Here is a 144,179-nt window from a genome sequence, read left to right as displayed (position 1 = left end):
ATAATTCAAAGTCTGCTGCGATACGATACGATTCGATTCAGGGGGCTGCAATTGATATTCTGATATTATGTGCCTATTTTATACAATACATTTTTTTTTTTTTTTTTATTTGCCCTCAAATACAATGAAAATAATTTCAATATTTTATTGAGCTCTCTGAAAAGTGCAAATTTAGTATCAACATTGGGACATCCACAACAAAATGATGCACTTCAGATGTTGAAAAAAATTCACACACAAGTGATCATCACTTCCACAGCTGTAATGAAACATTCTGTTACCGTTAACTGGTTAGTAAGTATAAATGTTAGTAAGGGTGTTGATGTGTAGATGTGTAAAGTCTTATAACTGATGCTGGAGCTGAGCAGGTGTTTCTCTTTCCCTCGTTAGTGCTGTTCAGAATGTCGGTGTTGTCAAGACGTTTCACATGATGGTTGAACTGCTCCATGGTACTTTAAAATAGCAAATTCTCATGTAAAATTCAAATGGGTCGCATACGTAACAATATCGATGGAAGCCTGAATTAATCGCGCATGTGAGCCGCTCTGTGTTTGTCACGAGCGCTCACATTTTAAGGAGTGCTCGACTGATGCGCTCACACGGATCCTATCAATGGAGCTCGCATTTCACGGGAAGCCCGGTTGATGCGTGCGCACGCCGCACGGATAGCAGAGCGCAATTTGGCCTCACAGACCCCGCGCACATCCGTGTCCCACATGAAAAGCATATTTAGCGCTTATAAAGTGAAATTAATGTAATAAGGTTGCTTCATCGCCTGATGGAAATGCGTAAGGACGTGGCTGACATGAGAGTATTAAAATAAAGGTACACCTTAAAAAATGTCTATATCGATATTTACGTGTTGTATCGATAACATTGGATCGTTGGTCACGACCTGCAGCAGAACTGCGCTGCAATAGTGGGAACGTCAAACTCCCGTATTCCCCTAATGTAGGACACAAATTCACGAATGTGAGGGACAGTCGATATTTTGCATTGGTGTGTATATATGGGTATAGTTTATAGTGTATATGCTTTTCCCACTGTACTCCCAGAAATTCTGAATTATTTCTGCTGTGTTAATGTTGTTGGGCTCCATCCTATGACATTAGTTATCCGGTCTGATCACGCACATGCCTGTAAGAATGCCACTAATGCGTATACATCTCCAAATAAGCCACGGTCTCCTGGAGAAACCCAGTTGTGTAAAACCGCTTTCTCTTAACCGATGTTAGGAAAACAGTTCTTGTTTGCATGACGTTTTAAAATGTTGATTTCTGCAAAAACCCTTGAATAAATTGTTTTCTTAAGTGCATGCAAGCGTGGTCAATGAAAAACTACTGTCAAGCCATTATGAACTTCAAGCAAAAACATTTATAATGCTGTGAAAGTGAAAGTGATTGCTGAGAAAACAGATGTTTAACTAAGAGGCAAATGGCACAGGTGGAAATGTACAGTCTGAAGTTTTATTTTATGACATCTTTACTTCAACCAAAAGATGAGGCAATACACTTTCCTCATTCTGGATGTGCCAAAATACTCCCTGAAGTTATATGACTAACCCACAGCTTGAAATCTCTTAAATTCGTAGTCCTCTGGCACACACTGGTGGACTATTGCACTGTCTGGACATAAAAATTGATGAACCTCATTTTTATTCCCGGACAAAAGCTCCAAGTATAGTTTGGGCAGACTCATTTGTTGTATGAAACACACTGCAATAATTAATAGAGAGAAACACAGAAAGCACACAGAGCTAATGAACTCAGTAAGAGAGTCTCTATAGTGTCTGACAGAAACACACAACTAGTGATCAACCGATATGGGTTTTTTTAATTGCGATGCCGATATCCAGAGAGCAGGATGGCCGATAGGCCGATACATCACACAATTTAATATAGTAAATAACATAAACATAAAATTGCTAAAATTAATAAACTCTTATTTAGCACTATATTTACTCAATTTAACTTTGTAAAAAAGAATAAGATTCAAAAATAAGATTGTACTTTAAATGGTAGATCGCAGTTTCTTCTGATTTCTGTTTAGTCATCAAATTTCTTTGCACATGAAGGAATTGTTAATATATTAAGAAGGAAATAACAGTACACACAGTAGACCAGCAACCATGGATGGCATGTGCACGTAAGCAATCGCATTTTCTCATAAAATACAGAATCAAACCAATTGTACATGAAGTGCATATTGAATAAGACATTTACTCATAGCACACGTGAAGCGTTTTTACTTTGAAGTTGCACTCACACGCTCGTGCGGATCCAGCACAAGCAGCAATCTCCTGACTGTTTAAACGGCCTGGGTCGCCTGCTTGGATTGTCACGGAGTGACCGTCATGATTTGTGGATCAGAGGAACTTTTGATCCTGATCTTGAAGTTTTTTATTCTGGCTTCAGAATACACGCTTCAGAGGAAGATATGGGAAGAAAACAACGAGATCTGTTTAAACGAGATATCTGCATATTTGCAAATAGTATATAATAGAAGTTTTATTGTTATTTGCCTTTTATCATTAGAAAAGAAAGTTTAAAGTTACAGGGAACTGTTTAGGAGAGACTGTTAGAATACGTGCTTTAGAGGTTAATAAATGAGCACTCCACAGGATGCTGGATCTGCTCAAGTTTTGTGAGGTTGGTTAATTACATCTGTTTAAATGAGATATTTACATATTTGCAGACGGTATATGATATTAGTTGTATTGATATTTGCCTTTTTTCTCATTAGACAAGACAGTTAAATTTACAGGGAACTATTGAGGAGAGAGAGGGAGAATGAAACAGATGAGCACTTTAACATTATGAGCTCAAACGCGTCTGCCAAATGAGACTGTGTTGCAAACCGGTCTATTATTGTAGTAACACAATGCACGTAACAACAAAACGAACCGTGACTGTTTGTTTACATGTCTCAGTCGCTTCACATTCAAGCAGGCGATTCTCGGCGCCCTCAAGAAACAAATCGGCTAAACCGGAAAATGTATCAACCGATGCAATAATTTAAAAAGTCAGAAAATCAGACGATTTATCGGCCACTGTGATATATCGGTCGACCACTTCACACAACACAGCTGACACAACAGGTGAATGATCCAAACTAGGGCTCGGCAATAGGATGATATCGACCGATATCTTACAAAGATCCCGATGCCGATTGACAGATGATGATTGACAATATCGGGAAATGGCAAAACCATGGGAAGTTGCTAAATATATTAAACAGTGCCCAGGGTGTGAAACTAGCATCCGCCACCTGCAGAATACGACACGGCTGAATCCATTTCGCAAGCTACTCGTCCAAATGGAGGTATTTCATGCACGTGTAGTTTTGCTCATCCACCCTCAACAGGTGGGTGACCTGAAAGGCATCTTCGAGTGACACACGACAAGAAATGCTGTTAGTCAAAAAGACACATGCTTGAAGAAACATACTTTATTATATTTTTAAGAACAGACAAAACAAAAGCTGTCAATGCTCATGTCTGATTCGCTGTTCAGAGGCGTGCAGCACAAGCCTGTCTCGTGGAACAAGCGCATGTAAAGAGTTTTCACTTTTTTTCTCTGTTTCACCCATCTGAAAACTGTTTTCAAGAATAATGTCGTCTATAAGAATGCTGCAAATGATCTCCGATTATCTCAGGAGGTGCTGTGAGTTTAATGTGCTTTATTTCCTCAGAGCAGCTCGCGGTTGGCATGCATTGTGAACGCAGTAATAAATATCTTTCTATTAAAGAAACAAAGATGGGGGTCTGGGTATCTCAGCGAGTACTGATGCTGACTACAACCCCTGGAGTCATGAGTTCGAATCCAGGGCGTGCTATGGACTCCAGCCAGGTCTCCTAAGCATTGGCCCAGTTGCTAGGGAGGGTAGAGTCACATGGGGTAACCTCTTCGTGGTCGTGATTAGTGGTTGTCGCTCTCAATGGGGCGTGTGGTAAGTTGTGTGTGGATCGTGGAGAGTAGCATGAGCCTCCACATGCTGTGAGTCTCCGCGGTGTCATGCACAACGAGTCACGTGATAAGATGCACGGATTGACGGTCTCAGAAGCGGAGGCAACTGAGACTTGTCCTCCACCACCCGGATTGAGGTGAGTAACCGTGCCACCACGAGGACCTACGAAGTAGTGGGAATTGGGCATTCCAAATTGGGAGAAAAGGGGATAAATAAATAAAAAGAAAAGAAACAAATATGAATGTGATTAAATCATAAGATAATTGGCTTCAAGACATGTTCACCTTGAACCTAAAATTGAGTTCTTTTTACTTTAGGCAGCATTAACTGTATTACCAAACACAAATTCGATAAGAACACACATTTGGCAGAATTATTTTGGGAACAAAAGGGAATTTATTAGGCTAATTTATTACGATAATTATTATTATCTTTAAATTTATAATTGTCTTTAGTTCTTAATCTGTAGGCTATTAGTCATTTTCCACCTGTTGTCGTTGACTGATGGTGTGATGCAAATGGGGCCACTGGAGACCGTAAATGTTTGGATTTGGGGAGGTTTTTATATCGTTATTTTATTGCTTTTTTCATTTAGTTTAAAGTGCAATTTGAATTAAGAAACGTCTTTTGTTTATGTTTTTCATGTTTAAATAAATTAATTTAATCAATAAAGCAAAAATATTAATCGACCCTCTGCAAAGGGGTGGACAATATAATCGGATATCATGATATTTTTTAGGACGATTATTGATAAAATATTTATTTTACATATCGCCCAGCCATAATCCAAACCCTCTTTGATTCTATGGCATAATCGCATTCATCTGGAATTCTGATGTCTACATCACTGCTTTGTGCTCCATTCTTCACATGACTCCTTCACAAACAAAAGTACAGAAGAGGACTTCCCACAATGCTTTGCAAACATGACCATCTGGACAGAGCTGGTGGAGGATTAAAAGGGGGCTGTGGAAAGGCGGTTGAGAGCCAAAGAGTCTCTCTCTGTTTTTTTTTTTCTCTCTCTGAGATAATTACAGGGTGCTGCTGGGACGGCCGGATTTAGAGGAGAGATGCTCCAGTCCGGGTTGCCGCCCTTGATTTTCGACATCACCACAGAGCCAAAGTGTGCGGTCAGATCCACAGGGAGGACACTCCAGCAGAGCCTGAGGAGAACTGAGCCAGACAACACCACACAAACCCAAACCAACAGCGCTGGCTATATAAAGCACACCAGCTCATCTCAACACGCCTGGCAGCTAAACTCGGAAAATTGAGCCAGTGGGGAGGCTGTTTGTAAATGCACATTATAATCGCAGAGTTTTGCGGTTTAGTAATCACGCTCCTTAATTGCAATTTTAGTTTCAATGCAATTAATTGCACAGCCTTCATGGATACCAGTCTCAGATGTCAAAGTCTGTAGGTTTTAAAGCGTTTTTAGATGGCTTCCCCCGCGTGTAAGTGCATGTAATTCAGAGAGCACCAGAAGTGAGAGAGAAACGTCTTTTCAGGGCAAGGGTTCCAAAATTAACGTTTACAGGGATTTGATTATGTATATAATAGGACTACTTGCATCACCGTAACAACCGCCCCACCGCGGTGGCACAGTGCTACCGGTGGTAATGCACGTGATGTTAACATATCAACTTACATAAAAAGACGTTATGAAAACTTGAAATTCACTCCTGAAATTATGCAATTTAATGAGTTTGATAAATTATTCACAAGATATGCATTTAGTGCACAACTCAAGCCAAACGCACACCTCAACTAGGTGTAACAACTACACATCCATTCGTTCCAGACTGAAGTTACACTTCCTAAATTCCTTCACAAACTAATACACAGGAGAGTTTAATCGTGATAACATGTCAACAATCTCACGCCCGTTAATGCACTCTATCTAGAACTCAAGCTCCGTTGTGCATTTCCTGCCTTCATAGATTCACAGATTTAAGTTATAATATTATAATAATGTTGTTGATATAGCTGATTAAGCTCATAATGTAAATGGGCTACACATATATAAGGCGCGTTTGAAAACAGGTTATTAAAAAGCTCTTAGTTTACGGCTTAATTTGACTCAACACGGGAAACCTCACCCGGCCCGGACACGGAAAGGACTGACAGATTGATAGCTCTTTCTCGATTCTGTGGGTGGTGGTGCATGGCGAACGAGACTCCGGCATGCTAAATAGTTATACAGCCCTGTGCGGTCAGTGTTCAACTTCTTAGAGGGACAAGTGCTGTTCAGCCACGCGAGATGGAGCAATAACAGGTCTGTGATGCCCTTAGATGTCCGGGCTGCACGCGTGCCACAATGGGTGGATCAGTGTGTGTCTACCCTGCGCCAAGAGGCACGGGTAGCCCGCTGAACCCCACTGGTGATCGGGACTGGGGATTGCAATTATTTCCCATTAACGAGGAATTCCCAGTAAGTGCAGGTCATAAGCTCGCATTAAGTCCCTGCCCTTTGTACACACCGCCCGTCACTACTACCAATTGGATGGTTTAGTGAGGTCCTCGGATTGGCCCCACCGGGGCTCATCGTGGGCCTTGGCGGAGCACCGAGAAGAGGATCAAACTTGATTATCTAGAGGAAGTAAAAGTCGTAACGGGGCTCATGCACGAGGCAGTCCTCACAATACTCTCTCTACAAGTTCAGCTGTTCAAGCTCTGTTGTGCGTTCGTGTCATTGCAGATGTAAGTTGTAATAACATATTTATTCTGTTGATGGCTTGTTTATCTGAACAGGTGATTATAAAAGTGCTTCACCGGGGATTGGCGCTTTAATCCCTCAAAACGCATTTTGAACGGAAAAAATCCACATAATCCTAAAACTGGATTATTTGAATAAATAACAAGGTTTTATTCAACAAGATTTTTCATTCTTCTAAAACATTGTCAGTGCATTGGTAAGATCTTGCAGTGTCGTTTATTTCTAGTCATATTTTCATCAACAATGTTTGAAGAAAAAGTGCTAAAATTATCCTCATAGTCCCATCTTTGTAAACGGAATCAAATAACAACTCAAACTTTTTAGTGTGTAATTTCACTGACGAGATTAACACTGATGTCTGGATGTGTATTGAGTGTGGCTGGAAACATCATGAATCGTTATACCCTTATTAAAGAACCATAGAGATGGCAAACAGATTTCGTTTTTTTTCCAAGACAACATAAAATCAAAAGCGTTATTCTTGTCATGTTTGTTGATGAAGGTTTTTTCGTTAAATAAACTAAAACTATGGCTAAAACAAAAAATATATATTAACCCTGACTCAACATGAAACAATATTCACAACCCATTTTACTTCTGTAATGTGTGTGTGAAACAGGATTTATAGTGAGTAAGAAATGTAAGGCGGGACTTAACTTTATCAATAAGGAACTAATCGGATCATTATAAGTGGGTGTTATATCCCAGAATGCAGTCAGACGGTTGGATGCAGAGGTTGAAAATAGGGATTTAGTGATGTCTTTGGAATAATGTACACCGAAGAATTGTGCAGGATTGTGTTTTAAGAAAATAAATGGTCAATTTTGATTTTATGTCAACTTTATTAATGTTCCTGGTCTTTAGCAGGACTCAACACATTTAAATGTCTATTTTCATAATATATCATCAAAATGTAATAACCTTCTCTGCCTCTTCAACAACATTTCTGCAGACACAACCAATGCCACACATGCGTAAGGTGGGGGAAAATATTACATCATGGCATAAAATCAAATCTCAATGGATAAAAGTCCTGCCCTACATAGTTTCCCGCTGAATTTTCTGTGATTAGGGATATAAATGAGTTGCAAATGCCGTTTCATGCTGTTTTAAGTACTTGTGAAGGTAGAACTCTACAAAGATCTGTGCTACTAGAAATGGGGGTTGGAAATGTCATTATAGGAGCCCATACATCCACTTCAAACCCTCCTCCTTTCCAAAACCACAAAACCCAAACAATTCTGCTGACGTGATTAAGGCCACATGGGTGGGGGAAAATATTAACCAATAATATAACAGCCTAACATAGTCCATATATAACACAATCCTATCAAGTCTCGTCCTACCTCATTTCCCACTACCGAAGATAAATGTGCTACGACTGCAGATTCATGCTGTTTTAAGTACATGTGTATGAAGTACTCTACACTTATCTGATGCTACTTTGACATCAGAGGGGAATAAGAATAATGTGCCATTTTAGGAATGCATTAATCCAATTCTAACCCTCCTCCTTTACAAAACCACAAACCACAAATACATACAGCCTGCATGAACTTGAAAGGGTGATGGGTTTGCCCTGGATTTCAGGTGAGTGACACCGACTCCTCACGTGAGCTCATCTATCAGACCTCTGGACAGGTTCACAGCAGGCCGAGGAGATGATGCCATAACTCAGCGCTGGCACACATCCACTCTCTCCTCATCTGGGCTCTGGGTGTGCGTGTGTGGAGAGTACAGCATCACAGATATGAGGGCCGTGAGATATGGCTTCCACTCAGCGGTGCAGGTGTCGGGGTCGAGACAGAGAGCAGATACGGAGCTCCCTGAGGGACACACAGCACTAAAGTCTGACCTGAGGAATGGCATGCCATAGCGCTGTATACACTACACTGATAACAGAGGAAGCAGCTGAAGATCTGCATGTGAAAGAGGGACACACACCTAATTAGGGCTGGGTAAAAATATCGATTTTCCAATTAATCTCGTTCTTTATTTAAAGGATCCTGATACTGATTCTTAAAATCCCAAGATCTATCTTTTACTCTACGTGCAACCATTTACAATGAAAGACCAGATTTTGCGCTGTGCTAGTGGTGATGAAGTTCAGCAGAGAGATTCTTTCACTGTGTGTTGACAGTAAAAGTTTGGTTTGACTCGTTCTGTGTGTCCAAAGACGAGATCCACACAATCCGTTAATCATTGATTAATGTCTCTTTTAATATTCTTTCTGTTCTCTTCAGTCAGTTTAAGCTGTGTGACTACCGTTAATATGCGGTCAACCGAAACACTTCTGTGAGACGCTCGCTGAACTGCCACTATTCTTAAAGAGACAGTACCGGTTAAGCACTTGTTCTTCATTTCAATGTAAATACTTGTAAATTGTACATATTATTAGGGATAGCACTGATCCGATAACGATCCAATACGGATGTTTTTAGATGGATCGGCTATCAGTCCGACGAGCCTGATCCAAATCCGATACTGTGTGTTAGTCATGTTCATTACTGTCAATATCATTAAAAAAAAAACTATAAAAACACCATTAAAGTAGTTCATATGACTCGTGCATTTTATTCAAAGTCACCAGAAGACATGCAGCAGCTCTGTGAAATCACAAAAGGCTGTTTAATAAGTAATTATATAAAACGCACGCGCAGCACCAGCGTGTTAGTGAATGCCGCTGCTCTGTTTACCGACACATTCGCGGCTATTTTTAACCTTCACGCGGTGCGCAATATTTGAGCACTACTCAAACAACATCTCAGATGTAGAAGCTCAATAGTTCGGTACACTTATAATATGCATTTAGAACAGCACCGGAGGAGCATTTGACCAGAATCTGAATAAGAAGTGAATTAAACTGCTGTGAACTTGCCTACAAACAGACACATACAGGACTTCCTGGAGAGTTCAGATCGTCAAAATAAAAGCGTGAGGGTTTAAAGTTAAAGGTGCACGATTGAGAAATATTACTGTTGTGTTTAAAATTCTAAAAGTCAATAATAGTAATAATTATTATTATTATTACTATTTTTACTGAAATATATCCAATAATCAAATGAATATCAGGAGCTGGCGAATCAGAAAATCTGGAATCTGGAAATATGCGTCAATACACAGTTTAATAATTTAATGTTTATATTTATTTTTTATTATTAGAGATGTGCAATATCTCTGTTGATTTATAGTTAAGCTATTTTCAGAATACCAGCCCACTACACACTGTATACATTCATTTGGTAGACACTTTTATCCAAAGCGACTTACGAAAGAGGAATAATACATCATAAGTTATTCATCTTAAGGAGACAGTGGTACAAAAAGTGCTGCATTACAAAGTTTCAATTGGATCAGAAAAATAATATCAAAGACAGGAAAGTATAGTGTATACTTGTGATTTCAAAAGTCAATTTTAAAATAAAATAGACATAACGATACCAGTGTTTCTGCAATACTGGTAGTACCGAGCACCGACTTAATTCGGTCCTACTGACAGACGACATATACAAATGCTCACACACTTATTTGAGAGTGTCCTGTTCCTCTTTTCACACTGAAATGGAAGGTCAAATCGAGATCACTGCATCGTAGGATACAGTAATAAGTATGCGCTGTAGTATACTGCACATTTTGGCAAATGCAGTAGGTCATCATTGTACTATACATACATATACTAGGCAACATACTGCAGAAATAGTAAGAGTAGTATGTTAGTATGATATTCCAAACACAACCTGACTTTGTCTGTACAGTTTTCACATATGAATTTAACAGTGCATCATATATTAAAACAGAGGACGCAGGGGGGCCTGGGTATCTCAGCAAGTGAAGACGCTGACTATCACACCTGGAGTCGTGAGTTTGAATCCAGGGTGTGCTGAGTGACTCCAGCCAAGTCTCCTAAGCAACCAAATTGGCCCGGTTGCTAGGGAGGGTAGAGTCACATGGGGTAACCTCCTTGTGGTCGCTATAATGTGGTTCTCGCTCTCGGTGGGGTGTGTGGTGAGTTGATGCTGTGGAGAATAGCGTGAAGCCTCCACACGCGCTACGTCTCTGCGGTAACGCGCTCAACAAGTCACGTGATAAGATGCGCGGATTGACGGTCTCAGACGAGGAGGCAACTGAGATTCGTCCTCCACCACCCGGATTGAGGCGAATCACTTCACCACCATGAGGACTTAGAGCGCATTGGGAATTGGGCATTCCAAACTGGGGAGAAAAGGGGAGAAAAAAAAAACCAAACAAACAGAGGATGCAAAGACGCATTCTAAAAATAATCTGATTTTAAACAAGAATAATAAATGTTTTTCTGCTTAATATTTTGCTATAATCTCAGGACAGAAACTCCCATTCTAAACATCTTTCAACACGAAAGGAACCAAATGTCATGCTTGAAAAGTGACTCGGCAATCCAGACATATAATGTCATCGGGATGTATAATTCATGCTGCCTTTGCCATGAAAATTTCGTATTTCTCATATTTGGGGAGCTTTTTGAAACTAATGTTTTGTGCATTACCCTGCTCGCAATATATATATATGTGCAGAACCACTTTGCTAAGTGCTCCGTTTCCTGTCTCCACATTAGAAATCATAAACCCCATTCCTCAACGCTCTTATTATGCTCCAAAATCACATGCCAACCTCACGTTTTTAATAAAGCCGTTATACGACTATGGATACCTGATAGTGCTCTCTGAAACGTTACAAACCTCGGTGATTCAATACCAGAGAGGTCAGTGCATTGATTTAAAAGGTGCTTCTCGTTTGCACATGTGATATCAGGATTCAGAAAAAAGGCTCTCTCGTTCCCCACCATGTCACATCTGCTCTTTCTCAACACAAATGAAACACTAACTAGCACAGGGTGTGTAACGCTGTTTCTCTGCTCTCTCCACCTCAGTGAACGCTGCAAAACACAATGTCATTTCTCTTCTAAATGAAGTCTGCGACTAATTACAGACACGAGACGTCTAACAACAGAAGGTACTGCTGGAAAATCAACTCAAAAACACCAATGCAGCACGCAATGTGGCGAGCAGGATTTACAAACCAACACTTGCTCACAACATGAAATTGATTATGCAGAAACTTTCATTGTGTCCCGTACAAACATTGCCATGGTAACTTGTGATTGACCAATATTAATGGCCAGGCCGATTAAACGGTCAATATTTGAGATTATCAGCATCACTGCTTACAGAACGGTCATCTCCTGCATACAGAAATATCATATATGGCCGTATATAAATGTGTCAAGTCTGTAGGAAGGTAATATTAGAATCCATGTTGGTTTTACACACTTTTGAAAAAGCTTTATAACATTGATTTAGTGACTCTAAAAATGTCATGTGGTGTAACCATCAAGTACCAGGTATTAAAATACTTTCCTTGCACCTTGATGAGAGTGTATGCAACATAATCATTCATTTCAAAAATGTTTTCAGACATATTTTTAAAGGATTTTTTTTTTAATCTTATAATGAAGAATATCAAGAAGTTTCCTCAGTGCTACAAATGTCAAATATTAATATTTAATAATATGACAAATTTATTTTTTTGAAAACTTCAAAAACAGTCATGAGGGTCTAAAGGGCTCCTCCTCTCCACATTGTTTTTGTTTTTGTTTATTTATTTATTTTATCTACCTGTATGCTGGTTACACCACATGACCTAACTTTGAAGTTTAAATATGAATCATATTTTAATTTTCCTGCTTATTATTTTAAAGCGTTATTTAATTGATCATTTAAAAAGATAATCCTGCACTACTCATGACAACATTTTATTTATTAATTTTATTCCGCAAGCACTTCAGCTTTAAATGACACTCGGACTTTCTTTTTTACCTTTTTGTTTACACTGCATGACACTTTTAATTTGAAGCCCCTCAAAAAATATAAAAATGACTTTGAACTCAATAATTGAAAACATATACTGTTAAATCATTTTTGTCAAATTTCACTAGATCTGCGGAAATATGTTTCATAGTCTACATGAACTTTTTTTTTTTTTTTTGAGGATATACATATATGAATGTGATTTTATCAGTGAAATATATGAACAAATATTTTATATTTGAGTTTTAGATATATTGCCATATTTCACATTTCTGTACAGTAGACTACTAGTTACTAAATCTACTAAACTATTTTTCACAGTTCCTCCAGTTATTGTTGCATTCTGAATAAATATTGGCTCTGACTCAATAACTGTAATAATCTTTGTCATTATGACAGTGGAGGCTGATACAAAGTTACCATGTTTTACTGAAGTAATCTGTAACAATGGAGACTGGTAAAAACTTCAGTGTCGTGTCTGTAGTCAAGTGAAAAGCTTTTGTGTTTGCTCAGAATTGAGTTTGATCTTGTGTTCGCTGTAGAAATGCATGAAGAACTAATGTTGCCCATTATTACTGCCACAGCAGAAGGTGTGTAATTAAATAAATGAGTCATTGTAACTCTGGAGACGCGCTAATCTCATAATCTCTCTCATTTATTCAAACAGCTCCTCGTTTCTTTAATGCCCTAAAGTCACTCAGACAAATAAATGTGTCATCCTCGTTGGTGGAAGGGTAAAAAGACTCCGAAAAGGACCCCTATGTGAGAATAATGATGGGCATTTGCCATCAGTTAGGAAAGTGTGAGGAAATATTTCACTCTTATGTGTAAAACACAATGATCACAGTAAATCACACGACTAGCACATGTCAAACACACACATCTGTCACAACAATCAGAAGAACAAAAGCGCCGCTGCTGCACTCGCTGGTTGCTATGAGACCACTGATGAAGCATGTGCACATGTATGTGACTCATTCATTCATACCTGTCATCATAGCAGAAGTCCGCGTCCAGTGTGCTGACGTACAGGATGAAAGCCGCCGCGCTGCACACAAACACTGCGATCATCTCTCACACACAACAAAAGAGAAGATATTAAAGCCCTTCTGTGATTTCTGTCCTGTCGAAACACAAAATCCGAGTCTCCATCCTCGCGCAGAGTTATCCACACATCTTAACCCATGTTAAGAAGAGAATCGCGCGGTGAATTTACAGTATTTACGGAACAACCGAGTGTGTTTGAATGTCCTCAGAGCGACAGTGCTGAGATGATGCATACTGGACCCGAATAAACGTGAGTGAGCCGCGTGTGGTTACCTGCTCCAGTGCGCATGCGCTAAACCCCTCCTCCTGACACACACACACACACACACACACACACAGAGCCACACGCGCGCGCACATACACACTCTCTCTCTCTCTCTCTCACACACACACACACACACACACACACACACACTCAGACGCGCGCGCACATACACACTCTCTCTCACTCTCTCACACACACACACACAGACAGACACACACACTCTCTCACACACACACACTCAAACACACACACAGACAGACACACACTCACTCTCTCACACACACAGACAGACACACACTCACTCTCTCATCACACACACAGACAGACACACACTCACTCTCTCCACACACAGACATACACACACTCACTCTCTCACACACACACACAGACATACACACACTCACTCTCTCACACACACACAGACAGACACACACTCACTCACTCACTCACTCACTCACTCACACACACTCACACACACACACTCAAACACACACACACTCACACACACACACACTCAAACACACACACAGACAGACACACACTCACACACACACAGACATACACTCAAACACACACACACATTAAACATACATTGTACATATACTGCATGTATTATGGAAAGTGTATGTCGTATGCCTTGTAACTGATCACCATTTATTTTCATTTATTTATTTATTTTAATTACCTTTTGCCCAATCAGGTTCCTTTAAAATGGTGCTGCTGTGTAACAAATCTCAAGTGGTCATAATACTGCATGTATAATAAATGTACAGTAGATGAATTGGAAATATTTGGTTTTAAATAATTTTAGATGAATGACATGCCATGGTACATTCACCCATTAATTGATTAGCATGGACCAGTGAGAGTAAACTTAGTTTTTCTAAAGAGATATTTAAGTCTGTCCTCTGCAGCTCATGGCATAAGAATGCAATGGGACAATAATTAGCCATGTCTCAGATTTAATTTGCTGTGGTGTTAACTGCGATGAGTGATCACATCACCCTTTAAAGATAGCAGTGTGAATTGAAAACGTGCTAAAAATGCATCCTTGACTTCGACTGCGAGAGTTTCAGAGGGACTCATTTTGTAATAAAGCACAAGTCATTATTCCAGACATCTGGTGATGAAAGCTGAAGATCAGCAGATCATCAAATTAATATTTTGACACATTTTCACAAATTACTATTTGAAGCAAAATGTGTCCGGTTGAAAAATTTGCACTGAAAATCAGTGACTTCATATGTTAAAACCATGACTTCAAATCAGTGCATGTGATTTCTGACTTGCATAACCCCTGAAAGAGATTTGTTTCTTTCTTGTTCAGTTTATATCATTCACTTCTGGTCAAATCCTGATATTAATCAAACACATAACAAATGCAATAATGAAAACATTACTGATAATGAATGCATAGAGTAGTTACATCACGTCTATGGGCCAATTGTTGAACAATGTTGTATGAGAAATGAATGTGAAGTGAATTTTAAATGACCCAGTAAAGCGCCCACAATAAAGACAATGCACTGCTCTCAAGTCTTTCTGTACTATATATACACACATTTTCATTTACACTCAGATACATTCTCTTAGCGGGCTTTATGGGTAATATGTACAGACTTTTCTTCAGACTGCAGGGAGCATTTAGACGCCTTTGAAGACAGGAAGGAGAAAGAAAGAAAGGGATAGAAAGTGAAAAGGAAAGAATCAATCTTGTAGTTGCTAAGGATACAAAGAGTGCTGTATGGTCCAGTGAATATTGATGCAATTCCAGTTCAATAGCAAGAGCCTGGACACTTCAGACAGGCTTCAATGTGGCCATTCACACAACAGCAGGACGCTACATGATGTCATCTATTACAGATAGACTCTTTGCATCTGTCTCGCTGCAACTGTTTCAGTCAAATATGCTGAAATTGTCCTGATGGCATGGGTGTGCCACAAGAAAACCATTTGTTTATTCTGAGTCTGTAATTAGCATGTGTGTTGTGCTCCCTGCTGATTTTATTTGAGATATTTCCATATGCAGAGCCCTCAGAATGTGTGCATAAAATGTCTATTTCACATTTAGATATTGTATGTTGTTAGTTACACACCGTTCATTTCGGACAAACGGTATATTTCTGTGTTTTACCGGTGTTTTGGTAAAAAATGAGAAGGCATTGTGCTTTCCAAGTTCAGCTTTTTGGGGGAAAAATGTGTCCTGCTGTATCAGAATTGAATGCCACGTCATGTTTGTTTTCTGCTTGGGATATAGACAGCAACCTCTTTCTTTATAATGTTCTGCTGAGATACAGCAGAACTTCAATTAAAACCCACAAATCTGAGCTTAGCAAACATGTCTATCCCACGAACACTTTTAGAGCAGAATGAGTTATACTGAGTTACGTGTGGGGCCAAATCCCTATTACATGCAAACTGCATTTTTCAAGGTATAAAGAGTTTGTTAATAAATGTTTAAAAGAGACTTAAGATGAAAGTCCATCCTCGAGGTCACGTGACGCCATGTGAGGAGCAGACGTGAGAGCGACTAGCTCTGCGCACTTTGCTAGTTTTTTAATTATTTTCATATCATAATCCGGTGAGATTTGATACACCCAGTTACATATTTGCTCTTTGAGGTAAACATGGCAAAGAAGTCAAAATCCTTGGACTCTGGAGACATTAAAAGACACTTTCGTGTTCAAGCTGAGGCCTCTGACGGGACTGCGAGCCGGGGACTCGATTTGGATGGCACGTCGGGAGATGAAATTCAGCGTCAACTGTCCAACATCTTGGTGACGCTGACGAAGGTTGTTGCTGACTTGGAAGATCTCGCTGTAATACGTCGATCAATTACAGCGATGGAAACTAAATTCTCTGAGTTGGTCACAAGAGTGACAAATGTTGGAAAAACTAATCGATTATCTGGAATCTTCAGAAAGGAAATTATCCGCCTGCGTCCAAGACAGACTTGGAATCTATTTTGGAAAAACTTGAATATTTTGAAAATATGAGCCGAAGGAATTATATACGGATTGTTGGAATACCTGAGCATGAAGAGGGTAGAGATATGGTGAAATTCCTGGACAAGCTCTTCCCGAGTCTGCTCGACATAACAGGCCATAAACTGGAAATCGAGCGAGCTCACAGAGTCCCTGCCCGCAGATCTGCTGAGGCAGAAAGGCCCCGATCAATTCTGGCCAAATTTCTGAGATCATCCGATAAAGATCTCATGTTGCGTGAGGAGTAAAGGAAAGCTCTCTTGGAAGAATCACAATATTTTCTTGTTCCCGGATTTGCGAATTCGACAATAGAGAAACGCGATCGGTTCAAGGAATGTTAGAAACTCTTACATCAACGGAAGATCGCTTTTGCAGTGATGTTTACAGCCAAACTGAGGATAGACACCAAGGACGGCAGCAAAGTATTTTTATGCCCCAAACTATGATACAAACATACTAACATACAAACTATGGGTGAGTAAACCATTGGGCGTTTCTTATGTGAGTAGACTGACTCGCAATTTGGTGTCTCGACGGTCTCACATGCGTACATGGACTCTTTGAGTTTAGAGGTATTGACGCCGGTTGGCGCTGTCGTGTGTGGGGTTAATGCACACAATTTTCTTTTTTCTGTTTGTTTTGTTCAGGGTTTGATTGTTGCATTAATGGGGAATGTGGTCTGTATAATCTTATTTTTGAGACAGAATTGATTTTTTTCATTATATCAATATGTCAAATGTTAGTATAAGTGGATTATCTCTCTCCACATGGAATGTGAATGGACTGGGGCACCCCATAAAGAAAAGGAAAGTTATTTCTTTTCTTAAGAAAATGCGTAAGAAATATGATATAGTGTTACTTCAAGAAACACATCTTTCCCCGCAATAAGCTGAAAAAAATGGGGTGGACATGTTTTCTTTAGTGTTGGCTCAAGTAAGAGCAAGGGAGTCATTACATTGATAAATAAACATTTACAATTCAAATGTCTCAAACAGACTAAAGATAAATTAGGGAGAGTCATTATTGTTTTAGCAGACATTCAGGAGCAAAGATTGATTTTGGCTAATATTTACGCACCTAATGCTGATGATCAGGGCTTTTTTATAGATCTTGAGGGGATGTTGCAAGCCGCTGGCACCCCTCATGATATAATATTGGGAGGAGACTTTAATCTTTTGATGGACTCGGTCCTTGATCATAGTGAAGAAAAAGTGTGTAAGCCCCCTAGAGCAACATGGACGCTTCACAGGATGTGTAAAAATCTTGGTCTTGTAGATATTTGGAGACTTTTGAACCCATCTGGTAGGGACTATACAATTTTTTCATCAGTCCATAAGATTTATTCTAGAACAGATTTTTTATATATATATATCTAAGTGTCTTATTTCATCTGTTGTTGATTGCTCAATTGGAAACATCTTAGTCTCAGATCATGCTCTGGTGTGTTTAGAGATGTTGCCACACACAGAGAAAAATAAATCATATAGTTGGCACTTTAATGTATCCCTTTTGCAAAATCCTGATTTCCAACAAATGTTAAAGGCTGAAATCAATGTTTATATGGAGACCAACTGGTCCTCAGTATCCTCTGTGGACGTGGCTTGGGAGGCACTTAAGGTGGTTTTTAGGGGTCGGATCATACAGTATATGTCTCATTCACCAAAAAATCCAAAGCACGAGAACTCGTGGAGTTGGAAGGAAATATTAAAAATGCAGAGACAGATCTGAAGCACCGTATGTCAGCTGATGGCCTCAGAGAATTGACCCGATTGAAATATAGATATAATACTATTTTGTCGCGGAAAGTGGAGTTTTTGGTTATTCAGGGCAAGACAGTCATACTTTGAGTCGGGGGACAAAGCAGGAAAACTTTTGGCTAGGTATATAAAGCAGAGAGAGTCTTTTTCTATCATTCCCTCAGTGAAATCTGCTGGTGGTGAAATTTTTACCTCAGCCACTGATATTAATAATGCTTTTAAAGAATTCTATTTTGATTTTTATAGTTCCACATCTTCGTCTACTGATGAAGACATTAGAAACTTTGTGGAACCATTAGTATTCCTTAAATTAATGACTGAGCAAAAAAATTCTCTTGATTCTGAGATAAACTTGGAGGAGCTTGACGAGGTAATTAAGTCCTTACCTACAGGCAAGGCTCCCGGGCCAGACGGCTTTGCCGAGTTAATTGGTCTAAATCCGAAGCTTTGGCTCTGACAGCTTCCTGCCCGGTAACAGCTTTTCAGCCGGGTGCCTTCCAGTGGCCCAAACATGGCATTAAGTATTTGGGTACTTTATTCCCAGCAAATTTATGTGACTTAGTCAGAGTTAATTTTGACCCTTTAATAAAAAAGTTTTCGAGTGATGTGGAAAGGTTGGCTTCATTACAATTATCTATAATTGGGAAGGTTAATGTTATAAAAATGAATTGTATTCCAAAATTTAACTACCTATTACAGTCTCTCCCCATTGAAGTTCCCCTCTTTTATTTTAAACAATTTGACAGTATTGCTAAATCTTTTATCTGGAATGGTAAACATCCTCGAATGCGTTCTAACAAGTTACACAGGCTAATTGACAAAGGTGGGTTAGGTCTCCCCAAAATATTGTTTTACTATTATGCTTTTGGTCTCAGACATTTGGCACATTGGTCACTTCCACCTGAGAGAGCCCCATCCCTGGCTCTTTATCGAACAGGAGGTCCTTGCCCCTATCTTGCCATTGCAATGTCTTTCTACCAAGCTGCCCGGAGAAGTAAAGACACATCCCGTTATCTCACACATGCAGTTAGTGTGGACAAAAGTTTCCCGCGTGCTCAATTCGGACATTTACCTGAACGTTGCCGCAAGTATCTGGTTAAACACTAAATTGTGTATTAACAAGTCCCCTTTTTGCTGGACAGAATGGACTGAGAAGGGAGTTGCTACGCTGGGTGACCTGTATGAAAATGGAGCATTGAGATCCTTTGAAAATATTACACAGCGGTTTGGGATTCCCAGATCTCAATTCTTCAGGTACTTACAGCTGCGCCATCTACTTTGTGCCATCTTCGGGCATAGTACACAGCCCCCTAATGCTGGAGACACTCTTGAGATGGTACTAGAGGCTTTTGGAAAGGGTCACGAGGCTTCAGCGTACTATTTCTGGCTAATTCAGAGTCTAGGGGATGGGGTTTTGATTTTTAAAAATATCAAGTCTATGTCTAGGGATGCAAGGATGCACCTCATTCAATTTAAGATTCTGCATCATTTTTATTGGACTCCCTCTAGATTGCATAGGCTTGGTCTTAAAGATACACCCACCTGTTGGCGATGCCAATCAGAGGATGGGGACATAGCCCACGTTTTTGGTACTGTATTAAGATTCAAGAGTTTTGGTTGAGGGTTCAGAGTTATGTCTGTGATATCCTGAGCACTCAGATTTCATTCTGCCCCAGACTTTGTATTTTGGGTGATGGGGCAGGGGTTAACTTAGGGAATACACACATTAAAAACTGGGTCCTTACCAGTGTGATGATCGGCAGGAAAGTGATCCTTGGGGGATGGAAGTCGGCTGGTGTGCCCTCATTTCATGAGTGGTGCACCGAATTGGGCAGAGTGGCGGCCTTTGAAAAGATGTCGCATAGATGGCTGGGCAGCTTGGGTGCCAATGAGAAGAAGTGGGGCACTTATGTGGCCTTCTTGGAGGATTGCCAGGGAGGAACAGTGGAGAGGGACAGTATAAATGGTGTGTATGTAATTAATTGATGTGTGGAACCCTTTTTCTTTTTTGTTGTTGGTTTTTTATTTATTTTTAAAAAAATTTTTTATGTCTGAATATTTTCTCTGGACTGTCTGCTTGTATGTATGTCTGTTTTTATTCGGTGTCTGGCCACTGGGATGTGTGTTGGGTGGAGGAGAGGGAGGGGGGAATATTTGTTGAAAGTTGATTCCATGTTTTCATGTGCTGTTTGTGTTGATTTGAGTGTGGAATCAATAAAAATTGTTAATGACAAAAAAACCAAAAAAAAATGTGTTTAAAATCCTGTGTGACATTGTTTGCTCATGGATAACTAGTTACAGTATATCGCGATGAAGAATCATGGACACATACTGTACAATGTGACGTAGATTGCATGCTGAAATGCCATTATCCCAGGGTAAAATATCACATTCCTGTAAGTGAAATAGGTGTAATCCCTCTTGTACATGTATCGTCTGTGTGTGTGTCATTTGTCACTGTCAAATTTTGATGATTTCCTAATAATCTGTTTCCTGTGTGGGCAGGACTGCCGTTACTCTACAGAGAACTGAGGTTACTATTTACATTTGGTTCAAAGCTCGACTGCGATAGTTATTTACATTTTATAACCAGCACTTTTTAATACATTATATGCTTCATAAATATGTTGTGAAGACTTAAGAGCGCCCTTCATCTGAGCTTCTATATGCAACATCAACCACTAGTCTCCAAATCATGACAATATTATTGTTTCCGGCCATACGCCTGTCTACATGCTAATGTTCTGGCCTTCCAGAAGAACTAAACGTTATTTCGGCGTCCGCCCTGACATAATCGGTTACTGCGCAGAGATCAGCAAGCTTTTGGGGCCTTTTTTTTTGTGGTGGAAACGCGCGGAACAGTTCGAGAGTTCACACCAGCACAGGAACCTGCCCCAGAACCATGTCATGGAAAAGGGCTAACAGTGTACTCAGTGTATTTCCAAATATTTCTCCCTAAAAAAAATACAATAAATAAATGTAATGAAACTGTCATTCGGAATCAGAACTGGAATCATTGAATTATGTATAGATTCGCTTCCCTCTTACTGAATTTATAGTCATATAGTGAATAAAGCATTGAACACTACAGGGACTGTTAAGGAGTTATTTCCAAACACACTTAGCTCTAAATTGAGGATGTCAGCTGGTGTTTCCTGTAGCTCTGTAACATCACATTGTTCATGTGTGCTATCAAAGCTTCACTCCCTTTGTCAAACGCTGTCCATGCACATGTTATATTGAACAATGAAGAGTCATGAGGAGCACGAGATCACAGGTCAACTGTCTCCCACAGCGGCCTTTGGCTACATCAGTGATATTAAATCATATTTCTCTCTAGAAATGAAATGGTCATGTTGGAGGATGGGTAGATGGATGCATGAACTTGGGTGTTGCATTTATCATTATGAGATTAGAGAATGTGACACATGTGATTGATAAGATTTGCTGCTGCTTTACTCACATATGGTTATAGGCTTGGTGAGCTGGAATTGTACACAATATCGCCAACAGTGCATTGATGATGTCTTAATTTCATATTGCAACTTTCCTTTATTAGTTTCCTATCAGTGCTTGGAGATATTGAGATATGTCTGAAAAAAAAAACGAAAAAAAAAAACAAAAAAAACAATAGGTGACCTTTGGAAAGACAAATGAAAACTGCCAGGATATTGTTGAGTTCAGTGGTGAGGTAATATAAAATGTATTTCAATAATAGAGCTCTGAGAGAGCTGAATGCTTTCTGATTAAATAAAAAATGCCATCAGTGAGACATTAATATGACTCGTCATTCACATGCAGGATCCAGCGGGGCATCATCAGCTGACACAAGAAAATGTGCTCAGACCTTTTCTCTGTTTTCCTTCACATTGTGATTTCGAACTTCACACAGATCTGTTGATTAGTAAATCACATTAAAGGTGAAAGGTGTCACGTCTGTGTTTCAGCAACACTAAACAGAACTAAACAGATTTTCTAAACACCCTGTACGTAACTTTTATCGAGCATCAAAATTCATCAACATAATATATATAGTAAAATCACACAGGGACTTCTGGGTAAGCCCTCTTTATTCACTATAATTTTAACAATTATTTACCATAAAAGTGCATGTATCGTTTTGTTAACTATATATGCATTTGTACATTTTTACAGTTAACTATAAAGTAAATTATACATTTTACTTCTAAAAAACATACTTTTTCTTTTAATATTTTACTGTAAAATTACATAAATTGTCTTTTAAATATAATATTTTTCATCGTAGTGGATATGGTAAGGTTATTACCATTTTTTACTGTAGCATTTTATATTCTTTTACTGTTCAAATTCAATTTTATTTAATTTTTTTTATTTTTATTTTTTTTTATTATTTTACAGTGAACCTACAAATGACTTTTAGTTGACTCTGCATATTAAGTTGGGTTATAGAAAGTATTTTAACATCCAAAAAATTACACACGTTATCTTTAATATTGTAATTTCATTGTGATCTAGAAATTGGTTGAAAAACAGACATCTTTTGTTTGTCAAATAATGAATCAAACCATAATGGACTAATCTTGAATGTATGATTCAAGGATACTTTCACATGGTTTTATCCTTATTAATGTTATCCTTATTAATGTTATCTGGAAGACAAGAGGGCACCATATACAGCACCGGGCATTCCTCCCCCTCCATCACCTGCGAGAGCACCGCCCCCAGCCCCTTGTCTGAAGCGTTCGTCTGTAAAATGAAAGGGAGAGAGAAATCGGGTGAATGTAAAAGTGCAGCTTTCAACTGCGTAAACGCCTGTTGACACTGCTCCGTCCACTGGACCTGGTCTGGAGCTCCCTTTCTAGTGAGATCAGTCAGCGGGCTGGTGACATCCGAATAATTAGGCACAAACCTCCTATAATAGCCAGCCAGCCCCAGAAACTGTCTCACCTCCTTTTGGTTCTTGGGTCTCGAGCAGGTCGCAATCACAGTTTTATCAATTTGGGGACGCACCAGCCTGTGGCCAAAGTGGAACCCCAGATACCGTACCTCCACCCGTCCAACTGCACACTTCTTAGGGTTTGCCGTGAGTCCTTCCCGTCGCAGTGACCTCAGAACAGCCCTCAGATACTGCATGTGCCACTGCCAATCATTACTGTAAATAATGATGTCATCCAGATAGGCAGCGGCATATGCAGAGTGTGGTCTGAGGACTCAGTCCATAAGGCGCTGAAACGTAGCCAGGGCCCCAAACAAACTGAACGGAAGTGTCACAAATTGGTGTAAGCCAAACGGTGTGGAGAAGGCCGTTTTTTTTGCAGGACATTGGTGTTAAGGGGATTTGCCAATAACCCTTTGTCAAATCCATCGAGTAAAAGCGAGCAGTGCCCAACCGATTGAGCAACTTATCAATATGAGGCATTGGGTATGTGTCAAATTTAGACACCGCATTGACTTTCCTATAATCCACACAGAAACGTACAGACCCGTCGCTCTTACGAACTAGAACAACCGGGCTGGGCCAATCGCTGTGGGATTCCTCTATTACTCCCATATCGAGCATTGCATGTAATTCTTCCCAAAATATATTTCTTTTTGTGCTCGGGCAGTCAGTAGGGATGGCTACATACCACTACCCCGGGCGCAGTCTCGATGTGGTGCTGGATGAGGTTTGTACGACATGACAGGACCTGGCTTTTACGTTTACCTCAGGTCCGAGCGCCGCCCTCTCCGGAACTACCGTTGCCAACGTCATCGTAATTTCAGGAGGTTGAGATGGTATATTTGATGTGCGTCACCTCTATCTGTTCGTTTTACCTCATAATCGAGATCTCCCACTCCTCGTGTGACCTCAAAGGGCCCTTGCCATTTGGCGAGTAATTTGGAGATCGATGTGGGGAGTAATAGGAGCACTTTATCTCCTGGTGCAAATTCCCGTAGCCGAGTACCCCTGTTATACAGTCGGCTTTGACATTCCTGTGATTGGAGTAAATTCTCCTGTGTTAGTTGACCCAAAGTGTGGAGTTTTACTCTAAGATCAAGAATGTATTGAATTTCATTTTTATTGTTTGAAGGCCCCTCCTACCAAGTTTCCCATATGACGTCGAGCACACCGCGTGGCCGCCACCCTTACAGCAGCTTGAATGGGGAAAACCCTGTGGATGCTTGTGGGATCTCTCAAACTGCAAATAACAGGAGTTCGAGCCATTTATCCCAATTTCTAGCATCCTCGTGCACAAACTTACGAATCATATTTTTCTGGGTTTTATTAAATCATTCTACCAACCCGTCTGTTTGTGGATGGTAAACACTGGTGCGTATCGATTTAATACCCAATAATTCGTACAGTTTGCGTTGTGTTCATGACATAAATGTAGTGCCTTGATCAGTGAGGATTTCTTTCGGAATCACCATTCGGGAGATTATTCTGAAGAGTGCCTCCGCAACACTACGTGCTGAGATGTTGCGCAGAGGCACTACTTCCGGATATCGCGTTGCATAGTCCACCAGAACCAATACAAAGCGATTTTCGCATGCTGTCTGCTCTAATGGCCTGACGAGGTCCATACCAATTCTTTCGAAGGTGACCTCGATTAATGGAAGGGGGCGCAATGGCGCTCTTGGGGTAGCTGGTGGTTTCACCAGCTGACATTCACGGCATGCCGCACACCACCTGCGAACATCCCTGCGAATGCCCGGCCAATAGAAACGGGCCATTAGTCGGTTCAGTGTCTTTTCCTGGCCATCAGATTATAATGAGCCGTCTGGAATACAATTTCCCCATGTCTCCACAGTATTAACAACTGGGTTGTATCTTCTGGCCATGCCCATCCATCTTCATCGACCAGAAGAGTTGTTGCTATTGCTCAGGGCTGCGACCGACCCGCTGCAGGATGGTCTTCCTCAGATCGTCATACACCAGGGGACTTGCTGCTGGTAGTTGTTGCGCCGCAAGTTGAGCTTCCCCGGACAACAGTGGGATGAGTCTAGCCGCCCACTGAGCATGCGGCCAGCCCCAGATCTTGGCCACCCTCTCAAACAGATCCAAGAAGGCCTTGGGATCATCTTCTACCCCCATCTTCATGAGGGCGACCAGAGACATGGGGGCTGCTGGGTCTGGGGTCACGACCGGGGCTTTCTCCTGGTGCAGTAGACTCCAGATCACGTGCCGGTCCTCTGCTTGAGCTTGGAGCACCTCCTGAAATCGGCGATCCAGGTCCTAGCGTAGCTCCATCAGGGCCTGATGTTGCGCATGGTGCATACTGGCGAGGGACTTAATGACTTCCGCCAACTGCGAGGGCTCCATGCCGGCGTATTTCCTCCAATTCTCCCGGGGTTCGGCATCAGTGTAAGAGGTTCGTAGGGTGGGAAAGGAGGAAATGGGAAACTTGGGATTTCAACTCAAAGCTAGAACTTTAATTAAACAAACTCAAAGGGGCTTTTCAGAACAACACTTATCAGATCAGGTCAGAATTAAACACAGTCTTTTTCTCTAAGGTAGCTCCCTCTCCTCTTCTCTAGCGTGGTCCCTTTTTATCGCTCTCTCCAGTGCTTACCGCAATCAGAAACAGGTATTAGACATTATAGCGCTCAGGTGTGTGCACCCTAACCACTTTCTCTCTCTCCGGACGAACGCTTGACCACGCCTCCATTGCCATAATCGACTGCAGTCAGACTTTGTTATATGATTCGGGTCAAAGTGTTTCATGTCCAGAAAGCACAAAGAAACAGTATTTCATGCTTAAATACCTCCACCTGCATGCATTCACAGCACATCAGAAGCAGTGAAGGTTATTATCCAGTAAAGATGGAAATCTCAGATTTCACACAGAAGCGAGATCAAGAAGAGATTGAATGGATGAACGACACAACAGAAGTATGTAATGCAAAAGCCAGAACATCTCTCTGTAAAGACAACTCAAGATTACAGATAAACTTTATTCACTCTCACATGTTCATGAACTCATGCTACAAAACTACATTAAAACACAGTGGTGTTGTTACAGACATTGATGGATGGCATGCTGGTGATTGTATATTGTACATTAACTACAGTAGTGGTGTATGCCGTTAAATGATTCAGGTTTAATATACTACAATAAAATTTTTGGTTTCTGTAAATATACTTCATGCGAAAATGTACTGTAAAATGACTAATAACAACAAGAAACTAAAATTATACAAATGTGAGGGATTTCCATAATTTCCATTTCCCCATAAATTATAAGGTGATTCAATGCTTTTTCTTATAAAAAGTATTTTTCACCAATATTTCGTCACACTGTAAACCCTAATGTTGTCATTACTAGAAAAATCAAGTTGTTTTAATCGAACATTACAATAAATATCTGAAATACATAACTCAAATATCTTTGTTCCTTGAACTTACAGCATTTATCTTAAAAAATCTATAGATTTAAGAGTTCAAGTGTTAATAACATAAATGATTGAGTACAAAAGTGAAGCAATAGGGAATACCCATAATGTGCTTTCATTATTTAATTATGTTTCCTTGGTCAAAGGCATTTAAATAGTTGTTATTAAGAATTCATAGAGGTTTTAGCTCTTTTGTAGTATTATTTCTGTTGTTTGTTGCCATTAGTTGTTTGGTGTGATGTCACCATTGTGGTGATCTGTGTCCCCTTTGGTCAAGTTGGACCCTTGTCCTCATTTCTCCTTGTGCATGTGCAAATAATGTTTCGTACAAGTACTGTATATGTGTGCATTTAGTGATTGACCTAGTATTGGTTGTAATCTTCTTTTTTGAGCTGCGAAATTGAACTGAAGTATGAGTTAATTCAACTAAAATGATTAAGTAGAAACCACAATATTTATAAAGAAAATCTGAGTTAAATCTACTTGCATCTAGTTACCTGACATTAAATAGTTAAGTTAATTCTAAAAGCACATCAAATTATCATACTAGTTTTGGAGATGCCATTACTCAGTTCAATTGAGGGAATGAGTTTACTCAATTCAAATGAGTAAAGTCAACTTATTAGGATTTTTCAGTGCAAAAATTATAACGTAGTTTATACTTACCACTAAAACAATTTTATTTATTTTTTTACTATATTTTACTATATTAAATTACATGTTCAGTCTTTTATTTTTTTAATTATAGCATTTTTTTTATTTTTTATTTTTTATAATTGTAGCATTTACATTCTTTTCCTGTAAAACAAACAAACAAAAAAAAAAAATCCAGCGGGGTGTAAAGATTTCTTGCTCACAATATCAGCAGAACATCTTCAGTTTCTCATCAGTTTCTGTGTATAAATGCAGGATTGAGGCAGTTTTGTGGCTTTATTCTCCAGCAGTCTCAGATAAAAGGGGGTCAATAGATGAATGCCTGTTACTCCACTAATCACATCCAATGACTTTCTCACATCTCATTTACATAATCAAATAACCGCCTTGCACATTTTTTCCACACTCAAAACCCAACTTGCCTCGAACCCAAAGACACTTCTGTTCCACATCCTGTGGTGTGTGTTTTGGGGACGGAATTTTCAGTCTATATTCCCTCTGAAATCAACACAATAGCTTCCCAACATTTGCTGTAAAGCAATAATTCATCCCATAATGAAAATTCTATCATTATTACTCACCCTCATGTCGTTCAATACCCATATGCAGTTATGTTTTCTGTGTGCTACAAAAGCCGAATTGCTGAAGAATCTTTACGCAGCTCCTTTCTGAACAATAACAGTTCATAGTGACCACATCTGTCGAGCAGCACAAAAGTAGTCCATATGACTTGTGCAGTGTAGCTGAAGTGTTCTGAAACCATACAATAGGCGATGAACAAACTAAAAGTCATTATTCAGAGGTCAGGTTTGACGTTAATGTTTGGTCACAAGACATGCGAGAAACGATAACAGCATTCAGATTTAGAACGTCATGAGGGTGAGTAAATCATTTTCATTTTGGATGAACTACTCCTTTAAGCAATTCAGATCTCTGTAATCCATCACACCTTAGATAATCTCCCAGGTGCGAATCATAGTTCATGCTGACCCTTGACCTCTCCATGTGCACAAATGTGGAAAGGCCTGCAGTCATTGGCCGATCTGTCCTGCTGGTGTCTGATCTGAAAGTGGGTCAACAGACTCGCTGACCTTCATGTCTAGGACCACAAGAGGACGGCAGCAAGACAGAGACAAGGAATAATTAAAGAATCTCCTCATTTTAATATAAATGTTGTTATATTTAATTTTGTTATCACCGTACAATACGGTTCTATTCATTAACATTATTAAATGCATTTCTATATTTAATGTGCATTATCACATTGAGAATAAATATATTCATGCACAAGCTGACAAATGTGTCATTCAGAGGCTTTATATGGAGTTAGGATGAAAATAAGGTGCATTTCAAACTGTTCTGAGACCAGTGCAGACAGACAGCACACTGGAGGTTAAGTCATTCACTAAATAGGGAGCAAGGGAGCATCCTATAGCTCTCTAAAATCTGATCAAAAGTTCAGTTTCAGGCTGCAGATGATGTTTGGATCACTCAACATGTTTGACAGACATGTGACAATGATAATCAGTACATAGATTCAGAATTTATAATGTATCATTTTATTTTAACATGGTTGACAGTGATTGGATGATGCTGGACATTACTTTGAATCAGAATTATTAATTCATCTTTATAGAAAATAATCTGATGTGAGTATTTATTTATTGCTTTTCAATATTAAAGGAATTTTCACCCAAAAATTATACTTTTTTCCATCATTCACTCACCTTTATGCCATCATATGACTTTCTTTTGCAGAACACAAACAAAGATATTTTGATGGCGATATGAGGTGTTTCTATCCATTTAATTTAAGTCAATGGGGTCCAACACTTCTGTGGTAGACTCTGCCTTCCCTACCAATGAGGAAGCGAGAACCGGAGTGAACAGTCAACAGAACTTTAATTTCAAACTCAAATTTAAACAGTACAACGAAACATAGATGCACACACACAGACACATGCGTCTCTCTCTCTCTCTCTCTTCAGCTGGTGTCTCCGGCTCGTCCTTATCCCCCTCCTGGCAGATTAGGATGATTCAGCGCTGGGCATGCGTCCTCTCGGCCCGGCCACGCCCTCCTCCTCGTCACAACTTCCAAGCTCCAAAAAGAACATACATGTAACATAAAGGTAATCCATTTGGTGATGCTAGTGGAGCAGAAATTACTCAGTTCATCATTTATATTTCCCATATATTAGTTTTGGGAGATAACGTTTATTTACTGCTGACTAACACATAAGGTCACTGTTAATAACACAGCTCTGTTTACTGATGTAGCACATGCGTGTGGCCCTGTGTGCATGTAACTGGTCCTGCTCGACTCGCTCTGAGCGGGATTCGAACTGGCGTCTCCGGCATGGGAGGTGGGTGTGATAACAAGGAGGCTAAAGGCTAGAGTCAGTCGCTAGTGCACCTCTTGAGGCCAGAGGAGTTTGGTTTACACACCGCATAGCTACCTACCAGCTGTCTACCGTTACATGCATGCAATGACCGACAACAGGATGCGACAACAACAACAAGAACAACAACAGAGCAGAACAGTCCCTCTCCCTTTAAAAGCACACATCTTGAATTGCTTATTCTCATCAGCGCAGTGTTATTTGTGTTGCGGTGTGCTGTGAAGTGGTGGGTGTCTGGCTCCTGCCGGCTCCACCCGCTCATCATAAAGAGTGTCAGATGAGGAGAGAGGATGCCAGAGCTCAATTAGTGTGCCGTTCATTACATGATCTGTGGCCTCACTGCTCATTATGGAGCTTCTGATTAAACACTGCATCTACCAACCAATAGACAGGACTTTCCACGTAACCCTGGACTCACACATGGAGTACAGTAGAGCTCTGTTCCAAAACCTGTCAGCTGACTCGATGGCTACTGCCTATATAGGGAGCTACCATCTAAGGCATCATCCAAGCAACTCATAATACGCTACATAGTCAGCAACTCTCTTAAGTGCACAAGAGACTCATCTACACTTACAACTGATTCCAATACAGTTTGATATTAGCATGTTGCTAAGCTAATAGGCACACAAATGCATGACACACAGATATTGGGTGAAATACTCCATTGTTAATAAACTGAGCTATTTTTAGTGATACTTTTCAGTATTTCATAAAATACTAGTGGGGGAGAACAGGGCTTGATGTCATGAAAAATACACAGACAGCAACTGAGGTGAGCACACCTGAAGTTGAACTACTTTTGTGTTTTACTCCTGTTGTCATGCATTTAAAAAACTTGTCTTTGGAGTGTAGTTCATTTAAAAATTAATTTAGTTATTTTAAAGGTGCAGTATGTAAGATTCAGAAACACTTGTTATTAGTGACACCTGTGGCCGTTAAGTGAACTGCAGCCTGTTGCTCGTGCTCGCGCACACACTCCATAGGGATTCGAGCGAGCATCGACCAAAACAATGACGTAACGTACAAAGAGACTGAACGTGATTCAACGACATCATGCTGACAGATGAGATAGCATAATTAAAATTACACAGTTATGATTGTTTTTCTACAAACTTTGAGACTGTATATTATATTTGACTCTCCAGTGCTGGAACAGGGCTCATATAAAGTGTGGATATAGGTCTGACTATGAGAGACTGTAGTTTGAAGTAATCACTTTTCTTTGCATGATACATTGACTGCATTTATACGATAGCCTATGTCAGCGTTAGCTAGCTAGTCAGCTTTATCAATAGCTGTTAGCTAAATTTGGTGGATGATGACAGTAACTGTTTATAAAATAGACTGTACATTATAAATATGTTGACACAATTCAGTATTGATATGATCACAACTGTCATTTTGATATATCGATGCGCTATTGTTTTATAATAACAGAATATATATATTTTCTGTATAACCAAGTTACGTTACACTAATGAACGGAGCTTTCTGCATTATCTTGAACATTGTCTAGCATTCATTTCATGTGTTATTGTAGTTTAGCTAAAATGACACAGATCAATCCTTATGGCACTATATTTCACATGCTTTGCAGTTATGGAAGTTTACCTGTCCAATAAGAAGAACGCCAATTCAGGGTCAGTTTTGATCCCCAAAACTGAACGAAGGTCCCTCCAGGAATCAAATGTCCTGCCGATGTTCACTCTAGTTTTCACTCAACCACGATCATGTTCCCGCTTAGCCAGACAGGATTCAGTAGATAAATGTTTTTTTGGTTTACTCTGAGTTTGTGTAGGAGTCGGTGTTGTGCTGGGAGCCGGACGTTTGCTGGATTTCATCTCTAAGATAATGTTACCTAGTGTTGCAGTTTGTTGTCGCTGTTGAATAGTGAAAGAGAAGCACTGAGACTCTCGGGAGTGCACATAAACGTCACACACTTTGGATTTTCCCGGTAAAAGCGACCCGCTCCCTTCGCATGAAAATCAGTCTACAGGCTTTAATAGGCAACATAGGAAGTCCGGGAAGGGCTAGGTTGTGTTACAAGCCGTTCACACATTGCCAAAGAAAAGACGAATATTACATGAAAATTGTTACATATTGCACCTTTAAAAATATACAGAATTTTTCATATCAGCTAGCTGCGTAAATGACTAATATGTTTACATTCTAGTCTATAGTAGCATCTTATGATGTGTTGTTTATTGATTAACATTAGTTTACACACAAAATTGTAAAGTTTTAGGCTAAACATTTTCAGAATAAATTAGCAAAAACCAAGTGTAACTGGTCCTCCTTAATCCGCTCTATATTATGTTTAACAAGAGAATACATGTACTTTTTACGCTAAATTATTGTCGAAATTACGGTAAATTCTTTTAAAATAAAATAATCTTGTGTTCCCAGAATTCCCTGCGTGACCCATTACATTTCATTATATTTTATGTGAATAGTTATTTTTAATATCAGTTATGTACATTGGAGTGTTCTGTGTTTAGTTCATGTTTAGTGCATTATTTTAATTTCACGTGTTACCCTGATGGTGTTTAGTGTTTGTGTGAGTGACACTGAGCGCTGTCTCCACATGTTTATTGATCATTACTCTTGAAGAGCTACTACTGATGGACTTCATGTCATCATGTGCTCCTCTGTAATTATTACAGTAATTAATAAAACATTATAAAGTGAAAAGCTGATTTTTACAGTTTCAGGAGGTTAATATATTGTTTATCATTAATAATATAAATGGTAATGCACCGTAAAATATACAGGATCAAAATTGCATCCCGTAAAGCTTGAAACGGGGTTACCGTATTTTTACGGTAAATATCTGGCAACCACAGCTACCGGTAATTTACCGTAAATTTTATGGATTTTTTTTTTTTTTTTTACAGTGTAGGTACATATTATTATACATGTTGCCTGCATATCAGGCAGAAAATAAATGAGGAAATTACTGTATGCTTGCTCTTGAGTCGCTTAAATAATAACACATAAATATTTGGCATACTTTTGATGTTCCTTGATGAAAAATAAAGTGTCAAATTAATGAATAACTACTCATCTGAATAACACAACATGGGTGTCGTTTTAAAGACTTTACAATGCGTACAGGCAATATAACCAACTCTTACCAGGTGCTTTTTCATTTGCTGGTAAATTAGAAGTGTTCTGTTTCCATAACTTATGAAATATGTTTATTTACTGAACACATACTGTCAAATATACAGTCAAATCATCGTGCCAATCGGAAAATTCATGCGTAGCATACAAAACATATTATTTCATTCACATATCAAATTAATATCAAGACCTGGAGAAAAAAGCTTGTTGTGTTTCGCTTGTAACTTCATGAAACACAAACAGAATAAATAAACAGCAGATGCTCCTGATTGAGACCATTTCTTTAATGCTCACGAGTCCAAAAACAATGTGATGTGATGCATAGATATTAAAATATTCTTGGATAAAATGTGACACTACCTCAGACATCATTGATATCATCCTGGGAGGCGGTCTCTGGTTAAAATGGACCAATCACAGCTGTTGTGGTCTGCGTCGACACACAATTATAATTTTGCAGAGGTGCACGTCAGGCTATGCCGTAGGTTCATCGCAGAAGTATAAATCAGCCTTAAGGTTTACACAGACCTGCGGTCATAGTATGACGTCACCTGAAACAGGTCCATTTACAAATATGAGAAACCATTTGATGCATATGGTACTTTTTTTTTTTTTTTTACATAGAGAAAACATTATGTATTTGAGAAGAATTCCACTGTCATCTGCAAAATGACTAACATGTACAGTATTATGGTGCCAAAATAAGAGTTGTATGCAAGAATGAACCTGCTCTGACAGCAGGTCATTCTACCCCAATGAGCTTCAGCAGCTCTTCTGACCACACATGGAGAAGACAATTACCACGAGTCCCGGCACAACACCTGCCGCCCGACTCAAGAGGGGATCATGATGCTCTCACAGAGCACTCTCATTCCACACAATCAATTTACAAAGCCATCATTGGTCTGTAACACATTTCACAGCATCTGTAGTCAATCAGTGCATTGTGACTTATGAACCCTCTCAGGCACTGACCTCACTGCTGTCTGTGTTTTATATCACTGCTAATGTATAGAGGAACACATTGACCGTGGAAGAAGGACATTAGAGGCGGCATGTCTGGAAATATGTAAGAGGATCTTAAAGGGATAGTTCACCCAAAAATGAAAAATTCTCTCATCATTTACTCACCCTCATGCCATCCCAGATGTGTATGACTTTCTTTCTTCTGCAGAACACAAATGAAGATTAGCAGAATATTTCAGCTCTGTAGGTCCATACAATGCTAGTAAATGGTTACCAGAACTTTGAAGCTCCAAAAAGCACATAAATGCAGCATAAAAGTAATTCATATGACTCATATCTTCAGAAGTGATATGATAGGTGTGGGTGAGAAACAGATCAATATTTAAGTCCTTTTTCACTATAAATCTCCTCTTTAACTTTCACTTCCACATTCTTTTTCCTTTGTTTTTTGACTATTCACATTCTTTGTGCATATCGCCACTTACTGGTTGGGGCTGGTCAAAGTTGGAGATTTATAACAAAAAAACTGACTTAAATATTGATCTGTTTCTCACCCACACCTATCATATCACTTCTGAAGACATGGATTAAACCACTGGAGTCTTATGGATTACCTTTATGCTGCCTTTATGTGCTTTTTGGAGATTCAAAGTTCTGGTCACCATTCACTTGCATTGTATGAACCTACAGAGCTGAAATATTCTTCTAAAAATCTTCATTTGTGTTCTGCAGAAGAAAGAAATTCACACACATCTGGGATGGCATGAGGGTGAGTAAATGATGACAGAATTTTCATTTTTGGATGAACTGTACCTTTAAATGTCAAAAGGGCTTGTGATATTACAGTCTGTTGAATCATTGCGGCAGCAGCCTTCAGTTGTCACACACAGTCATGGTGGTTTCCAGAAGGTAGAAGAGAAGGTCTTTTGTTTAGTTCAGCAATCATGACAAAATTCAGCAATACTGGAAACTTTTGAAGCCTGGACAGACTGATGAATAGACGTGACTAAGCTACAGTAAGTATGAGCTTAAACAATACTGCGTCTGCCATAAAATGACAAGGTGTTCACATCTTCAGGGACACATTACAGTAACTATCTGTGGAGAACAGGGAAACAAAAGGTGTGTGTGTGTTTGTGTGTGTGAGTTTATGTGTGTGTGTGTGTGTGTGTGAGTGTGTGTTTGTGTGTGTGTTTCTGTAAGTGTGTGTGTGTGTGTGTGAGTGTGTGTGTGTGTGAGTGTGTGTGTGTGAGTGTGTGTGTGTCTGTGTGTGTTTGTGTGTTAGTGTGCGTGTGTGTGTGTGACTGTGTGTGTTTGAGTGTGTTTATGTGTGTGTGTGTGTGAGTGTGTGTGAGACTGTGTGTGTGTGTGTGTGTTTGAGTGCGTTTATGTGTGTGTGTGTGAGTGTGTGTGTGTGTGTGTGTGAGTGTGTGTGTGACTGTGTGTGTGTGAGTGTGTGTGTGTGTGAGTGTGTTTGTGTGTGTGTGTGTGTGTGTGTGTGAGTGTGCATGTGTGTGTGTGTGTGTGTGTGAGTGTGTGTGTGTGTGTGTGTGTGAGTGTGTGTGTGACTGTGTGTATGTGTGTGTGAGTGTGTGTGTGTGTGTGTGTGTGAGTGTGTGTGTGTGTGTGTGTGTGTGTGTGTGTGTGTGTGTGTGTGGGCAGGTTTATGTGGTTTACGAGAACTTTTTTTAGGTTATAAACTGGTAATTACAAGGGTATTATGCTATAAATGTGGTTTGAGGACATTTCTAGTGTCCCCATAATTCAAATCACTTAAACATACTAAACAATGTTTTATTGAAAATGTAAAAATGCAGAAAGTTTTTTGTGAGGGTTAAGTTTAGGGGTAGGGTTAGGGTTAGGGGATAGAATCTATAGTTCATACAGTATAAAAATCATTATGTCTATGGAGAGTCCTCATAATGATAGCTGCACCAACATGTGTGTGTGTGTGTGTGTGTGTGTGTGTGTGTGTGTGAGAGAGTGTGAGTGTGTGTGTGTGTGTGTGTGTGTGTGTGTGTGTGGTTTAGGGGTAGGGTTAGGGTTAGGGGATAGAATCTATAGTTTGTACAGTATAAAAATCATTATGTCTATGGAGTGTCCTCTAAATGATAGCTGCACCAACATGTGTAAGTGTGTGTGTGTGGGTGTGTGTGTCCGTGTGTGTGTGTGTTGTGTGTGAGTGTGTGTGTGTGGGTGTGGGATGAGCGCATCTGGGGCCCTGAGCAAATCACAAACACATTCATTCACATGTATTTGAGTGGGAACCTCCTCTCACATCAGCACGTCTGAGGAAACAGCATTAACAGACGATCCTGAGCATTACAGCCGCAGTGATGAGTGTACACGATGATAGAAAGAAGAAAAGCAGAGCTTTATGTGCTGTTGGACAATAGTGAGACACTGCTGGGCAGGAAACGGGCCATCAGCCCGACTCGGGCTCACCCTCGGATGATGTTCTCCTGTCGGACAGTCACATCCATCCACTCTCGCACACTCTGCTTTCAATTTACACATGGTTGGGAGATAGCGACTGATGTGAATTGCCAGACAAATTGTTCCTTTGAAAGAGAATGCTCTCAGGCAAAAAGTGTGATTGATTTTGCTCTTACTTTGACAAAGCTCTATTAAGATCTAAGGCTTGATAATTAGCCAGCAGGATATTGCTCCATTCGAAGTTTGTTTCTGAGATGGAACTGTGCATTCCTCATACGAATAGACCCACAGGAGTGATGAACTGCACAGCACAGATGAGCTATTGCTATCTCCTTCACAACAATGTGTGTCTGCATGCAAACAACCTGTAGATGGCTTTATCTGTGGAGAAGATAATGCATCACATTTAAATCATTTATAGAGATAGAGCTTAAAGAATAAGACTTCTCAAGCATGTCTTTCTGATGCACAGTGAATAGATTATTAACTAATGAACGCATTCTCAACTGAATTGCATTAAATGAATACATATTTCATGATTGAAGATTTGAATCTAACACTCTGTTTAATAGTTTATCCTCGTGTTGCTCAAGGGAATAGTGATAGCAATATCAGGGTCATGGGTTTGATTCCAACCTGATTCTCAGGAAATTCAACTTATAAAAGTGCATCTCTTGTATATAAGAACTTAAGTTGCTTTGGATAAAAACATCTGCCAAATAAAAGAATGTAAATGCATACAGAAGTTGAAATACTGTAAGTCATACAGTGTGACATGCTATACTATATAAAACTATTTTAAACAGCATTTTGATAATTGTTTTATAAATATTATGCATGTGACAGTAAAGACAGTTAAAAATGCATTTGTCACTGTAGGACTATTTAAAATGAGCTAGTGAAGGGAAAAAGGTAATTAAAAATGGTGAGAAAATCTTAAATGAGATTGTGACCAGTCACAGCACCTAAAATACACACTTTCTCTTATACAGGTGTTTCTTCAGCTTTGAGCAAATCCGTGTCTCAGGGGTTGATTTTTATTCTAAAACCAACTCATTTTGGTGTATTTCTTCCATTTTAATATTTTGGCCATATTAAAACTGACATGGAAACTTCTGACCAGGCCTTCATCATTTATTTTTGCTACTTTTCAAATTTCTTGTATATATAGATTTGACTGTTTTAGTCTTGTCCCAGACCCAGACTTTCAAAATTAAACTATGAAAATACATGATAAAAATACAAATTATTACATGTTTAAAACTCTGATCATCTAAACAAGTGTGAAATAAACAGAAACCATTTCTATATTTATAATGTAAAAAGGATTTCTATAATTTTTTCCAACATATGATATAAATCTCCTGTGATGCATGAACACACACTGATGGACATTGTACAAATTAAAGGAACTAATGAGCATGTGACAAGTGTTTTAACGAGTCCACAGTGCTAAAAGCTGAAAAATTGAAACAGCCATATATATTAACCTAACATTTTAATTAAAAAAAAGTCCATGAACATGTTGTGAATACCTAAACACCCAAACCATAAATCTCTCACAGTCTATTGATATAGCCTCAAAATCTCAGAGTTTTAATCTCTAAATGATCACAAGATAAAAAATGACCATCCAAACATAAACAGCTGAATCACAGGAAACACATCAGTGACTGCAAGTTCTCTCCCAAAACAATTAACGCTCACAACAGGAAAAGCCACACACCCTACCCACAATGATATGATTTCAAAAATACACTGCCAAAAGAGCTCATCAAATCCTGAGAGATGTGTATCTGTGATTCAGAGCGATTCATCATCCTGTTGCTCAACTCTCTGATTGTTCCAGCAGAGAACATGTTCTGTCCTCCCATTGGGTCAATTAAGAATATAAGATCAGCATTAATAACCTGAGGGAGTCTCGATTTCCTCCCAGCAGGACTGAGCACACCTCAGGGGTAACACATTAAAATACTGTTCCTTCATTAATAGGTAACTCTGCAGGATTAATGCAGGACAAATGAGTAGTACTTCTTTAACACTTAAGTCACTACTATTAACTAATATGGAAACATAATTAACTAATCAGTAAGTAATTACAAACTGATGACTGTGGTAGTTTACTATTAGCTAATAAATAATTACTGAATTTGATTTGCCTTATTGAGCACTAATAACTAACTATGGCTACATTAAAATAACTACTAAATAATTATTCATCGCCACATTAACTCCTTAAAATACAATACCTAAAATGTGAATTACTGAATATTTTTATTGCCAAAATGAAAATGCCTCTTCAGAGAAGCATGATTGAGCCTCTGTTTTCTTCAGGACAGAACTGGATCAACTTATGAATGTTATCTGATGAAGGTCCTGAGGGTGGCTGAAACGTCATGTATTTTTGACAAATAAAGTTGGAGCTCTGACTTTGCTTAAAGAGTGAGTGTTGCATCTCTTTCTTTTGAAAGTATCAACTTATGAATGTAACATAAAAACTGGCTGGTATCTGAATATGGGTCAATGACAAATAAGGATGTCAGAGATGTTGTATAGAAACATCTTTTAAAAATCTAGTTTAAAGGTTTGAAACATTTTTTTGATGACAAATACAGCATTTTTCAATTAATTTTTGAGTCAAAGTATATGTTTGAATATGTTTATCATAGAGTAGGTATATTCCAGTCATTTTCTATATTTAGCAGTTTTATAAATTATAGATGAATAGAATAATCAAAATCGTAAAACTACAAGTCCATCAAGCCTCTAATCCAATCAGCATTCGCGATACTGGATGCTGGAACTAAGGAAGTGGGCGGGGCTGAAGCGAGGAAAAGTCAGAACGCGGTTCTTCTGTGTTGATCCGAGCTCACGCCGCTTTGCCCGAACGTGCGCTGTGATAACACATACATGCAGTTAAGACATGTTCAGATCAAAAACAGGCAAAGAAGACAGGAAAAATATATTCTAGAAGCATTTTAGTGGAAGGACACAGACAGGTGCAATCAGCCTCGGAGAAGTGTCATTGTCCGGTGACTTTAGGAGATCAGCACACTTTCTGTTGACACTTTATTTTTCCATTCATCTTGCTTTTTTAATTTGCATTGAAAGGTAATGCATTGAAAGCCAACTGTGTAGTTAAAGATAACACTATTCGCTGCATATTGAACTTGTAGAAGGCCTCCAGTAATCATTCACGCACACAGTCTGCGTAGTAGGCTGCAACTGTAAGAAACTTTAAAGCATAATATCCTGCTATAGGTTTGACAAAAGATATTAAAAAGCAGTAGTGTTTATTATTAATTTTATGTTCAGCACATTTAATGTCATGGAAAGACATTTTGAATTTGTTTACATGTTTATGTAACTGATTTATGTATATGACTAAATAAATTGTAGAACCAAATACTTGAGTATTCAATATTATCTGACAAGTAACACCTCAGTTACTTTTAATGGTTTATAATGCGTTTTCACTTTAGAATACTATTCAAGATCATTAGTCATTCTTTCAAAAGGTTGTAGTAACACTTTAGTCATTACTAGGGTGTAACCATGATCTTCACTTTGGAGTACTGTTCCAAATGGTCAATAAATCCTTTAGAATGATGTAGTAACAGTTTAGTCATTACTAGGGGGTTACCATGATATCCACTTTGGAATACTGTTCCAAATACTCAATGACTCATTGAGAAGGATGTAGTAACACTTTAGTCATTACTAGGGGGTTACCATGTTCTTCACTTTGGAATACTGCTCCAAATGGTCAATAACTACTTTAGAAGGTTGTTGCAACACTTTAGTCATTACTTGGGGGTTACCATGATCTTCACTTTAGAATACTGCTCCAAATGGTCAATGACTCCTTTAGAAGGATGTGGTAACACTTTAGTCATTACTAGGGGGTTACCACGATCTTCTCTTTGGAATACTGTTCCAAATGGTCAATAACTACTTTAGAAGGTTGTAGCAACGCTTTAGTCATTACTAAGGGGTTACCATGATCTTCACTTTTGGAATACTGTTCCAAATGGTCAATAACTAGTTTAGAAGTTTGTAATAACACCTTTGTCATTACTAGGGAGTTACCATGATCTTCACTTTAGAATACTGCTCCAAACGGTCAATAACTCCTTTAGAAGGATGTAGTAACTCTTTAGTCATTATTAGGAGGTTACCATGATCTCCACTTTAGAATAATGCTCCAAATGGTCAATAACTCCTTTAGAAGGATGTAGTAACTCTTTAGTAATTACTAGGGGGTTACCATGATCTTCACTTTAGAATACTGCTCCAAATGGTCAATAACTCCTTTAGAAGGATGTGGTAACACTTCAGTCATTACTAAGGAATTACCATGATTTTCACTTTGGAATACTGTTCCAAATGGTCAATAACTCATTTAGAAGGTTGTAGTAACACTTTAGTCATTACTAGGGGGTTACCATGATCTTCACTTTGGAATACTGTTCCAAATGGTCAATAATTCCTTTAGAAGGATGTGGTAACACTTTAGTCATTACTTGGGTGTTACCATGATCTTCACTTTAGAATAATGCTCCAAATGGTCAATAACTCCTTTAGAAGGATGTAGTAACAGTTTAGTCATTACTAGGGGGTTACCATGATCTTCTCTTTGAAATACTGTTCCAAATGGTCAATAACTACTTTAGAAGGTTGTAGCAACACTTTAGTCATTACTAGGGGGTTACCATGATCTTCACTTTTGGAATACTGTTCCAAATGGTCAATAACTACTTTAGAAGGTTGTAGCAACACTTTAGTCATTACTAGTCGGTTACCATGATCTTCACTTTAGAATACTGTTCCAAATGGTCAATAACTCCATTAGAAGGATGTGGTAACACTTTAATCATTACTAGGGGGTTACCACGATCTTCACTTTTGGAATACTGTTCCAAATGGTCAATAACTACTTTGAAGGCTGTAGCAACACTTTAGTCATTACTAGGGGGTTACCATGATCTTCACTTTTGGAATACTGTTCCAAATGGTCAATAACTACTTTGAAGGTTGTAGCAACACTTTAGTCATTACTAGGGGGTTACCACGATCTTCTCTTTGGAATACTGTTCCAAATGGTCAATAACTACTTTAGAAGGTTGTAGCAACACTTTAGTCATTACTAGGGGGTTACCATGATCTTCACTTTTGGAATACTGTTCCAAATGGTCAATAACTACTTTAGAAGGTTGTAGCAACACTTTAGTCATTACTAGGGGGTTACCATGATCTTCACTTTAGAATACTGCTCCAAATGGTCAATAACTACTTTAGAAGGTTGTAGCAACACTTTAGTCATTACTAGGGGGTTACCATGATCTTAACTTTAGAATACTATTCCAAATGGTCAATAACTCCATTAGAAGGATGTGGTAACACTTTAATCATTACTAGGGGGTTACCACGATCTTCACTTTTGGAATACTGTTCCAAATGGTCAATAACTACTTTAGAAGGTTGTAGCAACACTTTAGTCATTACTAGGGGGTTACCATGATCTTCACTTTAGAATACTGTTCCAAATGGTCAATAACTCCATTAGAAGGATGTAGCAACACTTTAGTCATTACTAGGGGGTTACCACGATCTTCACTTTTGGAATACTGTTCCAAATGGTCAATAACTACTTTGAAGGTTGTAGCAACACTTTAGTCATTACTAGGGGGTTACCATGATCTTCACTTTTGGAATACTGTTCCAAATGGTCAATAACTACTTTAGAAGGTTGTAGCAACACTTTAGTCATTACTAGGGGGTTACCACGATCTTCTCTTTGGAATACTGTTCCAAATGGTCAATAACTACTTTAGAAGGTTGTAGCAACACTTTAGTCATTACTAGGGGGTTACCATGATCTTCACTTTTGGAATACTGTTCCAAATGGTCAATAACTACTTTAGAAGGTTGTAGCAACACTTTAGTCATTACTAGGGGGTTACCATGATCTTCACTTTAGAATACTGCTCCAAATGGTCAATAACTACTTTAGAAGGTTGTAGCAACACTTTAGTCATTACTAGGGGGTTACCATGATCTTCACTTTAGAATACTGCTCCAAATGGTCAATAACTCCATTAGAAGGATGTGGTAACACTTTAGTCATTACTAGGGGTTTACCATGATCTTCACTTTAGAATACTGTTCCAAATGGTCAATAATTCCTTTAGAAGGATGTGGAAACACTTCAGTCATTACTAGGGGATTACCATGATTTTCAAATTAGTTATTAATAGAAGCCTAACCTCAAAACATACAGACACAATGTACTCATAATGGTTAAAAGAGATATCCAGAAGAACCATACAGTATATCTGTGAGGTATGTTTGCTAGTACAGATATTCTACCAGACGATGTAGTAAGTTAGAGGGGTTATTTCTTTAAGTTCATTTCTGGTTAAAGAGCACAAGAGGGACACTGTCCTGCTTCTGTAAAGGTATACTTTATTTTTGTCACTAAATAAAATATAATAATTTACATTTAGTCATTCCAGTGCTGGAATTGTTTACATCATAAAGACTTTGCCCCCATGCACTGAAGTAAAAAATAAACAAATAAAATAAATCTGAAAATGAGTCACTGTAGGCTACAATTTATATGGTATTTGTGGTAATGTTGGGTGATGAGTCCTCTTGATTCAGTATTCCATCCTTGACCCTCCAGTGATTACACCACTTGCTGACCTAGCCTGTGTTATTTTTATTAAATGTACAGTATGTAAAAATATTAATAATCAACAGGGCAATGACCTGTTTATTAACAGTTAATTAATTCACAATTACACATAATATAACCTTTGAGTGAAATGAAGGTAAATAGATTTGAATTGCTGCACATATAGACTCCAGCACGAGACTCGACGTGAGCTTCTAGTCATTTGTTCTTAATTATTTCTTGATTAGTTTCGCATTAATTATGAAACAGTATAGTTACTTAGTAGTTCTCCAAAAGGTATGAAAAAATAGTAGTTACTGATTAGCTAATAGTGAACTACCGCATTTATCTGTTTGCTATTTCTTACTAATTAGTTAATCTCAGTTTCTTGTTATAATAGTAACTAAAGTGTTAATTTTGTGCTACTCATTTGTTTCTGTGTAGTTACCCATTAATGAAGGAACAGTATTATAAAGTGTTACCACCTCAGGTTCAGGTAGACTTGTGTTAATGAAGCATACAGAGACACGCAACCCCTTCTTTCTTCATGAAGCAGACTTTCTTTCAGGTCTGAACATTTGGCAGAATGGATTAAAAAGAGCTGAAAAAGGCGTTAAATCATGAAACATTTTGGAGCACACAGACACAGTCCAGGCCTCGCTCTCGAGTTCAAATAAGTGTCAAGGGATGTTAAAAACAATTAACTCCAGTCGCAGTCATTGCCAATCAATACAGAAGAGCGTTTCTGAAAGGAACGTGAAATATTCACAGTGCTGCCAAAAACATGATCAGAAAACATACAATATTTTGTGTAAACACAGAGAAGTTAAAGATGTAAATCAATTACCTGACTGTCATAATTATCACAAATCAACAAAAATCATAAAAGGAGACACATCTGTCTAGTGCATGTTTACATAGGAAAACAATTGAGAAACGGCACAGACGGACAGAAAAAGATGTTCATTGTGAACAGCCCCTTACAGTGTACCTTGCATTTTATCAACACATTTGTGCTCCCTGGGAATCGAACCCATAACCTTGGCTTGGTACATGTTCTCTGCCAGGCGAGCTACAGTACCTAAAAGAAAACACGTCTATTGTTTTGGACTGGGTCAGTACTCAAAAAAGCATTTTAATGGCTACTACGCGAGCATTGCCTCCAAATCTCTCTTTTTAACCTGTGTGAACCATACATGACCTCAGGGTAAAGATATAAACATGTTTTTGCACATCCTCTTTTTCATTTTATTTTAATAATAAAGCTGTCCTACTGTATATTTTATTGCAAAAGGATATCCAGGAGTACCAAATTTTTCACCCAAAGTGTTTTAAAAGGCCAAAGGAAAAATTAAATTCAGAGGAATAATCTTAAGTGAAACCCTGAAGCTCTTTTTCATAATTTACTAAAGGGCCAGAGGGTCTGTTTGAGATGAGGTCAATTCTTAAATACAAGGATAGATGATAAATTATTTCTTGTGAGGAGTATTGCCAAGGATTTCCACTTAAAGGAATAGTTCACCCAAAAATGATAATTGTCATAATTTACTCACCCTCACGTTGTTTCAAACCCATAAGACTTTCATTCTTCTCTACCACATTGGCATATCAATGTAAAGCAACAATAAAGCACACTAAATATGTATAAAAATACTATAAGGATGCACAGATGTACAGATAACCGCAAAACAAAAAGCAATACAAACACCCTCGCACCACATGAATGCTTAGACTATTTCAAATATGCTTTTTAAACTTGCTGTATGCAATTTCTGAAGCCCGACTCTATTAAACGGACTTAATAAAAACCAGGTAAAAAACTGCACTACCCACAATCCTGGAGCGGGTTCCAATCAGAGAAGTCACCATTACTATGAAAACAGAGCTCATCAGTGACTTACCGCTACCAAAAACCATTGCTATAGACGGAACCGATGTCATGTTCTGATTTAAGTCTATTCTATAAATAATCATATTTAATGAGCATCTTAATAAGGCATATATGTCCCCAGTTTTGTCTGCATGCTAAGATATGAAAACTGCCAGACGTAAACGCCACACCTGGTCACCATTCACTTTCATTGTATGGAGAAGGGATGCATCAGCATTCTTCAGAATGTCTCCTATGTGTTCCATGTATAAAAGTAATTCCGATTTGGAACAAAAGGGTGAATAAATGATGACAGAATTTTCATTTTTGTGTGAATGAATCCTTTAATGATAAGAGTCATCTCTTCGCTTGAATGGTGCTTGTGCTATTTATTCAAATATATGCCAGTAGTTTCATATTTTGTTGCCTAATGCATTGAGATTTGTGCATTTTTCAGTGTCTTAATAATCCTAAATTTACAGATCACTATATACAGTGCATCTGGAAAGTATTCACAGCGCTTCACTTTTTCCACATTTTGTTATGTTACAGCCTTATTCCAAAATGGATTAAATACATTATTTTCCTCAAAATTCTACAAACAATACCCCATAATGACAACGTGAAAGAAGTTTGTTTGAAATCTTTGCAAATTTATTAAAAATAAAAAACGAAAAAAATCACATATATATAAGTATTCACAGCCTTTGCCATGACACTTAAAATTGAGCTCAGGTGCATCCTGTTTCCACTGATCATCCTTGAGATGTTTCTGCAACTTGATTGGAGTCCACCTGTGGTAAATTCAGTTGATTGGACATGATTTGGAAAGGCACACACCTGTCTATATAAGGTCCCACAGTTAACAGTGCATGTCAGAGCACAAACCAAGCCATGAAGTCCAAGGAATTGTCTGTAGACCTCCGAGACAGGATTGTATCGAGGCACAGATCTGGGGAAGGGTACAGAAAAATTTCTGCAGCATTGAAGGTCCCAATGAACACAGTGGCCTCCATCATCCGTAAATGGAAGAAGTTTGGAACCACCAGGACTCTTCCTAGAGCTGGCCGCCTGGCCAAACTGAGCGATCGGGGGAGAAGGGCCTTAGTCAGGGAGGTGACCAAGAACCCAATGGTCACTCTGACAGAGCTCCAGCGTTTCTCTGTGGAGAGAGGAGAACCTTCCAGAAGAACAACCATCTCTGCAGCACTCCACCAATCAGACCTGTATGGTAGAGTGGCCAGATGGAAGTCACTCCTCAGTAAAAGGCACATGACAGCCCGCCTGGAGTTTGCCAAAAGGCACCTGAAGGACTCTCAGACCATGAGAAACAAAATTCTCTGGTCTGATGAAACAAAGATTGAACTCTTTGGCCTGAATGGCAAGCATCATGTCTGGAGGAAACCAGGCACCGCTCATCACCTGGCCAATACCATCCCTACAGTGAAGCATGGTGGTGGCAGCATCATGCTGTGGGGATGTTTTTCAGCGGCAGGAACTGGGAGACTAGTCAGGATCGAGGGAAAGATGAATGCAGCAATGTACAGAGACATCCTTGATGAAAACCTGCTCCAGAGCTCTCTGGACCTCAGACTGGGGCGAAGGTTCATCTTCCAACAGGACAATGACCCTAAGCACACAGCCAAGATAACAAAGGAGTGGCTCCGGGACAACTCTGCGAATGTCCTTGAGTGGCCCAGCCAGAGCCCAGACTTGAACCCGATTGAACATCTCTGGAGAGATCTGAAAATGGCTGTGCACCGATGCTCCCCATCCAACCTGATGGAGCTTGAGAGGTCCTGCAAAGAAGAATGGGAGAAACTGCCCAAAAATACAGTAGGTGTGCCAAGCTTGTAGCATCATACTCGAAAAGACTTGAGGCTGTAATTGGTGCCAAAGGTGCTTCAACAAAATATTGAGCAAAGGCTGTGAATACTTATGTACATGTGATTTTTTTTTCTTTTTTTTTTTTTCTTTTTAATATATTTGCAAAGATTTCAAACAAACTTCTTTCATGTTGTCATAATGAGGTATTGTTTGTAGAATTTTGAGGAAAATAATTAATTTAATCTATTTTGGAATAAGGCTGTAACATAACAAAATGTGGAAAAAGTGAAGCACTGTGAATACTTTCTGGATGCACTGTATATATGTAGATAGAGTTAAACTACAGTAAATGTGCCACAAGACTCAGACTGCATTTCCAATCATGAAAAACTGCACACGCTAAAGGATAACATTACAGAACTGCAAAGTGGCAGGGCGTCTCTGTCATAATGAGCTAAAGCTTACATGCTCCACTGAAACCACAAACAATGCAGTCCATCTTCTCCAAAACCTCCCCAAATCTGCACTCTAAAGCTTCATTGGCTCATCTTTCACCATGTCAAAAATACGAATGAACATAAAAGCTTTACCGTGCAGATGGCAAACTCTGAACGTTCATGATGTCTGCTCAGATTTCCCTAACTGGAGCCGCAGGCGTGTCTGTCATCGAGACAATCTACTATAGTGAGTCTGAAGCAGAGGGATCGAAATATGGAAAAACGCACATGTCAGTTATGAAATCTAACATAAGTTCACATCTTTGGGGTCACATTGGCATTAAGGAACATTTGATACAAGGAACACATCACCAAAATTACCTGCCATAAGCTTCCAGCTGGACTGCGATGCTCCTCACTGAATGATACCTATATCAACTTGGTCAAAGGAGGGACAACACACTCTTAAACTACATAGAAATTGAATTAACCACTAACAAAAGCCTTCATCTGCCTTCAAAGGACAATGCATCTACATGTATTTCCTCCGTTTTGTTTTTTTTTTTTTATTTGCAGTGGTACATTTTCAAAACTCTTAGTACTTAGAACAGATAATCAAATTTTTTTTTCAAACATTTCAGCATATTTTTCAATTGACTATGTACAAAACACAAACTCACAAAGTAACATTTTCACCACATATACCTTTCATTGAAAGTAACTGCCTTTCATAATGATATTAACATCAAACATTTAGTTTGCATCTGTTCACGTCCAGATTAATACATTTGTCTATCATTTGATCCAACTGATCTTAACGGTTAATCAATGAATTATTTGGTATATCTATAGATTTTCAACTGGTTTGACTATTTTATATGTTTGTAAAATATCAACATCTACAATAAATCGCATATTCAGAATAGGAAAACATAATGCATTTGTTACAATATTGCCAATTTATATAATATGTAACCACTATTGTTTACAGTATGTACCATATGCAGTCAGAGTGTGTGGATGAGCATTTACAATTTATCATCATAGAGCAGGATAGACTGCAAGAGGAACCAAACTATTAATTTGTATACTGGAGGCCAGTCAGAGAGGTCACAGAGGTCACAGAGTTGGGCAACAGAGGGCAGGAACTGGTGAGCCCAATGACATCTGGGCCATCAATGTCTACTATGTGATTCAGTAAACAAAGGCCTAACTTCTGTAAAGCAAATTACAGGACTGTGACAAATTTCTGATTCTCTCTCATTTCTAAGTCACTTTGGTTTCTATAAAAGCATCTGCTAAATGACTAAAAGTAAATGTAATTACTCACTCAAATTTGATGATGTAAACTGTCAATTCATCCATACTGCACTGTAAGAGTACGGAACAGTATGGTACAGTAAATCACATTACAGCATACATTACTGTACTTGTTACACAATTCTTACTGTATCATATACTGACAACATACTCTGCACTGTTAGAATTGACAGAGAACGTCAGTCCAGCGTCATACTGCATCTTAACTGATCACATCTTTTGATTACACATTGGGTTGATGTTACAGGAATTATGAATTTACAGTAATGTCAATTTGGTCAGGCAATGTAAGTGTATTTCCTAATGTGACTTTACAGTAATGTAAAAAAAAAAAAAAAAAAAAAAGGTTAATCTTTAAGGTTAATTTTAAACATGTATCTTGCATTATTTGCTACAGAATGAACAGACTGATTAAATTACTAAATTGAAAGATCATTCTGTTGTGCTTGGTTGATTAAACAAAATGTTCTCATTACATGTCACAATAATCTTGTGTTCTGAAACAGTGATTATATGAAAAGAAAACATGTACAACTCTGATGAAAGCACTGATGAAGGAGGTTTTGAAAGAATGACTAGCTTTGTTACAAGTGTGATCAGTTTGGTGTTTTGTGTCAGGGTTTTAGCAGAGAACCAAACACAGAGTTCAAAACCAAAAATACTTTATTAACCAAAACAAACTCCCACGAGGGGGAAAACATAAACAACCCCGAAGTGGACAAAGTGTTATCCAAGCTGGGGCTGAAGGGAACTGAGAATCAGGACCGACTGGAACACAGGCAAACATATACAGAACAAACTAGATGACAAGATGAACTGGCACTGGACAGCAAACACGAGGAGACTAAATAGGGAGAGAAATCAAGCGGGTTAATATAGGGCAGGTGTTACTAATGAAACTATAATGAGCAAACAAGGATGCGGGGTGTGACGTAAGACAGAGAAGCACGCTGCGATACAGAAACAATAACAAAGCCGCGTGTTCTCATAAGAAGGCAAAACATCAGAATGGCATGAAAGCACATCGCAAAACCAATGCGGTGATATACACTCATGCCAATCGACAAACAAGACGAGAGAAGACACGAGAGTTCGGCCACACCCAGACCCAGACCCGACACCTTTACCGAAGTGACCGAACCTCAGCACAAACTGGAAGACCGCTCGTGACCAGAAACAGACACAAAGACCGACATAGATTATTGATGCGATTCATGCAGCCAAGATGACACAAGCGCGAAGCACCCACGTCAATAACAGACAGACAAGGAGTAGGAATGTCTGGGCCCTGACACAGACTGAAACTGGACTAGACAGGAAGTCAGGACCCACACACCACACTTCAGATTTTTGAATTATGGGTTTCATATTTTATACATATATTAAGACATGATATGTAAAACATATAAACATAAAAACGTTCTGCTCCTTACATTGGTAAACAGTCACTATAAAGGCATATGCAGTATTATTATTTTTAATACGTTGTCCCCTACATGTGAAAAACACGAACTGTCATGCAGAAAAGATCACAGCGTAATTTAATTTTTTCTTGGTCCCTCTCAGACTAAATTTAATCCATCATGATTTACCACTTTAATGAATGAGAGAGACAGAAGAGAGAACTGTGATTTAAACAATGCTTTATCTTCTGTGTCATACAGACATTATAGAGAAACTTTATAAACGGCAACACATACACAAAGCATCAGTTTGATCCATTGAAAACAGCTTTTGAGTAGCTCTTTGTTAGATGTTGGATTGACAGACAATGTAAAGCTGCAGAGCTTCAACCAACATCACTGAAATAAACAGGCCGACTCGCCGCATGGATTCTTGATTCATCTGTAAATACTTCATCCATCCTGGTGTTCTTAGGCTGATGGCAGACACTTGTAATTATAGGAGAGAAATTAAAGAAACATCATGTTTTGTGTCTGTGGCTTAAACATGTGGAACGTCACATCTGTGCTGCATATGTGTGAGAATCTGCTGTATTCTGTAACAAAGTGAATGTTCTGGTCATTCAGAAGGCAGAGAACGGTTATGTATGATTTTATATACAGTATTGCTAAAGACTTAATAATCTGAGATTGTGGTCTTGATAAGAGAAATCAAAAGCCAGCTCAAGTATCAACGGCTGTAAAATTGGACCTGCACACAATCAGAAGTGCTGAAATTATACCAGTTGAACAACTGAAAGAATGTGACCTAAATTGGGATGTGCAAAACTACCTGTCACGATTACCCTGGTGACCACTAGGGGTTGCCATGTATGTTTATTGTTCTCTGCCTATCATGTGTTTTGATTATGGGTTTTGTAGTTCTTGTCATTGTCTTTGTTTCATTGGTTCTTGTGATTATTAGTCCCAGGTGTTCCTTGTTTCCTCATTTGCCCCTTGTGCATTTAATCCCTTGGTTTTCCTGTGTTATTTGTCAGTCGTTACCCTTCATGGATGTAATGGTTTGTTCTGATTTCATGTTTAAGTTTCCTGTTTAGTTTTTAATAAATAAGCCTGCATTTAAATCCTCTTTCTCTCGAATCCTTCCTGCAAACGTTACACTACCAGTTTTCATAATCGAGTGAGTAGTTGACTATTCTGTGTTAAGGATAATAATGTATAATTATAATTAGGCTCTGTTATGTTCATGTGACCCTGATTAGACACTTTTCAGAAGGATATATGGGCACTAAGCGCAACACTTCAACATGGTAACTAATGGATAATCAACAAAAATATAGGCTAAATAACAATAACATCTTATTGCACAAACCTTTCAAAGTAAGAGAAGTAAGAAATAAGAAAAGCACCAAAACAGAGCTGCACAAAAATTCTTATGTGCATCCTGGATGCAGAATGATGTGCTTCAATGTGACCAGAGCACTTGGGAGTCTCACAGCGATCCTCGCTGTGCATTCAAAAACGCAAAAGAGATAATGTTAAAGAGGTGTGTGAACTTGCAAAAATGATGTCAGACACTGTAATATGCTCTGGCCCCCTCCCTGCTCATTGTGGTGATGAGGTTTATAGTAGATGAGTGTCGCTGGATGTCTGAGTGGTGTCTGGAGAATAGCATAGGATTTATAGACAATTGGAAGAGTTTTTTGGGTAGACCTGACCTGCTAAAGAGAGATGGACTCCGTCCCTCTAGGGAAGGTGTCACTCTCCTCTCTAGTAATTCGGCTCATAGTCTTAATAGTAATAGTCTTTTACTAACTGAGGCCCAGGTCAGAAAGCAGACCTGCCTTGAGACGTCACACAGGTCACATAAACTACAACACATAGAGACTGTATCACCAAGATATCATATAGAGACGGTGTCTGTTCCCCGAACTACCAAACACAAAACTCTCACTAAATCATTTAGAAAAATTTGGATTAAGGTCAAACTTAAAAAAAAAAAAAAAAAAAAAAAGGTAAAGGTAGGGCAACTAAACATTAGATCTCTTTCAACGAAAGCACTAATTGTAAATGAAAAAAAATTACTAATAGTTTGGATGCGCTAGCATAGTTCTCTAGCACTCTTGATAGTGTTGCCCCCCTTAGATTAAAAAAATTAAAGACAAAAGCCCCGCACCATGGTACAATGATCACACTCATGCTCTCAAGACAGTAGCTCGGAAAATGGAGCGCAAGTGGAAGAACACAAAATTAGAGGTATTTCGCGGTGCATGGAAGGATAGTATCTGTAGCTACAGACAGGCTCTAAAAGCTGCCAGGTCAGCATATTTGAGCAAACTCATAGAAAATACCCACAGCAATCCTAGGTGTTTATTCAGTACTGTGGCTAAATTGGTTAAGAATAAAGACTCATCTGAACCAGATATTTCGTTGCAGCACAATAGTAATGACTGAATAAAGTTCTTCATTGATAAAATTGAAATCATCAGAAATAAAATTGGAATTTTTAAATCGTCTGTCACAGTACCTCAGAAAACAGTGTCTCATAATTTTCCTCATGATCAACTTCAATCCTTCGCTGTCATAGGTCATTAAGAGCTAACAAAACTTATTGAAACATCAAAAGCAACAACATGTATGTTAAATCCAATACCAACTAAGCTCTTAAAAGAGGTATTCCCTGTAATCTCAGAACCTTTTCTTTACATTATTAACTCCTCGCTATCCTTAGGACATACCCCAAGAAACTTTAAAATGACAGTAATCAAACCGCTTATTAAGAAGCCACAGCTTGATCCTGGAGAACTGGCTAATTATAGACCGATTTCAAATCTACCATTTATGTCGAAAATACTAGAAAAGGTAGTGTCCTCCCAACTATGTTAATTTCTACAGAGAAATAGTATATATGAACAATTTCAGTCAGGATTTATGTCCCCATCGCAGTACTGAGACTGCACTTATCAGAGTTACTAATGACTTGCTCTTATCATCTGATCATGGCTGCATTTCTCTTCTAGTGCTTTTAGATCTTAGTGCTGCATTCGACACGATAGACCACGTCATTCTCTTAAATTGGCTGGAGAATTATGTTGGCATTTGTGGACTTGCATTAGCATGGTTTAAGTCCTATTTGGCAGACTTAGCTACCACATTGTCTGTGTAAACGAGGAATTGTCAAATCAAACAAAAGTTAAGTATGGAGTGCCACAGGGATCAGTTTTAGGGCCTCTGCATTTCTACTTATATATGCTTCCCCTGGGAGATATTATCAGGAATTGTGGAATAAGTTTCCACTGTTATGCCGACGATACCCAACTTTATATTTCTTTGAAACCTGACGGAATTTCACAATTCTCCAAATTAGCAGAGTGTATCTGTGAAATCAAAGATTGGATGTCTGGTCTCCTAAGCACCCAAATTGGCCCAGTTGCTAGGGAGGGTAGAGTCACATGGGTAACCTCCTCGTGGTTGCTATAATGTGGTTCGCTTTCGGTGGAGCACGTGGTGAGTTTTACGTGGATGCCACGGTGGATGGTGTGAAGCCTCCACACATGTGATGTCTCCGCGGTAACACGCTCAACAAGCCATGTGATAAGATGCACAGGTTGATGGTCTCAGATGCGGAGACAACTGAGATTCGTCCTCCGCCACCCAGATTGAGGCGAGTCACTATGCCACCACAAGGACTTAGAGGGAATTGGGCATTCCAAATTGGAGAGAAAAAGGCGAGAGAGAAAAAAAAAGATTGGATGTCTAGAAATGTCCTTTTACTCAATTCAGACAAAACAGAGAAACAAATTATTGGACCAAAAACCTCTAAATAAGCCGCAAAAATATAAATTGACTCTCGATGGATGTACTGTTGCATCGTTTTCTACAGTGAAGAATTTAGGTGTTATATTTGATACCAATTTGTCCTTTGAAAATCAAATTTCCAATGTTTGTAGAACAGCATTCTTCCTCCAGAGAAATATTGCTAAGTTATGACACATGCTCTCTGTTGCTGATGCTGAAAAACTAATTAATGTGTTCATGACCTCAAGACTAGATTATTGTAATGCATTACTGGGAGGATGTCCAGCAAGTTCAATAAATAAACTTCAATTGGCTCAAAATGCAGCTGCCAGAGTGCTGACAAGAACCAAGAAATATGATCATATTAACCCCATTTTATCATCGTTACATTGGCTACCTGTTAAATTTCTTATTAATTTTAAAATTCTATTGACTACATACAAAGCTTTGAATGGTCTAGCTACACAGTACTTAAGTGACTTTCTACCACACTATATTCCATCACGTTTATTACAATCACAAAATTCTGGCCTGTTAATAGTCCCCAGAATATTAAAATCCAAAAAAGAAGGTAGATCCTTTTCCTATTTGACTCCTAAGCTATGGAATAGTCTCCCTAACACTGTTCGGGACTCAGACACACTTTCTCAGTTGTCTAGACTAAAGACTAATTTATTCAGCCAGGCATACACCTAATTTATCCATCAACTCACAATTAGGCTGCTTTAGTTATGTCTGCTGGAACCAGAAACTTTTCTCATAACCTATAACTCTGCAAAAAAATGTATGGCATCCATACTAATAATATTCTATTTGTTTCCCTGCCTCAACATCGGCATTCATATCATATCAATTATAACTTCAGCAGAGTTATGAGGAATCCTCTGTGATGAGCGCTCCCGCAGGCGATCGCACACACCATGACAGCTAGGAGAAAGGCCGCGAGGAAACCTCAGCTGCAGAGCAGCTGACACGCAGCAAACTGGAAGGCAACCACACTCCCGACACAAGGGCAGAGATGAGGAATCCTCTGTAGAAGATTCATGAGCGCAGAGAATACACGCTCAGTAAACTGAGAGAGAGCGCATGCCGGTAACTCACACCAGGACACAAAACACAAGACAGAACATGGGGCGATCATGTCACAGTCCCGTCAGACAAAACCCAGGACCGTAACACACTGGGGTTCTAAATACAATTATTATTAACTTAATTATTTAAATATTTATTTTTATACACAATTTACAATCATATTTAATCAAACTACACAATGATGACTCTAAGACTTTATAAATATTACAGTTTCATTTTCTGTTAATGCATGATTTTCTGTAAAGCTGCTTTGAAATGATGTGTGTTGTGAAAAGCACTACACAAATAAAAATGACTTTACTTGAGAACTGCAAGATAATGATGCAGGTACACAACATATAGTTCACGACATACAGCAGTTTAAAAACTTCTTTACTGCAACTATTTATGTAAACAGTGTCAGACAGAATCAGTAAAAAACTTTAATCTCTCTAAAGTACATCACAAGTACGGGAACATGACTTACAATTGAGGATTTAACGTCAGACAGTGATCATCATGAAATGTGTTGTTGATGCGGCACTTTGCTGTAACAACAGCGTATAAATAGACAAAACCTTAAGCATTAAAGAGACGAAACTTCTTGCCGATGGTTTTACTGTGCTGACTGTTATTTACTGTTAAACACAACAAGCTATAATCACGCAAAAACACTCTCAGAGAAGTTGCGTCTCTCAATTAATTTTAGAATTGCATCTCCCATTAAAACCACCACTACTAAAAATATTAATGTCAGTAGTCGACCCCACTAATCGACTAGTCAGTCTCTGGACGATGTGGTGGAGTGAAACTTTAAGGATCCGCCCCTCAGTTATAGAGAGAGGGAGAGAGAGAGCAAATAAAATGGCTGCTTGTTATGGTGCACCTGTTGGTGCTAGGAGCAGGCATGCCAGTCCTTTATGTGTGACCAGTGTGGAAAGCAGGAGTTGTGTCTGAGTCTGTAGAAAGAGAGAATTTGCCTTTTGTATATGTGTTGTGAGAAGGAACGTGATTTGAGGAGTAAGATGCAACACTGGAAGGATTGAATCTCACTTGAAATTGTTAACCTGGATTTAAAAGCCATCAAATTACTCATTAACGTGGAGTGGCGAGACACATGGGACACAGTAAGAAGTCCACTGATCTGCTGAAGTACTCTGCAAAGGCGTTGCGCCTTAGTGCCAAAATGAGATGGTTTTGGGGGTTCTTTCATTCAAAATAACTTCCTTCTGTTGGACCTCTGCAATCCTGCCGTAGTGCCTCACTCATATCAAGGTACATGGAAATATCTCAGGACCCAATGCACTCTAGTTCACCCATGTTGGTGCAGTTATCATTATGAGGACTCTCCATAGACATAATTATTTTTATACTGTACGAACTATAGATTCTATCCCCTAACCCTAACCCTACCCCTAAACACACACACACACACACACACACACAGATTTATTTAATTGTTTGATTTTGTTTGGTGTTGTTAAAATAAATGTTTGAAAGTATTTGAGTTACCAGCACTGGTGCCTTTCATGGTCTTTATCATTTCTGTGTTTTGTAGAGATTCTTTTGTTTGGCAATAATTTAACCAGCATTTAAAACAGCTCTCTTCCATTGCTGTGACTGGTGGCTTTTTTGTTTTTAGAGGGTTAAGGTATTATTTTTGACAGACTTAAACCTGCCTTGCACCTGATATCTTTCATGCAATTATTATTTAATTGAAGAATCTATTTAAATTGTAGTTTGGTGTGCCACTGTTACAACGACAAGCCGATTAGTCGACCATCGTAGCACATCCCTAGACCTAAACATGGGTTAAAGTGTACTACCAATCTTTGCTTTTAAAGTGATGGTTCACCCAACATTTTTAATTCTGTCATCATTTAGTCACCCTCATGTTGTTCTAAACCAGTTTTACTTTCTTCTGTGGAACACAAAAGTAGATGTTAGGTCATGTCATAGACTATTTAGCAGACACGAGCCACTTGTATTAAAAAGAATGGGAGAAATTGGAATGCCTAAAGGCCAGCGGATGTAGAAAGGAAGTCACTTTAATCACCTTTTAGATACAGACATCGCCTGTCAATCAACTGGAGAACGCGCATGTGCATTAGCTATACAAGCCAGGAAAATATCATTTTGTAGCGTGACCTGAGTTAAAGAAGCACAATTTATGATACCGGTGCAGGAGCAGAATGTCACTACTTATCCAAATCACAGAAGAAGAGCCGACACTCATCAGAGATGAAGCTCAATGTAAACAGTGCTGGAGCATTTCTCTATAAATTAACTTTAATGTTTTCTGCTCACACTGTGATAGTGTGTTATAGTACAACATGACAGCAAGCGCAGAAACTCCTTGTTTCATCCCAACTTACAATTACATCAGCGATCACCGGGAAGGCATGAAGGCACATTCAGCTGACATCTCACCATTACCTTAGAAACGGTACGTCAAGTATTGTGTTTACGCAGTGTGTTATGATTTGACGTACTTTTTAAAAAAGTTTTAATAAACTAAAATATGTATACAAGTTATTTTTAGCTATAGTTTAATTTATTAACAGTAATTAAACAGATTTGATCTAAACTTTGCCTAAATATATTAAAATACACTTAATTAAGAATATTTTAAGAGGAAAATGCCATTACTTGCATTGTTTATGTGTAATAATTTAAATTATATTTAAGCAGTGGGCTACATGCACATATTATTTTTGATCCTCCACATCCATTTTGGGTATTAATGTTAACGATTAATCGATTAATTGATCTTTATTTCCATGACGATCGATTATGAAAATGTCTGAAAATGTACATCCCTATACCAGTGTTGTCAGATTTAATTTCTGATTTGAAATATGTACTTTGATCCTAATCTTGAGATTTCGGTATTTCCCCATTCAAGTAGACAGGAGCTGCGCTGGCATGAGTGGGAGTGTTCAAAAGATGAGCTGAGTTACCTGACTTGCAAAAAAGACTTTGGCCACAATCATACTAATCCGTTAAAGTATTATTACTTCATAGTTGACTCAAGATGGCGCTGAATATGGCTGCTGCGTTGTGAGCTCCGACACAACATAGTAGTGTTTTGTTTGTTTTGTTTACAATTCTTATGTTTTTTGTCTTGGATGTTGTCTGCCTTATTGTCTACGACAGACAAACACTTTTGGACATTCTGCAATTACGCACCGTAAACCGGACATTCAAATTCCTCAATGCCGACCCGCTGTTTACAAACACGCCCTTTGTCTGGGCAGCCCGGCCGTGGAAACACAGAAGGAAAAGGGGAAACAGAGCCGGCGTTCTCATCAGAGTAAGACATTGCGCAAATCGACCCCCGCTACCCAGTATGTCACAGCTCACATACTGGAGACACTGATGTAAACACAGAGATGGTGCGCAACAGCTTAACCCGTCTGTGTCGTGCATGGTCACAGAGTGACAACGTTCTGCCTCCACCTTGTTGGAGCTTTACAGTCCCTGGTCACTGTATGCTGTGAATTTTCCTTTTGTGTTCCACTGAGAAAAAACAATGACACGGGTTTGGAACATCATGAGCGTGCGTATTGTAAATGATGGCAGAATTTTCATTTTTGGGTGAAAAAAGCAAATATATTCATGCATGACAACCAAGCCAATCAGTCTCCCAAATTCTGAACATGGGCGATCATCAAACACAAATTCATATATCTGTCTCTGTTATTTCCCCAGCTCCAGCACTTCCCAGAGTGCACTCCTGACTGTCGACAAACGAGCGTGTGGAAAATCATGTGAGTGCTGCATAAATCAGTGGAAAGATCATAGTGTATTTACATTGATCCCTGAGTGTGTGTGTGTCCAACTGACACCAGTGATGTTGACTGATTCAGCTCTGTGACTCCAGTGTGTGTGTGTGTGTGTGTGTGTGTTCTGACATTGTCTACCCATCTGTATGACATGAAGATGTGTGTGAACTGACTCATACCAGTAGTCCGCAGCAGCTGAGAAATCTCTGCCACAGGATTAGTGTGTGTTTCCAACAGTCCTGTGCTGATGTACAGTTCATCTATCCTTCATGTTAATCCCAGTGTTTACCCAACACACTCCAGTAACTATAAACATGGAGAAACGGAGATGTGTGATCAATCAGTGGACACAAGTGTGGAAAATACAGATGTGTTGATAGATGGAGAGTAGAATGTAGATTCTGTAGACCCGGTAGAGGATTGGAATGAGGTGGCTGCTACCTTGCCAAATCAGAATTATCACATGATCCATCTACTTTTCAAATGCTGTGATGGTTTCTTGGTAATGACTGACAGATTTGCATTACAGAATTTGAAGGAATGGAATAGATCTTACAAGAAGAAATCAGTCCTTGTAATAAATCAAGGACTGTTTGGTGCAACATAGTATTTTATATTCCACAGGAAAGTGTTATTACTCAGAGGTTGCTCTTTTACTGCTCAGGAGACTTCATGAAGTATCAACTTTGTCTCTCTGAAATGTTTCTCCTAAAACTAGAATAAGACAAAATAAAAATAGACACAGATGGGACAACTGCTGACATACAGTAAGCATACACAGCTAAAATACAAATGTAGGACAGATGATTTGGGATAATCTGATGAAAATGTTTGACTTTATATTGAAAAATGTCTGACTTTTTAAGGTGATAGCGTAGACACTGCAAAAGTTTCCATAGCAATGTGCTACAGTATATGACCAAAAAAAGAGCATTTTATATATACACTGTCATTTAAGGGTTAAACTTCTGGCACACGGGTCACGTGACACAACAGCATGATGTCGATTTCAATAAAGCGCTCCTACGGGCACAGCACCAACAAAAGTGCCTCTGGTAAAAAAAAAAAAAATCTTTAAGTTCTTTTATTGAAACCTGTTTGGCTGCAAAGAGTGGGAGCCTGGGTATCTCAGCGAGTAAAGACGCTGATACCACACCTGGAGTTGTGAGTTTGAATCCAGGGCCTGCTGAGTGACTCCAGCCGGGTCTCCTAAGCAACCAAATTGGCCCGGTTGCTAGGGAGGGTAGAGTCACATGGGGTAACCTCCTCGTGGTCGCTATAATGTGGTTCTCGCTCTCGGTGGGGCGCGTGGTGAGTTGTGCGTGGATGCCGCAGAGAATAGTGTGAAGACTCCACGTGCTATGTCTCCATGGTAACGCGCTCTACAGGCCACGTGATAAGATGCGCGGATTGACGGTCCCTGACGCGGAGGCAACTGAGATTCGTCCTCCGTCACCCAGATTGTGGCAAGTCACTACGCCACCACGAGGACTTAGAGCGCATTGGGAATTGGGCATTCCAAATAAAAAAAATAAAAAAAATAAAAAAAGAGTAGCATCTCTAGTTTTGTTTGATATGCTGCCTTAAAAAAATCAGTCATGTTTCATGCATCAGCGTGCTGATAAACATGATGTCCACATACTGTATGTGGAAAATGGGACCTTATTCCCACAAAAGTTTAAAAAACATGTTAGTTATTTTGAATATTTTTCCATATTAACACATCTGTGGGTCATTTCGCTTCATTTTAACATACATTTTGTTATATTTTATTTTGTTATCACCGTACAATACGGTTCTATTCATTAACATTAATAAATGCATTCCTATATTTACTGTACATTATCACATTGAGAATCAATACATTCATGAAAATGTGTCTTTCAGAGGCTTTATATGGAGTTAGGATGAAAATAAGGTGCATTTCAAACTGTTCTGAGACCAGTGCAGACAGACAGCACACCGGAGGTTAAGTCATTCACTAAATAGGGAGCAAGGGAGCATCCTATAGCTCTCTATGCAGTTAAGTGCATTCACTCCTAAAATCTGATCAAAAGTTCAGTTTCAGGCTGCAGATGATGTTTGGATCACTCAACATGTTTGACAGACATGTGACAATGATAATCAGTACATAGATTCAGAATTTATAATGTATCATTTTCAGCTGTAATGTCTGTAACGTCTCAAAAACATGAATAATCAACACTCCTGGACACATAATAAACTATTTGATGAGAAACAATCTGACATTCTATAGTTTGGCATTATTTAAAATTTCACAACTTAGTCCCGCTGTCCACATATGAGGACTACATTTTAGGAAAACTATTTGCTTTAATATATATATATATATATATATATATATATATATATATATATATATATATATATATATATATATATAATAAATGTTTTGCTTGTTTATTAGGTGCTACTAAATACAAAACAAAAAGGGAAATGTAAAATGCACACAGCCACACTCGGGTATCAGGAGGATATACTATATATAGAGTAAGGGTTAGGCTCACAAAATAAAAACGTAATGGCGTGTTACACGTTAATGACACATAATGATCGTGACTGAAGATGCTGTATCACCTACCTTTCCAAGTGTATTCCAAAATATGCATAATATATCATAATTGGGAAAGAAAAGAACAACAATTTATTTATTTTGCTTATATAGACTCGTGCAATTATGAACAATGAGGCAGAAATCCGAACTAAACTTTCTTAATTTAAAGTGCATGTTTGTTTCCTCAGTCAGTGCGCGTGTCATGTGAGACGGCCTCTGTAACACATTGGGTATTATTATACTCCTTATGATTGATTGGTAAATTCCATAATCAATGCATCAATGTTTCAGCATAATATTGATGCATTTTTACACCCCTACATAATATAATGAGTAAAAAAACCTCATTTAATTTGGGTATGCAAGCTTTTATTTTGGGAGGCATTTGAGGGGCACCTCAGCTAAAGGGCAGGGGCTCAAGCTCCTATCACGTGGAGTTTCCGGAAGTAAAAAAAAAAATAAAAAAATAACGGATACCGCATTAATTGCGTTATTTTTCTTTTCTTTTCTTTTTTTTAGGTTTAACAATTTTTTCAACCTCATTTAAAAGCACACAGATCTCTCCAGAGAAATTACTTCATGCCCACCTCGCCAGGGTCCTACATCTTCTCTTGTGTTTGCATTTAAATGGAGCTGTCAGGAAACAGTAAAAGATATGGAACATATATGCCCTCTGGTCCAATCTAAATGACAGAGAAAATGTACTGGCCAAAATGATCTTTAAACCATCATTTGTATGGCTAAAATAAATGCCCACAGGGCACAGCTTGAAAAGAAAAACAGCGGACGCACTTAGCTCTCAAAACAATACATCATTAAGATTTTAAGCACACATTAAACGCTGACAGATAAGGAAAGACTCACAGAGCTCACAGATAAACACTTGATTTAATTTAAGCCTTTTAAGGCAAGCTCTCTCACAGGATATTGCCCTATCAATAGTAGAAAAAAAAGAGTCTTCCTATTTACCTTTTTCAATGTAACATTAGGTTCATTAATAACATGTTTAAAGACAGTTGGCATGTAGAAAACTAAACACCCTCTTTGTCTTTGAGAGCTGAACCGGTGCTGTTTTTTGAGCAATGTTTTCAGCACTCATGTATCATTTGTTCACTCTGGAAGAGAATCAAATTCTACTTTAGTTGCTCTCGAATGGCCAATATTATAAAACCCAGCATGCATTAAAAAGAGGTCAAGACTTTCCAGAGGTCACAACAAGTCACACAAAAAACATTCCAGCCCCTCGACTGTTATAGATCTGTGGATGGATGTGTACAATCTGGCAGTGTTTCAGATAATGCATAGTTTCATATGTAATGCTTATAGAAGACAAATGCATTTGTGCTGCACACATCTGTGGTTTCCAATGCTGTAATGAAATAATGCAGTTCTTTACAGTGTTTAAAACTGACCTGAGTTCAGTTGTGATTAAAGCATTCTCTTGTGGTGTAATACAACACTGATGCATTTATAAGGTTAAAGAGACTTTTGATCGGGTTCGATCCTGATATTTAACCCTATAATCAGACAAAAGTGTCCAATTCAGATCAGATATGGCTCAACTTTGAGGGCATGCTGAGAAGGTTTAAATTTTTGTGGGTACCCAACATGAACATACGTATCTTTGACTGAATGTACTAAACAGAAGTTTCAGTTTTATGGTCTGATCACTTCAATCCTATCGTGTTTCGTCATATGTCTGATTGCCAACCAAGATTACCCTCGTGCAACCCTGCACACACATGCATGGACGTTGTATTTTGGCTTCACTATACGCAACGCATAATTTGAATTAATTTAAACTGGCTGATCTCAGTTCAGGACACTCTGTGCTGTCAGTGATGTGGTAAACTTTCATGTGACAAAACAACATGGCGCTGATCACAGCGGAGTTTGTCTTTAGGAGAAACGTCAACAAAACTATTTCTGGTAAAAATCTCATTAAGTTTTAACATTAAAACCTGTTTGAGTCAAAATATCAGAGTCTCTAGTTTCATCCGGTATGTCATTTTGAAAATATGAGTGATTTATCACAAAACGGCACGCTGCTAAACACAATGACCACTGACGATGACTATAGGACTCTTTTTCCCTTTAGAAATCCTACTGTATATTTACTGTACATTATCACATTGAGAATCAATACATTCGTGAAAATGTGTCTTTCAGAGGCTTTATATGGAGTTAGGATGAAAATAAGGTGCATTTCAAACTGTTCTGAGACCAGTGCAGACAGACAGCACACTGGAGGTTAAGTCATACACTAAATAGGGAGCAAGGGAGCATCCTATAGCTCTCTATGCAGTTAAGTGCATTCACTCCTAAAATCTGATCAAAAGTTCAGTTTCAGGCTGCAGATGATGTTTGGATCACTCAACATGTTTGACAGACATGTGACAATGATAATCAGTACATAGATTCAGAATTTATAATGTATCATTTTCAGCTGTAATATCTGTAACGTCTCAAAAACATGAATAATCAACACTCCTGGACACATAATAAACTATTTGATGAGAAACAATCTGACATTCTATAGCTTGATATTACTTATAATTTCACAACTTAGTCCCGCTGTCCACATATGAGGACTACATTTTAGGAAAACTATTTTTTTTACATTTATTTTTTGCTACTAGTTACAAATCAAAAAGGGAAATAAAACATGCACACAGTCACGCTTGGGTCTCAGGATGTTAAATAATACTGTTAATGATGTACACATTCTAATGTAATCACTGCTGAATCACCTTTCCACATTTCTTTCTTTCTTTCTTTCTTTAAACACATGAAACATGGTTAACACTTCCTCCCTAGTCCAAAAAGACAGTTTAAATTCATCTGTAAAAGGCTTGTTTTGAACTCACTGACGTAAGTCATATGAATATATAAACACACAGCCATCAAATTAACACACATTAACACCAAACAGACAAATTAACACACAAATTGCAAAACAGCAGAAGAACTGATGATCAGAGTAAACACAGGTGCAAATGTTGTGCTGTTCCTGGATTTCTGTTGCACCTGCTGCTCTGCAGATCTTACAAACTTGATTTATTTTTAACAAGGTCTTGATCATCAGCGATTGCATGTTCAGTCCAGTATTCAGTTAATTTGGTATTCAGTTGTGTACTTGCTGATGGGTTATTCACAGTATGATGTGCTGAGAACGTGTGCTAACCTCACAAACCTGTTTGTGAATCTTTTCAGATAATTCATTAAAAAGACCCGGTTCAAAGAGTCATTTGTTCGCAAACAGGACATCATGGCTCATGGCTGGGGTGAAATGTCAACTGTGAGGCACTAAAAGCGAGTTAAATGTTCTCCAAAACAGGTCTATTATGTTTAAAATCAACAAAACTGATCTTCCTACCCTAAACATTAAACCTAAACCTAACCGATAGTGTCAGAAAAAGCAAATGTGAGATGAAGAACACAACCATGTCATTTTGTGCTGTTTCGATGACACTTTGGGTTCACGTGTGGACTCGTGTGTTCTTCAGGACTCGTACCCCGCTCCTTTACATCACAAGTGTAACGCTCTATCAGTCGAGCCCAATGATCAAACTCGAACAAGCTTGTAAATGTAGTTGATTATGAAATGCAAACATCTCTTGCCCAAACTCTTTGTGGGCTGTTACACATTGTTTGTGTCTTTGTTAAACCAGTATTTTATTTCACAGAGGCATGCCAGGAGAAGGTTATTGGTACATTGGTACTGGAACATTCTTTTTTTTTCAATGTGTGTTTGGCCAAAACTCAGTAGGACCGACATATTTGAGCAATCAACTCCTGCTCTCTCAGTGTTGCATCATGGGTGGGAATTGGACCACCTCGTGCACTTGGTCTGAGAATATATTGGCAAACTAAATTTGATACTCAAATAGTGTGTAAAAAGCATCTTTCCTCATAATACTGAAATGCTTTGTATTTCAGTAAACCACAGCGGTTTGGGAACATTTCTCTATATTGTCCATGAAGCCGCTTCCTTCACAACAGAACAAACACCAGCAGTGATTCGTGTAAAAGCAGATATGCTCTTGTCATAATGTTGTCACCCCTTAAAACAAGCAAAGAAACTTGTTCTCCGTTTGTCCACTCCAAAATGCTTTGCACTTTCAAATTAAAAACATTGTGCAACCTTAAAAACCCACACAAGCACTAATCTCAAGAAATTTCTTTTTGATTCTTACAACATTGTTGTTCTTGGACAACGGAACCGCAGAAAAGCATTAACATTGTAAGAAGTCTTGTGTTATTCTGTGTATGATTGCATATTTTAGCTTAAGAGATCTTTCCTCCTACATTCCTTGGCTCTAAAATAGAGAAAACAGCGTGATATGCGAGAGATGTGTGAGAGTGCACTATTGCGTGGTTTCAGGCAGGTACTGGAGGATTTATCACCCATGTGGTGAGCACATGTCTACCTTTCAGAGGAGGACACTTGATTCATGCTTCTTCTCACAGTCTGATGGGCTTTATCTGCCTTGGCAGCTTTTTTCTATCTATAAAACAGATGAAAAAATGATCTGAAAACACATTGATGAACTGGAATATACTGAAGATAGGCTGGTGTGCCCCAGAGATCTTGGTTTGAGGGATAACAGGCTATCTTTGCTTCATTTATATTGTTTGCTGTTAATTAATATTGCTTATCCTTAGGATACGGATTTGAACAAACCCCTAAGCCTACGTGTTAAACTTTGGTGCGTAACTCGTCCTGTTTGTGCTACAGACATGAATGATTGCTCAAATCATGCGGCTTGTTGAGGAGAGATGTACTATAATGCTTAGAAGCAATGAGAGTTTTATTTTCACCTGGTGGACAATAAAATAGGTAAAAATCTTTTATTAAAAAAAAACATTAAAAAAGAGACTTGAGCCAAAAGCACTCAGAACACCCTATTACAGGGGTCATAAATGAATAATTCACCCAAAAATGAAAATTCTGTCATCATTTACTCACCCTCATGTCATCCCAGATGTGTGTGACTTTCTTTCTTCTGCAGAACACAAATGAAGATTTTTAGAAGAATATTTCAGCTCTGTAGGTCCATACAACGCAAGGAAATGGTGACCAGAACTTTGAAGCTCCAAAAAGCACATAAATGCAGCATAAAAGTAATCCATATGACTCCAGTGGTTTAATCCATGTGTTCTGAAGAGATATGATAGGTGTTGGTGAGAAACAGATCAATATTTACGTCCTTTTTTGTTTTTGTTTTTTTACTATTAATCTCCACTTTCACTTTTACATTCTTCTACTTTTGTTTTTGGTGATTTGCATTCTTTGTGCATATCGCCACCTACTGGGCAGGGAGGAAAATTTAAAGTAAAAAGGGATTTAAATAGCAGGCCTTGTCACAATAATTGCAGTAAATATGGTGTTTTAGCAGAAACTATGGTTACCATGGTAATTGGTCGCAGTTCATGCTTTTGTGAATAAAAGTTTCAACAGAACACATAAGATTAATCAGTGTCAAGCTGACCATTCATACTGTTGTACGCTATTTACTGTATCTGGACTGTGACAATGAACTACATCACACACACACACACAACTACAGCACAGAGTGATTGTTTGTTAGCAACACACTGATCCCACTTTGATACACAATACTCACTTTTTTCTGTTTATATTCACTGTTACATCAATCTTAAAGGAATATCAATTCAATACAATACAAGTTGAGCTCAACCAACAGCATTTGTCCCTCCTTTTCTAAAAAAAAAAAAAGCACAAATGTGTGTTCCAGTGAGACACTTACAATGGAAGTCAATGGGGTCAATAATCTGTAAACATTAAAATACTCACTGTTTCAAAAGTATAGACACAAGACATAAACAATATGTGTGTTAACATGATTGTATTGTGATAAAATCACTTACTAACCACATCTGTGTGAAGTTTTACAACTTAGTTGCCATGACGATGTGATGTCAACTAACCCTCAAACCCTAAAATGACTGTAAAAATTACAATTTAAACAACTTTACAGCTCAAATAATACACTCGTTTAACAGAAGAATTAATGTAAGTGCTTTTATAAAATTATAATCTTCACATTTCTGCCTTTAAATCCTCCAAAAATTGACCCCATTGACTTCCATTGTAAGTGTCTCACTGGAACACACATTTGTGCTTTTTTAAAGAAAAGGAGGGACGAGACTAAATTAATTATTGTGGTAATCAACATTATGCCACAAATGCTGTCAACTGAGCTGAACTCGGAATATTCCTTTAAATGGAGTTTCACAAACAAAGTTTAGGAGGAGCATGTTCATTTAATCCAATCAATCACATTGCCAGAGTAAGCGTATATAAACAGCTGCTTACCTCTATGCTGTGATGATTCTTCCGGCATCCCTCCACCACCCAATCTCCTCCCATTTATTCATTAATAACTCAACAAGTCTGGAGGGGGTATTCGAGCTCGGATCAAGTCTCAAGTCTCGAGCCCTCCGCCAGGGACAGTGAGCTACACATGTTTACACCAAATCAAAATCACATTTATTGTCACACAGTCATATACACAAGTGCAATAGTGTGTGAAATTCTTGGGTGCAGTTCCGATCAACATAGCAGTCGTGACAGTGATGAGACATATACCAATTTACAATAACATCAAATTAACACAGCACAATTTAAACATCTGATATACACATAAAAACACTCAACAATATACAAATAATAACATACACATAATTACACACAACAGAATATACAAATAATAACATACACTGTACAGTATACAATACACACAATATAGAATACACATTATACAATAAAAATAGTATTTATAGTATATATTAAATGTACACTAGGTTGTATTGTACTGTATTGACATTAAGGCTGTCGGTTGATAGTAAGTTGTCAGTGTGTTGTTAAGAGAATATCATTTATGACAGTCCAGTGTGAGATAATAAGAGTAATAAAGTGCAGTGCTGATGTATATTGATCGTGAGAGATCAAGAGTTCAGATGTCTGATTGCTTGGGGGAAGAAGCTATCATGAAGTCGGCTGGTGCGGGTCCTGATGCTGCGATACCGCCTACCTGATGGTAGCAGTGAGAACAGCCCATGGCTCGGGTGGCTGGAGTCTCTGATGATCCTCCGAGCTTTTTTCACACACCGCCTGGTATATATGTCCTGGAGGGAGGGAAGCTCACCTCCGATGATGTGTCTGGCAGTTCGCACCACCCTTTGCAGTGCTTTGCGGTTGTGGGCGGTGCTGTTGCCGTACCAGGCAGAGATGCAGCCAGTCAGGATGCTCTCTACAGTGCAGGTGTAGAACCGTGTGAGGATGTGGCGGTTCATTCCAAACTTCCTCAGCCGTCTCAGGAAGAAGAGGCACTGGTGAGCCTTCTTCACAATGACTTCAGTGTGGACGGACCATGTGAGTTCCTCAGTGATGTGGACACCCAGGAACTTGAAGCTGCTGAGTCTCTCCACTGGTGCTCCATTGATGGTGATGGGACTGTGTTCTCTGTCTTTTCTTCTGAAGTCCACCACAAGCTCTTTTGTCTTACTGACGTTGAGGGAGAGGTTGTGCTTCTGACACCAGTGTGTCAGAGTGTGCAGCTCCTCTCTGTAGGCTGTTTCATCATTGTCAGTAATCAGACCTACCACCGTCGTATCATCAGCAAACTTAATGATGGCATTGGAGCTATGTGTTGCCACACAGTCGTGTGTACAGGGAATACAGGAGTGGGCTGAGAACACAGCCCTGTGGGGCTCCAGTGTTGAGGGTCAGTGATGAGGAGATGTTGCTGCCTATTCTAACCACCTGGCGTCTGCTTGACAGGAAGTCCAGGATCCAGCTGCACAGTGAGCTGTTTAAGCCCAGAGCCCGGAGTTTCTCATCTAGCTTGGAGGGCACTATGGTGTTGAATGCTGAGCTGTAGTCTACAAACAGCATTCTCACATAAGTGTTCCTTTGCCAGAGTAAGCATATATAAACAGCTGCTTACCTCTATGCTGCGATGATTCTTCCGGCATCCCTCCGCCACCCAATCTCCTCCTCACACTATCCTCCCTTCAGGATTTCTTTAACATGCAATCTACTGAACTATTCAGTTCTGACAGAATTTTTGTGGCTTTCTCTCGAGCTGCGGGTGCTGTGTGAGGAGATGTTGTTTAATTTTGTTATTAAGAGTGACTCATTACCTCGATTACGTGCCCACATAATGGGCAACACCCCTCACCAATTAGTTCTCAGTTTTTATTTAAAACCGAGAAAAAACAAATCAATCGCTGAATTTGTGGTGTTTTGTTGTATGGCTAGTATGGCAACCCAACATATATATAAAGTATACATTTATACATTTATTAAACTATGTGACTCATAGTTTAAGAAATGCTGCCCTAGTAAACACCCAGCAATGGCATTGCAACCATATACTGTAGCAACACTCTTCACCACTCAGAACATCATGGCATGGACACTGGCTTCCATGGAATTTGGAAATTATGTAAATATTTCAGGCCAACCCCAACATCCTGATGATGAATTTTTGCACAGACTAAAAAATGTACAAATCTAGCATGTTGTTTTTACTTCTTCTTGAATCAGTTTGCCTTTGAATAACTCTATACACTCGTTGTTAAATGTACATGCATTTTACTCTTTAATTAGAGGGTCTTCAAGCGGGGGCCCCAACACAGGGGGTCTGCGGTTTATTGTTTGAGTCACTGGTAATGGTCGGTCGGTCAAACACACATTATTATAGGCATAAAAACACAACAGACTTATACAATATGTAACCGGGTGTCCCTGCTCCATCTCTCTACCCACCAATGCTTTAATCAGTGGAGCAACTATTGTTGAGTGCCAGGAAAAAAAAATTGGGACAGTTAGAAGCAGAGAAAGAGAGGATGAGAACATTTAAATCCATTTTATTAGTAATGTGCAGTGCCAGAAGAACTCCGTTCAGTGCAGAATGCCAACATGTTTGAGATGTTTCCAGCTCTGACACATCACAGCTCTGATGAGGCAGGAAATGGGCCTGTAGTGCAGCATCACGGTGCAATGAACACAGACTCCTGCAGGACATTATACAGGTGGAGTGACATCATTCATACAAACAGCAGAACATACAGTATAACTGCAAACACTTATGAGAAACTGGCTCAACTTGCTAAAGCTGTCGACAAGAAAGAGTTGGAAACCACAGAGCACTGAAGGAGAATGTGAGTCAGCTTAATGTTTGTTGCATAAGACTTAAAAGACATAAAGGTAGCACTTTATAATACAATTACATTTGTTAACATTAGTAAATGCATTGAAGGAATATTCCGGGTTCAGTACAAGTTCAGCTCAATCGACAGTATGTGGCATAATGTTGATTACCACATAAATGTATTTCCACTCATTCCTCCTTTTCTTTAAATCTGTGTTCCAGTGAGACAATGGAAGTCAATGTGAAATGTGAAGTTTATAATTTTATAAAAGCACTTACATTAATTCTTCTATTAAACTTGTGTATTATTTGAGGTATAATAGTTTTTACAGTTGTTTTAGGGTTTATGGCGTCACATCGTCATGGCAACAAAGTTGTAACATTGGATTTACACAGAAAAGAGTAAGTGATGTTATTACAGTAAAATCATGTTAACACACATATTGTTTATGTCTTATGTCTATACTTTTGAAACAGTGAGTATTTTAATGTTTACAGATTGACCCCATTGACTTCCATTGTAAGTGTCTCACTGGAACACACATTTGTGCTTTTCTTTTTAAAGAAAAGGAGGGACGCATATATAAATATTTGCTGAGAAAGCCCCTCAAATAACAATTATTCAATATATAGTGATTACATAATTATAAACAGTTGTATTTAAATAATTATAACTAAAATATACATATTGTAAAAATAATAATAATTCCGATAATTAAAATGCATTACATTATTGTGGCAAACGAGTAAAGCATTGATAAGAAAATACAAAAATTGGCTTTAAAATCCAATATATTTTTTATTTCCATATTCTTGAACATAAACCTAACACCGGTCCACAGCAATTCATTTTGCAATTGAATTCATCAATCAGTCTGAGATTTATTATAAGGGCTTGTCTAAGGACACGTTAATGTACACCTGCATCAGACGGATGCTTTTGGAGCGTCTCACTTTGGTCGCATCATAAACAGTGTTTTTATGTTGCTGTGACAAGTTAAATGTAGTCTGAAACTTTAAAACACGTCTTGAGATCCCTGCGTTCGTCAAGCTGTGTTTGAACGCAAGAACGTGTTCTCGTCTTGTGCTGTCTGCTGTCGGTAACATGTTGGTGTGGTTTGTTCTCTGGATAAGCTGTGTGTTGCAGCTGGAGTTTCACTTACTGCCCCCTGGAGAAAACAGGTGGTACTACAAGCTTGAGTTGCTCCGATGGTAGGAATATTCCTTAGCACAGTCCAGGGATGTGATTAATTGCATTATTTTTTTAACACATCTTTTATATAATTAATTGCATTGAATTAACGCGTTAAATCGACAGCCCTAGTTAGTAGGCTATATGTTAAAACTAACATTAACCAAGATTAATGAATGCTGTAAAAGTGTTTTTCATTGTTACTTCATGTTAACTAATATTTTTAACTAATGTTAACAAATGGAACCTTATTGTGAATTGTTGCCAACATAAAAACTAAGCTTGGCTTTTTGTCTTACATTTCTTATGCTATATTTTAGCCAGAAACTAGAGCTCACACATGCCCTTACATTCAAAAACACTTCCCGCTTCAGCCACTGGGGGCAGTGCTTTGAATTTCAGTAAGCAAAGACCGATTTCAGCGGAAGAACTTTTGACCCACTGTGGCTAACAGATCTAACTCTCTCCAGGTATTACAGACCTCCTTGAGCAGAACACTACAGTCTGCACACAAAGAATCCATCAACTCCATCAGATGAATTAGAGAGTCTCTGTAGCCAATGAAAAAAAAAAAAAAAAACGTAAAGTGATATATTCTCTTCTTCTCTAAGCACAAAATTAGCAATCTCATACACAATGACCGCTCGAATAAGCAATCCCGAGTAAAACAACAGCAGGGTGTATCATGTGCACAGATTGGCAGCTCATTTTGGTTTTGGCAATGCAAAAGAACATTATAAACAACCGATTTAAACTGCCACAGTCCAAGACACGTCTCCACCAACACCTATAAAGAATCTTCAATCCTGGATTTATTTCCTCACAGAGTTTCTGTATAAACTGCCAGCGTTTGTGTCTCCAAAATATTTATCTTTTTCCATATTTTTCTGGCTGCTCTCAGAAGCATATTCATGATTTTATTTGACCTCACGACACCACTGATGAACACACAGGCAGAAAGAATTACAATGTTCACCATCAACATGGCTTTTAATTGAGCAGAGGCTCAAAAACACACAATCCATCACACCTAAAATCCAATAAAATGTGTGGAGACTCGGACTTGAGGGTCTGTCTGTGACATATTAGTTTGGCTTTCCCAGCAAATGTCACAATATTCAACTCGCTGCTTATTCGGTCTGCTGAACTTAATGTGTCACATGTTGGATTCTCAGCTCGCTATCGTTTCCCAAATATGAATTCCACTTGAATAGAGATTTACCTCCAACCCACAAACCACTACTACCACATTCAGTTAAATTAAATTGTCAGAATATCTCCCTGGCTCCAAACAGAGTCCATTATAAAGAATAACAGCATTCATTTGGGCCAAAGATTTGGCTTTTGAGTTGGGATATCTGAACACACTTGAGTATTGTAAATAAATGTAATTATCTGGCCCAATTTCTGTCATTTCACATTCAATTGTGGTGGTTTTGTTACAGTAAATGAGAGTGGCCTTTCTCCTGAGCTCCGCATAATTCCCGGCTCAACTCAATACAAACGTCCACTGAAGCGTGGGAAACAAACCATTCTCAGCCAAACATTTGTTTTCACTTTCGCCACACTAGTGTGTGTGGTTCTCTTTAAAACATCATGTTTCTATACTCTCATGCAATGAAATGAAAGTATGTTTTCATCATTTGGTTAGTATGCTCAATTAATTAATAGGTTAATGAATATATCACCCTCAAGATACTGTATAATGAAATGCTTAAAGGGATAGAGTCCACCCAAAAATAAAAACGGTCATCATGTACTCATCCTCATATCGTTCCAAACCCATCCCTTTCCCATTCAATTACAGTGATTAGTGATGAAATTGTATCCTTTTGTGTTCCACAGAAGAAAGAGAGTCATACAGGTTTGAAATGACATGAGGGTTTTATTGTTCTTTTAAACGTGAAGTTTACTGTTAAGAAAATGTTTATTTTAGCTAAAGCCCCTTATAAGTTTGAATTTATTTATATGCTTGTTTATGTCATTTACTCTTTTATACTGAACATTACTCTAAACCGAATATACTTAAATATCTGTTCAATTCTGCAGAGAGATGTCGAAAGTGCAAGTGCAGTTCAAGGCCAGCAACACTAGTGTAAATATCCAAACAGTTGGTGTGTTAATCTTGGATGCATTTAAATAAGAAAAAGATTATTTTTTCTGTGGCCTTGGCTATCAACAGAATCATAAATCAATACACAACATTTATGATAAAAAAGAGGTTGAGAATATTCGGTTGTAATTCCCTCAAATAAAACTGTGAATACCTCAATCTACACACATGAGAACCACTGTCACATCTCGTGCATGTGTGAACAGAGTCGCAGGTCATACCAGCACATCAAGGAGGAACATCTTGAAGATGGAAAGAGGAACAGAGAGAGGTTTGGCTCTCTAAAGTGTGTATTGAAATGTCATTGCTCAGAAACCTCAATACAGTAAAATGTGTCATTTCCATTTGCAATCTACAGCACTGAGCCACAGTGAAAAGTGTAGAAGCCTCACTAACCAAAAAGTGCCCCACAAAAAAAGTACCGTGGCACTACCATGGTCACGTGCTTCAGGTCTTCAGCACCCCTCTCAGCACAAGCGTCATGCGGAGCTTTGACCAACACATGAAAAGTGTTGGTCTGAAAACATGTATTTGAGTTTAGAGTAGAACAAAGCCCTGGGAATTAATTTGCAGAAAGTATTAAAGTGAATGCCCTTGGATATGCTTGAGGTGAGTTCAGGGGCGGTCTGGGAGTAAAAAGTGGCCCTGGACTTTCTGGCCCAGAGCGGTCCACCAAACCCGGCCCGTTACACACCACACCATAACGTACTGGCTCAATTATTTCATTTTCTAGCTCAATTTCAAATGTTTGTGTTTGAAAAAGAAGAAAAAAGAAAAAAGACATTTCTATTGACTGCTAGTCATGACAACGGGTCCCACAGTGCAAAAATGGTCATAACTTTAAAATATATAAAACCACTGTAAATGTGATGAGTGGATTTTTTAGAGAAAGCACTAAAATAAGCACTTTATAGCTCAGACAAATAATATGCCTGAAAACTTTTTCCCCAACATCCAGGTGTTAGGTTAAAATGTACATGAAAGTTCAAGGGAAAGTGTGTATTTTAGGTGCTGTGACAAGTCAGCATTTCTTCAGTTTTTAAAGATCTTAATCACCTTTCAACATTTTTCCAGAAGTGCAAATAAACTATTGTCTCAGTTAATATGAGGTTGTGGAGACAACAAATATAATAATAATATATTACATATGAATATGTCACTGCTGTAGAATTGGGGGAGACGGGGGGCACACATCCCCCCCAATGCTGTGAAGGGGGTGATTTATCCCCCCCCACCCAATCATGCATCTGTCCTTGTTTATATATTTTTATCAACGCACAATGTATAAATATATAATATAAAACAGTTTTTTTTGTATGGAATTACAAAACATTTAATGATGTGTAAGTAGTTTCAAAATAAAAGTCATTTCAGTTTTCAAAATAAAAGCCAGTCTATTCATTTAACTGTACAGAGTCTTTTGAATATTCACTCTGTAGTGGGGGTCCACACGGGCATGTTGGAGCCCAGGGCGGCTGCCTATATCGTCTGTAGGACGGGCCAGTAATTATGAAGCAACGATCCGGCCCAAATTACCCAGCGGCCCACTGGGAAAATGCCTGGTGCTCCCGATGGCCAGTCTGCCCCTGGGTGAGTTTAAATAAAAGAACTGAAGTCTCTTAGGATGCTCAAAAACCGTAATGTAATTATTAATGTATAAAAAGAAACTGAGACATTCTATATCATTTTTAAATATTTCTTGTTGCTTTGTACTTTAAAACAGCAAATGCTTAAAAAAAAAAAAACAAAATCACAAACTGGAGCAAAGTTCAGGTGGGGCTGCTATCAACATCAAATTAAAGTTGAAACCGAGCAAGGCTCTCAATCTCCAACACAAAATTATTTTATTAGGCACTGAAACCATTACAAAGCCAAAGCGTATCGACAGACTAACTGCTTCAAACAAACACACACCAGGAACTTATTTAAGTGATACTCAATTGGCAGCGGCCAATGAGCTTCGATCATTAATCAATCATTCAATTAATCACAAAGTGGAGAATATTCACATCCACATAATATAATATAAAAACAAAATACCACCCAAAAAAAGTCAACATCATCATATGCAAAACAATCCAAAAGTTAATGTATATGCACTATTCACACAATTGTTACTCATGAAACAAATGTTTTTAAAAACAAATAAAACAAACAAAACAGAAAAAAAACAACAACAACTAAAAACAAAAAACAAACAAACAAACAAACAAACAAAACAAACACAAAAAAAAAACAGGGTGTATCTGGATTAAACAATGACCATTCAAAGCAATACCAATGGAGTGTTTTGCATATATATGATGATGTGGTATTTTGTCTTTATATTATGTGGACGTGAATATACTCTGCTTTGTGATTAATTGAATGATTGATAAATGATTGAAGCTCATTGGCCGCTGCCAACTGAGTATCACTTAAATAAGTTCCTGATGTGTGTTTGTTCTGTGGTCTAAGAAAGGCAGCTAGTCTGTCAATACAGTTTGGCTTTGTAATGACTTGTTGCCTAATAAAATAATTTTGTGTTCAACTTTAATTTGATGTTGATAGCAGCCCCACTTGGCAATGAGCACCTCTCCTTGTATGATTCTTTTTGGATATTTTTATAAGCCAAGGTAGCAATCTTCCATTTGTATTCTTATACACGAATTGTTGGCTGGAATAGACACTGGAATTTTATGTAACTTTAATGATGCAGTGTATGTTATTTTATTTTTTTTATTTTCTCCCCAATTTTTGGAATGCCCAAATTCCCACTACTTAGTAGGTCCTCGTGGTGGTGCAGTTACTCACCTCAATCCGGGTGGCGGAGGACAAGTCTCAGTTGCCTCCGCTTCTGAGAATGTCAATCCACGCATCTTATCACGTGGCTCGTTGTGCATGACACCGCGGAGACTCGCAGCATGTGGAGGCTCATGCTACTCTCCACGATCCATGCACAACTTACCACACGCCCCATTGAGAGCGAGAACCACTAATCGTGACCATGAGGAGGTTACCTCATGTGACTCTACCCACCCTAGCAACTGGGCCAATTTGGTTGTTTAGGAGACCTGGCTGGAGTCACTCAGCACACCCTGGATTTGAACTCGCGACTTCAGGGGTGATAGTCAGCATCAGTACTCGCTGAACTATCCAGGCCCCCAATGTCCTTATTAAAACTCTTGTAGAATACATTTAAATGCACTTATTGTGTGTATTAATATGAATAAAAAATAAAGGAGGGATCAAAATAACACATTTATTGTGTGGTTTACTTAAAAAATATTGAAGAATAAAACAGCCTGAAATTATTAACCCTCTTATGAGATAAAAATTAACCCAGCATTCCTGTAAAAGTGAACAAGCATTTGGGTTGAATAACTCATTTGCTGGGTTACTGTAACCCAACACTGGGTTGTATTAGTCCAACATTTGGGTTGATGGATTGACCCAGTGCTCGGTTAGGTGTTGGGTTGTTTTCTGTAACCCAAGTTATTGGGTTGGTGCAACCCAGCACACTGGGTTAGTCTTTTTAACCAACACAGCTGGATTAATTTAACCCAGTGCAAGGTTGGCGCAATATTAAACCAGCGCTGGGTTGAGAATTGGGTTGTTTTTAACCCAGCATTTTTTTAGAGTGTACCATCTGATACCATCACTGTGTCATGGCACCACCACCACAGTACGTTTCATAAGCTATCATACTGGAGAAAAATGTGTTCAAACACGATTTGTTATACTGTACCATTGTATTATACACTAAAAGCACCCTTATTCCAAACTTTTATAAAATAATGGATTTTCTCATTTTAACAAACCCTTTCTCTTCATTTGAAATCCTCTGAATATATCTCCTTGTCATTTATAGACACATCCATCTCCAAGACACCATTAGAAAAACTGAGAAAAAAAAGTCTCCAATGTAAGCGTCATATTCTCCATCAAACTCTGTCCAGAAATCTCAGTGAGTTACAGCCCATGTCCTGACATTTACAGAGTCATCCTCTGGAGCCAAACTTTACTAGGTCCAATTGTTTTAAATTATCTTTAAAGTTTGCTCCCAGATAAAAGAGCCGGTCATCTAAATCAAGACTGGCATGAGAGCAAGAACAGTCAGAGAGACTGAAATATTATATATATATATATACACTGGCGGCCAAAAGTTTGGAATAATGTACAGATTTAGCTGTTTCGGAAGGATATTGGTACTTTAATTCACTAAAGTGGCATTCAACTGATCACAAAGTATAGTCAGGACATTACTGATGTAAAAAACAGCACCATCACTATTTGAAAAAAGTCATTTGTTATCAAATCTAGACAGCAACCATCACTCCAACACCTTATCCTTGAGTAATCATGCTAAATTGATCATTTGGTACTAGAAAATCACTTGCCATTATATCAAACACAGTTGAAAGATATTTGATTCATTAAATGAAGCTTAACATTGTCTTTGTGTTTGTTTTTGAGTTGCCACAGTATGCAATTGATAGTTTTCAGTCACGTGATTGGCGCGGAGACCTGGAGGGCAAAACTTCATTCCAAAATGGCAGCCAACACTGGACACTCCACAGAACTGCAGCACAGGCCTGTCAATTTTCCATCTGTTTCAAGCCATGAATATTTAGATCACCTCTCAAAAGAAGATAAACAAAGATATGTGAACAAACTGCAAGTTTTGGGCACTTGCGATCCATATACAGCACCCACCACAGTATTTCAATCACAGAAAACATTGAAGTCCTTGCCAGAGCTCCACTTTGGCGATGTTTACATATATCTTGTGGAGAATCCCTCCCCTTACACTGCCGCCAGGATGAAAGCGTACAAAAGTACAGACAGTTATCTGTATTTTCGGATGGGTCAATAATGCTGCCATTTGGGACGTGAAGGACAAGAAATTCTTCATTGTCAGAGCGAAGGTGAGTGCTAATTTGCTAACGTTAGTTTCAGGGCCACTGTAGTCAGCGTATATTCGTCAGTAATATTTTGGTTAGGTTAACACAATATCTTATGACATAAATCCAATCAAAACTTTTTTTTCCAATGTCAGTTAAACCATTCCTACAGATTAAATGACCCACAATTGAAAGCCTGGGTTGCTGTAGAGAAGGAGGTATTGGTGCAGTTTGGCCACTGCACTTGTATGAAAGGGTTAGGAGAAGTGTCTTCGGATGTAGATGCCATACTCTATGCTTTGCTAGCAGCTGTGAACAAACTGAGTGCCACTGCATGCGCTGATGTGGCATGTATCTGGAATGAGCATAGCATGGCAGCCATAAGGACAGTAGGTTATGCAGAAGGGAGCCAGATAGCTTTCACAAAGGCCCAGCAAAAGAAATCTGCTGATGGGTGTGGTGACCTCCCCCCTGCCAATATTCCACCTCCAACACCAGATGAATGCACAGCATTCTACAATATGCTACATATATCAGAAAGCACTGAAAAGGAATATGTCAAAAGCTCCATTTTGTCTGTTGTCCCTGGACAAGCAAAGAGGTACATACCTCGGGCAGTGCAACTGAACATTCCTGCATGTACAAGCCCCAGTACAGGTCACTGTCACGCAAAGAACTGCAGGCAAAGAGTGATTAGGTCTTTACAGGGTTAATCATAACAGAAGATCAGGTATATTTTTACATCAGTCAGTAAATGTGGTCGAAGACATGTATGTCAGGAATGTCCCAGGCACAAGTGACAAGGATAGTTCAAGTGCAGAAAACTAAATTCTCAACAGAATTTAATAAAGTAATCACTTTCTTATAGTTTTTTCAATCAAAGTTAATTCATAACTGTTCAGATTTGTCAAATATCACAAACGTGTTACTGGAGACAAGACTACAATCAAAATGTGCCATGTGGTTTGACCAGAAGGCAGGAAGGGTGACGACATCAAACATCCGAGCAGCCTGCCACACTGACCCAGACAAACAAGCTGTCTCCCTGCTGAAGAAACTGTGCTATCCTGTGGCCTACAAGGACCCAAACAAACACACCGCACTCTCTCAGGTATTCACATCCACTTTACACTAGATGAAAGCAGCACACAAAAAAGTGGAAATCAGGGTTCCCAAATAGGCCAGAAGCAACCACAAAAGTGATGGGGAGGGAAACCATGGCAAAGTGCATAAAAGTTTTTAATACACCTTTAAAATACTCATCTTTCACAGCACTGTAGGCTTATACAAAAACAAAGCCTTAAACCTACATGCAGACCACTTGCATAGCAATGTGTTTCGAGTTGCACTCTTTTTCAGGCAGCAATGTTTGCAACATGAAAAAGAGTTGCCTGAAAAAGAGTGCAGTTTGAAACACATTGCTATGCAAGTGGCCTGCATGTAGATTGGAAGGGAGAGAGGTTTGTACCAGTCTTCAGAAATGATATCACAAACGTTAAAACTACTTGTAACTTGGAATATGTGGGGATTCCAGTCATTGCCGTCACCTTTTCATCATCTTTTTCAAAAGCCAGTTCATCAAATGTTCCTGATTGAATAATGTCCTTTAGCCTATGATTTTCCTCCCTGAGGTCATTACATTCCTTTTGTAATCTTGCAATCTTTTCCTTGCATGGTTTGTTGTCACACTGTAGTTCATCCTCAGCAGGTTTTCTTCGGAGCCAAGTGGTTGTACTATCAGCGAGTTGAATACAACTGCTGTTCCATTCACCTCTTAAGAAGCGTATGCTGTTGGATATACATCACATTTCCAGCGGCTTTCTCTCCTTCTGCATGACGAGTGCAGATTTCGCCCCTGGGCACTTCAACAGTGTTAAAAGAGTGTATATTCATGCTAAAGAGTATATTTTCTCTATTAGAGCACACACATTGACGTTGAACGTCTTTTTAAAGACATGTCTTTATAAAGATGCCTTTCCGTCTTTGTGTGATTCCTGGATGCGGTCGCTATCTCTCTGCTTCCAATGGCCATGGGCGTTCGTGGATGGTTCATGTTCTCATTGCGAGAATATGACCATGGCAACGTTGCGGTCATGGCTTTCCTTCTTACGGGGGAAAGCCACTCTAGCCGCCCCCCGCGCCTTGCCTTTTACCTCCGGGTACGAGGCCGGCCCGGCTGGCCCTGGAGGTGATTTGGGGGCTTCAATGGCCACGGCTCCACCGGGTAAATCCCCGTGGACCTCCCATTCCCCAGCACGCTCATTTGCCCCTGGTGAGTTCTGAGAGGAGACCAGCTTGCCCCAGGGCCAGCTTAGTGTCCCTTTTGGAGCTCCGGAGTGGGATGAGTGCTCGATCGCTGCATCGGAGCATACTTGTAATGTCAGACGCCGAGGACTCGACTGGGCTGCCACCTTTGGGTCGGCCTGCCCAGTCTGAGGCTGACGGTGAGATGACTGCCATGCTTGCCCAGGCCGCCGCGTGTGTCGGGTTGGAGTGGAAACTTCCACCCTCCCCTGAGCCCTCGTGGCTAGATGATTGGTTCCCGGGTTCGGGGTGCCATTCACAGCCACGCCCCCCCCCCCGGTTCCTTTCATCCCGGAAGAGCATGACGAGCTGATGAGGTCATGGAGGGCACCTTTTTCTACCCAAAACCGACCTCCCAGCTTGTCCGCTTTCACTACCCTCGATGGCGGGGCGGCCCATGGGTATACGGAGGTCCCTCAGGTGGATAAGGTGGTTGCGGTGCACCTGTGCCCATAAAGCGCAGCCACCTGGCGGGACCTCCCGGCACTCCCTTCCAAGGCCTGTAGGACGACGCGCCTCTGACGGCCAAAGCCTACAGTGCCGCTGGTCAGGCCGCCTCTGCTCTGCATGCCATGGCCCTCCTGCAAGTACACCAGGCCAAGGCACTAAAGGAACTGCACGTGGGTAGTCCTGATCCTGATGTGATGCAGGAGCTGCGCTCTGCGACTGACCTCGCCCTCTGGGTGACAAAGGTCATGGCGCGAGCACTCGGGCAGGCGATGTCCACCTTCGTGGTCCAGGAACGCCACCTGTGGCTGAGTCTGGTTGAGATGAGGGACGCGGACAAGGTTTGCTTTCTCAATGCCCCCATCTCCCAGATCGGCCTATTCGGTGACACCGTCGAGGACTTCACCCAGCAGTTCTCGGCGGTGAGGAAGCAGACCGAGGCTATACAACACATCTTGCCCCGGCGCGGCTCAAGATCCCGTATCCCGTCTGCTCGCCGAGGGCGTCCCCCTGCGGTGGCGAAAGCCCAGGCGGCTCCGCCTCAGCCCGAGCCCAGTTCTCGGTCCCAGCGTAGAGCCCCCCACAGGAAGCTGATGCCCCCCACCTCACGCGCCGGCACGAGGACATGGAAGGCTCCTAAGCACCCCTGAGACGGATGACCCAGGGAGCGAGATGTCTGCTGCAAACCCGGAGCTGGTATCCAGACCACTCCATCCCCTGGTGGAGGGCCGAGAGGTAAATCCTTCTATGATCGCCACACCCCAAACGGGCTGCGGTACCCACATTCTCAAAAGAGCAGTTTCCTCACTCCCTGGGCCACATAGCCAGTGTTTATGACCACTGTTATCACGGCAACAAGGCACTGAGCACCTGCGACTTAGATGCTGCGAGCGCGTATGGGACATATGACATCCTCGGCGCCGGTCACACCACTAGTGTTGATGCATATGAGACCGCTTCAGCACTGGCTTCAGACTCAAGTCCCGAGATGGGCATGGCACCATGGCACACATCGCATGGCCATCATGCCGATCTGCTGCCACTTGTTCAGCTCTTGGACAGACCTTGCATTTCTACAGGCAGGAGTTCCCCTATAGCAAGTGTCCAGGCGCGTCGTCATTACAACAGATGCCTCCATTTGAGGCTAGGGGTGCCATGTGCAATGGGTATGCAGCCGCTGGCTCCTGGATGGGACCGGAACTGTGTTGGCACATCAACTGCCTCGAGTTGCTGGCAGTATTTCTCGCCCTGCGGAGGCTTTTGCCGTTGATCCGGGGCAAGCATGTGTTGGTCCGGATGGACAACACAGCAACAGTAGCGTATATAGATTGCCAAGGCGGCTTACGCTCACGTTGCATGTCGCAACTCACCCACCATCTCCTCCTATGGAGTCAGCAGCGACTGAGGTCACATCCACTCACATCTCGGGCAACCTCAGTGCCACAGTGGATGTGCTGTCATGGCAGGTGACGCTCAGGGGACGCTGGAGACTCCACCCCCAGGTGGTCCTGCTGATTTGGAGTCGTTTTGGCAAAGCACAAGTAGACCTATTTGCCTCCCGAGAAACCTCCCACTGTCCACTCTGGTATTCTCCAACGGGGCCCCCCTCAGTCCAGATGCGCTGGCACACAGCTGGCCCTGGGGGCTGCGCAAGTATGCGCTCCCCCCAGTGAGCCTACTTGCATAGGCACACCACGATTCAGTGGACGGTAAGTCCTTAGGGAAGCACGGCCTGATCATCAGGTTCCTGAGAGGTGCCTGGAGGCTGAATCCTCCTAGGCCATGCCTGTTCCCCTCATGGGATCTCTCCATGGTCCTCCTGGGCCTTTGTGGAGCCCTCTTTGAGCTACTAGAGTCAGTCGAGTTGAAAGCCCTCTCCTTGAAGACAGCTCTCCTGATTGCACTCACCTCCATCAAGATGGTTGGGGACCAGCAAGCGTTCTCTGTCAGCGATATCTGCCTGGAGCTTGGTCCGGGTGACTCTCACATAATCCTGAGACCCCGGCTGGGCTATGTGCCCAAGGTTCCCACAACACCCTTCAGGGATCAGGTGGTAAACCTGCAAGCACTGCCCCAGGAGGAGGCAGACCCAGCCCTGTCATTGCTGTGTCTGATGCATACTTTGCGCATCTACTTGGATCGCATGCAGAGCTTTAGACGCTTAGAATGCTGTCTCCAAACAGAGGCTTGCCCACTGGATCATGGATGCCATCGCTATGACATACCAGGCCCAGGCCGTGCCCGGCCTTCGGGAATACGAACACACTCCACGAGGAGTCTGGCATCCTCGTGGGCACTGTCCCGTGGCACCTCTCTAGCAGACATCTGCAGGGCAACGGGCTGGGCGACACCCAATACCTTCGTGAGATTTTACAATCTCCGGGTTGAGCCGGTTTCGTCCCATGTTCTGTCAGATATGAACAGGTAAGTTCAGGAATACGGACAGCTGGCCGGGTGTATTGCTTGCGTATAGTGCCTTTCCCCTCCAAAGAGGCAAAGATGCGTGCTTCTTTTCCCATGCGAGTTCATGAACCCGTGAACCCTGGATGTACTTCCTCCCTAGCCCTGTGGCTCGTGAATTCAGTGGAGGAATTCACAGCCGGAACCAGTAAGTGTGCTAATATACCCTTACTGAGGTAGGAGCTACACAGGTGCCGGTTACTCCGGTAACCCCCTGTGATGTATTTTCCACAGTACGGTCTCTCTGTCAGCAGATCTGCGTCTCTCTTCAACATAGCCCTCTCTGTCCCGGTCGCCGTGTTTGTGGAGCTCCTCCCCTTTCAGGAAGGACCTACCACTATGCCTCTTCCATGTGCGGCTCTGAGCCCACATGATGTGCTTGCCACATGTTACCTTCCCTGCGGGCAGGTTGTGGTCTCCGTGGGGTCTTTTCCCCCCTGAAAGAATAGGATAGGAAAAGAACACCTTCCCCGGCGCATATATTGAGCGCTAAAATGGCCCCAGCTGAATAACTGAATACTCTGTGGAGAGAAAACATAGAGAGAAAAGTCCGCGGCTGGCGCAGCCTGCTTCCATACTAGATACATCTTTTTCCCCCCCAGGGATGTGGGGAACTATACGCCATTTTTGGGGCGACGGGGGAGGCTACGTGCAGACCGGTGCACCTGCTACTACGCACGCAGCAGCTTGCTTGCACCTGCACCGGCAGTCCACATAACACGGTTCAGCTAGTTGTGGCGTTTCGTATAGGGACCCCTAGTGTCACTACATCGACACAACGTCGAGTGATTGACAGAAGGGGAATGTCTCGGTTACTGTCATAACCTCCATCCCCTGATGGAGGGAACGAGATGTTGTGTCCCCCCTGCCACAACGCTGTACCTACCCACTTAAATGGCTGGGACCCTGTCTCGGCTCCTCAGCACAAAACCTGAATGAGTGGTTGCGAGCCAGCTCCTTTTATACCCGTATGTCCGGGGGAGTGGCATGTAAATTCAATTTGCCAATTCTCATTGGCCTTTTCTCAAAGATCTGAGGTGTTCGGGGCTCTCAAGAGCGACCCCTAGTGTCACTACATTGACACAATGTCTCGTTCCCTCCATCAGGGAATGGAGGTTACAACAGTAACCGAGACGATCTTGCTGCTTGTTCTCCTTCACCCTCTTGTTCTGCATTTTGCTGTGCTGCTCATACCTTTACATGTCTTTCTCACTTTTTCTCTTCTTGGTGACTGTTGTGTGTGAGAAGATGGATGGAACCCAGTCAGGGGACAATGTGTCATCAGATTTGGCACCTATAATGATACATGAGGGTTTTTGTCCAACATATGCCAACAAGTTAGAAGTAGTGTTAGCAATGTTTGTGATATCATTCCTGCAGCTGGTAAAACCCTCTCTCTCTTCCAACAACTGCTAACTCTTCAGACTGAAAATGAAGCTTCCCCTTAACTAGATAACTTATTATTTAGCTGGCATTAGCTAACTGTTAACATGACCGTTTCCCGACTCAGGAAACAGTTCCGCTAGCTAGCACAACTCGTCAAGGCCTCTGAAGTTGGTTGTGTCACTCCACAAAAATGAACCATGTCTGAACGATTATGTAAAGATATAATGACTAAAAATACATCAATTAAAATACTCAGTGTTTACTTAAACTTACCTTTGATAAAATGTTCACTGCAAAGACGTGTGTACTTTGATGGTTGCCATTCTTTGCCCTCCCCAGAGATGGAGGCACGTCTAATACCACAAATCCACAATCTCCTCCTCTCTGGGTTTTCTTTCTCGTACACGATTCTGTAAAACCCAGGCTTGTCTCCTCGTCGGTTAGTGCATCCGATTGAACAACAACTATCTGGCATTTTGGCTAAACAAAACTGGTAAAAAAATAACTGGCGGGCAGTGGAAGAAAGCCGTGTTTTGCCCTCCAGGAGGACATTCCTGTTAGAATGTGACGTCACGTGAAAACTATGAATAGACTGGCATGTCTTACGGTCAATATTAGGTCAAAAATGGCAAAAAAGAAACAGCTTTCTCTAGAAACTCATCAGTCAATCATTGTTTTGAGGAATGAAGGCTATGCAATGCTTGAAATTGCCCAAAAAACTGAAGATTTCATACAAAGGTGTACACTACAGTCTTCAAAGACAAAGAACAACTGGCTCTAACAAGGACAGAAAGAGATGTGGAAGGCCAGATGTACAAATAAACAAGAGGATAAGTACATCAGAGTCTCTAGTTTGAGAAATAGACGCCTCACATGTCCTCAGCTGACAGCTTCATTGAATTCTACCTGCTCAACACCAGTTTCATGTACAACAGTAAAGAGAAGACTCAGGGGTGCAGGCCTTATGGGAAAAAGAAAAGGTTCGAGTGGGCAAAGAAACACAGACATTGGACAACAGATAATTGGAAAAGAGTGTTATGGATCTTAACCCCATTGAGCTTTTGTGGGATCAGCTAGACTGTAAGGTGCGTGAGAAGTGCCCGACAAGACAGACACATCTATGGCAAGTGCTACAGGAAGTGTGGGGTGAAATGTCACCTGAGTATCTGGACAAACTGACAGCTTGAATAACAAGAATCTGCAAAGCTGTCATTGCTGCACGTGGAGGATTTTTTGATGAGAACTCTTTGAAGTAGTTTAAGAAGTTCTGAATATTTTTTTCAAACTGTAATAGTAATTTATCACGTTATTAATGTCCTGACTATACATTGTGATCAGTTGAATGCCACTTTGGTGAATTAAAGTACCAATTTCTTTCCATAAGAGCAAAATCGGTACATTGTTTCAAACTTTTGGCCGTCAGTGTATATATATATATACTGCTGTATATATATAAGATAGACAAAAATTACATCATTGCCTCAAGATGATGGATGTGTTTATTTTATCCTCTGTGACTTCTATTGGTACCATGAGTACCAATTATATTTATCTATTTATTTTTTTAATTCTTGAAATATTTCACAAATGACATAACAAATATCAGTTTTGTTAAAATTTGGCCTTATGCACACTAATGTTAAAGTTGTTTTGTCATAGTCATACAGTACAACTGTGATGATCATGATATCAAATCTGTCATGAGACGTGCCTTTTCATGATAAAATTGGCAACCAAAACAACAACAGACAACAAAAACAAAGCTTTATTTTTTAAAACCAACTTAATGATTTAATCAAGAACTTAATTTCCACTGTGGTGCTAAAGTGTCCTCCATGATGTTAATGTGTTGTGGGTGGTTGCCAGGGTTGGTATTTGCAGACAGTTTAATTTAAAAACCATGGAACATGAAAACGAATGCAAAATTACTGTGTAAAGAAACACAGGCTTGAATGGCAGCTATTCATGGAGATCACAAGTCGTTTGATAAGTATGTGTGCAGCGTCTATTCTAACAGCCCACTGTGTTACTGTACTCCAGTGATAATCCTCTCAACCTTGAACAAGATCTCTCCTCCGCATCTGCTGGCCTCTAAATTACAAGGGGTTTTCCAGTCCAGGGTGAATGACAGCCTAACACTCATCAGTCTTTCACCAAAACAGGGATTTCACTGGCTCGTGGTGTCTGACTGTCGGTGAAAGCAGGGAATTTACTCAATCTGCTACCCATGTTACCAGCAGTGCCCACTCAGCACAGCTCCGGTGGTCTACACCATCTGGACAGCATGAACGAGCCTTGAATCAAGCGGTATGAAAGATGCCATGAGCAGAAAGCACATTTAGAGTGCGAGTGTACAATAATGAGACGACTTGAGCATTATGGTCCAGGCTTAAAGGGGTCATATCATTAGGAATCAAGTTTTCTTTCATCTTTTGAGGTAAGAAAATCCATTATAGTATGAACATATGAGTGGTGGTGGTGTAGTGGGCTACAGCACATAAGTGGTAAAAGATTGCTGGTTCAATCCCCACAGCCACCACCATTGTGTCCTTGAGCAAGGCACTTAACTCCAGGTTGCTCCAGGTGGATTGTCCCTGTAATAAGGGCACTGTAAGTCGCTTTGGATAAAAGCATCTGCCAAATGCATAAATGTAAATTAACATATTGTAAGTTTCAGATCTCTAAATTTTCATCTGTTTAAACAGAGCTGCAAACAAGACCACACTCAAAACAATGCTGGGTTATTTTTTCAACCCAAATGCTGGGCTAACCCTTTTGGACCATTTTATGGGGTTATTTTCTCAGTGTTGGGTAGTTTTTGTGTTGCCCAGCTGCTGGGTTATTGGCTGGGTCATTCTCACAAACAGTTGAAACAATGCGCCCCTCCCTCCACCTCAAGTTCATCAGATGCACTAACCCAGCAGCTAGCTTTACTAGCCTAATGCCCGCTGGATCGTGAATAAGTTTGTTATTGACCTTTTCTGATTTTTGAGTGATGCACGTCTCCTTTAGGTGAAATTCGCCATTCTGAATTCCAAATTATGTCACTTACTTGATTCATTTAGTTCATTTAAAGCCTATAACACCTACTACACCGGACACGAGCGGTGTGTCGCCAGACGCATCCAGTGTAGACACGAAGGCTGTTTCACATCACTCGCTTCACGGGCTTCAGAGCTTCAACACAACGCTCAGCACACGTGTCATGCGGAGCTTTGACTTCCACATGAAAAGTGTGTCTACAGTAAACATTGAAAAGTGGGAATTGCCTTGATTCATTAATTGCAGAAACTAACTATTAATGGATAAAAAATTAATTAAGCGACATTAAATATTGTTTTTTAAAATTTCTTGTTACGTTGTACTTCAAAAAACATAATACATAATCAGTGAGATAAACACTTGTTTGAGAAGACACAAACTGGTGCAAAGTTCGACCTGTTATTGTACAGATGCATATATTAACCATGCTTCCTGCATTCTGATGATGGCTAAATTGCTAATATTTTGGGTTGATGGTCTTTATTTTTGTGAATGTGCAAAGCGCAGCTCTATGCTCAATGAGTGTGCGGTACGTCTTATCCAGTTTTCGTGACAGAGTGTGAATTGTAAGTGCAATTTTCATGACAGCATAAAGAGTAAGTGGCCGTGGGTGGGAGTGTTTGTGCTATCTGTGGGTGTATGTGCGCACACACTGTGTGTGTATTGTATGTCAATGAAGTGGTGCAAACGTAATTTGTGATTTTCCTGAGAAATAGGTCATTACGCTAAGAAGTGATCATCTGTTTTCAGCACAAAGTCTAAACTCAGTTCCTGCATTTGCAGTTTGGAGATTTCTCCAGCAGCTGTTAATAAAGTTCATGTCCAAACTCTGAAAATATAGAAAACATTAAATTATGTCCCTGATGATCACTGTTGTAGCCTAACCCTAATAGTGTTAAACTATCTATAGGTCATGGTTTATTTTATATTTGTTTAATTTGTATGTTTGATCTGATTTTTATTGGTATTTTTACACCTGTTATCACTGAGTGATTTTTAAGTCACTGCCAAAGGTGGCTGTGGAAGAAGTTGGAGAGAGTAAAATGTTTGGATTTGGTACAGTATATGATTGTTTTGACCATGTCGTTATTTTGAGTATATTTTTATTTAGTTTGAAGTGTAGTTTCAATAAATTAATTAAATTTTTAAAGCAAAATTAACCGGTAGAAGTGAAGTGTGTGCCGATACAATCACTGTTAATACTAGACATGATTTGTGTGTCAGTAGATTTATTAATAATACTTTCCCTACAATTTAACTTAGCGTACATCCAAATCCTGACAAGAATAACATTTTCTAAGCATATAAAAGGAGTGTGTCCATATTTCTATTATTCTAATGCATTATATGCAGATCGTTTACACTTCCAACTTCTTATGAATGAGCTGGCTTTGATTATATTGCTGGTGCTTGACAGGGAATGGACTATATAATAGAGTACAGATGCTGCAGTAACCGGAGAAGAACCTCAGAATTAAATTGCACTTGACCCAGCCCATTAGCACTTTGTTTGCGCAATTTCACCAAACCATCTCTGCCCAGACTTAGCTCATGCACGAAAATACCAAAACTTCCTGGCCATGCCCACTGACTTTGCGCATATGACTTAAAGCATAGCACTGCACTTAGCACTCTTAAAAAAGGGCCCAATATCTTTCTCTGTTTAATCTTTTTCCTTTGCTTTCTTTATATCTGTCATTCATAGGATTGCACAGATATGGTGGAGTACATCCAGCAGGCCGAGATGTCAAGGCTTTACTCCCCTGTAACCTACACTCAGTAGAACAGGCCTGCACATAGGTTATTTTTATTTGTATTATTTTAACTTTAACTTAATTTTGTGATTTGTTTATTTTATTCATTTATTACATCAATATTTTTCTGATAATAGACACTGGAATTACTGTGTAAGTAACAATAAATGTTTTTAATGTTATTGATCTACAAGCTCTTTATTTTAGCTTTTGGAAAAATGAGTTTAAATGTGCTTATTGCATGTATTAATATGAATCCAAAACAAAGGTACCGTGTAAACACATTTGTTTATGGTGTGGTTTATTTTATAATTTGTTAAAGGATAAAACACCTGAAGATATTAATCCACTTATCAGATCAAATTAACCCAGTGTACCTGTGGAAATGAACCAGCATTTAGGTTCAATAAATAACCCATTTTGCTGGGTTAAATGAACAACCCAACTTGCTGGATTAGATAAACCCAACGTGTGTGTTTATTGAGACATTGGCAGAGCTAAAAATATCCCAGTTTAGGTTGTTTTTTAACCCAGTATTTTTTAGAGTGCAGTGCTGCGTCCCAAACTGCATACTTCTGCACTATTCTATGCCAATGTGTAGTGCAAGTAGTGTCAGTATAGTTCTCTGATGATTAGCTCTATTATAGTAGTGATTACACCTTATAGACTTGAAGTCTGTCAAATCTTGTGCTGTTTGTGTCTGTGTGTAGCACCTGCCGCTTTGCAGATCCTTCTGAAGAATCTCAACGTAAGTAACGAGTGGTGGATGTTTTTTTAACGGCTTAATTTTAAGGGTCTGAGAGAGAGTGGAAAATGGTCATAAAAAACTCAATTATAACACAATTATATTTATTTATATTATTATTGTTATAATAATATTAATATAGTATCATTTAATATTACATTGTTTTTTGGTGCAAAACTAAAAAGAAACATGAAAAATAAAATGATACAACATGAGCACTTTTAAGGTCTTTACGCCACCAGGATTATGTGGAAAAGCTGTGGGCTTTTGGCTCAGACACAGATCTCAGGCCTGAAACGGAAAGAATTGTTTCAAGCTGAGAGAAAAAAAGAACGTCGACTTTAAACCACCATTAACCCCACTGCTCACCCCCACCAGCCACCCGTTTCTGTGGAGATACGCTTCTCAACACACTTGCACTTCACTAAGTTTCAGTAAGACACAAAGCCTTTTATGACACTGAGGAATCCGACTGAATTTAATACCTCCAGGAGGCGAAAGAAAGCTGAATTTACCTCTTCTGGCAAGGAACAGAATGGAACAGAAGCACAGATAAACACTGGCTAGCAGGTACTGCCCTCAGAGAGACATGTGAAAATAAAAATATTGCAAAAAATGAAGGCATGAAGGGAGAAAGAAAGAAAGAAAGAAATAGAGGAACAAACCAGCGGTTCACATTCCAGGAGAAACCAAGAATGTGGAAAATGTGTTTTGTGTTCCCAGAAAGGGAAAAAATAAATCTGGGAGTTATTCCTTAAACTTCAGCTGTCAAGCGTGATGATTATTATTATTGCCAAAAATGTTTTCACTTTTGACATTAAAGATAATCTTTTATTTTATTTTATTTATTTTTTTATAGTAAAATACGTTCTCCCATCACAATTTAATGTGCAGAGACATATGCACTGCAAAATAAATAAATAACAAATTCTTACTGAGCATTTTTGTCTAACGTTCCAGTAAAATGATCTAAACATCCTTAAACAAGGCATAATTATTTCAGAAGCAGAATAACATTTCGTCTTGTTTTCAGAGAAACTGAACAAAATTTGAGGTTTATGCTTAAACAAGAAAAACCTATTTGCCAATGAGTTCAGAAAAATACACTTGTTTTTCCTTTAAATCCACTTTTTTCATAAACATGACTAAAGTTTGTTAGATTTTGTTAGAACACAAAATATCTCATGTCTGATTCTCAAGTAAATTTATCTTGTTTTAGGGATGTTTAGATATTTTTACTAAAAAACAAGACACAAGAAATAGATTTTTTTTTTTTTTTTTTTTTTTTTTTTTTTAGTGTGAAATGAAGGTTTTGTACATTGAGTCCCCTGAAAAGTGTAAAAACTGTGACACTTTCAGAACATTGACCAGTGGTGTGAGTTAGGGGCGAGACTATCTGTTTATCAACCAATGGAAGACAGGGAATGTTTGGGAATCCTGTGCAGAAATTACACTGATTTCACTATTAAATACATCTTCATTAATCAGAGGAAATTATCAAATCAAAAAGATGTTTATCATACAATTTTTGTTTTTGTTTTTTGCATGTCTTCCGTGAAGAAATCCAAACAAAGAAACTAGACAAAGACACGACCTATCCTAAGGATATTATGTAGTGCATTAAAATGTAGATTTTTCTGAATTTTGAAGATTGCCAATATAATAGAAAAATCCTGATAGGTTTCAACAGAAATCATGATGTCATCATTTCTCTTTTGTAGCTCTTTGTTTTGTGTTGCTGGACTCAAACCGTTTATATGTTCGGATTGTCCGATGCTCCCCAGATCCAGCAGGCTGCTCTACTCCATAAGAATCTTCACAATGACCACCTGATGGGTGGATTCAGATATATGAGCCCGTTTATTATCCGGCACACAGCCGTTAGAAGTGCATTCCAAGGGAAAAATGAGCTCAGTTATTCAACTCAAAAGAAAAGTGATTTTCAAGATGCCGTAGAGTATGAAAATAACAATCCAGAGGTTGATTTTACTGTTCTGAACAGAGAGAGGGACTCGTTCATGCTCTCTCCAGCAGAGATCAGAGGACACAAATCTTCTGTTGCCACAGAATTGTAGAGGTGTTCGTGTCAGGTGCATTTGAGCCATGCAGAGAGAAACAGCAATACACATATGGGTTCTTCATGCATACATGCATGGACTTTTTAAAATCAAGATTTTATGTTAAAATGTATATGAATTTTAAGGGAAAGTGTATATCTTAGGCCCGTAACTGGTCACCGTTTGTTTTTCTCTATATTTAAACACCTTTTGCCCTCAATTTCATTTTCAATATTACTGGAGTGTAAAAAAACATATTTTTAAAGTACAAATATTGCATGCAGTCTTTCAATTAATATGAGCTCATAAAAGCTGCATGCATAAAAATAAAATAATTAGTAGAACATGTTTGTAGAACAGCATTCTTCCACCTCATTAATATTGCTAAATTACGACACATGCTCTCTGTTGCTGATGCCGAAAAACTAATTCATGCGTTCATGACCTCAAGACTAGATTATTGTAATGCATTACTGGGAGGATGTCCAGCAAGTTCAATTGGTTACTAGAACCAAGAAGTATGATCATATTAGCCCCATTTTATCGTCGTTACATTGGCTACCTGTTAAATTTTGTGTTAACTACATACAAAGCTTTGAATGGTCTAGCTCTGAGGTACTTAAGTGACCTTCTGACATGCTATATTCCATCACGTTCATTACGACCACAAAATTATGGCTTGTTAATAGTTCCTAGAATATCAAAATCCACAAAAGGAGGTCGATCCTTTTCATATTTGGCTCCTAAACTATGCAATAGTCTCCCTAACACTGTTCGGGATGCAGACACACTCAGTTTAAGTCTAGACTAAAGACTCATCGATTTAGCCAGACATACACCTAATTTATCCTTCAACTCACAATTAGGCTGCTTTAGTTAGGTCTGCCGGAACCAGAAATCAGAAACACTTATATTCTATAACTCTGCCTTTGGCATGCTCACGGACCCCTAAAGACAAATAATATACAGTATGTATATATATATATATATATATATATATATATATATATATATATATATATATATATATATATATATACAGTCCTGTGCAAAAGTCTAATGCACTTAAGATTTTTCACAAAAGCATTTATCTTAAGATGGTTGTTTATATCTTCAGCTTTAGTGTGTCAATAGGAAATATAAATGTTAGACTCCCAAACATTACTTTTGCAAATAGAAAAGATTAGAATAGAAGAACAGGGAGCCCTGCAACAGATGTCATGGCCCCCACAGAGCCCCCCACTGAACATCGAGTCAGTCTGAGATTACATAAAGAGACAGAAGCAATCGAGACAGCTGAAATAGATAGAAGAACAGGGAGCCCTGCAACAGATGTCATGGCCCCCACAGAGCCCCCCACTGAACATCGTGTCAGTCTGAGATTACATAAAGAGACAGAAGCAATCGAGACAGCCGAAATAGATAGAAGAACAGGGAGCCCTGCAACAGATGTCATGGCCCCCACAGAGCCCCCCACTGAACATCGTGTCAGTCTGAGATTACATAAAGAGACAGAAGCAATCGAGACAGCTGAAATAGATAGAAGAACAGGGAGCCCTGCAACAGATGTCATGGCCCCCACAGAGTCCCCCACTGAACATCGTGTCAGTCTGAGATTACATAAAGAGACAGAAGCAATCGAGACAGCTGAAATAGATAGAAGAACAGGGAGCCCTGCAACAGATGTCATGGCCCCCACAGAGCCCCCACTGAACATCGAGTCAGTCTGAGATTACATAAAGAGACGGAAGCAATCGAGACAGCTGAAATAGATAGAAGAACAGGGAGCCCTGCAACAGATGTCATGGCCCCCACAGAGCCCCCACTGTACATCGTGTCAGTCTGAGATTACATAAAGAGACAGAAGCAATGGAGACAGCCGAAATAGATAGAAGAACAGGGAGCCCTGCAACAGATGTCATGGCCCCCACAGAGCCCCCCACTGAACATCGTGTCAGTCTGAGATTACATAAAGAGACAGAAGCAATTGAGACAGCTGAAATAGATAGAAGAACAGGGAGCCCTGCAACAGATGTCATGGCCCCCACAGAGCCCCCACTGTACATCGTGTCAGTCTGAGATTACATAAAGAGACAGAAGCAATTGAGACAGAAATAGATAGAAGAACTGTGGTGAATTCTCCACCAAAAATGAAAGTCATATGACAAAATATATAAATAAATAAATATCAGGTATTTTGACATTTTATGAAAAGGCACATTCTGTTCAGGTCATGTGGTGTGACCCTGAGAAAACTTCTTGTCATGGTGTCGAATTTATTATTAAGAAGTATCATCATTAATTCTGCACACAATCCAGTGCAGATTCTTTATGATAAAACGAGACTCAGCAGAAGCACAAGAGAGTTTAATTGGCCTCAGTAATGCTGAGAAAGGACTTCTAAATCTGGTTTTCTAACATTGGCAGTAACAAGCACATGCAAAGTAGTGATTACTTTCACATTGTTAAACCAAATCTGCTAGAAAACAAACTGCCTTTGCATCTGACCTGCACTATTCACAAACAAACATCACAGAGATACACTGCACAGAAAAATACTGACCTTAGACACAAGAAAACAAAGATTTTAAAGTTTCCACTGACATATTCATTGCTTTGTGTGGGGGGAAAGATCTGATAAACAGCTTGTGTGATGATTTATTCAAATGATATACTGAAAGCTTCTGATATACCCCAATCCCTCTTTCATCAAAACATGATAATAAATACAGATTCACAATGGTCGTTTGTTGTTTGTATTGATGATGAATTTGATGCCTAATTTTCCATAGAAATACTGTCAATTGGATTGAAAGGCCAGTTTGGCTTTCAGATAGAGAAGACTGTGTGCACAGTTTTTTACTGGCACTGACTCTCATTTCTGCTGAATTTGCACATGCACTCCCACTATTATATCCGTGTTATGGGTGAATGCCCTCTCGAGGGCTGAGGTGTCGGCCACATTTGGATTCGGAATGTCTTTCAGAATGATTAAAAAGACATTGTTAATTTACCATGCAGCACATCTCAAAAATACAGGCTAAAATAGCAGATGTGTAGCTGCTTGTTTGTTAGTACTTGGGAATAGTTTTACATATATTGCATTATTTCTTTCCTTTCCCAAAGGTAAATCTTTCTGCTAGTTACGTTACTGCTAGAGACTTAAATGAGTTCTCAGTTATGTTTCATTTCTATCAACTTTGTCTTTGATGTTTCTCCTAATACTCCAATAAGCATTTTCTGACATATGGTAAGAGTGAACTATACAGTTAACATGGAAAGCATAGCTTAGATGAGATTTGGAAGGATTTTAAAGAGAAATGTTTGCTAAAGTCTCGATTCACTCTCTAATTCATCTCTTTTCTGTCTAGGAGAAACAATGGAGATGTTGATGAGATCTCATTTGTGATTTTCACCCTAATTACCCTCAAATATGAAGCTCACAGGCCTCATGGGCTTCTAAATACAGTTTAGTTTCTGCTCTTTTCAAAATAAACTCTTGTGTCTGCCAAAATCATTGAATTATTGTGCAAACTACTTTCTCTTGAATCTAAATGACACTTCTACATTACATGAAGTCAATAAACACATTATAACTGAGTACAAATATTCCTTCAACACTAATAAGAGAGTGATAAATGATTTCAAAATAAATGCTGAGATTAATTAACAAATGAATTCTATTAGTTATCTTTAGTAACTCATGCAGCTTCCCTCCAAGTTAAATATTGCCTCACAGACCAAATGAAGTGAAGAAAAATATAATTAAAATGACATTTAAAGGCCAAGCTGACTAAAAACTTCAGGTTGATAAATCAATCTATTATTTATTGCAGGGTCTGTAAAGCATATGTTATGTCTGAAATTTCATGTCTCTGTTGGAACAATTTGAAAATCAAAGGCAGTGCACCTGTCATAAGAGATTTGAAGAATTATAGGATAGATTAACAGTTTAGCTGACATGGTCAGTATGACATCATGGAACATTTTAAAACATCTCATGCGAGAAAATCCATATATTCAATGCAGCATTACATTGAGTTCATATAATCTTGACTGTTCTCTGCTCTTAGTCTTGATTTGGTGTAAATTGTGTGTATTGTATGTGTTGTAATATTTATATGCAACATTTATATTTATGTAGTGCTTGGGTCTTTGGTTCTGTGAAAGAGTGATTTTTTTTTTTAAGGAAACCAAGCCAAGTAAAAGACAAAAAGATATCTTTTATACCTCAAAATCTTTGGAATTGAAAAATCTTTCCAAAGTGACAAGATAACATTTCTTTTTCTCAGGCAGAGAGAGATCTTTACTGATCATATTATTAAAAGTGTGATCAAAAGTGTGATCCGCTCCCCCTGTCATTCCTATCCTTAGCGAATGGTCTGACAGGACTTGTGCGATTCACTGTTAGGGTCACAATAGAAACCAGATGTATTTAGGGGAGAGGCAAGTGAGGAACACTGGCTGGCCCGGTTCCAGATCACTGAGGGTGCTTCTGAAAATACTGGGGGTGCTCTGTATAAAGTGGAGATGTATCGTCATTACACATTTTTAATAGATTAAATCATGTTTAAATGCTACTTAAACAATGTAAAGAAACTTTATTTATTTATTTTTTATGTACAAAACATTTATTAGTCTTACATAATCAATTGAGCAGGGGCGTGCAATTATTTTGTATGGTGGCTGTGAAGTACAAAACAAAACAGCAAATCATAAAACACAACAGCAGTTCAGTCGAAACGGAAAGGGTAGGTACCATAGCTATCAAAATCATGCCAAAAGGTCACTGACTGAAAAACGAAATCACTTGGAGTGTTTTCTCTCTCTGGAAAACAGTAACAGGAAACTTTAAAAACACCATTAAAATTCATCAAGATGTAATTTTGACAGTAAAGGTTGTAACAGGCTTCCAGTGGTGTGAATGACTAACTTTTTTATAATATTAAAAAAATAATAATAATTGAATACTGTATATGTATAATTCTGGGAAATTCTCACCTAGAGTAAATCAGCATATCTAATAGCAACCTTGTACAACCTTTACAATATGAATCTAATGTATTTTCTAAAATAATTGAACACTGTACTCATAATTGGACATGCTGGCTTCAAATGTAGAAAGTGATCCATCACGCCGGTGGTCTACTACAACATTTACAATATTTTTAATAACAGTGTTTATGTTAGAATATGCAAGTCAATTGATTGAAGGCTTGGACACTGGCGTTTTAGCACAGTTTGTGGAATTGTTAGACGGTCCCTTACACACCGTAGATGAACATCGTACCTAAAACGATCTTTTCCCGCTCTCTGTTTTTGCTCTCTGTGTTATAAAGTGTCCCAAAACTGTTTTACTGAGTGACAAACCACAATTTTCAGTAATTGAGCATTTGGAATGAATTTTACAATTATTGTGCAAGTTATTTCGACTGAATTGCTGTTGTGTTTTCTGATTTGCTGTTTTGTTTCTGGATTTGATGTTGTGTTTTATGATTTGTTAATGTGTTTCTGAATTGTTATTTTTATCTTTGGATTTGCTGTTGTGTTTTTAGATTAGTTGTTTTGTTTCGCACTTCACAGCCACCGTAGTTTTATTAGAGGGGACACATCAGCTGTTAATTAGAACATGGAAGAGAGAAGATTAAAAAGTTTTGCATATTTGTATCTTTTAATCCCAGTAGTAGTGCACTCATGCACTCAATGAATGATGCACAGTTTTCTGAAGTATATTCTGATGGGACCATTCTGTGATTGCTTTAAGTTTTGCTGCTACTTTCTATCATGTGTTAATAAAACTGAATAAAGGCTGAATAAAATTATTAATTGTTTATTTTACCATACTTCACTGCAGTGGTAATTTAGTATTCAATTTAACACTCTCAGGAGTCTGGTTTAATAGTAAAATAAAATATTCTGAAATTATAGATTCTAAAAGCTTACTTTAATGTTTGCGGCAAAATGGATCCAATTACTTGTTTTATTCTCAGAACATTATCAACATGTTTACATGCTCATGGGACATGATGTGGGTCTCGTCAATGGTGTGTTTGGCACCCCATTCAGCACACCAATGAATAAAACAAGCTGCATGACACTAATAAATGATTACTGCCAGAGTCACATTCACATACAGGTTTGAGTGACTTTTTAACAAATAACACAAAGAACAATCATATTCCTCTCTCACTTGGTTTTGCTTGCGTGTCCCTTCCATGTGCGAATGATGCGAAGATCTATTGGGATTTCACTAAAGTTCATCACTGAAAAGGTTTGCTCGCAGACATGGCACGAAACAGCATACGCAGCCTCACGAATGGACACGGAGTGGCTGCATCACACTTTTCTTTGAGCGGAATATAGCACTGTTGAGGGCTAAGTATTTTATTTTCTTTTTTCAGAAGAGGAGAGAGAAAACATGCACACTCGCATGCATGGTACCAGATTGCATAAATTAAGTATGACATAAAGCAAAATATTTCCAATTTGTGCACGTATAAATCTCTTATTGGGGTGTTGCATCTATTATCTGGCAACCCTGAGCATATTAAAAGTTTGTGGGATGCGCAATAGGTCCCAATGACAGATAAATGAAAGATCTAATAAAAAATGTTCATGATAAATCGACCCACAGGCAGTAGTTTGCCATGGTCTGCCATTGAGGGTGCTCTAAGGTTCATTTGAGGTTGCTTAGCAGTAGTGGGGCTTCCTCACACAGACTAATTAATTACAAGTAAAAAGCCTGTGCTAATCTCAATTGGAACCAGGCAAGGTTTTGGACCCCTAACAGCTGTTTGAGCAACTGAGAATCCTTATCACAGAATTTGCCTGTGTGAAATTACCTTCTCCAGCGCAGTGAGTCTGAATGTACAGGACTCAGATAGTAAGTGACAGTGGCACCCAAATAAAGCAGTTTCTAACAAAAGAATACGGTATATTTCTTTCTCTCATAAGTTTATGACATTTTGTTCCTTCATGGAAGCATGAACAAGCAGCAATAATTTCAATAGGCTTCAACCCATGTGGTCTTACCCACATTTTCCACTTTGAAGGCTATTTACAGGTAGTTAAAAACAGGTAAGTTGACACTTCTCTCACTTTACAGCATAACACTTAATATCACTCATTTGATCATCTTTGCATTCATGGAACACATTTTAACATATTTTGCAGAGCTGAAATCTATAGGCCTATGAAGTGTTCTAGCTTATACACAAAGTCTTATGACAAGCTGTGTGTGTCCCTTCTAAATACAGAAATACAGACAGACAGAGAGATATATAGATGGACAGACAGACAGACAGACAGAGAGATATATAGATGGACAGACAGACAGAGAGACAGACAGACAGAGAGACAGATAGATAGATAGATAGATAGATGGACAGACAGACAGACAGAGAGACAGATAGATAGATAGATGGACAGACAGACAGACAGACAGAGAGACAGATAGATAGATAGATGGACAGACAGACAGACAGACAGACAGACAGAGAGATATATAGATGGACAGACAGACAGACAGACAGACAGACAGACAGAGATATATATAGATGGACAGACAGACAGACAGAGAGATATATAGATGGACAGACAGACAGACAGACAGAGAGATATATAGATGGACAGACAGACAGAGAGACAGACAGACAGAGAGACAGATAGATAGATAGATGGACAGACAGACAGACAGACAGAGAGACAGATAGATAGATAGATGGACAGACAGACAGACAGACAGACAGACAGATATATAGATGGACAGACAGACAGACAGAGAGATATATAGATGGACAGACAGACAGACAGACAGATAGATAGGTGGACAGACAGACAGACAGAGAGATATATAGATGGACAGACAGACAGACAGACAGACAGACAGACAGAGAGACAGATAGATAGATAGATGGACAGACAGACAGACAGACAGAGAGACAGATAGATAGAGAGATGGACAGACAGACAGACAGACAGACAGACAGACAGACAGAGAGATATATAGATGGACAGACAGACAGACAGACAGACAGACAGACAGACAGAGAGATATATAGATGGACAGACAGACAGACAGACAGACAGACAGAGAGACAGATAGATAGAGAGATGGACAGACAGACAGACAGACAGACAGACAGACAGACAGAGAGATATATAGATGGACAGACAGACAGACAGACAGACAGACAGACAGACAGACAGAGAGATATATAGATGGACAGATAGATAGATAGAAGGCCTGTGCATAGTTTGACGTACAGTATGTAGTTTAAAAGCTCTAGTTAGACTTACATTTAATGATTCTGGTCTTTGTTTAGGGATTTTGGAAAAACTCTAAACAGCTTAAAGTGTAGAACAGTATGTCTGCTTTTTCTAGCAACATGCAATTCAAAGAACACATGCTTATTTGGGGAATTATTATTATTATTTTATTTTAAATATATTTTATATCCATCTATGGACTTTTGTCTAGATTTGAACCTCTAAGCAGTTATCCAGTGCATAGGTGAACATTTTCTTTCACTGTAAATCCACATTTGAATGATCTAGTCATTTAGTGCCATCTAGAGGATGCTTATTTTTGGACAGTTGCGCATTTCATCTACTGATCTGATACAAAAATATAAGACTTGGTTCAGTTTTGTGTATCAATATATATATATATATATTTATTTATTTATTTTTTTTTTAAATATCAATTTAGAATAAGAATTTGTTAGAAATATTTAGCTATACAAGAACAGTATGAAAGACTGCAATATTTTGCAATATTTTTACACTCCTTTATATATATATATATATATATATATATATATATATATATATATATATATATATATATATATATATATATATATATAAATATAAATACATATTTTTAGAAGGGATTATTATAATATTAAAATGTACAGCGCCACCTGGTGGCAATCAGCAAACACAACAGATTTTATATATATATATATATATATATATATATATATATATATATATATATATATATATATATATATATATATATATATATAAATTTAAAAAATTGAATATTTTGTTTCATTTACATAATTAATGTAGAATCTATATGTATGTCTTTCCAAATAGGGTAATGATTGATCTCATTGGATAATGTAGATAATGTACTGCTTTTCCTGTTCCTACAAAGATATATAATGCTGTGCTGAACAATAAAGTACGAGGAATCTCTGATGCACACTTAAGTGTCTGTGTCATTTCTCCCCTCATGAGGAACCGGATCGAGACAGCGACTGCAGACCTGACTTGATACTTAGGGCCCAATCCTGAAAATTCCTAACAGTTATTTATATCAGTTAACAATGAGCACTTGTACAGCGTTTACAGTATTTATCTTGGCTAATGCTCATTTCTACATATACAAATGCATTTTTAATGAAAACTTGTATATGTCAACATGAATTAATTCAACATGAACTAACACGAACAAACAATGAATAGTTAGTTGTATTTTGATAAATTAACATTAACCAAAGATATATATATATATATATATAGCATTGCTCATCATTAGTTCATGCTAACTAATGCATTAACTAATGTTAATGTCTCATTCAAATGTCTGTGTGGTGTATTTATACATTTATGCTATATTAACAATAAATAGGACATGTGCCTGTACTCTGTTTATTAAAATATACCATACAAGATACAAAAATGACTGTATAGATACTCTCTTTTATTATTTACATAAGAGCACATATATCATACTGCAGTAAAGTTGACTTATTCCATATTCACAAATAATCACAAATTTAGGGACCGTCTCGAAAGATACATTACATTAGTGTTTACATTTCTAACTTCAATCGCATTTGATTAGAATGACTTATTTAAATATATGTATCCAACAGCCCTACTGACCACCTCATATTCTGAATTTGGGATGGCAAAGTATTACAAGCATCTTAACAAAAATGTTAATAGATATCATCATAAAAGAGAACCTTGATGCATATGATGTCTACTGAGTGCAAAATACTTCTGTCTGTTTTCTGACAATTATAAGTACTTATAATCAATTAATTTTGTTTGCGCAATACACTGGATGAGTGATATCAATTTATACTCATGTAACCTCTGTCTGGGCCACCTCATCACAGGAAAAAAACACTGATGACATTTTTTTAAATGTTAATTTATTTTTTATTTTTTTAAAGCTTCCCTTGGCTAAATGATGATTTAAGTTCTAACAATGTAAGAAATGTTCACTGATATGTACATATGTAGCTTACTTATTTTATTCTACATTTTTGTTAGATTCTTGGCACAAGGATTGCACAGCTCTGTCTAGAACATGGTGCAACAGCTTTACAGGTGCACACATATCCATCCTCTGGTGGCGCGACTATAAAAAAAAAAGCAAGGTTATCAATGACAAGAGAATCTCTTTCCTGAAGGTAAAAATTATTTCTAGTGGGGGGAGGGACTGGAGGATTGTAAGTGCAAATATTTTATGTTCAGAAATGTTCACAGGACCTTGATGACATGGATAAGTTTCTCATTGCAAGAGTAGTTGGCTTGGAGAACCCAGAAAAGGGGAATCACTTCATTCTGTGAGTATGTGTTGGAAATAGAAGATATTACTGTGCAAAGGTAGTTTATGACTGTTGTGATTACATTTTTTATAATTCCTTCTTAGATGGCTTGAATCAGATTCGAGTGTATGACCCCATGTGCAAAAACAAGTCCATTTCGGATGAGAACATGAATATACTAACGTATTTGGTGTGTCCTAATGTTACAAAAAAAAAAAAAAAAAAAAATTCCTAATACATCAGCATTTCTCAAAGCAATGCATTCAGAAATACATGGGACTTGAAAGAATGGACTGTTGACTTCCCACCACAAAGAAGGCAGGCAGACTACATCAACTGTGAGTATTGTAGATACACTATATTTTAATGTTTTTGATGTTGAACGTGAAAACCAATAAAATTGGTTTATTGCATCAGATGGCAGAAATGGAGGTGAGGGAGAAATGGAAGTCACTTAAAACGGAGACATTACTGAAAGATGACCTATGGCATCTGCGAAGATATAATGCATCGTCATTGGCAGCATATGCTGTTTAGCATATGACGTGCAAAGATACATGGCAAATGATTGTTCTCTTTAATGTATATACATTTGTAAATCCAGTTGGTATTAACTTTTACTTTTTTAACAAGGACACATGAGAAGGTGGAGAAAAACGGATTATGTTCCTTTATCAGTGATGGAGAGATTCAGGTGAGTACAAGCCAACATTTTGAGCAAGGAAAATGAAAAGTAGATGCATTATGTCATTAATACAAAACAATATTTTAAACAGGCATTCTTCCAAAGCCTTCAGAATGGTTCTGTGACAACCACATGGAACAGATGGTGGCAATCTACAACTGGAAATCTCAAAACAAGACCGAAGGTCTTTCATCCTGCATTGTCAGTGCACATCAATGATCTTGTTGAAAAAGTTAACGACACACTGTTCAAGGACAACAAGGACAAAACACTTGACAACGCTGCACTTGACCGGATGAATACATTTCTGAGGTACAAAATCTAATTCAAAATGTTATAAAAAAAATAAAAAAATAAAAACAAAAATCACCTTTGAGGAAGTATTTATCTTTATAAAATTAATTATTACTGTCATACAGCTCAGCCTTGTAATACTGATAAGAACTGAGGGTTTCAGTACGTTTTGGGCAGAGATGTCGTATCTTGTCGAGTGCCTCCTTAAAATATATAATTAAAGTCACCCATTAAGCCAAACAGTTAGTGATGTTACATTGCACACAGATGTAATGTTTTCAAGTAAGCTTGTCATGACATACGCTGTCTGTTGTTTGTAGAAGTCCTCTGTCCTCCATCACGTCACTGCCCACCTACGCCAAGGGCATGACGAAGACTCAGCGGGCACCCTCCACAATGGAAAACCATTTGCAGCATTTGCAGAGTTTTTTGGTGTCACGATGCCAACATAACAGTGAGTGATGTTACATAGTACACAGATGTAATATTTAAGAGATGCATCCTAAGGTCTCCCCAAGATTTTGTTTTGTTATTATGCTTTTGGTCTCAGACTTTGGCACATTGGTCACTTCCACCTGAGAGAGCCCCTCCCTGGCTCTTTATTAAACAAGAGGTCCTTGCCCCTATCTTGCCATTGCAAAGTCTTTCTACCAAGCTGCCCGGAGCAGTAAAGACACATCCCGTTATCCCGCACATGCATTCAGTGTTAACAAAAGTTTCCCGCTTGCTTAATTTGGACATTTACCTGAACGCAGGTATTTGGTTGAACCCCAAATTGCATATTGACAAGTCTCCTTTCTGCTGGACAGAATGGATTAATATAGATGTTAATGCACTGGGCGACCTTTTTGAAAAATGAGCATTGAGATCCTTTGAAAATATAATACAGCGGTTTGGGATTCCCAGATCTCAATTCTTCAGGTACTTACAGTTGCACCATCTACTCTGTACCACCTTTGGGTGTAGTACGCAGCCCCCTAAAGCAGCAGATACCCTTGAGGTGGTGCTTGCTGCTTTTAGAAAAGGTCATGAAGCTTCAGCGTATTATTCCCTACTGATCAAGAGTCTTGGGGATGGGGCGTTAACATCTCTTAAGAAGATTTGGGAAAAAGATTTGACCTTGATATTGGAAGATGGGGAGTGGTAAAGAATAATAATTTTAAAAAAATTTAACTATGTCCAGGGATGCAAGGGTGCGCCTTATTCAATTTAAAATTTTGCAGCGCTTTTACTGGACTACCTCTAGATTGTTTTAGCTTGGTTTAAAGGACACACCTACCTGCTGGTGATGTCAGTTGGAGGATGGTGACATGACCCAAGATTTCTGGTCTTGTTCTAAGATTCAGGAGTTTTGGCTGAGAGTCCAGAATTTGGTTTATGAGGTCTTGGGCACTCAAATTTTGTTCCATCCCAAACTTTGTGTGTTGGGTGATGGGGCAGTCATTAATAGACCCTATAAATATGTAGAAAGGTGGGTCCTCACCAGTGTGATGATCAGGAGATAGATAATTCAGAGGGTATGGAAGTCAGCGGGCGCTCCCTCTTTTTTTATGAGTGGTGCACCGAATTGGGCAAGGTAGCGTCATTCAAGGTGATGTCGTATAGATGGTTACTAACTTTCAGGTGGCATATGACAAGATGTGGGGCAGGTATTTGGCTTTTTTGGAGGGCACACAGTGATGTGCAGTAGGGAGAGACAGAACATTTTGCTTTCTTTTTGTTTTGGTTGGTTTTGTTATGTAATTTGTTTAATTTATTTTTAAGTGTTTCTTTTTGCCTGTAAGTATATTTTTGTGCATGTTTTTTATTTTGTGTCGACCACTGGATGTTGTTAATGTGAGGGGGGAGGGATTTGTTCAGGGGGAGGGGTGTATAATTGGAAAAAGTTGATTTTTTATGTGTATGTTCTGTTTCTCTGATCCGATAAATGGAATCAATAAAATGCTAATTTCAAAAGAGATGCATCCTACTATGAAAAAGTGTTTTAAATTTCAAATTTTTATTTTTTTATTTTATTTTTTTATTAACATTTTATTGATTCAAGAACAGGATTAAACAAACAGAACATACACACACACAATCAAATTATATCAAATTGATGTCCCTCCCCCTGAACATCCCCCCTCCCAAAAACATCAACATCCAATTGTCCAACACCAAATGAAAGTATACACACACACATACAAAAAAAAAAAAAAAAAAACAGACAAAAGGAAACACTTAAGAATATATATAAAAATAAAATTATACAAATTATATCCCAAAACAAAATGTCCCTCTCCACTGCCCATCACTGAGCACCCTCTAAAAAGGCCAAATACCTGCCTCATTTCTTGTCATGTGCATCCGAACTGCCAAGCCGTCTATACGACATCCCTTTAAATGACGCTACCTTGCCCCAATTCGTTGCACCATTCATAAAAAGAGGGAGCGCCCTTTGATTTCCAAACACTCAGAATTATCTGTCTCCCGATCATCATGCTGGTGAGGACCCACCTATTTACATATTTATTGGTTATATATATATTTTCTCTCCAATTTAGAATGCCCAATTCCCAATGTGCTCTAAGTCCTTGTGGTGGCATAGTGACACGTCTCAATCCAGGTGGTTGAGGACGAATCTCATTTGCCTCCGCTTCTGAGACAGTCAATCCACTACTATCACGTGGCTTGTGGAGGCTCATGCAATTCACCGCAGCATCCACTCACAACTCACCACATGCCCCACCGAGAGCGAGAACCACATTATAGTGACCACGAGGAGGTCAACCCAACATGACTCTACCTACCCTAGCTACCGGTCCAATTGGTTGCTTAGGAAGCCTGGCTGGAGTCACTCAACACACCTGCATTCGAACTTGCGACTCCAGGTGTGGTAATCAGCATCTTTACTTGGTCCTGTGAGATGGTAGTGCCCAGGAACCTGAATGACCCCACTGCTGCCACAGCGCTGTTTAGAATGGTGAGCGGGGTCAATGTTGGGGTGTCTTCCTAAAGTCCACAATCATCTCCACTGTTTTGAGCGTGTTCAGCTCAAGGTTGTTTTGACTGCACCAGACAGCCAGCTGTTCAACCTCCCTTCTGTATGCAGACTCATCGTCATCTCGGATGGGGCCGATGACAGTGGTGTCGTCTGCAAACTTCAGGAGCTTGACAGAGGGGTCCTTGGTGATGCAGTCATTGGTGTAGAGGGAGAAGAGTAGTGGGGAGAGCACACATCCCTGGGGGGCACCAGTGCTGATTGTACAGGTGCTGGAAGTGAATTTCCTCTGTCTCACTAGCTGCTGCCTGTCTGTCAGAAAGCTGGTAATCCACTGACAGATTGATATGGGAACAGAGAGTTGCTGTAATTTATTCTGGAGTATAAATGGGATGATGGTGTTGAAAGCCGAACTGAAGTCCACAAAAAGGATCCTTGCATATGTCCCTGGTCTGTCCAGATGTTGCAGGATATGATGCAATCCCATGTTGACTGCATCACCCACAGACCTGTTTGCTCGATAAGCAAATTGAAGAGGATCTAGAAAGGGTCCAGTCGTGTTCTTCAGGTGGGCCAACACCAGTCTTTCAAATGATTTCATGACCACAGACTTCAGGGCGACAGGTCTGTAGTCATTAAGTCCTGTGATTTTTGGTTTCTTTGGGACAGGAATAATGATTGAGCATTTGAAGCTGCATGGGACTTCACACTGCTCCAGTGATCTATTGAAGATCTGTGTGAAGATGGGGGCCAGCTGGTTAGCACAGGATTGAAGACACGCTGGTGAGACGCCATCTGGGCCTGAAGCTTTCCTTGTCTTTTGTTTCCGAAAGACCTGGCTCACATCATCTTCACAGATCTTAAGTGCAGGTTGAGTAGCAGGAGGGGGTTGCAGGAGGTGTTGGTGTTTGCGTGAAGTGAAGGTCAGAGTGGGTGTGGGGTGTGAGATTGGACCTTTCAAACTGCAGTAGAACACATTCAGGTCGTCAGCCAGTTGTTGGTCCACCACAGGGTTGGGGGTAGGAGTCCTGTAATTTGTAAGTTGTTTCATGCCACTCCACACTGATGCAGGGTCGTTTGCTGAAAACTTGTTTTCCAGCTTCTCAGAGTATCTTCTTTTAGCCAATCTGATTTCCTTGTTCAGTGTGTTCCTGGCCTGATTGCACAAGACTTTATCCCCACCCCTGTAAGCATCCTCTTTGACCTGACGAAGCTGCCTGAGCTCTGCTGTAAACCACGGTTTGTCATTGTTGAACTTTAAATAAATCCTAGTAGGAATGCACATATCCTCACAGAAACTGATATATGATGTAACAGTATCTGTGAGCCCATCCAGGTCTGTGGCTGCAGCCTCAAAAACACTCCAATCCATGCAATCGAAGCAGCCTTGTAGTTCCTGCTCTGCTTCATTGGTCCATTTCTTTACAGTCCTTACTACTGGCTTGGTTGATTTTAATTTCTGCCTGTAGGTTGGAAGAAGATAAACCAGACAGTGATCAGAGAGTCCCAAACCTGCTCTAGGGACAGAGTGATATGCATCCTTTATTGATGTGTAAAAATGATCCAGTTTGTTCTTTTCTCTGGTGGGGCATGTGATGTGCTGTTTGTATTAGGGCAGTTCACGTGTGAGATTTGCTTTGTTAAAATCCCCAAGAATAATAATAACTGAGTCCAGGTATTGTTGTTCTGTGTCTGTGATTTGATCAGCCAGCTGTTGCAGCACCGCATTCAAACACGCGTTTGGCGCTATGCAAACACTCACCAGAATAAACAAGGAAAACTCCCACAGCGAGTAGAACGGCTTACAGTTAACACAGAGCGCTTCCAAATTCTGACAGCACATCCTCTTTAATGTTGTTACATCTGTACACCAACTTTCATTGATGTAAAAGCATGTTCCACCGCCTCTCATTTTCCCCGTTAACTCTGCGATGCAATCCGCTCTGAACAGCTGAAAGCCCGGCAGATGTAACATGCTGTCTGGAATGGCTTCACTCAGCCAGGTTTCTGTGAAGCACAAGGCAGCAGAGTTTGAAAATCCTTGTTTGCGCGGGTGAGGAGACGTAGTTCGTCCGTTTTGTTAGGAAGAGAGCGGAGATTCGCTAGATGAATGCTTGGCAGCGCTGTTCGAAAGCCACGCCGACGGAGCCTGACCAGCGTAAAATAATAATAAAAATATTACTAAACACAGGACAAACAAACAAAAACAACAAAAGAACTGAAGAGCTACACACAGAGGTGGCCATCTGCGGCGCCATCTTAAACGAGTATAAGGTGAACCCTTGCCTCTCTGGACAAGATCTTAACATTTTTCAAAATCCTTCCCCACACCCCATCTTCCAATTTCAAATTCAAATCTTTTCCCCATAACCTCTTAAGAGATGTTAATGCCCCATCCCCAAGACTCTGGATCAATAAGAAATAATACGCTGAAACTTCATGACCTTTTCTAAAAGCAGCAGGCACCATCTCAAGGGTATCTGCCAGTTTAGGGGGCTGCATACTAATCCCAAATGTGGTACAGAGTTGATGGCGCAACTGTAAGTACCTGTAAGATTGAGACCTGGGAATCCCAAACATGGAGCCAGTTCTGTAGCATAACATCTAAAAAATTCAGTAGCAAAGCCGTCTGGCCCCGGAGCCTTGCCTGTAGGCAAGGCCTTAATTACCTCGCCAAGCTCCTCCAAGGTTATCTCAGAATCAAGAGAGTTTTTTGCTCAGTCGTCAGTTTAGAAAGTTCCAATGGTTCCACAAAGTTTCTAATATCCTTATCAGTAGCCAAAGACATGGAACTATAAAGATCAAGATAGAATTCTTTAAAAGCATTATTAATATCAATGGCTGAGGTAAATATATCACCTCCAGCAGATTTCACTGAGGGAATGGTATAAAAAGACTCTCTCTGTTTTATATATCTAGCCAGAAGTTCCCTGCCTTGTCCCCTGAATCAAAGTATGACTGTCTTGCCCAGAATAGCCAAAACTCCACCTTCCGCGACAAAATAGTATTATCTGTATTTCAATCGGGTCAATTCCCTAAGGCCATTGGATGACATTCAGCGATTCATCTCTGCCTCAGCACTTTTATTATTCCTTTCTAATCCCATAAATTCTTGTGTTTTTTTTTTTTTTTTTTGGTGAATGAGGCATACTGTATGATCCGACCCCTAAGAACCGTCTGAAGTGCCTCCCAAGCCATGCCTACAGAGGATACTGAGGAGCAGTTGGTCTCCATATAGACATTGATTTTAGTCTTTAACAATTGTTGGAGTTCCGGAATTTTGCAAAAGGGATACATTAAAGTCAGTCTTATGGACTGATGAAAAAAATGTGTAGTCCCCCCAGATAGGTTCAAAAGTCTCCAAATATTTGTAAGTCCAAGAATTTTACACATCCTATGAAGTGTCAATGTTGGTCAAGGGGACTTACACACTTTTGCTTCACTATGATCAAGGAGTGAGTCCATCAAAAGATAAAAAAAGTCTCCTCCCAATATTATATCATGAGAGGTTTGAGAGGATTATATCAAGATCTATAAAATTAGTCTCAGTTTTGGGTCCAGCCTCATGTACCACTACTACAAAGCGATGACCACTAACTAGTCAGTGAGGGACACTTTGATGACTACTGCCTGCATCATCTTCGCCAAGAATAAACTTCTACCAGCTGCAGCTAAAAGGGCATTGGCTTGATTAGGGGAGGCTATATTGGCCTATTAGTTGCTGGCGCTCAGTTATAATCGTAACAATTTAAAAAAAACAACCAATGAGTATTAACCCACGGTTAATGTATCTGATCATAGGTCCCTTAGAGCAAGAAAACAATATCGGAATTTTAAAAGAAACACTTCAAAACTTAAATGATAAGCAAGGGCAGTGACATTGTCTTCTATTGCGGCTTTCTTTAATGGTAATGATTTTTGTAAGCGGGTCCGGGATGGGTCTATACACACAAAATGAAATTGCTAAGAGAAATTCTAAGTTTAAGTGTCTTTCCCATTCTGAGGTACAACAAAAATACTTACTTGATCCATGAAATCTCTGGAACAAAGACATTACCCAAACAATTGACCAAAATAGATAGAATATAAACACAATTCAATCTAAAACCCATTTAAACTAAACTATATATGATTGTGGCTTTATGACGTATTCTATTACCACCATCACGTGTGTTTTTATTATATATTTGGAAACACAGCACCATATTCCAGTTGTCTACATAAATTACTTGAACAAATTAGTAAAGCAAATGTTATGTCATTCTGTGGGTATATAGCATATAAATGTGCATTTGAATTAGTGTAGTTTAGTTGTTTCACCACAGCTGTGGCAAATGAAAAAACACTCATTATAATAAGTAGGAGAAATGTATACTTTTCATTAAATAGCAACAATATACATCTAACCAATGTTCAGGCTCAACACTCAATATATATAATGATTTACTGGAGAAAATAAGGTGTAAATAAATACATTTCAATTAATGTAGTTTTAATGTGCATAACCAATATTTGTGTTTGCTGACAACCTCTTATGTAATCGAATATCAAAATCTGAAGCTAAAACCAATCTGTAACTTAATATGTTTAAATTGAATATTAATTTGCATAAATGGGTTATTATGCTTCTTGTAAATAATATAAATGAATGTGGTGGTTGGTTGAGTGAGTGGGGTGCAATCACTGATGCTGCCCACCTGGGGGTCACAACAGTTACTCTGCATAAGTGGCTTGACAATGTTCAGAAAATCTGTCCAGTGACCCAATTATGTATCATATAACCACCCCAATACATTTGATTTTTTTTTTTAGGTATATCATTATAGACCTTTAAGAATGGTGAGAAACAATATGGTATGATACAAAAAAGAATTCTTTATTTGTAAGAATAATTCAAATAAACATACCCACACTGATGGGGGAAAAGACAATTATACAGTCTGAGTTTATGTTAGCAGAAATAAAAGCTAGATTATTTGAATTTTTTCCATTAATCGCCATATATAGTTATGAAATTTAAACAAAGCTTACATTAAAAGTATCCCAGAGTACCAATATATATATTTTTAGCTTCCTCAGATTGATTACATTCATAAGTCATGGACATTGCAATTAACAGCACAATATATTTGAATCCCCTTGATACAATATGTACTTTTATATGATTTTCTTTGAAAGCTTGATTTGTTAACTCAATCCATACACAGGATTTTTTTTTTGCTTTGAACTTGTAAACCTGTTCTTACACTTTGGCTTCCTCGATTTTAAGCCTTACATTTTCATAAACCACACCCTTCCAGGTGCCGTTCTCAGTGAACATCTCAACCTGTCCATTGGCCTTGGTCTTCTTGATTGTAGCTGTGAAGGGAATCTCAGCATGATCATCCTTGTTGACCATCAGTTTCACTGTGATCTTGGTTTTGGGAGGAATTGTGATGGCAGTCTCCTCTGACATGGAGATGGTTTTCTCTTTTGAGGAGCTGGTGCCATACTGTCCTGAGTATGAGATTGTGACTTTGGCACTTAATAATTTAAAATCAGAAGACACAGTAGTGGACAGCCCCCAGCTGTGGGTCCAAGTCGTGGTCTCCGTGACTGTATCCATCCAGTTTAGTTTGAAGGTGTGGGATTGATTCACGCTGCTTTCATTAATGTAGCAATCGCTTTTCACCACAGATGGCTTGTCGCTCAGGTCTGGGATTTTGTCAAAATCTAGATTGACAATTTCAAACATGGGGCTTATGATTTCCCTGATACTCAGTGAAAATTCACAAAATTCATCAACACCGTCTTTAACAGCTTCAGTGTTCTGATTACCCTGAGTATATCGACTTAAGAACAGGCCATTGTCAGCTCTAAATATGACTTTCCCATTCCTGGTGAAGACACTGAACTCACAGCATTCATCAGGCTTAGCCTTGGCTGCCTCGATATGGTTGACACCGGACCGTTCAATTTGACTGAGGTAAACACCCAACTGGTTTTTGAGCCGGACTTTCGAATCATTGACTTTCTCCACTATGAATTTGCACCAAGGGTCTTTGGTGCTCTTGGCAGCTTTTATGTTATAAATATTTGATATTCAATTAACACAACTGAGGAACTGGCCATTGTTAGCCTATAGAGCCACACCCTCTTCAGCACCAATATAAGCTTCCAGTGGACCAAAACCAGCAACTACCACCTACAGAGACAAAACGACAGAGACAGAGCACATTGTTGAACAAAATAAGTCATCTAACTTTCCTTCAGATTGTATATATTCAAAATTACAAATAGAGTTAAGAAGTGAGGTAGGTGGAATAATGCAGAGTGGATTTTAGATCCCTATCCCTTCACTTTATCTAAATTCCCTTTTCTCAATAAAGCATGTCACAGGAAATATTCTGGGAAGCAACCGTTAATGAGATTATGTTTCAGTGTTAAATGGAAAAGTGATTGATTCTGCAAGAGATGCATATCAGTGATGAGGCAAAAGGTAGGTTCCACGCCTTACAGATAAAGACAGGTGCCGCCAATAGGTTTGACTTTCACACCAGAGATATCTACAAATGTTAGATATACGTATCTTGTAGTGTTGTCAAAAATATTGATTTTCCAATACATATCGATTCTGAATATCGGAAGCAATTTCAATATTCATTTTCTGCAGTATCGATACACCGATACCAGCTGCACTTTCTCGCTCTCTCTTCTCTCCGACAGAGAGATGACACACACCACAGTGCCCATATAGCCCCGCCTCCTCTCACTCACTCACAGTGCCGTCTTCTCGTCACTCATCTCATTCGCTCTGGTTGAATATTGGTTTGTTATTGTGTTAGAAAGATGGCAAGTGCAGAGCCTCCACAGCCAGTTTTGGTGGATAAAGAAAAGAGCAGGAGTGTTATTTGGAAATATTTCGGATTTGAGGCAAATGAGCATGGAAAGGTGAACTACACAAGCAAGCCAATATGCAAACTCTGCTACAGAGCAGTGCTAACAAAGGTGCTAGCACAACTAATTTAGCAAAGCACCTGAAGGACCGACATGCAGTCCTATTTAAAGAATTTCGAGAGGTTAGTGACAACTCCCATTTCAACATCACTGAAGCATTAAACAAGATGGCCCAGTAAACTGTTGTTTATAAGTGTGTTGTCCCATTGTAATTCTCTAAACTAAGCTAATCCCCCTCAGAGCTATTAAGCCTGAGGAATCTCTACAGTCAAAAGTAAATTAACTTAGATACTGTTGTGCTTAGCACACAGTATTACTATTAATTTTACTTAATTTCTAAGATTATTTAACTAGATAATTTAGTTATTTTTAAAGGCCTGATCTAAAGAGAAAAAACAAATGTTTCTAAAGAAGTGATAGTTACTTATAGTACCAGAGAGAAGCTGAGGAGAATTGACCTGTGACAAAAATAACACGCTCACAGCTGTTGGGCCTCATGTATTCAGATAGAAGACAAAGGCAGGCCTAACAGTCGTAAAGCGTGACTGAGGCCCACAGTCATAAATCTTACTGATAAAAACCGCACCAAAATCAAACAAAGGGAGTCCAAAACAGACTACAAATCCCATGAAGCCTTGCTCACTAAAGGATCGAACTCTCAACTCCTACTGGATGAGGCACACGACAGAACGCACCTCAACCATGAGTAGAAATACCTCTGAAATGCTTCCGGGATTTGTTCCAGCAACTTTGCTCGCCGTGTGTAGACGCAGCTCATCGCTGCTCTCAGGTGCAGCCTCGTGGCACAAGGAAGTAACGTCTGACTTGAAACTGTGGCCATACAATCTCCATCTCGCTGGATGAGTTGAGATTACTCTGTGTTCCACCGAACACTCTAGCGGATCCGAAGGAGACCGCCGAGCAATCCGCATCTTCATCCATTTGCCTGCAGAAGTGAAGAGATAAAAGATTTCTCTTCCATCTTCAATCAAGTCGACGTCGCTGATTTTTCCGCCATGCCACTGAGAATCAGCAGCCGTGCCTCGAGGAACCGAGTCGGAGTTAAAGGATAGATGAACACACATTCTAGCTGCAACCTCATGCGATTCAAATAAGAGGTTTATGTCTGGGCAGAGATAGAATATTATAGTGTGTTATTCTTGTGTATCAAGGTTATTGCTTGTATAGTTTACGGACCGCCGAGTCCGCTCATTGTGGATAATACTCAAGGTATTTAATTATCATGAATGAGATCTGCTGTCTTGTAGTCCAACCACATTGGACTGTTGTGCATTTCCGCCATTGCAGGTGAGACTGGCACACTGAGTTTATCCATTAAAGAATCAAAACCGCGGGACGGTTTACGAGCCGTCCACCGCATCTCTGAGTGATAAACTATCAGCTGCTTTCTCTCCCACGATCGCGAAATCGGCTTTGGGGCCGTCACTTTATTCTCTCTCTCTCTCGTACTAACCACACACACACACACACACATACTCTCTCTCTCTCACACACACACACCCTCATGTGTTATAGGATTATTTTGGTTTCCATATCTAATCATGTCACTGTTAATTTGTAGTTGTAAGTCGGAAGTTTATTGACTGCATTGTACTAATTATTAATTGATATTACCGCATATATAAACTTTGTTATATTTCAAAGAGAAGTGTTTTAGTTTGTTTTGCATATGCCTGTGTCAAATGCTGACGGGATGTCAGTGCTCGGATTCAAGCCTTCCTTGTTTTTTTTCCGAAAATCGATGTCGATTTTCCTAAGAGAACAATCTAATATTGAGACTGTTATACTATCTGGTTATTAGTCCCTAATTCCAGAGTGGTGCCCCGGCAATATTAATCCTTATTAATATTCTATTGATTTTTGATAATTGATATTTATCTTTGATGATTGTTGAATTTGAATGATCAGTAAACTAGTGTTAATTTTAATTAATGTTTCATCGATGTTAACAATTAAAGATTATCTTTGATAATTGTTGATTTAAAGGATTATAAAAAAGCTAACATTGATTCAAATCAATGTTCTATTGATTTTAATAATTAATAATTATCTTTGATAATTGATTGGTAACTGTGTATATTGTTGCGAAACCTGGGCTCAAACTTCTTGAACAGTTAAATAACAGGGATGCCCTTCCTTCACTTAATTATTTCATGTACACTGAAACCCCTGCCCTGTACAATGAATAAGTCGTAATCATTGAGAATCTTGGGGGAGAACCCTTTTTTCATGCACCACTGACCTATGGACAAGCAGGGCCACATCCGCATTCATGGCAGTAACTCTACAATTTATATCAGAATCCTGGGACATGCAGAGCTGGTGTTTGGGGTGTATTGAGCTGAACTCGGAGCACACAGGGGACAGCTTGAGGGAGGTGTTGGAGAAGATAGTACATGAAACATGGAAGCTGGACATGTCAAATATGAATGAGATCACCACTGATAATGCCTCAGCAAACAAGAAAGCATTTCAGCAGCACTTCACATGTGTCCCCTGATTTGGGCACAACCTGCACCTAGCCATTAACAAGGGCCTGAATATAGACCGTGTGTCTGGATGTTTAAATAATGCAGGAATTCCTGCATCCATTTCTTCTTCTTTTTGTCTTTACAATATAAGTAATAATGTTCCTGTTTGTGTTAAACTGAGACCAACTGTACATAACTTTCAGTTTCCAAACCCCAGTGTTCCCTATCTGTCACTCACTCGATGTCGTGTCGATGTAGTGACACTAGGGGTCACACTTGGGAGCCCCAAACACCTCTGATGTTTGAGAAAAGGCCAATGAAAATTGGCGAGTGGAATTTGCATGCCACTCCCCCGGACATATGGGTATAAAAGGAGCTGGTGTGCAACCACTCATTCAGATTTTTTCTTCGGAGCCGAGCGGTGTTGATGTATTCCACTGCCAATCCATTCGCCTATGTAGAAAGCAAGCGATCTCCGCGGCTGTTGGATTTCACGGTGCATCACAGCGGTTTCTCCCCATCTCACTCTTCGGGTGTGTTCGCCCAGTCTGAGGCTGACACCGAGCTGTCGGCCATGCTTGCCCAGGCTGTCATGAGCGTCGGGCTAGATTGGAACCCTCCACCCTTCCCTGAACACTCGCGGCTTGATGATTGGTTCCTGGGATCAGAGGGCCACTCACGGCCACGCTCCGCCCCGGTACCTTTCTTCCTGGAGGTGCATGAAGAACTTGCAAAGTCGTGGCAGGCACCTTTCACTGCCCGGACCAGGCTTTCGAGTTCTGCTGCTCTCACCACCCTCGACGGCGGGGTGGCCAGGGGCTACACGGATGTTCCCCAGGTAGAGCAGGCGATCACGGTGCACTTGTGCCAGTAGAGCACCGCCACCTGGCGGAACCGTCCTAGGGTCACATCCAAGGCCTGTAAGACTACGTCGTCCCTGACTTCTAAGGCTTACAGTGCCGTGGGGCGGGCTGCCTCCACTCTACATGCCATGGCCCTCCTGCAGGTCCATTAGGCCAAGGCATTGAAAGAGCTGTATGAGGGTGGTCCTGACCCGGGAGTAATGCAGGAGCTGCGCTTGGCGACCGATCTCGCCTTATGGGTGACGAAGGTCACAGCGTAGGCTCTCGGGCAGTCGATGTTCACGTTGGTGGTCCAGGTGCCCCACCTTTGGCTCAACCTGGTTGAGATGAGGGATGCCGACAAGGTTCGCTTCCTTGATGCCTCCATCTCCCAGGCCGGCCTTTTCAGCAACACCGTTGAAGAATTTGCGCAGCATTTTTCGACGGTAAAGCAGCAGACTGAGGACATCCAGCACATCTTGCGGTGTGGCTCAAGATCGCGCACCCCATCTGCCCGTTGCTGCAGAAACCTTCCTGTGCCGGCAACATTGGCTCCACCGCAGCCTGAGCCAATGGCTCGGCCCGGCGTAGAGCTCCCCGCAGGAAGTTGATGCCCCCCGTCTCACGGTCTGTGACCAAGAACCCTAGAAAGGCTTCTAAGCACCCCTGAGATGGGTGACCCAGAGGTGAGGAGACTCACGCCACATTTGGAGGTGGTAGACAGACCACTCAATCCCCCAGTGGAGGGCCGGAGGGAGAATCCTTGGTTCCCTTTTTTTGTTGTGTTCGCCGCACGCACGGGCGGTTATGGCAGGCTATGAGGACGCTCAACCTCCTCCCCGTCGCTGACCAGTCCTACGTTGGGTACGCAGAACAAGGTAAGTGCCTTAACATCTCTTCCTATACAGCGAGATCAGGACACGAGGCCCCCCGACATAGCACTTCCTGCCCCGCTCCGCCGTGAGACCCGTTCCGCGTGTACGTCAGCAGCAGTCATCCCCTTGGTGCCCTTCGCCTGGAGTTTGGAGGCGTGGTCCAACCCATCATGATGGCTGGCCAGGATGATCCGACTCGGCTACGCGATTCAGTTCGCCAGGTGCCCACCCAGGTTCAGTGGCGTCCGTTTCACCTCGGTAGGTGGCGAGGATGCCGCTGCCCTACGTGCAGAAGTCACGGTCCTTCTGCAGAAGGCAAGATAGAGCCTGTCCCTCCAGCCGAGATGAAGAGCGGATTCTACAGCCCCTACTTCATTGTGCCCAAGAAAGGTGGCGGGTTGCGACTGATCTTGGACCTGTGGGCACTGAATCGGGCCCTGTGCAGGCTTCCGTTCAGGATGCTCACGCAGAAGCACATTCTATCGTGCGTCCGGCACCGAGATTGGTTCACGGCGGTAGACCTGAAAGACGCATACTTTCATGTATTGATCCTCCCTCATCACAGACCATTCCTTCGGTTTGCCTTCGAGGGTCAGGCATACCAGTACAAGGTCCTCCCTTTCAGTCTGTCCCTGTCGCCTTGCTTCTTCACGAAGGTCGCAGAGACAGCCCTTGCCTCGCTAAGGGAAGTGGGCGTCCGCATCCTCGGCTATCTCGATGACTGGTTGATCCTAGCTCACTCTTGAGATCAGTTGTGTGTGCACAGGGACCTGGTGCTCAGCCGCATCAGCCAATTGGGGCTTCAGGTCAACTGGGAAAAGAGCAAGCTCACCCTTTTTTCGGGATGGAGTTGGACTCGGTCGCTGTGACCGCTCGCCTCACGAACGAGTGTGCTTAGTTGATGCTGAATTGCCTGAAGGCATTTGGGGGAAGAACAGCGGTCCCACTGAAGCAATTTCAGAGGCTCCTGGGGCATATGGCATCCTCGGCGGTGGTCACGCACCTCGGGTTGATGCATATGAGACCGCTTCAGCACTGGCTTCAGACTCGAGTCCTGAGATGTGCATGGCGCCACGGTACGCATCGCGTGGCCATCACACCGATCTGCCGCCACTTGTTCAGCCCTTGGTCAGACCTGGCATTTCTACGGGCAGGGGTTCCCCTAGGGCAGGTCTCCATGACAGGTGCCTCCAAGTTGGGCTGGGGCGCCGTTTGCAATGGGCACGCAGCCGCAGGTTTCTGGACAGGCCTACGTTGGCACATCAACTGCCTCGAGTTGCTCGTGGTATTGCTGGCCCTGTGGAATCAGCAACTTCATCTCTCTCGGGCACAAAAGGACAGCGATTTCCCTTAGAGCCTGGATAAATAAAAAATGAGCAGACACAGGAGATACAGAGTGAGGGAAAGATACTTAACAACAGCTAAATTTACAATTTCCTACCAAAACGATAACTGCGAAAACTATGGTATTTGGAAAAAAAAAGTGTATTAAAAATGTATTAGAACAGAAAATCACATTTAGTCCATTAGTATGTGGACTGGAGTTTTAACAGAAATACTGTACATCTTCAGCAAATGTCAGAGATACTGAGGCCAAAAAAGCTCTGATTCATCAGTGCAGGTTTACTAAGAATAATCATGGTTATTTTCAACTGTCTTTCCTTTTCAGCTGATGTCATCAAGCTTTTAGTTTTCAGTCATGTAGAGACACTTTACACCATCCAATCAATTCCACATGGAGAAAATCCCATCTTTTCAAACATACATTTAGTGTTTTGGGGGGGGGGGGGGTTTATACAGTGGCAAGAAAAAGTATTTGAACCCTTTGGAATTAGATGGTTTTTTGCTTTAATTGGTCATAAAATGTGATCTCATCTTCATCAAAGTTACAATGTGCTTAAGCTAACAACACACAAACAATTATAATCTTTTATTGAACACATCCCATTAAACATTCACAGTGCTGTGGAAAAAGTAAGTGAACCCTAGGCTAAAGATGGCAAATCTTTTTTTTTAGCTTGGGGCAGTGATGACTCAGTGGTTAAGGCTTTGGGTTACTGATCAGAAGATTGGGGGTTCAAGCCCCAGCACTGCCAAGATGCCACTGTCGGGCCCTTGAGCAAGGCCCTTGACCCTATCTGCTTCAGGGGTGCTGTATCATGGCTGACCCTGCACTCTGACCCCAGCTTAGCTGGGACATGTGAAAAAAAGAATTTCACTGTATATGTGTGATAAATAAAATTATTAATTAAATTAAATTCAAAAATTAATTTGAGTCAGGAGTTGGCAAACCTGTCATCCAATTAATGAAATGAGATTGGAGGTGTGGGTTAGAGCTACTTTGACTTATAAAAAAACACTTGCTATTCACAAGAAGCATCTGCTGACGTGGACCATGCCTTGCAAAAAAGAGATCTCAGAAGACCTACGATCAAGAATTGTTGCTTTGCATAAAGCTGGAAAGGGTTGCACAGTTATCTCGAAGAGTTTAGATATTCATCTGTACAAAGTTAGACAAACTGTCTATAAATTGAGATGATTTAGTACTGTGGGAACTCTCTCTAGAAGTAGCCGTCCAGCCAAGATGACTCAAAGGGCACACAGCAGAATGCTCAATGAGGTAAAATAGAACCCTAGAGTGACAGCTAAAGACTTGAAGGAATCATTGGAACTAGTTAACATCTCTGTTCACGAGTTTACTACATGGAAAACATTATACAGGCATGGTGTTCATGGCAGGACATCATGAAGGAAGCCGCTGCTTTCCAACAAAAACATTGCTGCGCATCTGAAGTTTGCCAAAGACCAGCTTTACACTCGCACATCACTGGGAAAATTAACTGTTGTTAGTTTAAGCACATTGTGTTTTGTGTCTATACTTGTGACTTTGATTAAGATGAGACAGGGTTCATATAGATGCTTCAAAGTTAAATTCAAGGACTTTCAAGGACTCTTCAAGCACATTTTTATTTGTTTTCAAGGACTATGCTCGAGATTAGGGCTGGGTATCGGCAGCCACCTCACGATATGATACATATTGCGATGCACATTTCACGATTTGATATATCGCAATACATCAAGGTATCATGGTTCGATTTCGCTTTTAATTTTAATTTGGGTATAGTTGTTATCATTTCCATTTTGCTTGCATACAGTATGAAATAAATTCTCTTTCAGCTAAAGTTGTTATTCATTTTACAGGGGATATTCTAACTTGTTAAATTACGGACATCAATTTTACAAATTTTATTTTATCATTCGTTTTTCATCATTTTGGTGATATTTTAGCTTTTGTTTTGTTTTTTTGTTTTTTTGTTTTTTTAAAGTAGTCTATGTATAACATCAATAAATATGGTGTACTGAAATTGCATAAATTATATTTCATTTATAAAGTATATTGTTACATGTTTGTTGTTAACCTGCCTAATTTGTACTTTTTAAAAGTATTTACTTAGATAAGTAGAACAAGTGCTAAAACGGTACTGTCTCTTTAAGATATGTGGCATAGACTTTGATTTGGTCCAATGGCTTCTTTACAGCATTCATGCTATGTGTGATTAGAAATACATGTTTCTTTTGATAAATAACTGACTGTAGACAACAGAAAGGATATTAAAAGAGACATTATTAAACAACAAATGGTTTGCTTGGATCTAGTCTTTGGATTCACATCACACAGAAAGAGTCAAAACTTTTACTCTCAGCCCACAGTGAAAAGATCTCAGTGCTGAACTTCTTCACCACTACACCACTCAAACACTGGTGAGAGAAATCTAAAAAATTACCAGCCAGTGGATAATCACAGACATTTTTTATAGCATATGGGAAGTATTTACACACATCTGATTGTTGGGGGTTGCAGATGAAAGAGCGATCTTGGCATTTTAAGAATCAACACTTGGGATCATACAAATGAAGATTAAGTAGAAAATCAGTACTTTTGCCCAGCCCGAGATCCAGATATGTGAGAGAGGTCCAGCATGTCCGTGAGAGAAACCGTGAATCCTGCTGGATCAGTTTGTAATTTTAAATAAAAATAATTTATTCATTCAGTTAAATTATAACACCCCTTATAACAAGTACAACATACCTCAATGAGCATCAACTACACAATCTCACAGTGACAAAGGAAAAAACTTAAAGGTTAGATTATAGAATGAAACCTTTTAAAAAAATTTTTTTGGCTATTTGAAAGCTTTTTCATGACTAAAAAAGTCAAGGGACATGTCTGTCAACATATTTTGATATTGAGCCAGATGTTGTCAGAAATAACCTATTTTATGAGACACAAAGCTTTCTTTACACAAGGGTGCGCTAGATGACTCACAAACTGAATCCTCCATTGATCTGCATTCAAATCTCAGAATGTTTTACATCATCTATTATTTTCCCTCTGGAGAGTAATTAATTAAAACTGATAGTTGTAAGGATTCATACTTGTTAAATCTGCCACAGCAGTATGTATAAAATATATTTTTAAAACCTGCAATTTATTGTGATTGGCCCATTCTGAATTCAGCGCTGCCAAATGTAACAGGTGCCACGTGACTAGTGATGGGAAGTCTTATTAATTTCCGTGAACCGGTTCTTTCGGACCGTTCGTTTCCATAAACCGGTTCAAAAACTGATTCAGTGGTTCTTTTACGTCATCATGTAATGACATCTCTAGCACTTAATTCTAATATCCTGGAGTCATGGTTTTCACGCTCAAACATTTAAATAAAGCCATATGTGAATGCACATTGCTGATTATTACCTTTTATTCAATGAAGTTCTAATAATAATGGTGTTATTGTCATCAGTGTTTCATTCTGTGATCCCGCATGTCGAATACGACTGATAGTGATTACATCTTGGATAAGTTCATACGTTAAAGTTTTGCACCTAAAGCACCCAATACAGACATTGATGCACAGATGCGGATATGTTCTACATGTCTTAAATTTTATTTAATAAAACTAGTCATAAGAATGTTTCCAGTATGCTTTGGTTGAAACTTACAGTTCTCCCCAGACTCATTCATGTCCTAGGTACACGCATGCTCATAATATCAGCAGCTCCTCATTCTTTATAACTAAAAGCTCAACAAGTTCAGGCCATGTCCACACTAATCTGTAACCCTTTTTCCGATTCCTAACTTCATTGTTTTCCAAAGTATGCGGTAATGGAGAAACACCCTTTTCGGTTGAGGAAACAGCTGTTCTGTATGAATGCAAATGTTCTGTGGAAATGAAGCAAAATTAAAGTATCAGTGTGGACGTGGTCTTAATATAATATGACTTCCTCAAAGAAATATCAATTGAACTGATCTGAAGATTCATGAAGAAAAGCATCGGATTAATTCTGAGCGAAGAGTAACACTGTACATTACTGATCGCTGAACATCATGATACTGTACGATCTATGTTACCAGTGATGTCATCAGACAGAAACACACCTGACTGACAGTATCAGGCGCTCAGTTCAGTTCAGCGAGTTACTCAGTGATGAGTCTTTTTAATCTGCTCATCAAAAAGATTCGTTCAGATTAGTTCATTGATTCGTTCATTGTCCATTTTTTGCAAATTACGCTTTTGCGCCAGTAAAATTTAACAATGTTATCATGAGTTATTCACGATTGGGAGAAGTCTATTCACCATTTATTAAAATTTGCATCTCAACAATTCTACTAAGAGACTTCAGCACTACAGGATATTGAAATATCGTAAGTGTTTCCCCACAAATGTCAACAAAGCATATCTATCAAACTGTGAAATGCTGAGCTTGACTTTTTATAAAGCTATACAAAAATAGACAATGCTAGCCTAAAAAATAATTATGAGTTTTAATAAAGTCTGGATGCCATTGTAATAAGTTTATCACTACATTTTATTCATAATTTGTCTGGCCCATTTTCTTGTTGAACGAGATTGCTGAATTGAACAAATGACTTGCCTCCTCCTCTCGTTTAGTCATTCAGCAGATCCTCATTCATGATGACTGATTCGTGCATTTCATTCGCAAATAAGTACAGTACATTCAGTTCCTTCATGAATGAGATGTAATATCTTGTTCAGACTCAAAGGCCGACTCAAACTTCAGTGAAGGGGCGTATTCGTTCAGCGGGTGAAACCAATGATATGCTCCATATCAGCCTGCATTTGCTCATGCTATAGTCAGTCTTACAGACATTAAAAGCTACCAAATCAGTCTCACAATTCCAGTGCGGGCCAGTCAAAACGTCTGACAGCCATGGTTCCGCGGGCTGGTCAAAACATTTCAGAGGGCCGTAATCGGCCCATGGGCCATAGTTTGGGGACCACTGATATACGGTCACCAATATCTCATCACCAATCTATATGACATGGTTTATTTTTCAATTATTATTATTATGTTTATTTCTTAAATAGTATTTATGATCTAATTTGTATTAGTATTTTTCCACCTGATGTCGTGGAGTGATTTTTTAACCCTTGTGTGACCTTCATGACATTTTTGTTTTTTCGATCATTTTGGCTGTGTTAATGCCAGTGGAATAAATTTTGATCCCAGAGCCATTAAAGCATAAAATCATGAATTCTATGATATTATGCTTTCATTCTGGAGCTCTGGCTTCAAAATTTACATTTTTAATATTTCCACGAGATGGCGCCATTTTTCTCATGTTTAGCCTATGAAGCAAATACATGCTTTTCCCCTATTTTCTGTTTGCTGTATTATAAAGCACTGCAGGCCAATTGAATAAATGATGTAAATCTCTGATGATCCTAAGGACCTCTGAGTAACTTTTTTTAATTGACGCTCGAAGTCACTGCAAATGGGGCCGGTGGAAGAAGTTGGACAATTTGGTATGATTTTTTGACCATGTCGTTATTTTGAGCATATTTTCTTTTTGTTTGAAGTGCAATTTGAATTTAGAAATATTTTTGTTGTAAGTTTTTTCCTTTCCAATAAATACATTTTTAAAGCAAAATTGACCGGCAGAAGTGAAGTGAGTGCCAATACAGTCACTTTTAATACTTGCCATGATTTGTGTGTCACTTGATCAATATGATTAATAATAATTACATTCTTTATAATTTTATGAAGCATACATCCAAATCTTGATGAGCAGCACATTTCCCATGTGTATAAAAGGAATGTGTCACTAGAAATATGCCTGACATTCAACAAGGACACACAGTTAATGCAAAAAAGAACGTAAGTCCATATTTCTATTCTTCTAATTAACTGCATACGGTCCATTTACACTACCAACTTCTTATGAATGTGTTGGCTTTGATTATATTGCTGGTGCTTGACAGGGAATGGACTATAAAATAGGATGCAGACGGTGCAATAACCGGAGAAGAACCTCAGAATTAAACTGCACTTGACCCAGCCCATTAGCGATTTGTGTGTGAGATTTTGCCAAACCCATCTGTGCCCAGACTTAGCTCATGCTTGCACAAAAATACCAGAAGTTCATGGCCATGACCACTGACTTTACGCTAATGATTTAAAGCACAGCGCTGCGCTTAGTGCTCTTAAAATAGGGCCCATAGCTATTTAATTTATTGTGATAATTATTTGCTTTCAAATAATTACATTTGTTTGTAACAGTAATAAAGACTGATTTTACTGAAAGCTTATAGACTTCATCTGAACACTGGAGTGAAATGGCTTTGTCTTACTACATGACTTGTGATCTCACCATTAATGAGAGCTGTGTTTATAGCTCTAGGGCTGAAAGAGAAAAATCTTGACTGCAGCATTGCATAATGAACATGTTTGTCTGACACAGGGAGACTTACAGTGCGTCAAAGAGTTGTTTATAAAGTCCATAAAATCAAGCATAGAACAATCAAATTTTGAATGCAGATTATTCTATTTCAGCTTCATCCTTAGTGTTAAAATAAGAGATAAAAATGTTGGTCAAATCAAATCACTTTTATTGTCACACAGCCATATACACAAGTGCAATAGTGTGTGAAATTATTGGGTGCAGTTCCGAGCAACATAGCAGTCGTGACAGTGATGAGACATATACCAATTTACAATAAACATCAGATTAACACAACACATTTTAAAGTCTTATATACACATAATTACACACAACACAATATACAAATAATAACATACACTGTACAGTATACAATACACACAATATAGAATACACATTATACAATACAAAAGTATATATAGTATATATAGAATGTACAGTAGGTTGTATTGTACTGTATTGACATTCAGGCTGTCGGTTGATAGTAAGTTGTTAAGACAGAATATAATATAATAATACTATAATTTATGACAGTCCGGATTGAGATATAAGAGTAAGAGTAATAAAGTGCAGTGCTGATGTATTTTGATCGTGGGAGATCAAGAGTTCAAAAGTCTGATTGCTTGGGGGAAGAAGCTATCATGAAGTGGGCTGGTGCGGGTCCTGATGCTGCGATACCGCCTGCCTGATGGTAGCAGTGAGAACAGCCCATGGCTCGGGTGGCTGGATTCTCTGATGATCCTCCGAGCTTTTTTCACACACCGCCTGGTATATATGTCCTGGAGGGAGGGAAGCTCACCTCCGATGATGTGTCTGACAGTTCGCACCACCCTTTGCAGCGCTTTGCGGTTGTGGGCGGTGCTATTGCCATACCAGGCGGAGATGCAGCCAGTCAGGATGCTCTCTACAGTGCAGGTGTAGAACCGTGTGAGGATGTGGCGGTTCATTCCAAACTTCCTCAGGCGTCTCAGGAAGAAGAGGCGCTGATGAGCCATCTTCACAATGGCTTCAGTGTGGATGGACCATGTTAGTTCCAAAGTGATGTGGACACCCAGGAACGTGAAGCTGCTGACTCTCTCCTCTGGTGCTCCATTGATGGTGATGGGACTGTGTTCTCTGTCTTTTCTTCTGAAGTCCATCACAAGCTCCTTTGTCTTACTGACGTTGAGGGAGAGGTTGTGCTCCTGACACCAGTGTGTCAGAGTGTGCACCTCCTCTCTGTAGGCTGTTTCATCATTGTCAGTGATCAGACCTACCACCGTCGTATCATCAGCAAACTTAATGATGGCATTGGAGCTATGTGTTGCCACACAGTCATGTGTCTACAAGGAATACAAGAGTGGGCTGAGAACAATGCCCTGCAGGGCTCCAGTCTTGAGGGTCAGTGATGAGGAGATGTTACTGCCCATTCTAACCACCTGGTGTCTGCTTGACAGGAAGTCCAGGATCCAGCTGCACAGCGAGCTGTTTAAGCCCAGAGCCCGGAGTTTCTCATCATGCTTGGAGGGCACTATGGTGTTGAATGCTGAGCTGTAGTCTACAAACAGCATTCTCACATAAGTGTTCTTTTTTTCCAGGTGGGAGAGAGCAGTGTGTATTGTAGATGCAATGGCATCATCAGTGGAGCGGTTGTTGCAGTAAGCAAACTGCAATGGGTCTAGTGATGGAGGCAGCACAGAGCAGATGTAATCTCTGATTAGTCTCTCAAAGCATTTGCTGATGATGGGGGTCAGAGCAACAGGACGCCAGTCATTTAAGCAAGTTATTTTGGATTGCTTTGGAACAGGCACAATGGTGGACGTTTTAAAGCATGTGGGGACTACAGACAAAGAGAGGGAAAGGTTGAAAATGTCTGTAAAAACACCAGCCAGTTGGTTCACGCACACTCTGATGACAAGGCCCGGAATGCCGTCTGGACCCATGGCTTTGCGGATATTCATCCGTCAGAAGGATCGGGTTACATCCGCTACAGAGACGGAGAGTGAACTAACCTCTGTATCTTCGGCCAGGAGAGCTATCTCCGTGAGGGCGGTGTTATTTCCCTCTAAACGAGCATAAAAGTATTTAGCTCATCCGGGAGAGAGGCAGCGGTGTTCACAGCAGAGTTTTTATTCCCTTTAAAGTCTATGATGATGTTAATTCCCTGCCACATGCTTCTAGAGTTTGTGGTGTTAAACTACAAATCTTGTTCCTGTACTGACGTTTTGCTGTTCTGATGGCATAACTGGCTTGTTTGTCCTCCTCCGTGTTCCCAGAATTAAAAGCGGAGGTCCTCGCATCAAGTGCCGCGCGAACATCGCTATTAATCCAAGGTTTCTGGTTCGGATAGATCCGTATTGTTCTGGTCGACCGACGTCCTCTACGCACTTTCTGATGAAACACGTTACGCTATCAGCATAAAGCTCGATGTTGTCATCAGAAGCGGACCGGAACATCTCCCAGACAGGTCTTTCACTCTGTCCGCTCAGTGCACGGAGAACCCCTCGGGTTCTATGGCTGAATCTGGAATCTCCGCAGACATCCAAGTTTCTGTTAGGCAGATAATGCAGCAGTCCCTCATCTCTCGTTGGAAAGAGATCCACGCTTTCAGCTCGCAGAGCTTGTTATCCAGAGACTGAACATTTGCCAGTAGAATACTGGGTAGCGGGGGTTGATTTGCACGACGTCTTACTCTGATGAGAACGCCGGCTCTGTTTCCCCTTTTCCTTCTGCGTTTCCGCAGCCGGGCAGCCCAGACAAAGGGCTCCGCTGGCGTGTTTGTAAACAGCGGGTCAGCATTGAGGAATTTGAAGTCCGGTTTATGGTGTGTAATTGCTGAACCAATGTCCAAAAGTGTTTGTCTGTCGTAGACAATAAGGCAGACAACATCCAAGACAAAAAACATAAGAATTGTAAACAAAACAAACAAAACATTACCATGTTGTGTCGGAGCTCGCAACGCAGCAGCCATACTCGGCGCCATCTTGAGTTCAATTTGAGTAGTTTCTTGATTAAATGTGTACACTTTTGTGTACAGTACATGAGAAAACTTGCTTTGTGTATGCATGTGAGAGTGCATTTTCAAGTAAGTTGCAAAGCCACAAACACATGATTTTCATTCAAGGGCTCTGATTCTATAGCTCTAACAGACAGTACAGGCACATGTAGTTCACAGAAAACAGATATAAATCTGTGAAACTGAGAGTGCTAAGAGAGACCTGTGAATAAATAAAAATCTTCACAAGGCCAAACCATTTATACCACAGAAAACTGTTCAGATGTACAAGTATACATTAATCTATTCTCATTGTCCCGTAATGTCTTTATCACTGTTTATTACTGGGTGGGTGTTTCCTGGGACAGAGACCATATGGAGGGTCTCAATGGGGGGTTTGGGACACCGAGGGGAGGGCGGGTGTTTACACTGACACCTTATGGGTCATCCGACATAAATCTGCAGATGCTATTAGTGTCATTAACCACTCACAATTTGCTATTATAATGGTTAATGAGGATTTGCTGTGGTGCCTCTGGATTTAGGGCACTAAATCACCAGATTTCTTCTGATTGCATAACGGAGTGCCACTTTCGCAAACCCTCAGAGTTTTTGTCCACATCCTTGTGAGACACCATTCAGATTGTTCTCTGAAATAAAACAATGCAAATTGTTCTACTTCTACTAAGTAGAAATGATCGTAAAAATCGTGTTGAAAAAACGCTTTCCAAAAGTTGCACTTACAGTTTTTTTTTCAATTGCTAACAAGCATTGTTCAATACTGAAGCCACATTTTCATAACTCTTCACACATTCAGCGAAACAGAAGTCTATGCGGACCAAACTGTGAATCATTTTTCATTGCTTTCAGACAAAATGCATTCAATGACCACATTTTCAAAATCCACGAACACTTTTGTCATTCATACTCCACAGCCTGCAAAACACTTTATATTTTCAGCTCATTTTTCAAATGCTAACACACTGCTTTCAAAACTGATAAAAACACATTCAAAACAGAATGATGGCAAATTTCAAGCATTTCTGCAGTAATTATTTTGAAATATAGAAAACCTTAGCAGAAAATTAAATAATAATCATTCCAAGCTAATTGCAATTTCAACTGAAAGCCTACCCAGGTCTCCCGCTTTAGTCTCATTACCATGTTTTAGTAAAAGGTGATAGCTTGGAACTGATTTTGTTTGGAAATATGGATCAAAGAAGACAGGTTGGTGGGGAAAGAGGAGTGGTACAGAGAGGGAGAGTGCGTGGAGGACAAAAGAGAGGAAGACCAAGAGCGGTGATCTCTGATGCGATAAAGGCCACAATTATTGACCATGTTGTAAGCCATGGTCTCTCTTTGAGAGAGGCTGGTCTAAGGGTGCAACCAAATCTGCACCATTCAACAGTTGCATCAATAGTACGAATCTTCCAGCAAAACAACAGTTGACCTGAGCATCCTTTGATGATAACTGAACTACATATTACAGTACAATACAATATGTCTACATTTTTGTACTGACTACAAAATGTACTGACATTTTGAAACCTATTACAATACAGTAATCGTTGTGTTTTAGGATCCAAAGGTTGCCTCCGAGAGGAGGGAGAGGCAGAATCTTTTCAGATGTGCAGGAAATTGCCATTGTTGACATGGTAATTGCCAACAATGCAATAAAACTGCAGGAAATTCGGGACAGAGTGCTGGCAGACAATTTCAGTTTTGGAAATGTGAATATGGTCAGCACAACGACAATTGCCAGAGTCCTAGAGAAACATAAAATAAGGATGACGCAATTGTACACTATACCCTTTGAGAGAAACAGTGAACATGTAAAAGAACTCCGGTATCAGTATGTCCAGGTAAGATGTCTGTTCAGTAACCAAACAGGGTACATACACAGTTATGCATAATGTAAATGAATGTAAAACTGTCTGTAATTTTGAGGGTAATGGAGATGGAAGCCAACTGAACTCCACATACTTCATACATCTTTGTGGATGAAGCTGGATTCAACCTGGCAAAAACACGCCGCAAGGGAAGAAATGTGATTGGACAGAGAGCAACCGTGGATGTCCCAGGCCAGAGAGGAGCTAACATCACGATATGTGCAGCACTGTCCAGTGATGGTTTGCTGTTACACAAACCACTCATTGGCCCCTACAATACAGAGAGGCTTATTTATTTTCTAGATGACCTGCATAATTGACTTGTGCCAGCAGAGAAGAGAAGGCTAGGGGCATCAAACTCCCCTACCTTCATTGTTGTGTGGGATAATGTGGCATTCCACCACTCTGCTGCAGTCACAGACTGGTTAGCTGCACATCCCAGGATGTCAGTATTATTCCTGCCTCCATACTCCCCTTTCTTAAAGGAGTTTTTCTCTGCGTGGAGGTGGAAGGTTTGTGACCACCATCCACATGATCAGATGACTTTACAGGAGGCAATGAATGCGAGGTGTGGAGACATTTCTCCTGAAGACTGCTAGGGCTGGATTAGACATTCCAGAAGGTACTTTCCAAGATGCATTGCCAGAGAAGACATCAGATGTGATGTTGATGAGAACTTGTGGCCAAATGTAAGAGAGAGGGAGGACTAGAACCCTCAAGGTACTTTACAATCACTGATTAGACTACACATGTTGTTGATATGTTGACTTTTTGTTTTTAATTATAATTGCAGCCCTGGAATTTTAGGATTTTTTTTCTTTTTTCATCTTTTTATTTTCACAAATAAAGTACTATATTCAAAGAAAACAAATCAGAATCAGAATCAGCTTTATTGCCAAGTATGCTTACACATACAAGGAATTTGTCTTGGTGACAGGAGCTTCCAGTGTACAACAATACAAAAACAGCAGCAAGACATAGATAATAATAAAAAATAATTATACACATACGTACAGACACACACATACGTACGTACATACACACATAAACATGGGTATTGCAAATCTAATACAATCTGTTATGTACAGTGCAAATACAAATCTGTTATGTACAGTGCAAATGTTTTTTTTTTGTTTTTTTTTCAGAGGAATGAAATGGCAGAAGAGGTTGGATGTGTTGGATAAATATAAGAAATACTAAACTGTGTATTGCACATAGTTATTGCTCAATGGGGTAGATTTTAACTGTTCATGAGATGGATAGCCTGAGGGAAAAAACTGTTCCTGTGCCTGACGGTTCTGGTGCTCAGAGCTCTGAAGCGTTGGCCAGAAGGCAACAGTTCAAAAAGGTAGTGGGCTGGATGAGTGGGGTCCAGAGTGATTTTTCCAGCCTTTTTCCTCACTCTGGAAGTGTACAGTTCTTGAAGGGGGGGCAGGGGGCAACCAATAATCATCTCAGCAGTCCAAACTGCCCTTTGTAGTCCTCTGATGTCTGATTTCGTAGCTGAACCAAACCAGACAGTTATTGGAGTGCAGAGGACAGACTCAATGACTGCTGAGTAGAACTGTATCAGCAGCGCCTGTGGCAGGTTGAACTTCCTCAGCTGGTGAAGGAAGTACAACCTCTGCTGGGCCTTTTTCACAATGGAGTCAATGTGGGTCTCCCACTTCAGGTCCTGTGAGAAGGTAGTGCCCAGGAACCTGAATGACTCCACTGCTGCCATAGTGCTGTTAAGAATGGTGAGGGGGGTCAGTGTTGGGGTGTTTCTCCTAAAGTCCACAATCATCTCCACCGTTTTGAGCATATTCAGCTCAAGGTTGTTTTGACTGCACCAGACAGCCAGCCATTCAACCTCACTTCTGTATGCAGACTCATCGTCATCTCAGATGAGGCCGATGACAGTGGTGTCGCCTGCAAATTGAGGAGCTTGACAGAGGGGTCCTTGGTGATGCAGTCATTGGTGTAGAGGGAGAAGAGACACATCCCTGGGGGACTCCAATGCTGATTGTACAGGTGCTAGAAGTGAGTTTCCCCTGTCTCACAAGCTGCTGCCTGTCTGTCAGAAAGCTGGTAATCCACTGATAGATAGACATTGTAACAGAGAGTTGGTGTAATTTGTTCTGGAGTTTAGCTGGGATGATGGTGTTGAAAGCCGAACTGAAGTCCACAAAAAGGATCCTTGCATATGTCCCTGGTCTATCCAGATGTTGCAGGATACGATGCAATCCTATGTTGACTGCATCATCCACTGACCTGTTTGCTCGATAAGCAAATTGAAGGGGACCTAGAAAGGGTCCAGTGATGTTCTTCAGGTGGGCCAACACCAGTCTTTCAAATGATTTCATGACCACAGACGTCAGGGCGACAGGTCTGTAGTCATTAAGTCCTGTGATTTTTGGTTTCTTTGGGACAGGAATAATGATTGAGCGTTTGAAGCAGCATGGGACTTCACACTGCTCCAGTGATCTATTGAAGATCTGTGTGAAGATGGGGGCCAGCTGGTTAGCACAGGATCGAAGACACGCTGGTGAGACGCCATCTGGGCCTGAAGCCTTCCTCGTCTTTTGTTTCCGAAAGACGCGGCTCACATCATCTTCACAGATCTTAAGTGCAGGTTGAGTAGCAGGAGGGGGGAGGAGGGGGGTTTCAGGAGGTGTTGGTGTTTGTGTGAAGTGAAAGTCAGAGTGGGTGTGGGGTGTGAAATTGGGCCTTTCAGATCTGCAGTAGAACATATTCAGGTCATCAGCCAGTTGTTGGTCCACCACAGGGTTGGGGGTAGGAGTTCTGTAATTTGTGAGTTGTTTCATGCCACTCCACACTAATGCAGGTCGTTAGCTGAAAATTTGTTTTTCACTTTCTCAGAGTATCTTCTTTTAGCCACTCTGATTTCCTTGTTCAGTGTGTTCCTGGCCTGATTGTACAAGACTTTATCCCCACCCCTGTAAGAATCCTCTTTGGCCTGATGAAGCTGCCTGAGCTCTGCTGTAAACTCGGCTATTTGTCGTTGTTGAACTTTAAATAAATCCTAGTAGGAATGCACAGATCCTCACAGAAACTGATATATGATGTAACAGTATCTGTGAGCTCGTCCAGGTCTGTGGCTGCAGCCTCTCCAATCCATGCAATCGAAGCAGGCTTGTACAGTGCATCCGGAAAGTATTCACAGCGCTTCACTTTTTCCACATTTTGTTATGTTACAGCCTTATTCCAAAATGGACTATATTCATTATTTTCCTCAAAATTCTACAAACAATACCCCATAATGACAACGTGAAAGAAGTTTGTTTGAAATCTTTGCAAATATATTAAAAATAAAAAACGAAAAAAAAAAATCACATGTACATAAGTATTCACAGCCTTTGCTCAATACTTTGTTGAAGCACCTTTAAAAAACATAAAAAAATTATTTTCTTAGTGAAATTAACACTGCTACAGAGGAATATTTTATTATTATTATTATTATTATTTATAATAAATGTAGCTATTTATTAAACATTGGTATCTTTGATCATATTGATGTTGCCACAGATTCTGTCTTATTGCTTCATTTTAACAAGCCCGTTAAATTGTTCTTTCCTGCTGTGTATCATAATTCATTCATATACTTGCTTGTAAATTAACCCACTGTGAAAAGAACTTTTTTATTCTAAAATAAACAGACACCTATTATGTATAAAAATGTTAGTTTCTAGAACATTATTCATGCTCATTACTCCAGACAATAGCAACTTTTCACATAGCTCGGGACATCAAATATAGTAGAATATGTTCCCTGAGCGATCTCATATTGTTGTTAACTAAAGCTGGAATGACATATTAACTCCTCGTCTGGCTGTCTAAATTAATCTGTTATCTGCATATTTACATTGTGACATTATCTGTTTTAGTGTTACTGTATCGTGCAAATCTTGTTCAAATCTGCATTTAATTTTCACAATTAAATCCATTTGGAGCTAATCATTGTAATGCACAGATAATATCAAGAGGAATGTTCAAGGTCGAGTTGCTTCATTAAAAAACATATTGCATGCACTTTTTTTCAATCATTGTTTTCCTTCACGTCAACTCAATATTCTGAGAAGTTGCGTCACAACTATAAAAAGCTGGCACAGTCATCTTTGTGAGTCATGGTTATTTTCACATGGGTGTCATGTTTATGTTCATCATAAACCGGTGGAACATTGTTAAATGTGCTCAAAGTACATTTTTCCCCCTCTTGAAAAGGCGTACAACCAAAGAAATATAGAAATAGTACTTTTGACTTTATGTGTGAAGGCTCTAGTAATATGAGTCTTTGAGAAAAAGCTGCTTTATATTAAATACAGTGCTGGGTGCACATTCATGAGCGCTGCCATGTTGGGATCATGTTACCAGTCAAATATCAAGGATGGGCAAATTGATCCCAAAGTATCGATACTTCCAATGATACTGTATCGAAAGGATCAATCCTCTTTTCTTTTTATTAGTGATTTTAGTATTTATTTACTCTGAAAATGACTATGTATCATAAGCTTCAAAGTGGAACAAAAAGAATTATATTTGCAAATAGTTGCACAGAATAGGAACTATTTCTCCTCATGCTCATTTTAACAGGCAAATATGTCACAAGCGATCACAGACAAACAGCTTGTAGAGTTAATTACACTAAATAACCACAAATCTAAATGTGGCATTTATTATCACGTGGCTTTGTGTGACTTTTTTTATCCTTTAAGTGAAATTAAAAGTTACTAAAACATTAATAATGTTCAGTAATGAGGGCCTGGGTATCTCAACGAGTACTGACGCTGACTACCACATCTGGAGTCGCGAGTTCGAATCCAGGGTGTGCTGAGTGACTCCAGCCAAGTCTCCTAAGCAACCAAATTGGCCCGGTTGCTAGGGAGGGTAGAGTCACATAGGGTAACCTCCTCATGATCGCTATAATGTGGTTCTTGCTCTCGGTGGGGCGCATGGTGAGTTGTACGTGGATGCGTGAGAATAGTGTGACGCCTCCACACGTGCTATGTCTCCGTGGTAACGCGCTCAACAAGCCACGTGATAAGATGTGCAGATAGATGGTTTCAGACTGCAGATTGACGGTCTCAGGGGTGTCAGTGTGCTGCCCAAATGAAATGGCTCAGTGGTTGTTTAATTAAGCATAACAGAAGCTCTCTGAGACTTTAAATCTCCTTTATCATAACTTCAGGCAGACAATATTTCACTGTTACTATTTATACTCTGACTGCAATATAAGACAATGATTTATAAATAATGACATTTTGACCCATTCCGGTTAGGGATTGTGTTCCACCCCTGGGACTAAAATAAACCTTTAGAACATGTCAACATCTCTATTTCTGCAGTGTTGGATCCTGAAGGAACTGCTCTGCTCTTAAAAACATAGTTAAATGAAATAGTATTATTCAAGTCAACATGAAATTATATTTGCAAACCATTTCATTTCAATAATCAGAAGAGAATCAGAATCAGCTTTATTGCCAACTATGCTTACACATACAAGGAATTTGTCTTGGTGACAGGAGCTTCCAGTGTACAACAATACAAAAACAATACAACAGCAGCAAGACATAGATAATAATAATAATAAAAAAAAAATTATACACATACGTACAGACACACACAGACACACACATACATACATACTCATCTGAGATGAGATGAGATGAGATGATGAGATGATGAGATGAGATGAGATGATGAGATGATGAGATGAGATGAGATGAGATGAGATGAGATGAGATGAGGAGATGAGATGAGATGATGAGATGAGATGAGATGATGAGATGATGAGATGATGAGATGAGATGAGATGAGAAGATGAGATGATGAGATGAGATGAGATGAGATGAGATGATGAGATGATGAGATGAGATGAGATGAGATGAGATGATGAGATGAGATGAGATGATGAGATGATGAGATGAGATGAGATGAGATGATGAGATGAGATGAGATGAGATAATGAGATGAGATGAGATGAGATGATGAGATGAGATGAGATGAGATAATGAGATGAGATGAGATGAGATGATGAGATGATGAGATGAGATGAGATGAGGAGATGAGATGAGATGAGATGATGAGATGAGATGAGATGATGAGATGAGATGAGATGAGATGAGATGATGAGATGATGAGATGAGATGAGATGAGATGATGAGATGATGAGATGAGATGAGATGAGATGAGATGAGATGATGAGATGATGAGATGAGATGAGATGATGAGATGATGAGATGATGAGATGAGATGAGATGATGAGATGATGAGATGAGATGAGATGAGATGAGATGAGATGAGATGATGAGATGAGATGAGATGAGATGAGATGAGATGAGATGAGATAATGAGATGAGATGAGATGATGAGATGAGATGAGATGAGATAATGAGATGAGATATGATGAGATGATGAGATGAGATGAGATGAGATGAGATGATGAGATGATGAGATGAGATGAGATGAGATGATGAGATGAGATGAGATGAGATGAGATAATGAGATGAGATGAGATGAGATGATGAGATGAGATGAGATGAGATGAGATGAGGAGATGAGATGAGATGAGATGAGATGAGATGAGATGATGAGATGAGATGAGATGAGATGATGAGATGATGAGATGAGATGAGATGAGATGATGAGATGAGATGAGATGAGATGAGATGAGAAGATGAGATGAGATGAGATGAGATGAGATGATGAGATGAGATGAGATGAGATAAGAAGATGAGATGAGATGAGATGAGATGAAGATGAGATGAGATGCGATGAGAAGATGAGATGAGATGAGATGTTTTTACTGTTCTAGGACAGTCACACTGGAGCTGATTAGGAGATGTTTGCTCAGGTTCTTTGGTGGATATCGCCAGAGGAAATTCAATTTTCATGCTGTAGGTTCACTCAGATTTGCTTGGCCTGTTGAAAAACAGTGACTTTTTTGAGAATGAAAAGGAAACTGTTGTTTTACTTGATTTATCACATCTTATATGCCTAGCTTTTACATCTAGCTTTTGTACTACCGTGTTGAATTGTAGAGCAAATATTTGTAACAGTTTGATTTGAATTTGAGAAACACTTCAGAGAAAAATAGGAGTTAGGTTAAATGTAAACACATTGTGGTTCAGTTATATAGACAAACTCAATTCTTACATTTTCTGGAGAAAATAAAAGTGGTGCCTGCATGCAAAATATCCATTATGATACTAAGGTGTTGTGGGTAGTTTCTAAGGTGTTGTTAGATGGTGAGCAGGGTCAAAAATGAATACAAATTCTGCCAAAATTCTAAATATAGGGGCAAAAATTGCCCCCATAATGAATTCCCTGATACATTTTCAAATATTTTATTCTAAGCCTAATACATATTATCTCAAAATATGATCTGATACTGATTTAAATTTATGGATCACAAAATAATGAATGAATGTATTAATACACACTACCGCTCAAAAGTTTTGAAACACTTGACTGAAATGTTTCTCATGATCTTAAAAATCTTTTGATCTGAAGGCGTATGCTTAAATGTTTGAAATTAGTTTTGTAGACAATAAAGAATAAGTGTTTCAAAACTTTTGACCGGTAGTGTATGAACTAGACTCAAGTATTTTACGTCTTTCAAGTATTTTAAGGACAGCGCACAGTGGTTCTTTAAAACGCCCTTATGAAGGTAAAAAAATGCCCTAAAATTAGATGCAGGGGGGCAAATATCAGGGGCAATTTCTGACACTGGCGAACTAAATTTTAATTTAATAACAATACTGCATCAAATTGAACTGAGTAATCTTAAAACTTGAAAAATTGAATATAAAAATATTATGAGTTTTATTAATTACATTTTATTAAAGATTACACAATTCAATATGATAGAATTTTGTTTTAATTTGTTTTGTTTTAATTTTTTCATAAAATGATTATTATTAACCAAAGTAAACACGAGCATTATTTCAAATAATAATAATAATAATAATATTAATCAACAGATTTTTTTTTATCAAATTGAAATGATGCATTTAAAAGAAATAAGCATTTATAATAAATGAACTTAAATACCAGACAATGTTGTTAGATCACATCATCTTTGTGAGTTGGAACTGTGCTTGAAACTCTTTGCTTCCCCTTGTTTCCCTTCATCAGGCTCTTAATGATTTAAGCTGTTTTTTAGAAAATCTGAAGGCAAACGAAACCACATTTGTCTCTTAAATCAGAGAGCATTAGAACAGAACAGCACTTGTCTTTTTTAATATTTGCCACAGTTACTCCATTCTTTAACTGTGGCATTTCTAATGATAAGATTAACAAATTACTATTGTGTTTGTTATGGGAAAACAGTAACCAAATGCATTTAGAGTCTATCACTGCCATTGATGTTATAAAAGTGAAGAAGACTTCATCTTCCTCTTATAGAAGTTTGAATATGAGTCTGTAAAAATACCAGAGTTAAAGTTGATGTTACCACAGTAATCACTCAATGTTTTCTTTTCCTCATCAGTGCTGAATGGCAGATCTGTCTTGAGATGTTGAGATGACTTAACAAGCATGCAATGCATACTTTTGTCCTTCTTAAAGTAAGAACTCCACATGACCTGTATGTGTGTGTGTGTGTGTGTGTGTGTGTGTGTTTAATTATAATAATTAACTAACAATTGTATTTATTTATTACACAGCTAAGCTGGGGTCAGAGTGCAGGGTCAGCCACGATATGGTGCCCTTGGAGCAGATAGGGTTAAGGGCCTTGCTCAGGGGACCAACAGTGGCATCTTGGCAGTGCTGGGGCTTGAACCCCCAACCTCCTGGTTAGTAACCCAGAGCCTTAACTGCTGAGCCATCACTGCCCCTATCTAAGTATATGTGTGTCTGTGTGTGTGTGTGTGTGTGTTCGTGTGCATGCCTGTGTGTGCATGTGTTAAGGAGATAACAGGGCAGAGAGGTGCTTGTTATTCATACTGTGGCGTGCATGTGACTGTATATTATTTCATTAAATGACATCCTTCTGCTGTTTAATGATCACACTTGGCCATATAGAGGCTTTTTATTATTATTTTCAAATAGTTTTTGATTTAATCTCAGAACTCTCACTTTATATTACATTTAGCTAATGGCAGCATACTTTAATATGATACCGAAATTAACAACAAGATGATATTGTACTGTTTGAAATTTTTGTACCGCGATATTTCGTTAGTACCGGTATACCGCGCAACCCTAATTTACACTAACTTACTGATATCAGTCCCAAGTATCTGGAATCGCCTTCGGCTTGCTCACAGGGGTTCCAAATACAATTATTATTTAATTATTTAATTTGTATACACAATTTACAATCATATTTATTCAAGCTACACAATGATGACTCTTTAAGACTTTATATTTATTACAGTTTCATTTTCTGTTAATGCATGATCTTCTGTAAAGCTGCTTTGAATCGATGTGTATTATTATGATTGTTTATTGAAACTTTAGCACAAAGTGGGGTATTCAATTAAATTTCCAAGAGGTCCGGTCTCGACATTTCCATCCCACCAAAGGTCCGGACAATAACATATTATTTCGTAGCCATTCTGACTAATGACAATATGTAAGAAATGCAAAAAAAACAAACAAACAAAAAAACAATTGTTATTATAAATTTCCAAGTTGACAGCAGTAGTACTTTGTAAAATGAGAAAAAAATCATAAATCAACAGTCAAAACCAGTGCGTTCACGTCTGCAGTGCGCATGTGTGAGTCTGAGACTGCATCTGCATGTCTGCAGCCAGACCCTTCTCGCTCAAGGAGGAGCTGTTCTACTCAGTGAGTATATAAGGCTGAGCTCATCCTTCATTGCATCATTGTGTGTGCTTAGGCTACAGTAAATCTTAGTTTTATTGATAATACCTGTATTGTAAAAACTGATAAGACTTTTATATTTACAGTGTAAGAAGATTTTATTGATCAGATATAACGTTTAGAACAAGCTGACTCTTCATTTTTCACCTCTTTATCATTTCTGAGATTGTTTATTCAGTCTATGAAATGTAATGTATTGTGTTGTGTAAGTAAAGCCATTTTGTCTCCTGCAGGTCTAAGCAAAAAGGGATTTGAAAATAAAGACTGAAAATGGTAAGACATGCAGACATAAGTTCATCAAATATTTTATTTCTAGATTGGAAAAGTTGTCTCACAACAATTTTATAGTATTACAAACAAAAACATTATTAGTAGTAGTAGTAGTTTTCAAATGATATTGTTCTTAATTGTTACATTGTATTTGCTTGTTACATACATTTGCTGAAACAGTCTGACAATCTGGTAGTTGCTGGTTTTGGTCCACTGCAAGCTTATATTGGTGCTGAAGAGGGTGTGGCTCTACAGGCTGACAATGGCCGGTTCCTCAGCTGTGTTTATCAAAGATCAAATATTTATAACATAGAAGCTGCCAAGACCACCAAAGACTCTTGGTGCAAATTCATAGTGGAGAAAGTCGATGATTCGAAAGTCCGGCTCAAAGACCAGAGGGGTGTTTACCTCAGTCGAATTCACAGGTCTGGAGTCGACCATATCGAGGCAGCCAAGGCTAAGTCTGATGAATTCTGTGAGTTCAGTGTCTTCACCAGGAATGGGAAAGTCATATTTAGAGCCGACAATGGCCTGTTCTTAAGTCGATGTTTTCGGGGTAATCAGAACATTGAAGCTGTTAAAGACGGTGTTGATGAATGTTGTGAATTTTCACTGAGTATCGGGGATATCATTAGCCCCGTGTTTGAAATTGTCAATATAGATTTTGGCAAAATCCCAGACCTGAGCGACAAGCCATCTATGGTGAAAAGCGATTACTACATTAATGAAAGCAGCGTGAATCAATCACACACCTTCAAACTAAACTGGATGGATACAGTCACGGAGACCACGACTTGGACCCACACCTGGGGGCTGTCCACTACTGTGTCTTTTGGTTTTTTATTATTAAGTGCCGAAGTCACCATCTCATACTCAGGACAGTATGGCACCAGCTCCTCAAAAGAGAAAACCATCTCCATGTCAGAGGAGACTGCCATCACAATTCCTCCCAAAACCAAGATCACAGTGAAACTGATGGTCAACAAGGATGATCATGCTGAGATTCCCTTCACAGCTACAATCAAGAAGACCAAGGCCAATGGACAGGTTGAGATGTTCACTGAGAACGGCATCTGGAAGGGTGTGGTTTATGAAAATGTAAGGCTTAAAATCGAGGAAGCCAAAGTGTAAGAACAGGTTTACAAGTTCAAAGCAAAACAACCCCTGTGTATGGAGTGAGTTAACAAATCAAGCTTTCAAAGAAAATCATATAAAAGTACATATTGTATCAAGGGGATTCAAATATATTGTGCTGTTAATTGCAATGTCCATAACTTATGAATGTAATCAATCTGAGGAAGCTAAAAAATATATATATATTTGAGTATTCTGGTATACTTTTAATGTAAGCTTTGTTTACATTTCATAACTATATATTGTGATTAATGGAAGAAAATTCAAATAATCTAGCTTTTATTTCTGCTAACATAAACTCAGACTGTATCATTGTCTTTTCCCCCATCAGTGTGGGTATGTTTATTTGAATTATTCTTACAAATAAAGACATTTTTTGTATCATACCTTATTGTTTCTCACCATTCTTAAAGGTCTATAATTATATACCTAAAAAAAAATCAAATGTATTGGGGTGGTTATATGATACATAATTGGGTCACTGGACAGATTTTCTGAACATTGTCAAGCCACTTATGCAGAGTAACTGTTGTGACCCCCAGGTGGGCAGCATCAGTGATTGCACCCCACTCACTCAACCAACCACCACATTCATTTATATTATTTACAAGAAGCATAATAACCCATTTATGCAAATTAATATTCAATTTAAACATATTAAGTTACAGATTGGTTTTAGCTTCAGATTTTGATATTCGATTACATAAGAGGTTGTCAGCAAACACAAATATTGGTTATGCACATTAAAACTACATTAATTGAAATGTATTTATTTACACCTTATTTTCTCCAGTAAATCATTATATATATTGAGTGTTGAGCCTGAACATTGGTTAGATGTATATTGTTGCTATTTAATGAAAAGTATACATTTCTCCTACTTATTATAATGAGTGTTTTTTCATTTGCCACAGCTGTGGTGAAACAACTAAACTACACTAATTCAAATGCACATTTATATGCTAGATACCCACAGAATGACATAACATTTGCTTTACTAATTTGTTCACCAAGTAATTTATGTAGACAACTGGAATATGGTGCTGTGTTTCCAAATATATAATAAAAACACACGTGATGGTGGTAATAGAATACGTCATAAAGCCACAGTCATATATAGTTTAGTTTAAATGGGTTTTAGATTGAATTGTGTTTATATTCTATCTATTTTGGTCAATTGTTTGGGTAATGTCTTTGTTCCAGACATTTCATGGATCAAGTAAGTATTTTTGTTGTACCTCAGAATGGGAAAGACACTTAAACTTAGAATTTCTCTTCGACTATACTGCAAGCAATTTCATTTTGTGTGTATAGACCCATCCCGGACCAGCTTACAAAAATCATTACCAGTAAAGAAAGCCGCAATAGAAGACAATGTCACTGCCCTTGCTTATCATTTAAGTTTAGAAGTGTTTCTTTTAAAATGCTGATATTGTTTTCTTGTTCTCAGGGACCTATGATCAGATACATTAACAGTGGGTTAATACTCATTGGTTGGTTTTTGAAATCATTACGATTATAACGAGCGCCAGCAACTATTAGGCCAATATAGCCTCCCCTAATCTATCCACCACCCTTTCTTGTATCAATTAACAAATTAATTATTTAACTAATGTGGTAAGTAATGGTCTGGCCTCATTAAATCAGACGCCTACTAAAGTCAAAACAAGTCATTGCAATTAAGATAATTACCCAAATCTCATTTACACTCATTAAATAGCCATAAGAAGGCAGAGATGCTTTATCTCATTGGTGGCTTTAAATTCTAGAGCCATAGACTAATAGCAAATAATAATAATAATAATAATACATGATTATTATTAT

General features: G+C 39.4%; 2 protein-coding genes and 1 pseudogene across 3 annotated transcripts in view; 1 reads left to right on the top strand and 2 right to left on the bottom strand.

Moving 5' to 3' along the window:
- The window catches only part of LOC127417065 (protein O-mannosyl-transferase TMTC2-like), a 140,060-nt gene extending 126,264 nt beyond the window's left edge, over positions 1 to 13,796 (bottom strand). For both annotated transcript variants that reach the window (XM_051656776.1, XM_051656777.1), the window contains exon 1: positions 13,514 to 13,796. In XM_051656776.1, the coding sequence (XP_051512736.1) occupies positions 13,514 to 13,596 (83 nt within the window). In that variant the 5' untranslated portion in view covers positions 13,597 to 13,796. The remainder of the gene's footprint in view (positions 1 to 13,513) is intronic.
- An 11,620-nt stretch (positions 13,797 to 25,416) lies between these two features.
- LOC127417131 (uncharacterized) lies at positions 25,417 to 85,718 on the bottom strand (annotated as a pseudogene).
- Positions 85,719 to 140,953: 55,235 nt separating this feature from the next.
- LOC127417075 (aerolysin-like protein) lies at positions 140,954 to 142,741 on the top strand. The gene is made up of 3 exons (XM_051656793.1): positions 140,954 to 141,038; positions 141,185 to 141,224; positions 141,402 to 142,741. The coding sequence occupies exons 2-3, from the start codon at positions 141,222 to 141,224 to the stop codon at positions 142,350 to 142,352; spliced, it is 954 nt and encodes a 317-aa protein (XP_051512753.1). The 5' UTR covers positions 140,954 to 141,038; positions 141,185 to 141,221; the 3' UTR covers positions 142,353 to 142,741.
- Positions 142,742 to 144,179: the final 1,438 nt, after the last annotated feature.

Source organism: Myxocyprinus asiaticus, chromosome 26, assembly GCF_019703515.2.
Source record: "Myxocyprinus asiaticus isolate MX2 ecotype Aquarium Trade chromosome 26, UBuf_Myxa_2, whole genome shotgun sequence".
NCBI lineage: Eukaryota > Metazoa > Chordata > Actinopteri > Cypriniformes > Catostomidae > Myxocyprinus > Myxocyprinus asiaticus.
Note: the sequence above shows the minus strand (reverse complement) of the source record. Positions and strands in the feature narration are given on the sequence as shown.